This window comes from Notamacropus eugenii, chromosome 1 (assembly GCF_028372415.1).
Source record: "Notamacropus eugenii isolate mMacEug1 chromosome 1, mMacEug1.pri_v2, whole genome shotgun sequence".
Lineage (NCBI taxonomy): Eukaryota > Metazoa > Chordata > Mammalia > Diprotodontia > Macropodidae > Notamacropus > Notamacropus eugenii.
Genome location: NC_092872.1, coordinates 293,415,932 through 293,560,110, shown reverse-complemented (window position 1 = coordinate 293,560,110; position 144,179 = coordinate 293,415,932). Strand labels below are relative to the sequence as shown.

Sequence of the window (144,179 nt, the reverse complement as noted above, 5' to 3'; positions counted from 1 at the left end):
CACTTCACTGCCTTAGTGTGCCTATTTCCATGCAGCTACTCCAGCAGCTATCGTTTTCCTTTTTTGTCCTTTTTGCCAATCTGATGGTGAGAGGTGGCATCTCAGAATTGTTATAATTTACTTTTTTATTAGTGATTTGTACTGTTGTTGTTTGATATTGTGGTTAACATTCTTTGAATTTCTTCCTTTGAGAACTCTCTGTTCATAGAGGATCAGATTTAGCAGTTAAGAGATCATTGGTAACCATGGAGAGAGCAGTTTCCATGAGTAGGATGGGAAACCTGATTGTAAGGAGTTCACAAGTGTGAGTGGGAAGACAGGAGTTGAGTCTGATATAGGAGGAGTGCTAGATTTGGAGTCATAGGACCTGAATTCAAATCCTGGCTCTGCTGCTTGATACCTGTGTGAACTCTGGCAAGTCATTTAACCACTTCAGGTTCAGTTTACTCATCTATAAAATGAAGGATGTGGAATAGATGACTTCTCTATGGGAGGACAGTAAGAGTAGATTGCTTTCTTAGAAGGCTGGCCCATTAGGGGGTGGTTTCAAGGATATTTGAAGAGAGGTGGTTGGTCCAGATGAGGATTGCCTCTCCTCTAGTAACTAGGTTAAATAAAGCAGGAAAGAATAGGTGAAGGTCCTGAGGTTTTGAGGTGTGGCATAGGTATAGAGAAATTGAATGACCTTGGTTTTTTTTAAGGAAAGGAAGAAAAGAAACAAGCAAGCCTTCATGAAGTAACTACCACTACCACTACCACTACCACTACTGCTACTATTATTACTGCTCCGATAAGTATGTGCTAAGCATTTATTATATCTGGGTGTTTTTTAAAAGGAATTATTTTTACCTTTCATTTTTTTCTGAATATACCATCACTATCTTTCCCTTACCCAACAAACCATCCCTTGAAACAGATTTTATAAAAGAGAGGGAAATAAAAGTGGTTTTATAAAAACCAGTTACTGAATAATGGGTACTGAATAGTATATGCAGCATTCCATAGCCCTAATCCCTCACTTTTTTAATAAAGCGAAGGAGGTGCTTTTTAAACTTTTTTCCGGAACCAAGTTTGTTCATTATAATTACAGTTTTCAGCTTTTTTTCTTCTCCCTTTAAATTATTATTTCTTGGTTCCTTTTATTTTAGTTAACGTAAGCCTTCCCCCTCCCTGAAGTTTTCATCTTCATTATTTCTTAGGGTCCAACAATAATTCCATTACATTTCCAGACCAACAGTTTCTAACCCTCTCATTTTAGTTCATAGGATCATAGATAAAGAGTTGAAAGAGACCTCAGAGGCCATCTTTTCCAAACCCCTCATTTTACTTATGAATAAACCAAGGCCCAGGGAGTTTGAATGATGGATTCAAGATGACTTGGGTAGTTAGTGGTAGGGATGGTAGTCAAACCCAAGTCCTATAACTCTTGAGCCTGTTTCCTTTGCAGCATACTGCAAAGTAGTTTTAAAATAGTTGGAAATCGGGATAGAAGATCCAGAGTAAAATGATTGCTGTGTGGCAGTGAGAATCCATTTGAGATAGAAATCATTTGCATTGTTAGCTGAGTATGAGGAGAGAAGGCGAATGATGGGGGAAGCTCAGAAATGAAAATTCACAAGGCATAAAATGGCATCTGAAAGCCTGGAGGAAAAGGGATTCAGGAATGAGAATACCATGATAACGTTGCAGTCATTGTAGATGCTGTCTTCTTGATTCTGCTTATATCATTTTGCATTAGTTCTTGTTCATATTCATTATTTCTTACCATATGGTAATAGTTTATTACATTCTTGTATAATAATTTGCTTAGCCATTCTAAAATTGATGAGATAACAGGATCATGGTAATAGATCTAGATGTGGAAGGGCTCTCAAAGACCTGAATCTAGTCCATTACTTCATTTTACAGATAAGGAAACTGAGACCCAGAGAGGTAAGGTTTACCAAAGGTTATTTAAGTAGTAATCATCAAAGGTGAGATTTGAACCCAGGTTCTCTAAAGCAGAGGTGTCATACTGGGAGCTGGAGTGCAAGCATCTCACAAAATTTCCAAATATGTAGGATCCAGATTAAAATGTTTAAATTTAAATTAAAATGGGAAGTGTTTAACAAAATTTACAAAAATACAGTACAGCCAAGATGATGTCCATTTGTGGTTTTCTAAGTTCTTGTTCTACCCTTCAGGATCCCTTTTTATTTGAATTTGACACAGCAGTCCTCGAGCAGAGAAATCAAACGTTGAAAATGGAAATACCATAAAAAATGAAATCAAGCTTTTTTTTATGGTATTTCCATTTTCATTGTCATAGTAAAAATATATCTATGTCTATATATCTGTCTTGTTTACCTTCCTGCTTACTTCATTAGTTCATCTGGTTCATGTTTCTCTGAATTGCCTGTATTCATAGTTTCTTATGTTGCACTAATATTCCATTACATTCATGTGCCACAGTTTATTCAATTTTTTCATAAATGATGTACATCTACTGTGTCCACTTCTGTGCTGCTTGGGATATATGCCTAGTAGCAGGCTCTCTGAGTTACTCAGCAAACATTTATTAAGCACCTACTATGTGCCAGGCACTGTGCTGATAATGAGCTCAGGTTAGAGGGTTTGGATATTATAGTTAATTTTTTGCGTAATTTCAAATTATTTTACTGAATGGCTGGATCCAGATCACAGCTCCACCAATATTGTATCCATAGCCTTGGCTTCCTGTAATGCCTCCCCCAGTTTGCTTTCTCAGTTTACTTGTATGGCCTGTGAAATACAAGAAATCATCATTCCAATGGACAATGCTTTCCTTTTTTTCAAGGAAGAAAGAGACAGTACAAGGAGCTCTAAATGTTGCCATCTTTAATCTGTTCTTTGTGTAGTTTTTTCTAATATATATACTTCTTTAGATAACTAATTTAAAGCTTTTAACATTACAAAACTGGGCAAGATTTAGTATGTATCGAAACAAAGGTGGTATTAGTTTATTTTTCAGAAAAATTTTACTCTTATCTCCTGAGCAGTTTCTTAGAAGGAAGCTTATTTAAAATCTTCATTATGCTAATATCCTGCTAGGTAAAATGTTTGGGGGAGTATTTAGAAAATCTCTGGTTAAAGATTGTTTTACTGAATGCTGGGTGCTAAATGCTACTTTTTAAGCCTTATCCCAGTTATCATTAGGATGGAATATTATTTTTTGTTTATTTTTCAGCCTGCAGTTTATTTCGTAGATATATTATTAGCACAAGCCTAGGAGAATACTTAAGTAGCTAGGAGGTAACACAGCTAACGGTTCATTTGATTCAAGTAAGGCCAGTGAGGTGGTGCAGTGGGAGTCAGGAAGATCCAAGTTCAAATGCAGTCTCAGACACTTAATAACTGTGTGACTCTGGACAAGTCACTTAATCGCTGTCTGCCGCAGTTTCCTCACCTGTAAAATAGAAGCTGCTTTATGGGTTTTTGTGAGGATCAAATAAGATAAAATGTAAAGTGCTTAGCAAACTTTAGTAAAAGTTTTATGCCAAGTTCTTTTGGGGACAGGAACTTTCCTTATGTTTGCCTACACTCAGTCCAACTCAGCCTTACGTTCGGTAAATGTTTATTTGTTGAGTTGTTGAAGGGACTGACTTGGAATAAATTACCTTTCACTTTGGTGGGTGAAATCCTAAGGCTGAGACTATTATGACATTCTTTTGTGGGAGCTAATTAATACCAAATTTAGTATTAATACTTTACCAAAAAGAAAGTTTAAATTCAGAAATTACTCTCACTATACTAGTAACTTTTTTATTTCAGTTCATGTATATGAATGTGTTTTGTGTGATAATATATTAGTCTTTTTCAGGACTTCAAATTTGCTTTTGTCAGAGCCCAAAGTATAAAATATTGTTGAAATAATTAGGTGATTGACTCCCTAATTTTAAGATGTTGAAATATTTTGAGATTAATGGTTTTCACAAATGTATGACTTCTGGTTCTTGCCTTGAAATAAAAATACATTTTCATAAAAATGCCATATGAACCAAGGTATCCATTTGTTTCATTTTCTTACTCTGTCTTGTAAGGAGAAAGTTCAAACTGGGGGAATCTTCTAGTTCTCTTAGAAGAGGATTTTTGATGGGTGTTATCTTAGAAACTCTGCTTCCTGTGAAGTGAAATATCTCTGAAGTTTCAGATTTGGGTTGGGATACGGGAATAATTTTTTCTGCAGCTCCCAGAATTGTTGTTTTTATGGACCTCCTTTCCAAAAAAAAATGTAGGTTAAAAGCAGAATATTTCATGGGGAAAAAATGAATAAAGGAATGGAGGTATTGGTTTTCAGAAAGAAACTACTTGCTTAAATAAGAATAAGATGTACATATAAAACAATCCTAACCTGAATTATAGTCTAAACACCAAGAAAAAGAAAATCTTATGTTTTAGTGTAATTTGTGTTGAATGTTGACGGAAAAAAATCTCAAGTAATTTATTACTTTTAATTTTTAGAAAGGTCTGATAAATCCTATTCATATATTTCGCACTAAATTAAAAGATGACTAAATTTTTTTCTCCTGAGTAGGAGTTGAGAAAATACTAATAATGCCAGGAGTTGTTTAAATATTGTTAGGAAGAGCAAAATGATTCATTTTATAGCCTTTCCATTTTTAAATATAAGGTACCCACAGCAGGGGTATCCAAGAAGAAATAGTTTAGGTGTGTGCTTTGCCTATAGAGATAGTGCGTCCAGAAGTATACACCAAAATTCAAATGTTAAAAGTAAATTTTTCTGGTGGAATAACTGCAGTTTTCCAAACTTACGAAATAAATTAGAGTAAAAAATATGAATGCGCAGAGTTTGAGGAAAAATGATAGTTGCAAGTGAAAAAGAAATAGTTTTTTTGATTTCTCCTTTTCTTAAATTTTATCACAGCTGCAAATGCCCACATACTTTTGGTGGGAAGATTTTCATAAATACCTATCCCAGGGGTGGGGGAGCCTGCAGTCTTGAGGCCACATGTGGCTTTCTAGGTCCTTGGGTGCAGCCCTTTGACTAGGTCCAAGTTTTAAAGAACAAATCTAATTTATTAAGGGTATTTGTTCTGTGAAGTTTGGATTTAGTCAAAGGACCCTACTTGACGACCTAGAGGGCCACATGTGGCCTTGAGGATGCAGGTTCCCCACCCCTGACTAACCTATGGTCCTCCTGATAGTCAAAAAACTAATTTTAGCGGGAACCATTATGTACTTTTTGCAATCAGTTTCATGTATTAGGCTGCAGAGCCTTCCTCCTGTAACTCCTCAACCTTGTTTTTTAATGCTTTCCCAGTAGTTATGGCTTCTGGGGGTAGAGAGTGAAATAAAAAAATAGGAACTTTTGTCTTTGTACTTTAAAATATACTTTCTGTGCTTATGCTCACTTTATTAAAAGTGCATATGTGCTCTGCTTTTAAGAAAACTGATACATGAAAGCTTAGAGCTGTTGAAATGATTCATAGGATCAGTTTTAGAGCCAGAAGAGATCCTGCAGGGCATTTAGTTCACCACTCTCTTATTATAGCTGAGGAACCTGAAGTCCAGTGAACTTAAGGACCTGTCCAAGGTCACACTGGTAGTAAGTAGCAGACTTATTGATATAATATCTGAAGCAGTGTTAGTGACCTAGACGTACCTAGAATGTTAGAGATACTATCCAATTGAACCCACACCTGAGCAGGAATCCTCCCTTGTTAATTTTAAATAGAGACAGGAATAACTACTTGATAGGTAAAAAATTTTGACCTATAAATTATGAGTAGTACTTATATAGCCCATTAAGGTTTCCACAGTTCTTGACTTGTATTATCTTATTTAATCCTCATAATCTTGTGATAGGTGCTATGATTATCTCTTTTATAGTCAAGGAAACTGAGGCTGAGAGAAGTTATAACTTACATTTTATATAGCACTTACTATGTGTCAGGCGTTGGGCTAAGTTCTTTACAATTATTGTCTCATCTGATCCACACAACAACCTTGGGAGGTGGTAGGTGCTGTTTTTATCACAGTTTTACAGATGAGGAAACTGAGACTGAGCAAAGTTGTATGACTTCTCCAGGGTCACATGGCTAGTAAGTGTCTCAGACTAGGTTCAAACTTAGATCTTCTTGACTCTCAAATCCAGTGCTCTCTTTATCACCCTTGCTTTACACCATTTATAAGGTCTATCAGTGACTGAATGACCAACTGCTTAAAAGCAACTCTGAAGGCCATTATGCTCTTTTGATTTGAATCAGATATAAAGTTTTTTTTTTAAGGTATGTATATTTTTTTATTATTATTTTATTTGTTTTCAGTGTTCTGCAATCACTTCCATATATCTTAGATTTCTTTCTCCTCCCTCCGCCTCCTTCCCGTTACCTCCCCACTCCCTCCCTGAGACGGCATACAATTTTATATAAGTTCTACACACACATTCCTATTAAATACATTTTCACCTTAGTCATGTTGCATAGAAGAAGATATAAAGTTTTTACCTTTTCTCTGGTTTCCCAAATTAGACATAGCTTTTTACTTTAAAAAACATTTTTTCTAAAGGACTTTTCAAAGTAGTTGATCCTAAGCTTAGGCCATACACTAATGTTTTAGAAAAGTATTAAAATTTAAGGATTACTCATTTACAAATGAATAGGCAGAAAACATCATTTGCTGACATATTCAAGGTAAATTTGGAATATGAAATGTTAGCAGATTGTGAGGAAAAATAGTTACAAGTATTCTGAGATTTTTATTTTTATTTTTTTAAAAGATTTCTCCAGTAAGAATGTCTTTCCCTCCTCACTTGAATCGACCTCCTATGGGAATCCCAGCTCTCCCACCAGGTATCCCGCCCCCACAGTTTCCTGGATTTCCTCCACCTGTGCCTCCAGGTAAGCCGGTTTGTTATTGTGGAAGGAATACCTTCGTAGCTGTTAGGAACCAATACTTTCTGGAATGTCGTAAATAAATTTCTGATTTGAATGTGCTGGTTTTGATGGCTTCGTGGTATTTATCTTAATCCAGACTGTTAGAGTTCATCTAAAGATGTCTGTCGATTTTTTAACCTCCTCTAGGACATGACTTTATCATAACATCTGAGAAGATAAGACGCATTGTGTCATGTTTTAGTTAACTACTCCAGACTCTGGTAGTAAGGTGAAAGTAGTTGATAATTAAGACTTTTTTTAAGACAGTAGGGATTTCTCTACTAAATTGCATAAAGTTAATATTTAGGTGTTTATTGGAGAATTCAAAAACAAAAACATGGAACCTAGGTCCACATCATTCTGAAATCTGGAGTTATTCTGATTTCCTTGTAATGACTGTAGTATCTCTACCTTTTAAAGAGGTTTTAAATCATGTCCTAATTTCTTAAGTTGAAATTTTACAGCTTCCACATCAATGTCTCTTTCACTGATGACTCTAACTGTTGTTTAGAAACCGATATTGTAGATTGATGCCTGTATTCACAGAGCAGGTACAACACGATTTGACAGCAGAAGTTCTGGAAATCTCAGATTCAACTGTTATGCATTTCCTCTTAGAAAGCCACACAGGTTAAGCCTGATCTATGAACAGTCCCTGGGGGGCTGAAACAGAAGATATCTTAGTTCCTGTGACCTTAACTGACTATTTGAACTCTGTTGTATCTATGTGGCTACCCTGTGTTAGAATCTGGTTTAGTCTCTTGAAAACCAGACTCTGGAAGGAAGTCAGCTCATTTACATATGTGCAACTGAATAGTGTTGTGACCCTCACACACACACTAATGTGGTCCACTAGATAACCAGTATGCTAAGCTCTAACAACCTTTAGTTCTCCAATCTTCTGAATATAAACTACTCCTGGAAGATAATCTTCTTAGCTTATTATCAGTTCCTTCTAGGCCAATCTTCTTATATATGCTTTCTGTTCCTAGGGAAATAAATGTATTAGTCTAGTAAAATATGGAGGGGATATTCTGTGTCAGAAGTTCACATTAAACATGGAATTAATAGTGTTATATTCAATCACACATATGTATTTAGTTTTAGTTCCTCATTCTTGAGGGCAAAAGTGGGAAATTAAGCAGCAGTTTTCCCAACCTCATATGACTAGAGGAAGCATGTCTTATTTGTTGTCTTTTTTTGTAACCTAAATTTCAGTCAACAGCAACCATTCCACCTCATCAGTAGTTTGGGAATGGAAAATCTCAAGGCTATATGGTAAGGAAGGAGTGTTTGAGCATCTAAAGGGAAAGAGGAAAGTTAGGGTAAGGAGGATTTTTGAGACAGTAAACTGTTCAGTGACCTCCCAATTAGTAATTAAAATTGTTCTCTCTAACCTAACCTTAATGGATGGTTTAATGATAGACCTAATCATAATGTTCTTAAATAAAGCCTTGATGTGCTTGAGGTGTTCTTAATCTTCTGGATCCTTTTGTAAGGATGCGTACATACTGAGAAGTGAGGGCTTTCTAGATTTAATTTCCAGCCTAATTGTTCAGAATCACAGAAAGAAGACCCTTGGGGAGTTAGTATTTAAATATCCCTGGTCTAGGTAAATACTCATTCTATATCTTACAGTGTTTTTGTTAAGACAAATGAGAAATTTTAAATCCCTTTGAGATACTGAGGAGAAATATTAAGTGTAATGTATTTTTCTGATGAACACAATACCAAATTAAAAAGGGAAATAGAAGGTGAGTAGGGCATGTTTCTCTTTCAAGAAAAAAAGTTTAGCTTTGTTTATTTTCTTATACTATGGGTCAGCAGACCCCCAAACCAGATGTCCAATCATCCTCTTCCATTTAGAAAGTGAAGTCATTCTCATTTCAGTTAGGTAGTGGTAATTCTGTTACACGTCCAATTCCAACGTATTTCCTTTGGAAAACAAATTTTGCTTGAGTGGTCTGTATATAGTCATCCTTAACTGCTTGCTATATCTATCGTTAATAGTTTAAAGGGTAGAAAACTAATATACTAAATTAGTGCAACTTAGAACTGTAGTACCTGATTGACATGTACAGTCAGTATGATTACACTGCCAATTATTGTAATAATCTATTATAACAATTATATACAGAAGGTGTAAAATACTTAGTTAAAGTATTGAGACATTTCCTATTTCAAGTGAAACAGGTAGGTAGGTCAGGATGGAGGGGAGATACACACAATATTTTTAGGAGATTATAAAAAAGAGGAAATGAATTTTTCCTTCTGTGTACTGTCATTTTGTATTATTTTATGACTGTTTAAGTATAATGCTTACATGTGAAAGAAAGAATAATGTTTAAGATCTCAGGATATAAAGCAATTCTTTTGCTTTTTGTTTTTTAGTTTCTTTTAAGTTTTTGATTGGGGAATTTAAGATGAAAAATTTAACTTCAGAAGTTGGTCTGTAATTTTGGAGTTTTATTTGGATAAGTTTTTTCATAATCCGTAAAATTTGCATATTTCATAAATTTTTATAGGTCATACTTTTGAAATGCATTGAAAATTTTCATAAAACAGATTAATGGATTAATAAAATTGATTAGTTCTTATAAAATGGATTAAGTGGACATTGCCTCTCTTTTATTTATATCTTAATTTCTAGTTTGCATTTATAGAGATAAATGCAAGAATTTGCACCAGGCTCAGATGGAAGCAAATCCTTAACATAATCCTTAATCTCATAATCCTTAGCATAAATGGTCAGGGTAACTAGAAGTCTTTTTAGATTATTTAAAAATATTTTTTGACTTTCCTAAACTTGAATTTATAGATTTTTTAAAAAGTTTTTTTGTTTTTAAAGTTTTATTGATGTTTCATTTTTTATCCCAAACCATTTTTCAGTATAACCCTTCTCCCCTATAGAGCTTACCTTTTTAACGAAGAAACATAATGAATCCAACCAACCACTTTGTAACTCTGTCAGTGTCAGCAATGTTTAGCATTTTTAGACCCTCACACCTCTCCCCTGGCCTCCCACTCCCTCCCTTTCATATTTATCCTATGAAACCAGTATTGGTCATTGTATTATATTTTGTACATGTTAAAGGTTAGAATATTGTTAACTTGATGGTTCACCAAATGAAAGGTTTTAAAAATTAGCTTTTGTAACAATTTATCATGTTGCTAGACTTAACTAAAGCTTATTTGATTTATCAACAGACCGTAATTAAAGGTAGCAGTTATCACTTAAAAAGTTAGGAACAGAAATGGCAACACAGAATCTGTTAGTTTGTTGATTCTTCATGAAAGTTAATTTGTTAATAGACTTAATCTGTCATTATAACTTTTGTAGGTTTACATGAAGTACCAAATGTCTTCAAAACAGCAGATCTTAGAGCAAAATCTCAAGTTTTCTTCATTAGTGACTTGTAGACTAATCTCAGTCTTTGCATGATTTTTATTTGATGCTGTGAGAATACTATACCCTTTAGTTAGTCCAAATTAATTTCTCAGTGACCACTTTTTTTTTAACTTAAAAAGAAAGTACTAGAATTACTGTTACCACGTAAGTGAATTCACATTTAGGAAGTAGGTTGATTTAACTAAACATTAGTTTTGGGGGAATCTGCTGAACCTGATGAATTGACGATAAAATGCAGAATTTCATTCAGTTCTTACAGAGGAAGTTGTGCATGTTGTAAAAACTCTGCTTGCTTTAAAAATAGCTTTTTGTTGCATGTAATGTCATTTAGACTTGCCTGATATCAACTTGCATTCAAAATGATAGCATTTGTATGAGTGCCACCTTTTCATTAGTTATATTTCAAACAATATATAGAATTTGACTAGTGTGTTAATTTTCTGAGTGATATTTCCATTGCATGTGATAAAGATAGATTTCATTTTCTAAGAATCTTATAGATATAATACTTTTTCCTGTTTTTTTTTTTTAGGGACCCCAATGATTCCTGTACCAATGAGCATTATGACTCCTGCCCCAACTGTAAGTATAATTTAAGGAGGCGTAAGGAGTACTCTTTTTTAAGCCAAAAATGTTATTAAAATAAGTTAATTTTGTTGTGTTTATACACACTTTTAGAATAATAATTAGAAATATTGCATATATTGTCAGGAGATTATATAAATATGATAATAATAAATAATATCAATCAGTCTTGCTAATTTTCTTTCCTATTCCTTTTTTCTTTAAAAAAAATTCTTTGTATGGATGAATATTTACAAAAATATAAATTGCCCAGATTAACAGAAGAGGAAGTAAAATACCTAAATAACCTTATCTCAGAAAAAGAAATTGAACAAGACAACAATGAACTCTCTAGGAAAAAATCTCCTGGGCCTTATGGATTTACAAGAGAATTCTATGAAACATTTAAAAGAATAATTCATTTCAATACCATATAGACTGTTTGGGAAAATTGGTGGAGTCTTAACAAATTCTTTTTATGATGCAAATATGGTACTGATACATAAACCAGGAAGAGCCAAAACAGAGAAAGGAAATTATAGACCAATTTCCCTAATGAATATAGATGCAAAAATTTTAAGTAAAGTATTAGCAAAAAGATCATAGCAGCTTATCATGAGAATAATGCATTTGATCAGGTAGGATTTATACCAGGAATGCAGGGCTGGTTCAATATTAGGAAAACTATCACTGTAATTGATCATATCAACAACAAACCTAACAGAAACCATATGATTATCTCAATAGATGCAGAAAAATCTTTTGACAAAATACAACACCCATTCCTATTAAAAACACTAGAGAGCATAGGAATAAATAGAGCCTTCCTTAAAATGATAAGTAACATCAACCTAAAACCTTCAGCAAGCATTATATATAATGGAGACAAGCTAGATACATTTCCAGTAAGATTGGGGGTGAAACAAGGATGTCCATTTTCACCACTGTTATTCAATATGGTACTAGAAATGTTAGCTTCAGCAATAAGAGAAGAAAAAGAAATTGAAGGAGTTAGAATAGGCAAAGAAGAAATTGTTATCACTCTTTGCAGATGATAATGATGATATACTTAGAGAATCAGGTAAAAAACTACTTGAAATAATAAACAACTTCCGCAAAGTTGCAGGATGTAAAATAAACCCACATAAATCATCTGCATTTCTGTGTATTACTAACAAAGCCCTGTAGCAAGAGATAGAGAAATTCCATTTAAAAAAATTCTTTGTTATGGAACGGGGTGGGGGAGAGCATGGAGGGAAAAGGTTAGAAGGGCAAATTTAGGCAAGGACAAAAACAAAAGAGAACACTTAAAATTTTATTTGAAAAAAGAATAATTAGAATTTTAACCTGAAAGCTCTCATCAATTTGTTTCAAATTATTTGAGTACCCAGCTTAATTTGTGTTAAGTTACATAATAATAGTTCACGTTTATAAAGCACGTTAAGGTCTATAGACTGTTTTTATGTATTCTTTATAATCCTTACAACAACTCTATGAAGTAGTTGCTGTTATTATCCCCATTTTACAGATGTGAAAACTGTGAGAGAAGTTAAGGGACTTGCCTAGGGTCACACAACTAAGTACATTTCTAAGGATTTAAAGTAAGTTCAAGATTTGAACTCAGATCTTTCAGACTTTTAAGTCTAACACTGCAACATCCAGATACCAAGTTGTATATGCTAGTACAAATGCATAGAATGCTCTCCCTGAACACTTTTTGTGTGCTCTGCACAGCGTGTCCTGGGTACATGTCTTGTGACTGTCTCCCAGGCTGTTTTCACTTCACACGTGGTAATGTGGCTATGGATGGGAGAGTCCTACTGCACAAAACTCCAAGAAGGTGAAATGAGAAGGTGAAATTTAATATCTTAAATATCACTCTACATTCTCACACCCACCTTGCCTCTGCTTCCTTCCTTCCCTAGTCTTTCTGTCTCTGTCTCTCCTTATCTCTCTTTGTCTCTCTCCTTCTTTTCTTCTCCTTTCCTTTTCCCTATGAGCCCATTGTATGCATGCAATTCCTTGGTTATCCAAAGTATATTCTCCCACCCCTTCCCCCATGTATTGTCTGACCTCAGGCTTTCTCTTTCCTATTTCATTCCATGTTCCAAAATTGTTCATCTTCAACACTGTTCTCTTGCCCTAAGTAAGTAAACATTTCCTCTTCCCTCAAAGCATCTCAACCATATGAAGATATGAGTAAAAGGCTTAAATGAAAGGATAGTTTTCTTCATTTTCCTGATTGATTAGATCTCAGCCTCCAGAGAGGAAATGGGTAAGGGAAGAAGGCGAGAGTTTGTGTGCCATAGGTGATCTCTTCTGGAAAAATCAGATTCCCTGTGAGTTAGGGATCTAGGATTTCCTTAGAGCAACCTTTTGTTCCATCCACTTCCTCCTCCTTTCCCTAGTTAACCCTAGAAATTCTTGGCTTCATTAGAAAGATTAATACTAATTACGTAGACTATTATTTGTACCTGTTTCTTGTATAGTGAAATAACAATTAGATATATCATTAAATCAGTTAGATTAGCTTGGAACATTTTATTTGATAATTGCTAAATTCTTTTTTTCAAGTTCATTCTCGTAGTTTGTTGCCCATGGAGTATGATTTGTCACTCAAAAATTAAAAAACATGAGAGGGATTCTTGGTAGAAAGACATTTTTACATCTTCCAGATCCAAAGCTTCTGGTCTGCTGAAGCCTATAGGCTGTGCTTTGCACTGCTATATGAGACAATTTGATTTTGAGCCTGTTTTTTTTCCATGCTGAACAAAGAAGAATTCTTTTTCATGCTGAAATAAATGATTGATGTTTATTGAAAGTTGTAATTCATCATAGAAAAGAATCAGAAAAGGAAGAAAATAGCAAAGCGACAGGTAAGACGTATACAATTTTTGAACCCCAGGAAGTAGGATTCTGTTGTATACATACTCGTTACACTAAGTTTACTTAATCATAATTTAATGTACATTGTATCCGTGCAAATTCCTGTAAGTTACAGGTATACTTTTAGAATAATAATAGCTCATATTTTTAGAGTACTTCACAATCTCTAAAGTAGTTTCCATACCATAGTCCTATGAACTCTAGGGTAGTATAATCACTGTTATCCTCATTTCACAGATGAGGAAACTGTAGCAAAGAATGATGAAGTGACTTACATTCATAGGATCATAGATTTAGAGTTAGTTAGAAGTCACCTTATTTAGTCCAGCCTCTCCATTTGCAAATCAGGAAACCAAGGCCCAGAGAGGTTAAGTGACTTGTAAGAATCATACAGCTAAGTATATGGATGAGCTGGGATTCAAGCCTGGATTCTTGTATATCAAATGCAGCGCCTTCCAAGCTTATGTGACAAGTAATTGGCATGGCTGGACTTTTAATCCAGGTCTTCAGATACCAGCATATTTGGTGGCTCTCAATAGAGAATCATCCTTGATAGATGCCTGTTCAGAGGTATTAATAAAACTCAGATAATAAAAAAAATCAGTACTGTAAAATGTATAATGATACCTTCTAAAAATGAAACCCATGTCTGAGTTGTAAAGAATATATAGTAAGGTTATTTCAATCAATAAGAATTTTATGTTTTAGAGGGGAAAAAAGGATTAAATTGAATTTTCCTGATCGAAAAAATAGAATCCTGTTCATTTTGGTACTATCAGTAAAATCTCAACAGTTTTGGTAATAATTTTGTAGTGTCCCTTTTGCTTTTTTTCCATCCCTCACTATCTTTTTTACCTATTTTAGGTTTAAGCATTTCATCAGGTAGATTCAGCAAATACTGATTGAATAGTTTAATTGTTACGCCCACCTTCCCATTTCACTTTAAAATTCTGAGGTGAATCATTGCCAGAATGGATTTTTATTTCGGGTCTTCTCCCCTCAACCATGAATATTGTTTCTACCTGTATTCCTGTAAATTGTGATGTGTAAAGCTATTCTAATTATTGGGCACAGTGTGCTACAGAGTTTTAAACTATTCACTGCTTGGAATAATACCCCAAATCTTCTCATATTAACATGAATAGTTAGAAATCACATGTACCATCAGTCTCTATGACTGAATTATATTCCAAAAGTTAATTTTTAAGCAGCTTGTTTGGAACTTGGGTCACATATTCCTGAAGAAACATTGGAAGTGATGTTTAGGTTCGCAAGCCAGATTGAAAAAATACGGTTTTAATAGCCTATAACATAACTAGACTATTGTACTAAGGGTAATAGCCAGGGTTCTGGGTCCTAGGAGTAGAAGACTTAAGTAAGAGTTTCCTCCATTTATTTTTTTCTAAGCATAGAGCCACTTCTAGGCATTATTTTAGAGTAGGCTAAGATTTTCCTTTTCCCCCCTCCCATTCATCTTAGTACATACCTTTTTCTAGTTCTTCCTAAACTGTGACATCCTATCTAGGCTTCCCCATTCTCTAAAAATATACCTTGTTACAAACTCCAGAATTACCTATCTTTCCTTCTCTCTTTATTGAAGTTTCCATTCTTAGTCCAGCTGTTTTCAGCCAGGTGTTAAGACCTCACACTTACATGGTGTTTTAAGATTTTACAAAGTACTTTCTTCACAGCAACATTATGAAGTGTACAGTGCAAGTATTATTGTTATTTTACTAAAGGAAAATCACTATTAAAAAGGAAAGTAGTCTGAATTAATTCACACTGATCTATAAAGTAGCTGACTATTATATTAATGAATGTCCCTTAACCCTCTTGGATAATTTGTATTTCTATAAAAGATAACTGATTCCTAGCATTTTAGACTATAGGTGGAATTGAGGGGGAACTTGGAGCAGGAGGTTCTGTAGTCCGATCCCTTAATCTGTTTATACATCTTCCTTCTTCCACTTCTAAGTCAGAGATGCTCTAAAATCCCCAAGTGCTTTTTCTTAAGGATTCAAATTGAGGGGATTTGATTTGGAATGCTGTTACAAGGCAGGGGCCTGACTGTGCCTATCCTTTTTGTGAATATGGGCCATTTTAAACTCAGGGATTACTTGTACTGTCCTGATTAAATTGTTGATCTGAAGTTGGTGGGTGAGTTATTGGTTTCTCTTTCTGAACTAATAGGAAATTTCAAAAAACTCTTGTTTCTTTTTTGGGGGAGAGTTAGAATTAAAAGTTAGTAGTATACACAACTTCAGTTGAAAACAACATGCTTGGTTTAATGAAAAGTGCTATAAACATTCCATAGGGGTTTTAGGAAGACATTAACCAGTTATAAAACAGTAATAATATCTATATAAAGTGTATTATATTGTATATTTACTGAATCTTTTGCTTTAGTTCATGTTAAAATTGGTAGACAGTTGCTTGAAAGGGCAAAATTACATTTTGTTATTTCTTTTTCCTCTTTAGGTTTTAGTACCCACTGTGTCCATGGTTGGAAAGCATTTGGGAGCCAGAAAAGATCATCCAGGTCTAAAGAACAAAGAGAATGATGAAAATAGTGGCCCTACAACTACAGTTTTTGTTGGCAACATTTCTGAGAAAGCCTCTGATATGCTTATTAGGCAGCTCCTAGCTGTAAGTTGAAGGATACAGTTGAAGAATAATAGTTATAGCTCATTTATGAACCATTTATATACTCTTCATTTATATCCTCACAACAGCTTTGTGATGTAATTAATGTAATTATAACCATTTTGCAGAGACCAAGGTTTAAAAAGGTTAAGTCATTGACCTATGGTTAACATAGGTTGTATCATAGAGATGGGATTCAAACATACTTTTCTTTTGATTAACTCTTTTTCAGTACCTCACTTTTGAAAATGATAGTAAAAGTTGTTTAACTTTTATGTCACTTGTAAACAGATACTTTAATGATTAAATACCACATTAATTTAGAAAGTTGTAGTTTTTACTTTTCTGTTGGAGATTGCTGACGTATACAAGGGTATGTGTAGTTCCACGAAGATGTGACAAAATTCATTTTTTCTTTCTTGCAAGTGTTATGTTTGTTTTACCTAACAAAGAAGTTTGAATCTCTTAGAATTCTAATAAAACTAACTCCTTGTACATATTTTTCTTCATTTTAGTCTGATTGGAAATGTAACCTTCTTTGCCTTAAAAGTTAGTTGATTTTATAAATAATATTTATTTCTCTCTTTTTTTAAATAAAGAAATGTGGTTTAGTTTTGAGCTGGAAGAGAGTTCAAGGTGCATCTGGAAAACTTCAAGGTAGATGAACTTTTTTTGCCTTTATTGTAAATTAAATGAATAATAATTCTTTTACTCTGCTGCATGGATATAATTCTTTATGGGAGTTGTTCTCTTTGTCTGGATTGTAATTGAGAAAGGAGTAACTAAGAGTTGGAGCTAGATGGCAGGGAAAAGGGAGTCAGTACGTCCAGGTGGAGGCAAAAGAAAAGAACATAATCAGTTTATTGTTTTGGTGTTTTATTTGATATTTTATTTTAGTATTTTACTTCTTGTATTAGAAACCTGTTAGGCAGTGGGTAGGGGGTTTGTGATCAGAATGGAACTATCGAAGAAGATGAGCAGCAGCAGGGTTTCCTGGTGCTCTGAATACACCAGAAGTGAACAAACTGTCACTTTGTACTTTTCTGTGGAAACCCAATGATCTAAGAGCCCTTATGTTTGATATTCAAGGGTATTAGTGTTAGTAAAGTGGATCTATCAATACAGAGAAATGTACATTTAAAAAAAAAAGTCCCTCAAAACTCAAGAAATTGAGGAAATAGCAAACATTCTTTGTTTTTAATAAAAATTTTTCATTTTACCTTTTAAAAAATGAATAGAGAATTTCCCTAACACTCATTGACTATTTTGACAGTTCTTTTATTTCCTTTTTTTCTCAGCTGAAAAATGCTTGTTTTCCTTATGTTTAAATTGCAGTTAGCTCTGTTACTAGTAAACTGTGGGGAACAGGGATAGTATGAATCAAAATCCATAGGTGAGATCAAACCCTCATTTAAATTCAGCCTCCAACTATAATTTTATCAGATTAACCATAGCAAACTGTATGGTTTGAGTTATCTTTTCCCCTCTCCTCCCTTTTGGTGGAGGTGCTAATGAATAGTGGAGTCCATAAGAGGGACCTGTAAAAACCACAAACTGTAAGCATATGCACATAAAGAGTTTGCTTTAATTATGTACAAGCTTTTTTTAAAAACCTGGCATTCATTAATGCATTGATATTTTCACATATTCTTTCATATCCATTGTTAGCCTTTGGGTTCTGTGAATATAAAGAGCCTGAATCTACCCTTCGTGCCCTTCGATTATTGCATGATCTTCAGATCGGTGAGAAGAAGCTCCTCGTTAAAGTTGATGCGAAGACTAAGGCACAGCTAGATGAATGGAAAGCGAAAAGGAAAGCGTCCAATGGGGTATGTGTCTCAGCCAGTCACTCCATGGTCAGCTGTCCTGTTTGGAGTGAAATGTTTACGCAGGGCTTCAATAGATCGTATTGATATATAATTATGACCAAAGAACATACTTTTTAAAAAGTATGCAGGTACTTTAAACATTTTATCCACCCACAGTGGGGGGATGACTTTGGTTTGCTTGTTCCAGGTTGGGATGAAGGTAGGAAGGGGAGGCTGGACAAGGTTAATTTTCCAGAGAAAACATTGGTACAGACTATTCCAAACAGAACTAATTCATTAAGACAGCTTTGTAAGTAAGTACAAATTATAACTAAACCTACACAATTTTAATCCGCTTGTCCTCCCCTTATAGAAGTATATAGTTTCTAAAAATGTGAATTGTTGTAGTTGTTACTGATCATTACTGTTACTGCTACTTATCTGACATAAATCATTAACCTCACCAGGTGAGTAGGTGGATGACTTTATTCAAGGGCATTTTAAGTTACCCTAAGAAGTTGAGTGGAGGATTTTACTTGAAGGTGGAGGAAAAAACTTTTCCACCAATGCAAAACTTGGACAACCTTCTTCCATTCCACTTCTTTTGTGATAGTAGATGGGATTCTATTGTCTGCTCTCCAGTCTTGGCTACAATCTTTTATGCAGCCTTGTAAACATATATGTATTTTTTGGCTCACCAAAATTACCCAGCCTGTAAATAATGCTTTAGCTCACTAATATTTGTGTATTTCCTCCCCGTTAGGAGTGTTGAGCTTCTCCTAACATCTTTCATATGAGTGTTCTGCATGTAGCAAGTGGGCCCAGGGTTTCTCCACAGATTTGTCTGTTTTTCTTGATTTATTACTTACTTTTCTCTCTCAGTCCATAGCATGTGGGAATGAGTTCATTGTATGACTTCACTAATGAAAAATGTTCCTTGTTTATGACAGTGTTTCACTGAGCCTAATTTTTAGATTTTCAAAACATCAGCATATGCTGTATATAAAACCGTGAATCTTAAGGAAATCATTTATTTATGAATTTATTTGAGCATTGATACAGTTCCCTGACTTTGGAGCCGTGTCTGATAGGATATACATAATAACTAATTTCTGTTAAATTATGGAATGAGAAACTGAGAAACAACCCCCTGCTCAAGTTATTAGGAAATCTGTAGTCTGTATCTGTAGCTGTATCTCACAGCACTTTACATACAGTAGGTGCTTAGTTAATACTTATTGAATTAATGATCAACTAGTTACAGCCTTTTGAATGTGGAAGGTAGAACTACATGGTTCCTGCTTTTTTTCTTGTTAAAGTGAACTGCTAAGCTTCTGACTCTTATCAAATTGCATGTGTATATGAGTTGTGGATCATGAGGCAACATAATCAAAGTGTTTATTCAGGAACAGCATCATGGCTTTTGGCTATAACTGTGACAGTTGACCATAAGACAGTGACCCTATCAATACAGGGCAGGTAAATTGATCTGTATTTGATAACTTTTAAGAAAGAATAGTGAAATAGACATTATTTGTTTTATATTTATCCTACTTATCGCTTCTTCCTGACTCTCCAAGTTTTGAGCATTCTATAACACATGGAAAATCAGATACTTGAGAGTATTCTCTCTGAGTTCTTAATTTTTTTGAAATCATAACTAATTGAATAAGCATTAGTTTTTGTACAACACGAACCAGATTATGTCCTTTACTAGTAGGTTTGCAGTTGAAACAAATACAATTCAAGTGCAAAGATTAGGGGAACATTAGAGACAGGTTTTTTTTTTTTTTATTAGAAGGAAGTAGTGTAAAATAGCTAGGCCTATCTGTCTCTAGGAGAGTATTGATTTATATTAGAGAAAGAATAGAATATGTGGATTTAAACATTGATTTTTAAGAAATATGGAGAATTTGGTTAGGTTATAGTTGGGAGGGGGGTCCGTGTTGTAGGAACTTTTTTTTTGTCTTTGTTGCACACAAGTTATGTAGAATGATGATCCTGAAACTTGATTTTTTTTTTTGTGGTGGGATAGGTCCTAGGATTCTTAAATATTAAAAGATGAAAGAAATGAGAGAAAAATGACATGATAAAAAAGTCACAGACATTAAATCAAAGCCTAGTTTTGCTAAGATGATAACAAAAATAGCGCTGCATACAAGGACTCCCAGACAAGTGTTTTGGAGAAAACACTGGGTTTTACCAACTCTTGCTTCAAAATAAATTTCACTTTCTAGGTTGGTGATTTTTCTGAATTTGCCTTGTTTCCCAAGAATGCCAGGCCAGAGACTACAAATGATGACGATGAAGCCTTAGATGAAGAAACAAAAAGAAGAGATCAGATCATTAAAGGGGCCATTGAAGTGTTAATACGGGAATACTCCAGCGAGCTCAATGCCCCCTCCCAGGAATCTGACTCTCACCCCAGGAAGAAGAAAAAGGAAAAGAAGGAGGACGTATGTGTTATTGATTTCGGACAAAACAGATTTATTTCTTCGATTTACTTTTTATGATCTCTGTTATCTTATACAGTTGCTCTAATTTCAAACTTCTGATGGGAAAAGAAACTGATTAGTGTTTATATCAGAATATAGTAAGCTTTTAATTAATTTCTGTCATGCCTTGGGAAGTTTGCTTCCTAATTTTTGTGACCACAAATTTCATATTTTTGTGACAGAAATATACTGGCATGGAGGCTTCTGCCTATGTATGGGGTCACCCTTCTAGTTCTGTTTTTTAAAAAAAAATATTGTGTGATGAAGGGTAAACCAATAACTGATTATGTGCAAAGTAAGTTTTTCCGTTATGGGGGCTGGCCCTAAAGATCTTAGAATGGAGATTATCTCACTTTGCCTTATCCCCTTTTCATGGTTGTTTTTTTCTCTGCTCCAAGCGGGAAACCAGGTCTCATTCACTGAAGATCTTCACTCACCTTTAATTTTCAGCTGCCTTTCCTTTAGAAACCTTGCCTCATACCCCTCCACGGACAATAATGCTGTTGAACATCTATCTAGCTGGAGGAATTTGAAAGAGCAGCGCGAGATGAAACACTTCTCCCCAGGGTCTTGAGTGTCACATCCCTACTTTGTTCTCCACTTCAGTTAGTCTGAGGAATAGGAAATCCAGGTTGAAAAGGAAATATTCAGGTCTTTTCCTACCCTTTTCTTTGGGCATACTGTTGAGAAACGTTGAATGGAAATAATTTTATCTACATTTATGGGAAATACTTTATATGCATGAATAGTATTTTATGCCATTTTAGAAGCATTGTAAAACCTTTATAATGTGATTATTTATCAAGTCACACTTAAGGTTTATGTTATTCTTTGGATTTCAATACCTCACAGATGATCTTGAACAGTTATATGTGTGGCTAAAAGCCTTCATTCTCCTTGGTCAGTTTTTTCTGATCCAACCTTAAACAGGCAGATATAACAGGGAGTCGCTAGCCCTTTGGAGTGCTGACCCTTGGGTTCTCTCAAAGACCCAGTGGAAGTGGGACTGTTGGGTTGACTCCCTCAGCATGCCTTCCCTTAATGGGGAGGGAGGAAAATACTCAGAAGCTTCCATATTTGGCTTGGGTTGGGAGGGAAAGAAGGAGAACCTGCCATACGGAAAGAATTATGGGAGAAGTTTGCTCATGTCAGCGTCCACTGTTTCCTGGAGGGGGATCAGGAGAAAATTTCTGCTTAAATGTTAGTCACTGAGTCCCTCCCTGTTCCATTGAATGAGGGGGGAGGGGTTGTGGGAGGGGGAGGTGTGGAGAGTGAGTGAAGTCTATTTTTTAGTATCAAATAACTTTGACAAAGAAATGATATCACAGCAATACAATATTGCTTACAGTACAAACATACAGAACATTGTTTTTCAGAGTAGTGTGAACTCTATTTTTAAAAAAAAAAATCTTCGTGGATTTTTCCGCAGATTTTCCGCAGATTTCCAGTGGCCCCACTGATCCCTTATCCACTCATCACCAAGGTTCGTTTACATTGTAGGCTTTGACAATGACTATATTTACTGCTAGTTGCCAGATTTGTGACTCTTGTCCATCTGATTTTTCACTCATTAACATCAGATTGTCAGGTTTGATACTGCAGAAGGGCTTTTTTTTTTCTCTTACAAGACTGGTACAAAACCTCTAACCTTCGACTTTTCTCTTGTCTCTTTGTATTGATGTTGATTGACCTTCATTCTTTTTTTTTTCCCTCCTGTCCCCCTTGTCTTTTAGGAAGACATAAACGCTATAGAAATGGAAGAAGACAAAAGAGACCTGATATCACGAGAGATCAGTAAATTCAGAGATACACACAAGGTAGTATTCTTGTTTTTGCATTTGATACCAAAATAGACTTTTTGCAGAATCCAAAAAGAAAAAAAGACCACTTAAAATCAACATTACATTAGAATTCATTAAAATGCTGTTTATCTGTAGGTATAATAGATATATAGATAGAAAACAAGAACCAAAGACCAGTACCACATTAAAGTGGTCCTGTGCATTTTATTTTATGTTTACTTTTTCAGTTATTTAATGATTGCTCTGCAGTCATCTCACTTTAATGTGAATAAAGAGTATTTGTTTTCCATAAATTTCAACCTAAACATCAGGTTCAAGATTTATAACAATTCAAGGGGGCAGCAGGATAACATACATTTTAGTGTATTTCTGTGGGCAATTGTGTAGCTTATTCAGAAGAAAACAGTTTGATTTAGAGCTAAATTTAAGGGTTATTATTTGCATAGATTTAATTTGAGAGGGGGAAAATTTTTGAAGTAGGTCAGTGGTTACCAGACTTACCAAAATTTAGATGCATGGAAGAACTGTAAATTCCCATAAAGCTAATCTATTCATTGACCCCCACCATTATGATAGAGATCATATGGTGACTAATGCAAGATGAAACTCTCAGCTTGGAAAGTAACAAGGAATAGGATGTAAGTATGAGCTTCTGTTTTTTATTATATTTATGGATGCCCCCTCAGAAAAATATGCAAAGGGGTAACTGGCTTGGAAATGAATATTTGTGCAATAGTAAATCCCTCTTATAAGCCTTGCCTACAAAAGCTTCTCAGTGTTAGCGCATCTGTGAATGTTTTCTGGTTTTGAAGGTGATGCTTATGGACCATGAAAAGCAAATTCTGCATGAAATGTATTTTAATGTTTAAGCTGTAAGATGGTACTAGCTCTTCCCCTAGAACTGAGTAGCCAGTAACTCAGCAGTAAAATGTTGATAAGTGTTTTTTCTTTATATAGTCATGTTGTGGGTTTTTTGTTTTTGTTTTTGTTTTTGAAAATTCAGAGTTGGAATATGGTGAAATGGTTTAACCCCACAAATCCAAGTTATCCTTTGTGTCTAGCCCTATCTCACTTTTGTAATGCTTTATTCAGCAGCTGTGAATATGATAAGAAACTTGTTATTTTTCTCCCAAAATTAATTCTGGGAATGAAAAAGTGGGGAAATTAAGAGTCTTTTTTGGCAAAGTTCAGCAATCAAGTTTGGGGGGACCAAGTAAGAGTGAAAATGTTATAGAGGTGTGTGTGTGGTTTCCCCCTCCCCTTTTTTGTCATCGTTGATTTGTTAAATAAACCCTGTCATGTCAATAGTGTATTATGATAAAATCATGTGGTTTAAAAAAATCAAATCTAAAATATATATGCTTCAGAGTTTGAGAAGCTGTCAGGCATATTACTGCCTTAGACATATTTCATTGGGGACTATTTTGGATTTCCAAAATGATTAAAAAATGGTTGTTCCTTTATTTGGGTGGTATGGTTAAAGGGGTCTTTTGGAACATCAGTGACAAAATAATGAGCACAGTGAACCTTTGCATGTTTTGGTATGAGTTTATTAAATAAGCACAGACTGTCAGGGTAATCAGCGTGGCAGGGGGCGTCCATTTACAGCACGGACGAGTCTGAAGAGAACACAAGGTAAGATTGATGATTCTTTTACCTCTCCTTTTCTGTTCCTTTCCTACATCTGTGTTTCTTTTCCTAGCCCCATTTCATTTTTCTCTAGACCTTTTATCTTTATAGAAATCCATTAGATAAATACCTTTTATGAATTAGATTTATCTGTTTTTCATTGGCTTTGCAAGAGGAAAACTTTTGAAATGAGTCCTAAAAAAACTAAACTTAATTTACATAACCCAAAAGATTTACTAAAGAAAGAATTAGTACACTGAATAAAGTGTGCTTTGAGGAGAAAAATCCAGGAATGCTACCAAAGAAATTACTATGGGAACAGCTAAAATAATCTGTAAGTATCCCTCATCTCAGTATTTAAACACATTTCTTTATATAAGTATATGAAATTGAGGTAAGTTTACTTTCAAAGTTTTCATGTAGTCTAGCCCCTTCTCATAAATTAAGACTTGATATTAGGATCTTTTAAAGGATGAAGTTCCTTGCCCCTTTCAATAGGATTTCAGTTTTGTTCGTCTCTGTCAGCTTTCTGCCATTTTTATTCTCTTCCTTTTGTAATCTCAATGTATTCAGTGCTGGGTTTGCCTGTATTTCACATTAAATACAGACTGGCGCAGTAGCTGGATAGATTGATCCCTTGTGAATTAGCTTTATTTCATAATTCTCTGTCAGTTCTCTGATCCATGGACAAGAGGGAAGAGTGTCTAACAGGTAAGATTGCTTTTTAAAGTTGTTTTAAATGCTTTACATGATGAAGAAAAGAAAAATGCACATTTATTGTTGAAGTTTTCATTTCATTGCAGTGGCACTAAACATGGAGCCAAAGGGATAAACGTTTTTTTTTTTTTTTTTCCTGTTTGGGGTTTTTTTCTGCTGAGTATGTGTAAAAACTGTGTGGTGCCCTGGCAAGCTTTCAGGTTGACAAACTTTGTCTTTGTTATTTGGTTTATTTGTGAACCATGTACTTGCTCTTCCTCCCAGAAACATAGCTTATAGGCAAGGTTAATCCAGTGTTGGCGGTCCATGTCCTAGCACAGCATCTGTAAGTTAACACACAACAATTGCTTCCAAGGATGGATTTGTCATTATCTTGATGTATTTTTATTGTTTTATAGGAATTCTGGGCATAGATATGTTGCTTTGCTTTTTATTTTATTAAATGGAAAAATACAGTTTATATACATTTCAATAAAAGTATAGCAAATAACCCTTTTTAGCCTCTGTTTGAAATGAGTGATTTCCAACCTTTTTGATCCTTGGTGGGCTGTCCATCTTGTAATGGTGGGAATAAAGTAGATAATAGTACAGCTCTTGCCTGGATCTAACTAGATAGCTTTCTGGAGGGTGGGAAAACCAGAGGACAGTAAACTATTCTGATTGTTTTGTAGTGGTATTGATGAATTATTCCTATTCCTTTCCCCAGAGCCCCCAAGTTGTAGTTTTTCCTGGGTTGGGAGTTGTTTGGGGTTACAATCCATATTTCCTAGTTTTCAAACTGCTTTTTAGTTACATATTTGCGCAAAATACAGTTGTAGTCAAGTGCTGAGTGATTCATTGTATTTCTGGAGACTTGTGTCTCAGCTTTGAACCACCATGCTTTTTATCTGCAGTGTAGCCATTATGTACTTGTTGAAAGGCCGGCCACACTCATACAATCTCCCAGCATCCAAGGTTGGAGATTGCTGGTCTGTTTAGATTCTATGCTTTTGCACGAATTATAGTCTTGTGATTGCTGCACTTTGATTTATCATTTATGAGATAAAATGTTAACATGTTAAATATCTAATCTTAAAGCACCACTGGTTTTGGTGCATCCATTCCCATTATTGGGCGTTGCGCCGGGAAAAATCTGAATTCCCTCAGCTAAAGAATTAATTCTGAAAGTTCTTTTATTGGTTTTTAGAAACTGGAAGAAGAGAAAGGCAAAAAGGAGAAAGAGAGACAGGAAATTGAGAAAGAACGGAGAGAAAGAGAGAGGGAACGTGAAAGGGAACGAGAAAGGCGAGAACGGGAACGAGAAAGGGAAAGAGAACGTGAACGAGAAAAAGAGAAGGAACGGGAGCGGGAACGAGAGCGGGATAGGGACCGAGACCGGACGAAAGAGAGAGACCGAGACCGGGATAGAGAGAGAGATCGGGACCGGGACCGGGAAAGGAGCTCAGACCGTAATAAAGATCGGAGTCGATCACGGTAAGTCCCTTGAACTTCTCAGCACTGGTGAGAATTTTCCGGATGCTGTGAATGAAAGGCACATTGTGTTCATCTTTTTTGATTTTAATTTTTCTACTGTTTTCTGTTTAGAGCTTGGGTTTGATCTCCTAAGAAGGCTAGTTCATTTTAGAGCAAGATAGATTCTTCTGTAACCACAAACTCATCTTTAGTCTGGTTACAATTTTTTATATATGTATATAATTGGCAATAAAGGAGATTTGACCATGCAGTATCCTTTCCAACCCCCTGTGAATGGCTCAGGGCCGCCCATCACAACTTCTGGATAAACAACTAGTCTTGCCTTACTGATAAAGTGCCCCTATGTTATGTATGTGTGCATATCTATGTACTATATGCACCACTTGATGGAGTTTCTGCGTTACTTTTTTTTTCCTACGTATTCCCAGTGCTTTGAAACTCGGAAACTAGAGAATAAGCTTTCATCCTTAAGTGCTACATTTTAACAGACCTTTTTTCTCCAGAGGGGATCAGAACATGCAGTGTCTTTTCATTGATTTGCTTATTTTGGGAGGACTTAAGAGTTTTAGAGACTTATCCATTGAACTAATGGTATTATTTTTAATGTGAAGAACAAATGACTAGTTACCATATCCTGCTAGTAAAGAAGAGTTATGTTTGACAAAATTGTTTATCTTTTTAGAGTTGGAAAAAATATATTAGAAATCATTCTCTCATTTTCCTTATTAGAAAATTGAGTTCAAGCAGAACTATCTTATTCCATAGGCAGGTAGCTTGTTACTGGTTTAGCTGGCTCTAGAATAAAACAAAAATAGATAGGTAGGAATGCCTTCTGAGGTTTTGAGTTTATTCTCTTAGAATCATATAATTAGAATTTTTCATTTGACGTGTCAGGAAGCTGAGAAATTGAACATTCTAGGGTCACATACCTCATTAGTGAAAGAATCAAGACATATTCATATTTCTTGATTTTCACTTCACTTTCACTTCTGTGCCCTCTTCATTATGATCTCTCAGATTCTAAAAGCTTATTAAAATAATTGCTTTGTCAGCCTAATTTCAGAAATTGTATAAACAATTAACCCTAAGGAAATATCTTTTTTTGGTCCACTATCCATGATAGAAAGTTAATTCTTTTGACAAAAGAACTGAAGAACATGTTGCTTAAGTTAATTCAATTCAACAGGCAGTTAAATATCTACCTTGTATAAGGAAGGCAATGCGGATGTATTATAGACAGGAAAAGAGAGGTTAGTTACAGCTGAACTCCCTGTGCTGCTTTGCCCTACTATCAATAGCAGTTACCTTTCTACTGATTTACAACTCAGCAGTTCAGCTAGTCTAACTTTGCAATAAATAAAAAGTTAAATGATACAAATAAAATCTTTCTAAGTGTATAAACCAACCCCATAATCACCATAGCATATGCAGAATACCTAGGATCTTGAAATAAGAATGGGGTGAAAGTGATTTCTGTGTGATACATCCCTACCATGTTCACACATCCTTATATGTTGTAAAGAGGTCATCCATTAGCTCTTTTTCATGTATCTATATGAGAAGATAGAGTTTAAGTGTCTTTAGATATATCAGTGTGGTATTTCTGCAGGCAAATTGCCTGAGGCTCAAGGAGATAACCATGGCCACTCAGAGGTGGGAATTGAACCCCAGGTCTTCCTGACATCAAGGCATTTACTTTCTCCATTCATGATGCCTCTTTTTATCATACCCAGCTTCAAGAGAATAAGAAGGGATTTCTAACAAGGTACTTATTTTTAACCAACTTTCATTATGGCAAAACAGTTTGGTTGTAATTTAAAATTTGTGGTGAATTTTACCTTGTAACGTAAGCCAGAAGTATTTACTTTCTACCACTTTATTAGATTAAGTTACAGCTTAATTTTTGTGATTGTCATTTTGTGGCTTTAAGCTATTAAGTAGTATTTATAGTTACTGATAACTTTTAAAATACTATTTTTAGTTTCTTCAACAAGCTAGGATTTAAGGAGACACACAGAGCCTCATAGCTGCATTATCTGTTTTGAGGCGTAAGTAGTTTATTTAGATAGGAAAGTTGTGATGTCTTTCTAGATTTTCATAGTAAAAAAACTTAATGAAGATATTTGCATATTTATATATTTTGACTAATTGACTTTTATCAATTTAGGATTAAGCAGAATTTCCCTCCCACCTTCACTCAAACCATAATTGAGGAAGTTCTTTTACATTAAACTTACCTGTTTTGTTATACTGAGTTTATCTACTTTTGATAAATTGAGGAATCTGCAGTCTTTTGAGGCCACATGTGGTCATCTAGATTCTTAAGTGTGGCTTTTTGACTGAATCCAAATTTTAAGGCCACACTCAAGACAACAGGTTCCTCACCCCTGATTCAGTGCCTCATTTGATAGTCAGAATAATTATTAAGGCTATCCTATTGCTGTAAATGAAGTTTAAAAAATCAGACATAATCTGAAAGTTTTTTTGGTTTTATTAAATTTCAGGGAGGGGATGGGGAATGTGTTTGTTTTTATTGTTTTTCCTTTTGTCTTCTAAAATAGGAGTGCACTGAAATTTTTTCACTTTTGTAGTCTGTCTTATTTACTGTTTAAGTTGCTGACTTCCTCTCTTTTACTCTATGATTTATACATAAAATGTCATTAAACTAATCTTACTGTCATCCAAATAAAGAGATATAATCAGTATTCATAAGAGAATCAATAGTAAAAAGAGGGCTGGATTTAGGCTCCATCTCTGTTCTTTATCAACTTGGTAACCTTTCAGGCAGGTTATTTCTACTTTTTAGGCCTCAGCTTTATTTGTAAAATGATAGAAATGGAATAGAGCAGTTGTATCAAACTCAAATAGAAAATCTCAGATTAACATTATCTTTGTATATTATATTCCTAATTATTTTGTAAATATAAAATTAGTTATATTTCCCAATTACATTTTATTCGGGTTCAGGCCACACACTGAGAAGGCTGGGAATTTGATGCCTCTGGACCAGATGATCTCTAATGCCCCTTGTAGCTTTGAATTATATAATCTTAGAGTTAAAATACTATGCTATCCTACTGATTGGGTTCTTCCATGTATAGTTTTAGTGAGTAAGTGTTTTATTCCTTTATACTCTGAATTTCTTTTGATAATATGAAATTATAATGCATATATGTGGTGGTATGGTAGATATTACCTCAGAATCAGGAAGACTTGTTTCTAAGACCCACCCCTGGCACAGACTTTCTGAGTTACTTTTGACAGATCATTTAACCTCTCAGTGCCCAGGTGACTTGGTAATAAAACTATAAATTGCAGAACTGTTGCAGATTTGCATTGTTAGAAGCTTTTTTCTCAAAGGAATTCCCTTTGCCCTGAAAGAATCAAAGGTCCATACCAAAAATATCAACTTAAGTTCTTGGAATATGAAGAAGAATGCTAATAGAATACTCATATTGATTAGAATATGATTCAGGAATATATCTCTTCATCAGCGTTCCTGATGAAATCAAGTAGTAAAAATATATTTCATTTGAAATTAAGCACCAACTGTTTTTCATAATGTAAACTATTCCACCTTTGGGCTATTTTTTAAAGAAATGAGAATGATATTTATACTATGTTTTACATAGAGAAAAGAGCAGAGACCGTGAACGAGAACGGGAGAGGGAAAGAGAGAGAGAACGGGAGCGTGAGCGGGAAAGAGAACGGGAACGGGAACGAGAGAGAGAAAGAGAAAGAGAGAGAGAAAAAGACAAGAAAAGAGATCGAGAAGAGGATGAAGAAGATGCTTATGAGCGGCGAAAGCTAGAGAGGAAATTACGGGAGAAGGAAGCTGCTTATCAAGAGGTAACAGGAGCCATGGTTCCTTTTTCTTAACTGCTGCTGAGGGGCTCACTCTGTCACGCTCAAGGACAAGATTGTTCTTGGAGTGTTACTATTTTTAATACTTCTGACATTTTCCTTTAGCGACTTAAGAATTGGGAGATCAGAGAACGGAAGAAAACTAGAGAATATGAGAAAGAGGCTGAAAGAGAAGAAGAGAGACGACGAGAAATGGTAAGCATCTGTGCCCAAAGACATTGAATAGGGGCTTTTGTATAGTAAAGGTTGATGTGCCCATTTGGCACTGTTTATTCATTGTCAGGTTTGAGAAAAAATTCAGGTACAACCAAAGAGTTTGTGTGGTATCTTAGAATTCCATAACTGCAGATGATGCAGTATCCTTTTCTGGCTTTGGAGTTGTTCATATCTTCTATCTACTCTTTTTATATTATGTAAGACAATTATAAAAATAGACACTGTCCTGGATTTAAACTCATTTGATAATTGTAATGTCAAAGGGTTAGTCATGCATGGAACTTTTATAAAAGTAAAATATTTGAATTTTTAAAAAAAGTTTTAGTTTGTGTTCCATGCATTCTTTCTTTGCTGAAATTCTATTACTTTTTTTATTCTCCTCTTTGGAGAGTATTCTTATAATAACTGCACCTTGTGCTTCTGTCTGTTATAGCAGGTATTCCAAAAGTCTTAGTGTTTAATGTTTTTTTAATAGCTTAAAACTGCACTAACACTTTTGAGAAAACCTGTACCTTAAATTTTAGAGGTAAGAATAAGAAATCAAAATATAAATCAAAGTATGAACTCTGCTTTTTTGATAAAATTTAGTGGGCATTATTTTCAAATGTACTCCTTACAAATGACTTTGCCCACTTCTGTATTTAGCTAAGCTCCCTATAGCTTCAACAGTTTCCCTCATAATAAAATTATTAGAGGGTGTATTTAGAGATTTTGGGGTGATATGCATGATTCTCATTTCACTGGTTGTTACCTAGCATATTCTGATCTGCCTCAGAATTTAAAAAAATAAATGTAATTTAATTTAGCGTAATCAACACTAGATTTAATTTAGATCCTTTAGGTCTTATGGTAATTAAAAAGGTTTTATTGTGTGTGTGTCTGTGTCTGTGTTGTGTGTGTGTGTGTCTGTGTGTGTGTGTGTGTTTTATTTTGAAGGCAAAAGAAGCCAAACGACTAAAAGAATTTTTGGAAGATTATGATGATGACAGAGATGATCCTAAATATTACAGGTAAGTAAACCTTGAAAATAAGCATTATGCTTTCAGTTACTTAAAAATTAATTTAAAAATGAACTTTGTTTTCCCAGGGAAACCTAGGGATTTATACAAACCTCTGACACTAAGGTTTTGAAAAATTTGAACAGAGGAACCATGCAGAAAACTGTTGCCTGGCTGTGGAGCCTGAAGCAGGATCTCACCCCTGCCCATAAAATGTTAGGGAACTTCCTTCTGTAGTATTGACCTATAATTCAGAGTATTTGACAGATTTCTTGACATGTTTTATTGTTGCCTTTTGGTTTTTACATTATTTGCTGACATCTCAACCAAGAGCATCTCTGACATCATAAGCAACATTATGCACCCACGGTCTCCCTCCTCTCATGAAAGGAGGAAGGTGGCAGACTTTTTGACACTTTTAATCTGATTGCTGTTCATTGTTAGCAAATGGAACAGTATAGATTGTAATACAGAATGGTATGGTATGATACATTTGAGTTTGATGTTTGTTATGTTACCAGTGCAGGTAATGTTGTCAGTTACAGTAGAACCGAAGCACAGGCAGCAGCGGTATTACAAGACATGGGTAACTGTTCTATTATCTACTGTTTCCATTTTCTGTCCTGCATAGCCAGTTCCTTCTGGGAGTATTCCCAAGAACAAAAGCTTCATCATTCAAGTAAAGTTGTGGGGACTATTAATAACAAGAACGCAGTAAGTTTAAGGTTATACTCTAAGGTTGATTATTTTCATAGGATTGATGTTCTGCCTTAGAGTCAAAGGAAAGTGGAATCATATTTTGTATTCCTAGTCAGATAGACAAGAAATGACCCCTCTTTCACTGATGACTGAAAACCATACTAGTTGTTGCTTTCTAAAAATTTAGATTGGCTTACCTTTTCTACTATAGCTTAGAAGAAATCATTTTTGATAGTGCTTGTCAATGAATAAGTATTACTGTGTGTTGAGACTCATCTAGATGTTTTACAAAATATCTGAGAACTTCTAAGCTGTGGCCCTTGTTCTCATGAATATAGCTTTTATTTTTATTTTGAAAATAGGGTTATTTGGAAACATTCTTTCTATTTGTTTATTAACTTTGGAAGAAAAACACCTGATGCATCGAGAGTCTTCTCTTTTATAGGGGTAGTGCACTTCAGAAAAGATTGCGTGACAGGGAGAAAGAAATGGAAGCAGATGAACGAGATAGGAAGAGAGAAAAGGAGGAATTAGAAGAAATAAGACAGCGTCTTCTGGCAGAGGGACATCCAGACCCAGATGCAGAGCTTCAAAGAGTAAGAAATAAACTGGAACATTTGAGAAAAGAAAATGTGAAAATTTTAAGTTCTCCCTCACTAAGTGAAATCAACTAAGGTAGAATTCAGTTTCTGGTTAACAGCAGTGTCTGAGGTTGTATTCTTTGCAGTAATCATGAGAACTTGTGTTATGTGGCACTTTAAGACTTAAAAAATACTTTCCTCTGAGGAAAACTGTTACATAGTTCATCTTGCAGAGGAAGAAATTTAGGTTAATGTGTCTGTCTTTCACGTCAAAGTGTTTATTTCTAAAAATTAAGTTAAAAGAAGTTTCCATTTGCAAAAATTGGCTTTAAAAAATTCACAACGTGATCCACAAAAATCTTACCTTTTAGATGATTTTGCAGAGAAATTTTGAAATGATTCTGCTATTCTTGGGATGTATCTATTTGTTAAACCTTTAGGTTTTCTCATAAATCATTCATATCAAGTTTTATATGATATGATTTATTTTTATCTAACAGAGTCATCCAGCATATCTGGTTGTATTCATTATATATAGTTACTCTGGTAACTCTAAATCACTGGTAAGCAAGAACTGATCATGGATTGCTCAGTTGAAATGTCCTGTTGTAATGTATGAATCACTGAATTAATCATTTTGGTCATTTTCTCCATTAATTTTCTCAATGAAAGTTTGAAAACTTAATTGCTTTGTCTTCCTTTCAAAGTCACCATACTAAGAGGTAGTTTATACTTTATAACATTTTGTGTAGTGCTTAGCATAGCTTCTTGTGCAGAGTGAGTATTCTCAGATTATCTAATGAAAGTGATTGCTTTTTAAAAATTCTTACCTCAAATGTTCCATTGTTTGGGGAAGAAGAGAATTTGAATTCCATATAGTTGTGGTTCGTTCATATTAATCTAGTTTTTACTTGGTTATAGATGGAACAAGAAGCTGAGAGGCGCAGGCAACCACAAATAAAGCAGGAGCCAGAGTCTGAGGAAGAAGAAGAAGAAAAGCAAGAGAAAGAAGAAAAACGAGAAGAGCCCATGGAAGAAGAGGAGGAGCCAGAGCAAAAACCTTGTCTTAAACCAACCTTGCGGCCCATCAGCTCAGCCCCATCAGTTTCATCTGCTAGTGGCAATGCAACTCCCAATACTCCTGGGGATGAGTCTCCCTGTGGTATTATCATCCCCCATGAAAACTCACCTGATCAACAGCAACCTGAGGAACACAGGCCAAAAATAGGTTTAAGTCTTAAGCTGGGTATGTTGGTTTTCTTTTTGATCTCTTAAGATCAAAGAAGTTAAAGAGTATCAGTGCCACCTCTGAATTTTACCCTAGGCTAAAGAATTAATTGAAAGTGGTTAAATCATTTTTTAAGTACATTGGCAAAATGTTTTCTATTTCACTATTTTCTTATTTTTTTATTTGGGCATCTATATCAAACTCTGAGAAATGGAAAATTATAATTACTAGGATTTGTGAGTACTAAGTTTTCTCCCAAGAATAGGACTTCTTAATCTGGGGTCTCTGAATTTGTGTTTTAAATACTTTGATATAATTGGTTTCCTTTGTAATCTTATGTATTTTTTCTATTTGAAAACTATCTGAGAAGGGTTGCATGGATTTTACCTGATGGCTAGAGGAGTCCCTGTCACAGCCCTGCTATATTTGTTCTATCTGTGAGAATTGTGACAGGCTGTGATAATGTGTTACTGTTCAGGGACAGCGGGGTATAAATAAGATAATAACTGATAATGTTTTTCCTGGAGGATTACTAAATCATCCTTTTACTCTAGGTGCTTCTAATAGTCCTGGCCAACCTAATGCTGTAAAAAGAAAGAAGCTCCCTGTGGATAGTGTCTTCAATAAATTTGAGGATGAAGACAGTGATGATGTGCCCCGGAAAAGGAAACTGGTTCCTTTAGATTATGGTGAAGATGATAAAAGTTCCACCAAAGGCACTGTTAACACAGAAGAAAAGCGCAAACATATCAAAAGTCTCATTGAGAAAATCCCGACGGCGAAACCTGAGCTCTTTGCATATCCCCTTGATTGGTCTATTGTAGATTCTGTGAGTTGTAACTTTAAAATTTTATTATGCTTATGTCTGGCTTTGATCAGTCAAGTTCTTTTGGTTTTGATTAGTAGTTTTTGTAGAGAAGATCACATAGTTCATATATGTTATGCTAAATATATTGTTGTGAGGATGGTGGTCAGATAAAAAATTCTCAGGTAGTTCTATTAGCTTCTCATGAGTCTTTCTACAACTTGTGAAGCAGAAGTATATATGCACATTCATGTTTGTTCTCACTGGGGAAGAAAATTAGATGAAAGGGTCAAGGATGGAATGGAATGAAAAAATATATATTAAGTGCTATATTCTATGCGAACAACTGGGGATACAAATGGAAAAGTGAGGGCAATCCTTTTTCTCAAAGAGTTCATAGTTCTGATTAGTGGAGGAAGTATTATTAAGGAGGCTTCAGCTTCATGGCAGATAGAAAGGCCAAGGAAAGGAGCAATGCCTGTGTATTAGTTCACAACCAGTCACTGTTGGGATCATAGTGTGCACAAGGTGAACAGTGCGCAGAGGCTCCGGGGCACCTCCAGTGACGGTGCAGAAGGGGCAGAAAAAAGCATCCAGCTGAGAATAGGTGTGGGGGTTGGAGACAGGGGAAGAATTTTGGTCAGTGAAGGTTAGGGCAGGAGAATGGAATAATTTTCCAGGGCGTATTTTTGCTTCTAATGGGCAGTCATTGATAGTCTGGAGCAAGCTCCTTGATAAGTAATATTTGACTTTCACAATATCATTGAGGAAAATGATGTATTGCTAGTTTTGTATGATGATTAATTTTCTTCCCTTTTCCCCTGCATTCTTATTAGAAGCTAGGCTTGTAGGACATAATTAGCCATAAAAGCAAGTTATTTGCAATTTTAGCGTTTTATTATATGATTTTTACGTCATTGAATGCAAATTATATATTTTAGCCTGAGACTCATTGAGGTACTATTTTTCTTGTAGTTGATTCATCTACTAACATTTAATCTGTAGTAAATAGCATATTGAAGATAAAAATGTTGAAGCAATTCAAATAAACATTTATCTTTTTTCTAATGCAGACATTAATGGAACGTCGAATTAGACCGTGGATTAATAAGAAAATCATAGAATATATAGGTGAAGAAGAAGCCACGTTAGTTGATTTTGTTTGTTCTAAGGTTAGTGCTTTACTCTTTCTCATATTCAAGATTTTAAGGAGCTAAGGTGAACCATCTTGGATTTTGTAGATGGTCTTTAAGAATTGCTCTAGCTGAAAAATTGGTCAGCTTGCAGCTAACCTGGTGATGAGTTTCTCTGAGCTTAATGAGGCTGCATTTTCAAGTTCATTTGGACCTGCCCAAGCTTGTGCTCTGCTTTGGAGATCTTGGGGTCATCACTATGCCGGAACAAGCCAATACCAATATGCCATGCAAGCCTTCTTTAGCCTTATTCTGGCCACTAACCTCTACCAGCTTACTCAAAGAAATGCACATGCAACCAAGGGTTAAAGAAAGCAGGATGGTTGGAATCTGCCCTGTCCTGCTCCTTTCTGTATGGTAGTGAGATCTACCTGTTCAGATAATGAGGTCAGCAAGCCTGGACTTTTATTTTCACCTCTTGGTACTGTGCCATAAAAAAGATCAATAAAATGAAATTTATTTTTATGATGGGTATTAAAATATACCTGCGATAACCATTTGAATTGATATGAGGCTTTATAGTTACATAGTATTTGACATATATTGTCTTACTTGGTTCTCCCAACTACTCAGTGATATGAGGATGTTGACCTTCAGAGGTTAAAAAATTTGTCACAGTTCTTATATCTCTGTGACAGTAGAGCTAAGACTGAAACCCAGATCTTTAGATTCCAATTCCAGTGCCTATCTTGAAAAAAGTAAAATTAGTGGAGTATTTGAACTTGATTCAGAGAAAATCTCTCAGTAATGTGAGATCTGCTCAGCTATGAGATAGTAGAAATGTCAGTCTTAGGATCCAAAGTCTAGACCCATCCTCTTTCTACTGTACTATGTTGCCTGTTATTGGTTTTTTGTTTTGATTAAAGTAGATACCTCTTAACTTGTTTTTAAAAAAAATTACCACCTGTTAATTACTTAAGTACCATATCCCCACTTGGGGATTTCCCAGAACTGGGACTTAATGGCTTGAACATTTTTCTTTTCCTCTAGTTTGTTCAGGTGGAGGTTTTAAGAACTTGACTTTCTTACGAATAATGTATTTCATTTGTTTTAAATATTTACAAAAAAAAATATTTAAACTTAAGTTCTTAAAAGTGTTAATTCTAAGTGGCATTTCAAGGAGTGCTAAGTGTTCATAAGTCATTTCTTCATTTCTAAAGACTTCTTTATGTGAAGTGCATTCATGGTGAATGCTTTCCTGCATGAATGTTGATTGTGTTCAGCTCTGGCCAAGAATCAGATGAGGAGGTGTGATGTTCTGGGGTATGAACTCAAATACTACGAAGTTTCCTTAAATTCAGTTGAAAACCATTTAAATTATTTTAGAGGTTTTCTTAAAATCACTAACATTATTATTATCTTTTTCGTCTCAAAATTTTCAGACTAAAGGTTTTTTGTTTCTTTCAGGTTATGGCTCATAGTTCACCACAAAGTATATTAGACGATGTTGCCATGGTAAGTTGAATTTCCTTATCTATAAATGTCCTATTTTCCCCATTTCATTGGTATTACAAAATTTCAACCTTTAAATATCATGTACATAATTTATTTTACTGATTGTTGACATATGTTGCATCACAGAAGTTTTCTTTTTAAGATGTGTACAGATTTGCCTCAAGCATTATTGCACAATGCTCCAGTCAGAAATTTCTTTTTTATTAGTGTTGGTCATCTGTTTTATACAAAGCGATGCCCCTCAGTTCATAAAATTTTTGAGCAGTGTCATAATGGTTTGCAAAAATAGTTTTAGTCTGATGTAGTTCAGTCAGTTCTCATTTATTAGTGACCTCATTTTTTCTGTGTTATTCATGTTATTTCTTCAGCTTGCCTTTGATTATCTTATTGCTAAGTATTACTTCTGGTAGAGGGTAAAATGAAGGAAAAAGTACTGAGTTCTGTCACGTTTGTCTAGCATCTCTAGCAAAAGTTGTTTTGAAGGGGAAAGATGTTGAACTATAAACAAAAAAAGGGTTTGAGGTCTTAATTTACTGTATTATCTCCATTTCTGGTTTGTATTAATAAAATGACCTTAGGCTATATTATCTGCTTATATAAACTTGGCATTTTCTGAAGTATGCATTTTATTCTCAGTTTAAATAGTAAAAGTTAGCAGATTGGCAGCATAATTTTTTTTGGAAAAAAAAAATCTTTTGACGAGCAGATAGGAAAAGACACTGTTACCTTAAGTTATCAACTGTTCTGTTTCTGCTGAATGGAAAATAACACTTATTTATATTTTGTGGATGCTGTGGGAGCAAATGAGAAAATATAGATGAAGTATCTTGAACAAAGGCATCCTAAAGTCAGTTTGGCAGTAGTTACGACTCTTCCTCTGTGGATGTTTTATAAGCCTCTCTTTGTAACAGATACATAATTTTTTTCTATATATAAATTACTTAAAGCAAGGGTTTTATATAGCCATAGCCCTTCTTGACTCTTTACTAAGTTGTAGACAGTTACAATCTGTCAGTGCAAGGAAGACCCATAGTGCCACAATTCTTAAGTAATGTATCTTGTTCAAAGTTGTCATTTTTTTTTTAGTAGTTTATTACTTGTGTGTAGACCCTATGACATGATGAAGTTCTGAAAGACTGCCCAGGTTCTGGCAGATCCTACTGATTTGAAAAGAGTATGTCCCTTACCTGAACTTAGCAGAGTTCAGAGAAAAGAGGCTCCTTATTAGATTGGCCACAGGATGATGAATTTTGGGATCACAACCACTACTATCAAAGACCACTTATTAAGTTATAGATGAGTTGCAGTTTGTGTCTGTGGAAGGAGTACCCTGAGATTATAGATAAAAGTAGTGAAATATTAAAGTACCATCTGTGGAGAGATCCTGCCTCACATTTATTCTAGTATTAATTTCCCCTTAGGCAGTTTTCCCTCTTTCAGTTATAGCTGGAAATAAAGCATTTCAGTGCATACTCCTTCAAATTTGGCCATTAAAATTACTATTGAAAATGGTTGTGATTATTTGTTTTAATCAAAAATTGTTTTTCTTTCCCTTGTAGGTACTAGATGAAGAAGCAGAAGTTTTTATAGTCAAAATGTGGAGATTATTGATATATGAAACAGAAGCCAAGAAAATTGGTCTTGTGAAGTAAAACTGTTTTTACATTTAGGTTCCATTTCAAATTTTTTCCCCTTTTCCGCCATTCAAAGGACTTTGAATTTTATCTGTCCTCAAAGACACTTGTGAGATCTGTAATTTTTTTTAATGTAGAAAATGTGAAAAAATTTTTGGTCCTCTGTTCTGTTAAGAACCCTCTGTTCTCCCTCGGTTATAGAGTTATCTGAATCCTACATTGGTTCTCTTTATAACTCACCAGGTACAATTACTGGTATGTTTTATAAGCTGCAGCTACTGTACAACGCCTCTCTGATAATCTTGTTCTGCTAATTTGTTCCTTGTAAATATTAAAATGACTCCCTAGTTCTTTTGCAAAATTGCACTTAATGTTGAATTGTACCAGTTAGAAAACCAAGATAATCATTTTTTTATTGCAAGAGTATCAGCCATCTTTTATTACCCCCCTCCCCTGTGCCTTTTTTAATTTAAAAACTGATCAGAAATGGCAAGTCCTGTTTAAAGTATAGAATTTAAATTAGAATGTAAGAATGTGTCAAGTGGGCAACTCACTCTTCTTTAAACTGTGTATGTGTGTGTCTGCGCATGTGTGTGTGCGCGCATGTGTTTGCATGTGTGTGTGCGCGTGTGTGCGTGAATGTAAGAACGTCTTTTTTTTCCCCCCTCATTTGTCTTAGGGGCAGCTGCCTTAAGCATTTCATGATTCAGGATCCTAAAGGGAAAGTAGTGATATTGTGCCAACCTAAATGTCTTGGACAATTGAATTGTCAGTGTCCCAGTGCATGGGATTTTATTATGGTGCAGCATTCTGTTGAACAGGATGGGGTTCCCCTGTTTAGCTGGCTCCTTCAGCTTTTCTCTTAAGGGAGAATGAGTCATGCAGAACTTTTTACGTTTCTGTAGGCTGATCATTAATTTCTAGAGCACACTATTTTTTACATTCATTGGCTTTAACTATTATAGCTCCATTTAGTATCTCCTTATAATGTTACCTCTCATCTTAAAAAAAATTTTTTTTTAGAGAAAAAAATTCTAAGAAATGTTTTTCTTTAAAAAAAAAATAGAGAAGCCAATTTCAACATTGGGAGAAGTAGGAGAAAACAGTAATAGATTTGGACATAACAGGTTAGAAAACAGGTTGACATACATTTAGGCATTTTTTGACTACTCTCGATTTTCCTTTTCCTTTCTTTTCCACTTAAATTGTAAGGAGACTGTATGGTTTACTTTTTTTTTTTTTTTAATATATATACATAAATGGAGACTTTGTTTTACCTCTACATATCCAGGTTAAAAATCTGATGATGTGCATAAAGACATACCATTGGCTGTCTCTACTGTAGGACAGAACTTTACCAGGGAGCAAAACAGGTTGACCTGTTTAGAAAAGTTTAACTGTGACCCTGTGTTACTAGATTTCTTTCATCTTGAGGGGACATTTGAAAACACTGTTCTTAACAAATGGAAACGTGAAAAGGTTCCACCTTGTAAATATTTCGAATATTAAAAAATGTATATATTTGATCTGAGGACTCAGATTCTTTCAGAGTCTTGTTAAATAAAGGGCATCATGTTATAATTGTGTGGTGCAAACTAGAAAACTTTAATTTGAAAATATGGGTTGAGTTTTTGTGGGATTTTCATGAACATTTTATGGGTATTTAGTAAAGTTAGAAGCATTACCTTGTTTTGGATAGACCTCCTTTACATATCCTTTACTGTCATAATGTTTTCAATTCTGATTTCTTAAGGTGGAAACTTAAGGAAGAAATCCAGTATCATTTGTTAATTACAAAATAAGATTTCTAGAAGGGGCTTTTTTCCTGTTTGTTCTTTCTTCAGCCTTTATTCCATTTCAGTGGTCGAAGCTGCTTGGGTAATAGGTATATCCATGCTCCCTTAACACTTCTTTAGATGTCATATTAGGGAAGTGTTTCTAGTTCATTGGTCCAATGTTGTCAGTTTCAAATTTTATTCTAGTGTATTTAAGAGATCTTGTTGTGTTTTACCTATTTAAATTTGATTTTCATCTGTATCATTCTATTCAAAGTATATTTATCTTTCCCTTTCACACTTACTGTATAAACACTTTTAGAAACTTTGGCTTCATATACTATGGCAAATTGGAGGTTGGAAGAAAAAATACATATATGAAAAACATGAAGGATCTAGGATTTTAAAAACTGACAGTACATACCTCTGAAAAAATTTTAGATAAAAACTTAATAAGAAAAATCTTTCTAAAAATGTCAGCACTAAGAGAAGCATATTTAGAGGTTGATTTTTAAATATTGTTTTACATGCTTTTATGACTAGTACTGTATATTATTTTATTCGACACAGCTTCCAAGGAAACATGCATACAGTTTCCTGTGAATGGATTGGATTTCCTGGGTTGTCTTCCTAATTAGACCATGCATTCATCACTTCTATTACTTTTATCATAGTTGTGTAATTCCACATGAAGATGCTGTGAAAGTTGCATTGCTTTTAGTTAAGGAACTGCTCTAGGAAAAATAGTATATATTCTGTGTAGTGGGTTTTGTCACCAATACCCTTTATCCTCTCCCTGATTTGGCATCTAAAAAAAATCATTTTTGAGAAATGTGCAATTTCTCAAGAAGCATATTTAAAAAAAAATTAATGGATGCTCTTTCAACACAGCCTCACAATTCCTCTATCTCAGGTATACCCAGTTGAATTCTCTGTGATACAACCCCTCCAAACATTTAAAAATAACAATATTGAAGTGATTGTTACTGATAATGATCCAAACTTTACCCTGTAATAGCCTCATGTTTCTGAAGAATGTAGACTGTACAACAGCACCAAGTTTGCCCATCGTTTTTGATCTTGATTTGGTGCCATTTAAAGTCTTTATTAATATCTAGCTACTAGTAATGATTGCATATGATCACAGGATTGTAGATCTAAATCTGGAAGATACGTTAGACATCTTCTAGTCTAGCCTCCTCTTCATTTTACAGATGTAGAAAGCTTGAGGTCCAGGGAGATTGTGGCTTGCTTGAATTCATACAGGTTGTAAATGTCAGAAGTGAGATTAAAACCCAAGTCCTCTGACCTCCAAGCCCATGGGCTTTCCACTATGCCATGCTACTAGCTGTAGTCTTTTATCTCAATTCAATTCCACAAATGGTTTATTTAGTGCCTTGTTTGGTAGCCAATGCTAGGATCTGAGGATACAAAGGTAAAAGCAAAACAAGTCCTTGTTCTCAAGGGGCTTACGTTGGAGTGACCATGTGGTTTTCAGTCTGTACACAAGCAAATACAATCTGCTTTCAGAAAGGAGGGAGCAAAACAGGTGAGATCACAAACTGGTGGGAAAGGATTTGGTTAGGGGGTGTAGCACTTGAGTTTAAGCCTTAAAGGAAACTAGAGATTTGGAGAGAAGGAAATCAATAGAGTGCTTGTCAGAGAGGCAACCTGTGCCAAATGAGGAGATAGAATGTAGAAGTTGAGAAATAGTTAGCAGGCTAGTATGGCTGCAGCCTTTTTTCTGCTTTATCTACTCTGCATTACTTCATACAAGTCTTCCCATGTCTCTGAGTTCTTTATATTTGCCATTCCATGTGGCACAATAATATTATTTTACATGTATACCACAGTTTATTCAGCTGCTCCCCAGTTGTGCATGTAAGAATTTCCCATGTTGGCTGTTAGTAATAATACTGCTATAAATATTTTCATGTAAATAGTTCTTTTTTTTCTTAAAGAAAAACATAAACTGCACTGTTGTTTTTTATTTAAACTACTGATACTTTAGTTCAGTTAGTTAGGTTGGGTGGTAGCTTTATAATTTTCAGCAGTCACTCAAATATAAATTTTTAAGCAGAATATTTTTGCCGAACAAGGACATTATAATCCTTGTATCCTTAGCATTTGGCACTGTGCTTGTATATAATAGATTTTGAACATTTTTTGAATCAAATTTATTGACCCTGGACACTTAACCTCTGTCTGCCTCAATATCCTCAACCATAAAGTGAGGATAATAATAGCACCTACCTCACAGGATTGTTAAGATCAAATAAGAAAATATTTGTAAAGTACTTAGCTGGGCACATGGTAGACAATAAATGCTTGTTCTGTCCCTCCCTACCCCAAATTGTTAGCCTACAGCTTTCATTGAGAAATGATAGATGCTAGAAGCTAATCAGCTTCGGTGGCGAATGACTGCTACCAATTCCTGTGGAACATACCACCAGAAGATAGGGTCAAGGTTAAGTGCTGCTCTCAAATAAAAACCAGTATGTGGCAACATTTGTGAATATTTTTCCAGAAAGTAATTCATCCTAAGAGGGAAATTGTGAATGTGTTGCGGTTTTGCTGTTGTTTAGAGATCCTACTATCTTTTAAAAGTTCCATCATGTAATTTAAAATGTAACTGAAGGAAGATTAAATTTTAATCTAATTTTAGATTTTTAATCTAATTTTATATAAACCATGATAATTTTTTTTTCCTCAGCAAGCTAACTTTCTCCACTGCCTGGGGATCCAAAGATGTATCCCTGCCCTCAGAGCTTAGAGTTCATCTGTGTCTTGTAGCTAATGTATAAGTATCAAGAATTAGCTGTATGACCTTTCGAAAGTCACTTTATTTCTCCTAGCTGACAAGCTTTTGGTATCTTAATAGAAAGTGTTTTGGAAAAATAAGAATTTTTTTGGTTTTGTTAATTCCCAGGGTTTTTTTGGGGGTGGGGGGAGACTTAGCAAATATGTGTAATCAAAACAAATATTGCTGTTTCTTTGTATTGTCCAGTGAAGGGAGTGTTTAGGTTTTGCATTGTACAATTAGACCAAAGTATCTTTAGAATGAAGAAATAAAATTTATAAATAACATGGTTTAGGAGGAATACCTCTTAATACATTTAACTCCCCTTGATCTGATTTAATTGCTTCCTAAGTACCTTTCTGAATGACATGACAGAAGATAGGAAAGAACTTTGGACTGAGAGTCTTAAGTTTATTTCTCAGCTCTGCCACTCATAAAACTATCTGTAAAATGAGATAGTTGGATTAGATTTCTCCAGGCCTTTGCACAGTTAATATTCCATAATGAATTTCTCAGCTATCATGTCAAATACATATGCCATTGAAAGCTGGCATTCTGGTTTAAGAATTTAGCATGGGTCAGTCAATTCTTCAGAACCTGACCTGTGTGCAGACTGTCAAATTGAGTTCCTAGAACTGCAAAATGAAGGATCAAAACCCAATCCCATAAAATCACCTCTAGGGACTGTACCCCTGGGCGCCATGAATCACTGAGGGCTCTGCTTGAAAGGGCTTGCCAGTCTAGTCTCGAACCATTTTAAGGACAACATTGCTGGCCAAGATTCTGATTATCGTAGTAAATGGGGCAATTAATCTTTCTGTGACTAGATACAGTAATGGAGGGTGAAGACAACCTCATTGACAAGGTTTCTTCCAGTCAGCAAAGAGCCTGATACAGTGTCACAGTGACTCTTGATGAATCGTTTGTAATACTCAGAAGAAAGTCTCATATGCTCATAATTCACATAGTACTGTAATCTTCAAATAGATTGTCATTTGGTCCTTAATGAGAATGTGCAAAAGATAATTGTGGGTCTTTTTAACTAAAGATATTAAGTTATAATAATAGTTATAATAATCAACAGGTAGTTACCAGAAAACTCTAGATTAGCAATGAAGAATTAGAATATTCATCCTGTACTGTCACTACTATGTAGTGATTTGCAGTGGTTTAGGTAACTTTTATGAGGATAGCAATGCTTATTGTCTACCACAAAAATGTACATGCTTAGTCAAGAGAAATAGAAATTTATTATTATAAATTTTTACTTTAAAATAAATTTAGCATTTTTTCCTGAATCTAGGATTGTCTTGGGAAAGACTAATATGAACTTGACAAATACATTAATCATGGCAAATAGTAAAAAGACTAATGGAATGAGTAGCATTTCTTTTTATTCCTGCATCTTTTTACATCTCAAACTCCATGAGGTCAGGACTTGTCACTAGGAACGTTTTTTAAAGATGTGTGATTTTATTGGTGTATGAAATTACCTGTGAGCAAACCCCCTTTACAAATGCAGATGGTACCAATTCTGCATTTAGAAACTCTTGAAGTGTTTCCTGGGTCACAGAGAAGTTAAGTAAATTGCCCAAGATTATAAACAAATAATCTGTAAAAGTATTCAAGCCAAAATCTCCCAAATTTAAGGCCTGTGTTGTCTCATATAGCACCCTTAAATAAAGTTGGTGATATTACTGGATTTTTGTTTCAAAAGTACTTATCATTCTACATATCATTAGTATTTAGTTGTTATCATCCTATGGTTCTATAGCTATTATTCTAGGTATCATTAATATTTAGTTATTATTGGTAACAAATATCTTAGAAACCTAAATACCTAATTCAGAAATATCATGCACAAAGATTATTCATTTTCTCTGCTAGAGAACCTTGAGTACTTAATTACTGTCTCTGAATGAGATACAAATTGTTTTCCTTGGTATTTAAAGCTGTCCAATGTGGTTCCAACCTTTCCAGGTTTCTTAAAATCTCGCTTAATGCACTCTCTCTCTTCCAGGTGAACTGTCCTACTTGCCAGGTTTTTAAAAAGTTTTCTTATTATGAATTTAATAAAAAAAACAAGTTGGACATTTTGATATGTAAATAACAAGGGATTTATTATGAAACCGAACCACTATGTACTTTTTCTACTATGTATAGCTTTTAAAAACATAATTCAAATTTAATAGTTTTAGTTCTGCTTGCTGGTCTGTGCCCTCTTTGGAGCTCTTTAGTTATTTCTGATTGGTTCATTGATGCTCTTTTTTATATTTTTTGTGTGTCAGTACCTCTTCCCTCTCCCCCAAATAGTAGTTTCTCCCTCCTGTCCCACCACAATAACTCTTCCTTATAAGTTAGTCAAGCAAAATATATCCACCTGTTGGCTGTGTCTAAAAATATCTCATCTGCAATTCTAGTTACCTTTCAGCCGAGAAGTTGGAAGCTTGGTTTATCATCTCTTTTGGGTCATTGCTTTGGTCCTAATTCTTCGAGGTCTTTCAGAATTGTTTTCTGTTACAGTGTTGTAGTGATTGTGCAAATTGTCATCCTGGTCCTCACCTCCCAGATTTCTCTGAATCTATCCCTTTTGCTGTTTTTTAAGACCCAGTAAAAATTAATAAAACCCACAGTTTCAATTACCAATAAATGCCCAAATCTTAGACAACAAATGAGGAACTAGTGATTCTAACACAGAGGTAAATTTGACCTGATAGGTATCATTGAGAATTTAGAGTGAAATCCATGAATTTATGGGTCTGGGTGGGATTACTTTATTCAGAAGACACAGAATAAGTAAAAGGGAGGGGTATAGCATCGTGTTATTTTTAAAATTGTATTTTTTTTAGCAAAAATTTGCCTGCTTACCCTCACATCCCAAACCCAGCCCCCACCAACCCCCAACTTGAGAACAAAAGAAAAAGTCAATGAAAACATATTTTTACATTGACCATGTCCAAAAAAAAAACTGCCTCATTTTACATTCTTAAGCCCTTCACTTCTCTATCAGATGATGGGAACTATATTTCATGATTAATCCTCTGGGATTGTGGTTGGTCAGTACATTGACAAAAGTTCCAAATTCTTTTAGAGTTGTTTGCCTTTACTATATTCCTATTACTGTATGATTGGTTCTCCTGGTTCTGTTTACTTCACTGTGCAATATTTCTTACAAGTCTTCGCAATTCGGTGTGTTTGTGTGTTGTGTTTTTTCCTTTAACCATTTCACATGAGTGAAATTGAAGCCATCAGCCACTTCCACTCCCTCCTCGTTGTTTGTATAGATGTCTGTATTATAAATTAAGCTCACTTAATTAGGTGAGATCACTTGTCTTATCTTTACTTTTCCTTCCTCTTCATTGTCTTACTCCTCTGCTCTCCATTTTTCTCTTACTAATTAGCATGTTTCATCATTAGTCCTCTGGAATCCTCCATGGTCATACTGATAAGACTCAACACAATACTGTTCCATCACATTTCTATTCCATAACTTGTTCATTCCTCAATTTATGGGCACTCCCTCAGATTCCCATTCTTTGCTACCTCAAAAAGAGCAATAACTGTTTTGTACATCTCTAGAATTTGTTTTGCTTAGGACTAATCACTTCCTTAATCTACCTTCCTAATTCTCCCTCTTTTTTCCCTCATTGTGTGTATTCTTCCTTCTTTTGGCCAGTGCAGATGAGGGATTCAGGTGTCATTTGTTCCCCTCCCACCACCTCTTCTCTTCTTGTATAGATATCTACTTGTATATCCTGATTATGTAATTATCCCTATCCTTCCTTTCCCTCCTTCCTACCTCCTCTCTAGTTTAGGGGCAGCTAGGTGGTGCAGTGGATAGAGCACCAGTGCAGGAGTCAGGAGGACCTGAGTTCAAATCTCACCTCAGACACTTGACACTCACTAGCTGTGTGACCTTAACCCCAACTGCCTCATCCTGGGTCATCTGCAGTCATCCTAATGAATATCTGGTCACTGCATTCAGATGGCTCTGGAGGAGAAGTGAGGCTGGTGACCTGCACAGCCCTCCCTCACTCAAAAAACAAAGTCAAGTGCAGGTCATGTCGTTATTTCTCTGATGGCATGGTCTTCTTTGGCAACGAAGGATGAACATACACTTACCTCTCCAGTTTGTTGCTCTTCCCCTCTCCATTCTTAAGATCATCAAGACATAACAGAACCACTCCTAGGTCTTTACTAATTAGACACCCCCTAATACCCCTGATGATAGGATTCAGAGAAGCTATAAGACACCTCATCTCCCCATATTTGAATATAAATGGTTTATCCTTTAGTTCCTAAAGACTATTTATTCCTATTTGCCTTTTTATGTTTTTCTTAGCTCTTACGTTTGAATTTCAAGGTTTCTATTCAGCTCTGGCCTTTTTAGCAGGTATGGTTGGAAATCTTGTGTTTCATTAAAATTTCATTTTCCTCCTGTTGAGTTTTGCTTGGTTAATTATTCTTGACTGTAACTTTATATAACTTTTGCCTTTTGGAATTTCATATTCCAGGTATTCTGTTCCCTTATAGTGGTGGCTACTTAAACCATTTATGATCCTGACTGTGGCTGTTTGAATAGTGATAGTGCTATTTGAATTCTGCCTTTTTGGCTGTTTATAGTATTTTGTCTATGACATAGAAGCTCTGTTTTAGTTCTGATATTCATAGTAGTTTTCATTTCATAAAATGCCATTAGACTCAGTTCCTATCACCTAGTCAAGAAGTTCTGCTGGTTTAGAACAGAACTGCAGGTTCTGGTTATATCTTTGCAGGCTAGGTTAGATACTGGAACTGAGATTTCACTATGCTCCTGTGATCTGAGCCAAAGTACTGCTGCTGCTTCTGAACTTTCTCCTTTTTTCATACACTACCCAGGGCCATCCTGTTCAGGAATGACATCTTGTACAGGCCGTTCTCAGTCTGCCTGGCACTGAGAATTGGGTAGTGGGTGACAAAAGTTGCAAGTTGGTACCTGCCCTGTTTCAGTGCCCCAGTATGGGCCTGCAGGTGCCCCATGTAGATATGGGACTTAATCTTGTCCTGGTGCACAACCTCTCCATGGGCATCAGACTGCTCCATGTGCTTAATGTGTTCCTGCCCCAACCCAGTCTCCAGTGTCAGTCAATCTGTCTCCCTATGCTGACCGGGGCTGAGTGAAGAAATCACTGTGACATTTTCTGGATTTCCCTATCAGAATTCAGTGCATTTTTTAGGTTTAGTTGGAGTTTTTTGGATAGGTGCTTGACTATGTTGTATGCTACTCCACCATCTTAAACAGCATTTTAGGATGGTGTATTCATTTGAAGAAATTCAGGAATCAGAGGGGGAAAACAAGATGGAGTATTTGAGTGAAGATTAAAGAAAACGGAGAACTTATTTTTCACTGGAGTATGTTAGAACATCTAGACAGAAAGGACGTAGATGAGTTTTGGGGCTATCCCAAACCTAGCATAGAGATATGCTCTAGTAGTAATGAGGGACTTCAATTATTCAGACGTCTGCTGAAGCTTTCAAAAAATAGCTAATAACTTTTTGATTTGCCCTTGAGATAATTTCATCCCTAAAATGCAGTGGAACCAATAAGGGGAACTGATTCTGGATTTGATTCTCTCTAAAAAGGAGGAGCTGGTTGCTGGGACAGGCAGATTTGAAGCTTGGAAAGATGTGACCACTCCATGATTTTGTGACAGGAGAGGAAATCTGGGCACAGTCTGGCCCAAATTTTAGGAAAGCAGATTTTAAAATATACAGAATAGCGATTGGTAGGATCCCATGGATAAAAATATTTCAGCCCTTGGAAGAAGAGATGTTTAAGAATGAAATTCTAAAGACCCAAAGAGAAACAGTTCCAATAAAAAATGGGATTTGTCTGAAGAAATCAATGTGGATGCACAAGGAGTTCCCACCAACCAACTTGGATTCACTCATTTAGACATCCAGAAGCTGGAAAGCCATGTAACATAAATAAGATGAATATGAGAGCATGACATAAAGAATGTGAAAGTGCAGAAAAGGTGAAATTGTCAAGGTGAATTAAGGACACCAAGAAAATCTTCAGCTACGTTATAACGAGGATCAAGAAGGATAAGACCTTGACTTGGGACAAGTGAGTTCACTACTGAGAAAGAGCAGAGCTGCTCAATTCTTTTGTTGCTCAACTGAGAAGGATCTTGATAAGGCAATAGACAGAAAAAGAGAAATGAACAACAGGGAGTTGAGGCCCTTCACATAAAGAGTTGCTAAGGGGCCACCTAGTTGTCCTAGAATGAATTCAAGCACTGGCCCAACTACAGCTTGCCTGTAAAGAACTGGCAGATATGATCACTGAGCCATCAGCATCAGCCATTATTTGAAAGACCATGGGTGAGGCACCTCATCACTGAAGAAACATAGCTGTTGTCTCTGATTTCAAATAGAAATCAGGGAACACACCAAAATAGGTTATTTAGAGATAGTTGGTGAACATATCCAGAAAGGAAAGGAGTGGTTACAAAGATCTGTCATGGCTTCATCAGATCATCCCAAACAATCTTATTTCCCTTTTTTTTTTTTTGGATAGCAGTACTAAATATATGAGAATGCTTTGGAAATAGTTTACCTAAATTTTAGCAGAATTTAAAAGTGTCATACTATTCTTACTATTCATACTATTCTTGTGGAGATGGAGAGCTGTGGATTGGGAAATGATATAATTGGGTCACTTCAGAACTGGTTGGATTACTGATCAGAGTAGCGAACGGTCCATTGGCAAAATGACAGGTCTTCAGCGTCCTACTCCAGGGATCTGAGCTTGACCCAATTATGTTTGACATTTTAACAGTGACTTAGATATGCTTATCAACTTTGCATATTATACAAAACTGGAAGGGATACAGGATCCAAAAGAATTTTGACAAGCTAGATTTAGAAGTTCTTCACCTTTTGTGTCACAGACCTCTTTTGTAGTCTGGTGAAACTTACGGTCACTTCAGTAATTGTTGCCTATATTTATATTGAAGGAAATGCTAAATTTCAGGTAAAGGTTAATGAAAACAAAAATGTTTCTTTTTCCCTTTGAAGTTCACAAATCCCCGGAAATCTGCAGACCCCAGCTTAAGAATGGCTGGGCTGAAGTACTTGCCTGTTATTTATCTGATAAAAAACTATTCAACAGAGATGTAAGGGCTTGCACTTGGGTACAAAAAATTCAACTTTACAAGTGTAATATGCAGTCATGGCTAGATAGCAGTTGTTATTAAGATTTGGAGGTTTTAGTGGAATGCCATGCTGCAACCAAAAAAAATCTAATGCAGTCTTAGGCTGCATTAGAATTCTGGTCAGAACAGCATTCTGATCAAACCTAATGTGGAGTACTGTGTTCAGATCTTGGTACCATAGTTTAAGGGTACTGTAAAGGGAGACAGGAAGGCTGTATTTGATTATTTGAAGGGTTTTCACGTGGAAGACAAATTAGACTTCTGGTTGGCTTCAGAGGGCAGAATCATTAGCAGTGGATGGGTGTTGCAAAAAAGCAAATTTAGTTGATGTTAGGAAATACTTCCTTACAATAATAGCTATCCAAATGCAAAATGGGCTTCTTTGAGGTAGTGGGTAGCCCTTCAATAGAAATCTTTAAGCAAAACTTGTTATATAGTAGAAGGATTCTTGTTCAAGTATGAGTTGCACCATATGGCCTCTTGAGTATCTTTTCAGCAAATTCTGTGTGGCAGTAATTAAAACAACCTACCTTTAGAAGTATTGGTGCCTTTGAAATTTTCAAGCCGAGCCTGCTTGTTGGGTACGTTATAATGGAGATAACCTTTTGTTTAGGTTGGACCAGATGGCCACTGAGCTTAGTTGGTAAATCTGTAAACATTTACTGAACACATACTATGTGCCAGGCAGTGTGCAAAGCACTGGGAATACAAAGAAAGGTAAAAGACAGTTTCTGTTTCAAGAAGCTGACAGTCTAATGGGGAAGACAACATGTAAACAGCTAAGTCAGACAAGTTGCACAGGATAATAATCAGCAGAAGAAAGGCATTAGAATAAGGAGGAACAGAAAAGGCCTTCAGTAGAAGGTGGGATTTTAGCTGGACCTGTAAGAGAGTTAGGGAAGCCAGGAGGCAGAGATAAAAGGGGAGAACAACTAAGGCACACAGACAGCCAGTGAAAATGCTTTGAACTAACAGATCGTGTCTTGTGTCAGAAGTAGCCAGGAGGCCATTGTCACTGGATTATAGAGTTCAAGGGGGTGGGTGGAAGGGCCCAAGGTGTTAGAAGACTGAAAAGGTGAACTGGCAAGTAAGAAAGAGTTTGAACACCAAACGGAATTTTATAATTGATCCTGGGGATGGAAGGGAGCCCCTGAAGTTTACTGAGTTAAGGGAGTGACACGGTCATACCTATGCTTCAGAAAAATCATTGTGGGCAGCTGGGCAGATGGACTGGAGTAGGGAGATTTGTGACAGGTACCTGTTTCAGTAGTCCAGGTGTGAGGTGATGAGGACCTGCATTAAGGTGGTAGAAATATCAGAGTATTCAAGAGATAATATAAAAGAAAAATTGATAAGCCTTAGCAAGAGATTGGATATGAGGAGAGAGGATAAGGAGTTGAGGATTGCACCTAGATTGGAAGCCTAGGTGACTGAGAAGATGGTGGTACTCTTGATAGTAAAGGAAAATGTGGAAGTTGGGGGGAGGGGGTTGGGGAAAAATATAACGAATTTAGTTACAGACACAGTGAGTTTGATGTCTGTGGAATATACAATTTGAGGTGCCCACTAGGCAGTTGGGAGATGAGACTCTAGAGGTTAGCAGAGAGGTTGTCTGGATAAGATTTGAGTATCACCAGCCGAGGTGGAAACTGAACCCATGGGTGCTGATGAAATCATGAAGTGAAACAGGATAGAAGAGAAAATGGAACAGGACAGAGAGCTGTTGTACTCTGAGGACATGACCTAGAAGAAGATCCAGCAAAGGAGATGGAGGGATGGTAGGAAGAGAACCAGGAGGACAGTTCCAATTTTGTGTTTCTAACAATATTCCATTATATTAATATCATAATTTGTCCAGCCCTTCCCTATTCCCTTTTTGATCATGTCAGAACATGAAAGCAGTGGTAACATCACTGGGTGAAAAGGTATGCACAGTTATATGCTTGGTCTGCTTCACAGCTCCAGTCTGTGTATTTGTGTGTCTGTATGTTTGTGTTTTCCTCCTTTTCTTGAAGCCCCTGAAACAAGTGGCATTTTTTTGTCATCTACCAATCTTGGAACTTTAAAAGTTGTTTTCATTTCCACTTCATGTTGTGACATTCTCTCTGCTGCTTCTTTCCATTCCACCTGTGCTTCTTATAGGGTCTTAGTTTCATTCAGGTGTCATCTAGTGGAAGCCTTTTTCAATTCCCTGTCCTAGTGCCAGTCCTGTCTCTAATTGTACAGTTATAAATTTACACATTGTATCCCAGTCGGGGCAGTAACTTAATAAATACTTGCTGGATTGGACTGGATGAAAAAAATGGGTGGGGAGGTGTGACTTAAAAGAGGTTCAGTGACTTGCTTGTATTTACAGATAAGTCTCCTGATTAACAAGTCTAGGGTTCTTTCCATTGCTGCAAGGAAAAAAATAGGACCTATAAGGTTGGAGAAAATGCATTAATTTAATTCAACAAACTTTTACTACTTACAAGGTACCCTAGCTCTTTGAGTTTCTGGACTATTTCCACTTTTAACTTTGTATCCCTATCACTTAGTACAGGCCCATACAGTTAAATTTGTTCAACTAAACTACTGTCATGATTCAGGAGTATTTCAGCATCATGTTAGGCCTATTTTCTATTGTTTAGTATAAGGCTATTTTAAACATTCAAGCAGTTTTTGCCCTATACTTTGCTTTGGAGAAATCTGGGCTGATGAAAAAATACTTGTCATTCAGTCCCGTCCAACTCTTCAGGACCCCATTTGGGTTTTTTTGGCATGTACTGAAGTGATTTGCCATTTCCTCCTCCAGCTCATTTTACAGATGAGGAAACTGAGGCAAACAGGGTTAAGTGACTTCCTTACCGTCACCCAGACGGTGTCTGAGGCCAGATTTGAACAAGTCTTCCTGACTCTAGGCCTGGCACCCCTTGTGCCACCTAGCTGCTTATAGAAAAATGCTTAGTGTTAGTGACTGGGGTGGCGGAAAGAGATGGACAGAAAGGGGCTGCCCTGTTCTTAAGGAGTGCATTCAGTCCAACCAGAAATTATGAAACCCCCATCACCGGTGTGGCCCTTTGCTTGGCCCCGGGTGGGGGAAAGAAACGAAAAAGGGGAACGTGTCTTAACGGCCGGTACAGCTTTAAGCCAATCATTCCCTCGACAGAAGCATCCATGTCAGAGCTGGAAGCCGCCTTGGAGGTTACCTAGCACCAGCCTCTTATAAGACAGTGACACCGGGAGAAGCTCAAGGACTTGCCCAAGGTCACACAAGCAGCACACGACAAGGCTGGAATTCGAACCGGGGCCCACTGATTCTTTCCCAGCGCCCCAGAACTGGGGCTCCCGTGTCCCGGGTTCCGCACTGCACGTCCAAGTCTAACACGCCAAAAGGAACAGGTCGGGCCCGCTACGCGACCCCGAGTACCCGCACCCTTTGATGTGCAAACCCCGAAAGACGGGGCCAGCCGCCTTCACTGTTTTTTAAACCCAGGTGAGCAGGGGCGGGTCGACCCAAGGTGGGAGGGGGGTGGGGGCCTCCCCTTTGGCCCTGCTCAGGTGCTGCTCTTGAAGGAAGAGCCTGGAAAGGCGGCTTAGGGGAATTACCGCCGTCTGCTTCCAGGGAGGCACGAGGGGACGTTGGGCCGAGAACGGCACCGAGGCAACCCCTAACAGAACGGCCACCCACCGCGGACGCACCGGAAGTGACGACAGACGAAGAGCCCCGGAGGTGCCTGGGAGCCGGAAGCTACGGCGGCTGAGAGATTCCTTTGGAAACAAAACAAGCGACTTCTGTAGGGCGAGACTCGGAAACTGATTTAGCCGGGCGGTCCGCGGAAGGAAGAGTAGGTAGGAGGACTAGGGAGCGGGGCTGGGAGTCTGAGGGGAATGCCCGGAGGGGCGAGGGCAGCCCGCGTCGTCGCGGCGCGGACCCGGGAAGGCGGTCGTGGCCCCGGCCGTCTCCCCGCTGCCTCCTCGGAAGCGGTGCCGGGTCTCTGGGGTTGGCTGGGCGGAGAGGTCGGAGTCTGGTTCCTGGGCTGGGCTGGGGGCAGGTGCCAGCGGCTGGGCCATGGGCCACGGGCCGCGGCGATGCTGGAGTTCCGAGGGACGCGAGGGGCCCCCCGTGGGTGCGACGGAGCCGTAGGCGGTGTGTGCAGGACACGCCAAGCTCGGCAGCGTCTCAGCCTGGGGTGAGCCGCCGACCATCCCGGGATGGGTCACGGCGCACTTGGCCCGGCCCTCGGGCCGAGGGAGCCGAACCTGGGCGCTCGGGCTCGGGTCCAGCAGCTCGTGCGGGCTGGCCCCCCGGGGTCGCCCCTGGCGCCCGCCCTGCCCCTCGCGGGTTGTCCCGCCGCCCAAGCAGGAAGTCCAGCTTCCCTGCTAGTGGGCTGACTGAGTCACCGGAGCGTGCGGGCATTCCAGCTTCCCTGGCGGGGCACTCCGCCCGGACTCTGCACTCCAAGTCCTCGGGCTTCTTGGAAGACGAGCGTTGGTGGTGTCCGTGTTAGGGAAGAACGTCGAACGTCTCTGCCAGCCGGGCATTTAGACAGCGCTTCCGTGGGGGCCCTTGTAGTGTCACTTTAATGGACATTTTCGGAAGCATGAAGCTTTCTTTGGAGAGGAGTGCCTTTGTTTCCTATGAACTTAAAGAAGCCATAAACAAAACATGTATGTGTTTTTCCTGCCAGAAAATTATTGGTGGTGAATAGTAATAGCTAGTATTTACATAAGTTGGAAAAGGTTACAAATCTGACCTCATTTTATCCTCACAACCACCCTGGGAGGCGGGTGAGACTGAGGCGCGTAAAGTTAAGTGACTTGCTCAGGGTCACACAACCAGTAAGTGTCCGAGGTCAGGTTTGAGCTGGGATGTTCAGGACTTCAGACACTTCACTACCTAGTTGCCTCCTGGTTATTCTTAGATTGTAACTTGAATGGCAGGGATTATTTTTTACATATCTTTGTATCCCTTATTACAACTGTTAACACGGTGCTTTAGGTAGATGCTTAATAAATTGGAGAAAAAGAGTTTTTGTAGGCATCAGCCCTTTTCTGTGGCAGCTCATATCGACATTCAGTTTTGTCTCACTCTTTGTAACCCCATTGGTAGAGATACTGGAGTGGTCTGCCATTTCCTTCTCCAGCTCATTTTACTAATAAGGAAACTGAGGTAAACAGGGTTAAATGAATTTCCCAAGGTCACAAAGCTGGTAAAAGTCTGAGACCAGACTTGAACTCTGGAAGAGAGTCTTCCTGAGTTCAGACGCTGCACACCATCTGCCTATATTACAGATATATTTAGTTCTTTAGGAAAGTGGAATGAGACTATTTAAAAGTATACCAGGAAATATACAGTGGAGAAAAAATAGTCAAGTTCTTACTTACTTGATTTTTGGCTACTAGTGGTTAACCAAAAGGCAATTTAAATTCAAAATAAGACTGGGAAAATAGGGCAGTTTAAAAAAAAAAAAAAAGGAAACTTGGTGACTTCAATACTAGCTTTATAGATGCAGCAAAGTTAGCAAATCTTTCCCCAGTTTCTCAGAAGGGGAAACAAATTAGACTTGCTTAATATCATAGAAAATCAGAAGTGACATTAGAATCCAGAATGTGTTGTTTTATACATTTCTTTACTAAATTATGCCATCTCTGACTTTTCTATTCCATGAACTTTATTCCAGGCAAGTAATTGATTAGGGTTTGTGAAATCTTTTGGATTTTAGATTTTTGTTTTTTTCTTAAGCTTACAAGCAAAATGTTTATAAGACATATCTATTAAAGACACCATTGTGTATTACCCAAGTCAGTTATATAATTTATTTTAAATGCTGATCTAACTCATTGTTAGTAAAGCCTGATTAGAGGCAGTCAGATGTAGTGCATAGAGGACTGACTTTGTCATCAGAAAAATTGGAGTTCTTCAGTACACATTGGGTTTAAAAAAAAAGAAAAAAAAGCAACTTCACAAATATGAGAGAGGCAGTGCTGGATAAGAGTTCACATGAAAAGGATGGTGGTATATGTGTATTTCATGGGCAGTGTATCTCAGCAGTAGGCCATGGTGACTGAGAGACAGTTAATGCTATTTTAGATCGCATTAAATAGAAACATAGGTCCAGAACAGGAGAAATGGGTTGGATTTTCTTTGTAAAACTGAACAGGTCTTTAAATGATTCCAGACTTGTGCTTGGAAACAGAGACCTTTTTGACACCAGTTTTTTTCTAATGATGTTGTTTGGATGCAAGTCATGGAATATTATATAATCTCTGGAGATCGAACGTTGAGAATAACCCAAAGGACATGAAAAGGTTTCAATACACTTGAAATAAGGAATTTATACAGGAAAAGCTATGTATAGGATGCTGTTAGAGAAGTATATGACTAGAAGGGTTGGTCGTATAGTGGGCTTCGTTGGTATCCAAGAAATGTAAAGATAACTTAAATAAGGTCTGTAGTGCATTAAGTAGATATTGCGTGGCAGATTTGTACTTTCAATAAAAGTTGCACCGACTGAGCAGACACGAATAAAGGCAGTTAGTTGCTTCAGTGGATAGAATGCGGAGCTTGTACTCAGGAAGACCTGAGTTTATATCTAGCCTCAAACACTTAAAATGTATAACAGTGGGCAAGTCACTTAACCTCTTGTTGCCACAATTTCCTCTCTGTAAATTGGGGATATTAACAGCACCTACCTCCCAGGCCTGCTGTAGAAGATAAACTGGCACATAAGATATTATATAAATGTTATTTATTGTTATTATTATTAGTTGAAATATGCTGTTTTGAAGAATACCTTCATCATCATCAAGATCATAAACCCAGTAGAGTAAGTATAATACCTAGAACAAAGAAGGTAGTCTTTCAGTATTCTGCTCTGGTCAGACCATTTCTGAGATATGTTCAGATTTAGATTCCACATTTTAGGAAAGACATTGACAAACTGGTGAGGCAACCAGAAACTATGCCATGCAAGGATCATTTGTAACTTGGCATTATTTAGCTTGGAGAAGAGAATACTTGTCAGTGTGGGAAAAGAATGTGAGATAGCCGATTTCAAATATTTGTAGGGTGGTCTATTAAAAGAGGTACTAGATTTGTTTGACTTGGCCCCAGAGGGTAGAACTAGAAGTGGACCTGGAAGCTATAAGGGCAGGTTTCAGCTTAATATAAGGAAAAGCATTCTAACAGTTAAGAGTTGACCAGAAATGTAAGGTAATGAATTCCTTATCACTAGAGGTATTTCAAGTGGAGACTTCATGATTGCTTGTGGAGGATGTCACAGAGATGATTCCTGTTCTGGTTGAATGGAGTGAATGAGACTACCTCTGAGATCTGTTCTAAGTGTAAGATTTTTTTGGTTGAGGCAGCTAGGTGATTCAGTAGAGTGTTGGTCTTGAAGTGGAGAACGCCAGAGGTCAAATTGTGTGTCAGACACTCACGCTTACTTAATTTTACTCAGTCTCAATTTCCTCATCTGTAAAATGGGGATAAAAATAGCACCTATCTCATAGGATTGTTGTGAGGCTCAAATAAAATAATATTTATATAATCCCTCACCTTGTTCAAGCGATCCTATTCTCTCCTATCTCCTTAAACAGAGTGCCTCCTCTGTCATCTCCTCTCACTTATTTTTTATTTCTCCCTGTCTACTAGCTCATTTCCTACTGCCTACGCATATCCCTATATCTCCTCTATCCTGAAAAAATCCCCATTTGATATTTCCATCCCCACCATCATCTCATATCTCTTCTTCCCTTTGTAGATAAACTTCTGGAAAAGATCATCTACATTAGGTGATTTCACACTTTCTTTCCTCTTCCTGTCTCTCATTTTTCATGTCATTTTCACCTCTGTCACATTTCTTGAATATGCCCCTTTCTCTCGTAGACCCACATCACCTCATGCCTAGATTTTTGCAGTAGCCTGCTGGTGAGTCTGCCCACCTCAAGTCTCTTCCCATTTCAGTTCATCCTCCATTCAAGCACAAAAGTTATTTTCTTAAAGCAAAAGTTCAATCATGTAAGCCCTCCTCTTTACTCAACAAACTCCCATATCTTCTTATTGCCTCCTGGAGCAAATATAAAATGTTCTCGAGTTCAAAGCCTTTCATAATCTAGCCCCCTCCTACCTTTCCAGTCTTCTTACACCTTATGTCTCAATACATACTCATCAATCTAGTGACACTGGCCTCCTGTCTGTTCCACCAAGACACTTCTTCTCTGACTTCCATGCATTTTCTCTTACTGTCTCCTACACCATGAACATTCTCCCTCCTCTTGCTCTTGACTGTTGATCTCTCTGGTTTCTTTAAAGTCCGAGTAAAATCTCACCACCTACAAGAAGCCTTCCCCAACCCCTCAATTTCATTGTTTTCCCTCTAATAATTACTTCCTATTTATTCTGTATATAGCTTGCTTTGTGTGTATTTGTTTGCATGTTGTCTCTCTTATTAAATAGTAAGTTCCTTGAAAGTAGGGACTGGTTTTTGCTTTTTTTATCCCCAGCACTTAGCACAGAATCTGCCACATAATAGGTACCTAATAAATGTTTGTTGATCAGTTTATTGAAGCACCTTTAAAACTTTAAAATGCTATATAAATAATTGTTGCTATTTTTAGAAAAAAGATATTCAAGTATTCAAGTACACGATAAATTAATTTTCTGAATAAAAGAACAATGGGTCACTTTATTCAAGCTCATTGTTTAGTCATGCGACAAGTCTTTTGTGCTCAAAGACCGAGATCAATTCCTAGATTTTGTCTCTTTTAGAAATGATACCCTTTTCCCATTTATCTCTGTTGATGAATAGGAAAAAAAGTCCCAGTAACCGAGAGAAGTACAGAATAAACTCTTTGAAGTCAGGGTCTATTTTCCATCTTGTCTTTGAATCTCTAGAATGGAGGCCAGTTTTATTCTGAATCTATGATTTCGTCGGAAAAGAAAAATTGATGGGAAACTTACTTTGTGGAAATTTCACCCTCTGATGCAGATCAGCAACTTTTTAGTAACCTGTAGTCTTAGAGAATTACCTGGTATTTTTGTTTATTGTAATTCATCCTTTGTTTTGTTGGAAGTGAGCGCATTTAGGGTTAGGGTCACAACCCTTACCACCTAGGAATGTGGAAGACAGAACTTTCTTGCTTCCCACAGTTTTCCAAAAGGACCAGTAACATCACAGGGTGAGGTCTTGACTTGCTATGAAGAGGCTAGCTATGACACCATCATCTAGTATGTATTGGAAAATGTACATTAACCCAGGCCATCCTTATTCCAGCGTGAGACCTCTATCCTCTAAGTTATGCTGCTTTTAGTAAGCCTTGAGATACTTGTTGGATTGAGATGAGTAATAATGCTAAATGTGAAATTTGGGCTTGGGAAATAGTGAGAGGTTAAAGTATTCTCTCTGGGTATCAGGCTTTCTTGGTGCAATTAAAAAAAAATTACTTTTATTTTTTCCCACCAGTCCACCCTCACTCCACACCCATCCCTTATCAGTACCTTTTGATGATTTAGTTCAGTAGAGAGAACTAATTTTCTTTTTAAGACATCATGATCTCCTAAATCTCTTTTGAGATTTTAGTCTTTGTATAGATAAAATGTATAGATAAAAAATAGTAATTAATGATTTAGTTGACAATGTACCTGAGGAAAAAGAAATGAATGAAAATGAATTGAAGTGTTTGTTGTACTGAGTCTCAGGGAGCCTCTGGCAGAAGTGTTGGTGGCTCACATAGTGAGCCGTAATGGACCGTAATTAAAAGCTCCACTTTCAAGTAAAGCTTTTTCCTGTTTCTCATTATAACATAGTGAATGTTATAAATGTCACCAGTGCTAATGCCATGTCTGCTCAAGCAGTAGGATAATTGAACTTCCCAGCTATGTTATCTGGATATCCACTGTCTCTTACTAGACCATGGCTAGTTTGGGTTTGCCTGCCCTTTTTTTCCTTTTCCTCCCTCCACCCCAAGTTTTTGATTGGTTTGGCTAAGGAAGTAATATTAACAAACACTGCTTTCCATATAAAGAGGACTTCTATATGGAATCCTTGAGGTGATTGTGTTCTTGCCAAAAGGCTTGTTCTTAGAATCCCAGCATGGTCTCTGTTATATCATTAATTCAATTACAAGCATTTAATTAAGCACTTCCCATGTGCTAAGCACTAGGAATGCATATATAAAAATGAGACAGTCCCTGCCCCCAAGGACCTTACTTTTTTAAAGAGGATATAATATATTCACAGATAACTCAATACAGGATTTTTGCAAATGCATAGTCATTTTGGTGAGGTCACTGGCACCTGAAGGAATGAAGAAAATACCACTTGAGCCAAGCCTTGAAGGGTCCTAGGGTTTCTAAGGTCTGGAGGTGAATGAGGAAATTATTCTAGCCCTGGGAAACTGCCCATGACATGAAAGCAGGAAGAGCATGTTGCTTTTTGGGAATAACATATGAAGCCAGTTCAGATCATGTTATATTGTTTTGGTGACACCATTTCCCATAGATTCATTGATCATTTTTATGCTGATTATTCTCAGATCTGCTTACACAGTCCTAACTTCTTCTGATCTCTCATTAACATTTCCAGCTGCTTATTGGACATCTTGACCTAGATGTCTCACAAACCTCTTAAACTCAACATGTCCAAAGCTGAACTCATTATCTTTCCTCCCAAATACACTTCTCCCCCTTCCAGACTTCTCTGTTACTCTCCACCCAGGCTCAAAAGTTAGGTGTCATTCTCGACTCTTCACTCTCTCTTGCCCCTCCATCATTCAGACTGTTGCCAAGACCTGTTGATTTTTATAACAGCTCTCAGATATGCTCCCTTCTTTCCTCTGATTGCTGCCAGTCTGGTGTAAACCGTCATCACTTCACATCTTTTTTGCAGTAATTTGCTGTTTGATCTTTCTGCCCTAAGTCTCTTCACTCCAGTCCATCCTCCACTCAACTGTCAAAATGACATTCCTAAATTGAAACTGTGACGTCACCCCTATACTCATAAAATCCTCTGTTTGGTGTTAAGAGCCCATTGTCATCTCCATCTCTTTCCCTTTCTTTCCACTCCCAATCTTTCCACTCAGTACTTCAGTGACGCTGGCCCACTTGATGATACCCTTTCTTCCAAATCTGGGCATTTTCGGTGGCTGTCCTTGCTTCCTGGAATGCTCTCTCTCCTTATCTCTTTCTCTTGCCTTCCTTCAGTTCTTGGCTGATATCTTACCTTCCTTCCAGAAGAAGTCTTTCCTGTTACCTTTGTTCTAGTGCCGTCTGAATGTTGATTATTTCCAATTTATTCCTGGTTGTAGCACATTTGTATACATTTGTTTGCATGGAAGCTCTTTGAAAGCAGAAACTATCTTTCACCTTTCTTTGTATCCTCAGCTCTTTCCCTTTCTATTGGACTTACGCTTCCAGGAACTGTTATTACTGACCCAAGTATCTTACAGTAACAGCTGCGCAGGAAAAATTCTGCCTGCTTATCAGGCCCCTCTGGAAAGGTGGGTCTTAGTTTTGGAGTAGTGTGACCTGTGAATAAGAGGCCCCTCTGGAAAGGTGGGCTCTTAGTTTTGGAGTAGTGACCTGTGAATAAAAGCACCACCTCTTTTCATTTTAAGTGGTATTGTGAATTGTACTAGGTGGGCCTATGTGCACGAGTTAACATCTGTAGCACAGATTTCATTACATGATCTTTTCCCTAAAACCTACCTGTCTTCTACCCTGCCTTTGCTGCTTCTGCTTTACCCTTCAAACTGCACTGAGATCATGCCTGAGAGGAACTAAGTCACTCTGCTTTGGGACTCCCTGGGGCTAGTGCAGCTTTGGCTTCACCTTGACCATTTTTGGCCCTGTAGCCTTGCTGCGAAGTCGCTTTCCCCCTCACTCCCTTTTCACCTCTACGTCTGAGACCTATATAATCTAATAAATTCTACCATTGTCTCTGGAAAAAGACATGTCAGATATCTGCCCTATTCCATTATGACTGCCCTGTTCCACTTACCATCTTTGTGATTTTCCTAGATCATAATGCCTTTCCCTGACCACCAGCAAAACAGACAAATTACCCCAATTGTGTAGTCTTCTCCCATTATAATGTAAACTTCTTGAGGGCAGAGACTGTCACTTTTGTATGTGTCTGCCCTGTGCTTGGTACATAGTAAGCTCTTAAAAAAAATGCCTTCTTTCCTTTTATTCCTCAGTTTCTTTTCTTGCTTCCTTTTTTCTTTCTCCTTCCTTTCTTTCATCTGTCTTTTCTTCCTTCCTCCTTTCCTTCCTTCTTTCTCTCCCTCCCTCTCATTCGTTCATTTACTCATCATATCCCTTAGGACATGCACAGGGATTTTTCTTTTTTTTTGAAAATAATATATTCAATCCCAATGCTTTTACCAAAAATGTTATTATTATTATTAATGTTTTAAGAAGAACTAAAAAAAAGATTTTTATGCCACTAATGAAGTTATATTTTTAAAAAATTGTTTCATTTTTATATCATTAAAAATTTTATTTGTGTGCATATTTTAATCACATATTTGTATAATATTACATCTATGATTTATAAACAGATACACATATATTGAAGGTACATGTTCAAAAATATTTACTGATGGAATGAGCTAACAAAAAGTTAGATATAACAAGCAGTAGCTGGTCCTCAAATAATTCATTTTTTATTTACAGATTATTGTATTACTTTAGAAGATAGCACCTGTGATTTCATGAGGAAACTCTCTCTACCAATGCATATTGTCACCTTCTCAGCAAATTACCATCTTAGAGAGTTGCCTGGAGCACTGAGTGGTTAAGTGACTTTCCTAGAGTCAAATGGTCATTATAGTTCAGAAGTAAGACTTGAATTCAGATCTTCCTGATTCTGAGGTCAGCTTTCTATCCACTACCCCATGCTGCCCATCTTGTATTATTTTAATAATTATGATAGCATTTTTTTTTTTGTAGTCTGTTACTTAGTTATGTCCTGGTAGTTAATACTTAAGTAAACCTGTGATCTCATCAGTATGGGTATATACTGCCTTCATGGGTACAGAATGTAGCCTTTTTAACTGGTATGATTCTAGCTCATGTATTTCTGTATATCCACCCAACATACTGGAGTTCTTCTTCTGACTTGTTTAATATCTTAAGGTGTACCATTGTAGCATTCAGGTTTATTTAATATTAAGATTTGTTGAGTTTATTAAAATTATTAAGATTATTATTGGACCACACATTGCTGGTACTCATGAGAAGGTAACTTCTACTATTGGAGACCGATACCCACTCTGACCTATTTTTATAAGGTAGCCTGGGTATTGAGAGAGGTCTTGTGACTTGCCCAGGGTCTCTCAGCTAGAATGTGTGAGGGGGTCAGGTTTTTACTCAGCTGCTGGACATCAGTGCAGACTCTCTATACACTATATAACACTGCTTTCTATAAAATTATTCCTGGTTTAAAATAAACACAGGCGATATTAACAATTATAGCTGATTGTCGGGACAGGTGTTACAGAAATATATTTTCATTTGGCAGGAAAGCCAGTCTAGGACAAAAACACTGTCCTGAATAATCTATATTCTAATAATTAAGAGCTAACTGTAGTTCTGTGTCTTTGCCAAATGGAAAAGAACAGCTGTGGTTTAGGTGAAAGAAGAAAAAATTGTACTGATTCTTTATGGTAAGAGAATCCTGAAATGAGGGAAAATTCAACATTACATTGAGTGAAATAGTTCTCATGTGTATTATAGTTCAGTGGTCAGAGTTGTTTTTGGAGTCTGGAAACAGCTTGACCTTGCTAGGTTTCCATAAATTCTCCATGACAGATGTTTTCCTTGTTTATAAGTATTCTCTCTACTGATGCAGCTCACTAGGCTTCCACAACTCAGTAGTAGGTAATTAAGGTTTGCTGATCACCCTGCAACCAACTTGGTATTTAGTCCCTCTGAATTTAGTGTGGTCCTTGGCCAGCAACCATACAGCCTGTTACGAGCAGCATGGTAAGTACCTGCTTGAGCTTGTGCTCTGCTGGCCTGGCCTTTGGGAATCAGGATTCTTCTTCATATGGATTCCTCCATTCTTCAATAAAGTATCAGAGTAGGACTTTAGTGGAAGATTAAAATCTTAAAAAGGATAAATCCTGTGCAAGTAGAATTTCATGAGACTGAATGTCTGGGTGACAATGTAGACATTAGTCTTCTCAGGACCATCAGGGATTTGGAGGCCCCAAAGGGGAATTAGATAAAAAGTCTCTGATTGGAATTGTTAGAGATGCACTTGACACACAAAAAGGTATCAAGGAAAATTTATTAAAATGGAGTTTAGAGGAGGGAAGCCCTTATATGTTCATACCATTGAGGGTATGGGTAGTCTCCAGCATGCATGACTACCAGAAGACCACAACATATACAGAATAATGGAAGCTTCTTATAGTATTCCGAACTTTGGATCTCCTGGGCCACCATCCCCTGGCTATGTGACTTTACGTTCTCCTATCTGATAGGCTTTCCCTCAAACAGCTCATCGAGCCTGCACACTAGTTTCTGACCTTTTCCTGACCATCCTAGGTCACAACCCTGATTACCCAAAACTGTGGAAATAGACCTTTCTTGTTTCCCATAGATTGGTAAGATCAGCCAGAGGGAAATTTGAAAAACATTGCAGATGAGCACAGGTTTTGCATTTTGTTGTAGAAGTACAGTTATCTCTTCCATGTTGCTGGGGTTAGGGACATGGTGCCCCCTTGATCTGGAAAATCTGTGTAAAAATTTTTGGCCCTTCCTTCATACCAGAGAAGTCTGAATTTTTTCTTTCTATTTTATGGGGTGTTTACAGTACTTTATTGTAAAATTTGGATTAAGTATTTGGTCATAGGCTCAGTGTCATCTGTGACTTCTGCAAAACTCCCTCCAAATTCCCATTTAATTTCTCATGCCTACCCTCTCACATATGGAAACCTCAATAGGAAAAGTCTCATTGTAGAAGGGATAACTGTGTTCCTTTAAATGAGAAGATAGTGTGGCACAGAGGAAAGCATCTGGGGCAAGAGGAGAAGACTTACTTGTCCCTTTTCCTTGCTAACAGCATGAGGTTATATAAATTTCTGCATTTCTTTTTCCTCACCTGTCACATGGGAATAAGAATATCTGCCTTTAGCTTATTGTTGTTGTGAATATCAGATGAAATAATAAATGTAAATGAACTTTGAAGAATTTAAAAATAATTTTAAAAAGGAAGACCTAGCATGGTAAGAGTAAGAGTACCATAGAGCAAGAATTTACAGCATTGACTCAAGAGGAGAAGATACTTTGATTCTATATTACTGTTTCTGGTTCTTTAAATAGATAATAGATTAATGGGCAGCTAGGTGGTACAGTGGATAGAGCACCAGTGCAGGAGTCAGGAGGACCTGAGTTCAGACACTTGACACTCACCAGCTGTGTGACCTTGGGCAAGTCACTTAACCCTAATTGCATCATCCTGGGTCTTCTCCAGTCATCCTGATGAATATCTGGCACTGGATTCAGATGACTCTGGAGGAGAAGTAAGGCTGGTGACCTGCACAGCCCTCCCTCACTCAAAACAAAGTCAAGTGCAAGTCATGTCATTATTTCTCTGATGGCATGGTCTTCTTTGGCAATGAAGGACGAACACACACAGTTGGATTAATATAGATAATGGGGATGGGTCATTAATTAGTCTACTGTAGCCTAAAGAACATTTCTCTAAATATTATTCAACTTCCTTTACTCTAATTCTTTGTTTATTAGACTTCTCATCTTATAAGTTGTTTCCTAAATTGACTCACTCATCAGAGAGAGGGAATTTCCTACTCAAAGTATATTATATTTTATATATTATAATTATTTTATATTAATAGAATAACTTTGTGGCTTATTGCCTAATCTTATGAGTATCTGATTAGCAATGGGGTTTGATTACCAAGATGAATTGTTCAACCCTGATTGAACTGACGGAATCCAGCTTGAGAACTAGAGATCCTGATGTAATCCAGAGGTAATAATGTTGAGGTTTGGGAGTCCTGGGATCCCAAAATAGTGACATATGGGTCTTGCCTGAAAGAATTTACCCAAACCTTCTTTCAGCCGAAGAAAAGCAAAGTTTATTAAAAATCCTCCATATTGGCCAGGAATCTGAGCATTTGTAATACTAATGTAAGCAAGTCAGATTGAATCTAAGCCCTTTAATGGAGACAGAGATGGATCTTATATACAGAAAGACTGGGAGGGGACTAGGATTGGTCAAATAATATGGGGTCATTGGAGGAGAGTCTGGGGAGGATCTTGATGAGAATGGCTAATATGCTGGGGTGACTGCTAGTTAACAGAGAAGGGCTAGGAATGCCAGGGACCTGGACCACATGGCCAAGGGAGAATAAAGTTTTGGTAGGATCAAGGGTGAGAAACAGACAAAGAAGGCCTGGGCCAAGTTCAGGGTAACAGAATTGGGCATAGCCGTAATGAAAGGCCAGTTGAGGGGATTATAGCTTCAGGTGAATGCCACATCAAATGGGAAGATTCAGGGAGAGTTCAAGGGGGTTTTCAGAGCCTGTACTCCATCAATAGTAAATGTTTCAGATCAACTAAATAGCTTGGTTATATTGGAGAGTATATTAAAAATAAAAATTTAAAAAAGGATTACTTTTGTAATATGTACCTTATACAATTTTTTTATGAAGACAAATATAACCTTAACATGTAAATATGTTCTCTTTTTTCCCTTTTTCAGCCTTGCAGAGGTTTTGTGTTTTTGTGCAAAGGCGGTGTATCCATAAGGCTGCTCCAATGACGGAGCTATCTGCGCCCTTACCCTACTTCCAGAATGCACAGATGACAGAAGACAGCCATATGAGCAATACAGTACGTAGCCAGGTATGGTGAAAATTTTACCTTTAATTCTTTCAGCTGTTTTTCATCAGTCTGTAGATTCACCTCTCATGTAGGTTTTCACATGACCTGGGGGAGCTAAGTGGAGCAGGGGATAGAGGAAGCCAACTGCCTGTTACCATCTTTTCTTACAACTCATGATACTTCAGCAGCACAAAATCATAGCCAGCCTTAAGCAAATGGAATTACTTTCAGAGGCCTGCAGATGTAATCATTGTGTCCCATTTTTGTGGTTTCCTGCTTTTGGTTATGTGTTCTCTAACCCAGGAAATTTCAGAATTGAGATTCCAGCCATAGGGAATGCATGGATTGTATGACTTTTGCTGATTGTGTGACCTCTGTTCTCCCTATAAAGGTGATTTCAGTCTTAAGATTTCCTCATTTGTAAAACACTGTCTCTCTTTACTTAAATGACATGACAGAACAGTCCCTATGATCAGAGTAAGTGTTTCTGCAGTTTTGAGAATGTTTTTTACCTTTCTACATGATGGCTTGCATCACTGCCAGTGACTTTTAGGAAGATGGCCTTAGGAGCTGGTTGGAGGTGAAGGATGAATAAATGAGTGAAAAAAGCATTTATTAAGCCCTCATGTGCCACATGATTCGCTAAGTACTGGCAGTACAAAAGTAAAAAGTGAAACTGTCCGTACTCCATACTGTCAAGTAGCTTACATAGTAATAGGAAGAGACAACACCTTTTGGGGGAGTGTTGACCCAGGGAAAGGAGTTTTGATTAGGAAAATCACAGGAGTAATGAGATGATCCATAGGGCCTTTACCAAGAACAACAGTACTATTGCAAAGTAATTTTCCTTATATACAGAATAGACTGTGACTTCCCTACTCAATAAACTCTAGTAGCTCCCTTATTGCCTCTAGAACAGGGGTAGGGAATCTGTGACCTTGAGGCCACTTGTGGCCCTTCTAGGTCCTCAAGTGGGACCCTTTGACTAAATCCAAACTTCACAGAACAAATCCCCTTAATAAAAGGATTTGTTCTGTAAAACTTCCACTCAGTCAAAAAGCTGCACCTGAGGCCCTAGAGGGCCATGTGCAACCTTGAGGCTGCAGGCACCCTATTTCTACTCTAAGATAAAATATAAACTTTTAAAATCCTCTGTGACCTGGTGCTAGCTTTCGAGAGTCATTTGACATTACTTCCACTTCCACACTTTGTGATCCAGCCAAATTTACCTACTCTCCATTCCTCAGATATGACGTTCCATTTTCCTTCCCTCTGCCTTTGTTCTGGCTGTCCCCTCTGTCTGGTGTGCACCCCTCTTTCTTTAGGATGCAGCTCAGCATCCTCTTGTACATTCAGCCTTTCCTGCCTTCCCCCCTCAGCTCCTAACCTGCTACGACCCTCTTCCAGCCTCCTTGTACATGTTTGTATTTACTTACTTTATATTTGTGTATTCACAGTCCCCATTCAGAATATAAGTTACTTTTCAGTAGGGACTGATCCATTCTTTGAATTTTTATACCCAGTGCCTGACATATAATAGGCACTTAATAAATATTTCTTGATTGATTGATTTATATTGATTTAATTACTTCAGCCGGGAACAAAAGGTGGGCAGGGAGTGGGCAAAGGGGGAAGGAAGAGCAGATGATGAGATGACCCGGATGGACAGCTGGATGGGATAGGAAGACAAAACATGGGCTGGTGTCTGTGGCCACTCAATGTAATGCATTGGATAAGTTTTGAGTTCTTTCATACCCTAATCAAGATGGCTGAGCCAAGGATGGGCAGGGAGGGAAGAAATATTAAATGTCAGTGCTTTACAAATGTGATCTCCTTCAGTCCTCACAGTAAACCTGGGAGGTAGGGGCTATTATTATGTCTTGTCTCTCCAACTAACCTTGTAAACTTGTGGAGGGCAGGTACTATATTTTATGCTTCTTTGTATCTCCCACAGCATGTAGCCCAGTGCTTCTTAGGCAAACATTTCTTGATGTGACTGATACTATAGGAATTAAAATCTCCAATAAAATAATAAATCTATGAAGACCAGATCCAGAACAAACTGGGGAGCCATCTAGTTTCTTTATTCTATCTCGTTCTCATGTGACACTGGAAATGGAAGGCATCATCTTTTAAAGCACTAGCCTAAGTTTCCTTCCCTTCTCTCTAAACTTGCCATTTGTATCCTTTCAGTTCAGCAAAAATTTATTAGATACTTGTTATGTGCAAGGGACCAGGCTAGGTACTGAATATACAAAGATGAAATTGGAAACAGTTTATTTTGTGGGGATAGATACAACATGAACACAATGTAAAATGAGACGAGGACTAGCAGCTGGAATGACTGCAGACTGTAAAGCAGGAAGTAGTGTTTGAACTGAGCCATGAATGAAGATTCTGGGAAGGGATCTAGTCCCAAACTTGGGCAATACGCTTCCTAAAGACGGAACCAGCTGTTGTCAGTGCTCAGTTTAGGGAAGAGCGAGCAGATATCTAGTGGACCCTGTACTTAGAGGTAGGAGAGGTATGTAAATGTTTTGGTGTTAAAGGCTTTGGCTGGGAGTTGTTCTGAATGTTAGGAACAAGCATTGACTCATTTCCTGGGTGCTTTAGGAAGAAAGTAAAAGTAAACAAGGGCCTTGATAATGTCACTCAAGTTAAGAACAACTAATTCTCTTATGTCTTAACTCTAGTATCCACTAGAAGATGATAAAGGTGTACTGAATTCCTTATATAATTTTATAAGAGTAAGAACATATAAGAAGGCACGATGGTATAGTGAAAAGGAGTCTGACCTTGAAATCAGTAAGAACAAAGTTCAAGTATTACCTTGCGCATATATCTACTTTATGACTATGGGCAAATCACTTAACTTCCTAGTGTCCCTGATAGCTCTTTACGGTTATCAGTTAACAGTTATGTTGCTGATCTGCATCGAAACAGTCCCCAAATGCTGGGACGTTTCTTGCATTGATGCAGTCACATGGCTGTACTATCCAATGAACACACTCTAAACCCTATACCAGTCATACCTGTTTACAGCTGTGCCACTGAAGTCCTGTTGTTCTGTGAAGGTGACCCTGAGTTCCAAATGCTTTGCCAAGGGAGTGTGTGCTTGTAACATGTTGGAAATATTTTGAACATGGACTCGGCAATATGTCTTTCATCAAAGGACAGGTTTGGGGAGGCTTGTTCTTAGAGGACTGGCCATCAGGTGATTTGTTTTCTCTATATTGGAAGGAGAAATGTCCATGCCAATTTTTGAAATTGAAGCACGTACACATGTGCTCCTTAAGTGACACTGAGTATGTTCCACTTCCGACTTGAGAGTTTATTGGTTGCCATGTGTCCTTAGTTTAATACCAACCCTGATGTTCCAGAGGTAATGTAAATCAAACTGGGCAATGTGTATAAAACCAAAGAAGTTTGTGCCTTTCATATCTGTTGGCAAGGAAATTTTTAAAATTGTCATTAGAAATAAAAAACTTGAGTGGATTGTATTGTTTTCCAGCCTTAACTCTCTTTAGGGTACTGTCCTCAATTGACTATTAACTATAATATGTACTCCCTTTGATAATGGACATAAGTGCTGTTGTTACCATAATAAATGCTGCAGGTGAATTATTCACCCTAGAGACTATAGTTTCTAACACCTGTCTCTGCTGGTGTAAAACTGTTGGCTACTCTTTTCATTTATGTGTAGACCTACCAGTGTGACATGACCAGAGAGCAAAGTGGAGAATCTGTTTGGTTGCTTTTGACTCCCAGAATCTCTGACCATCCTTCTTTTGAACAGTACACAGGAAAGATTGTGATGTTATGGTTTGCCCTCTACCTCACATAAGGCAGTATTATGTGTGTGCAGCTGGTAAACAGTTGTTAAGTCTATGTGGAAGGACTGGAGACTAGTAGGTAGAAAGGTTAATGATTTGATTGTCAAAGAGCAAAGTTTTTTAGGCACTTATGGGTTGTGAAATAACTGTAGATTTTTTTCTGTTTCCTGAACGTTCTGTTTCCTGAACAAGTACATAAAGTATATACTTGGTTTAAAATCCTCTTATGTACCAGATATTAAAATAGCTTTGAGAGTAAGGGCCTGAGGTTTTTCCTCTTTGTTGAGTTTACTCCCTGTCCATTCAGTCAGTTAGCCCAGTCCATCCAAATTTATTAAGTACTTACTATATTCTGGGCACTGTGCTAAACACTGGGATGTAATTATAACCACAAGAAAAAAGATATCCTCTTCCCTCAAGGAGCTTAATTCTAATGGAGAAAATACAGCACTTAAAAGGAAGCTAAAAAGTGGAAAGAGGTGTTGCATGGGAATGAAATAATGGTAGAGTCTGAATTGTAACCTGGTAAGACTTGGAAAGGCCTGGGCACTCTCCTTAAATAGAGCTTCTTAGAAGAGCTGTCCAGATCTAATCAGAGAAAGGGGCACGGGGCAGAGGGTATTTCCGTGGTCTGATTTCCAAGGCTAAAGTGTCTTTTGCAGATATGTAACATTTTTTTCCTGTAATCTAATGTATACATTTATGATGAACTTTCTATCATTATCTTTTAATATTATTTATTATTATTACTATTTAATACTTATATTTTCTTTTCATGGTGCTTGTTTGCTAGATTGAAGTTTGTTTCTTAAACTGCACAAATTATTGACAGTGATCAGCTATGTTACGTTAGAACTGGCCTTATTAAAGAAATATGCACAAACTAAAAACCAAATCCCAGACAATTCAGTTGTACCCTAAACTTCTAAAATAAGGGATAGCTGAAACCATAGACTTTGGAAAAAAATGATAAGAATTGGTACAGCCTAGTATCCTTATGTATGCTATCCTCAAGTATTTTAGTTTTAGATGGGTACAGTAGCCAGGAACAGCTAGATGGTGCAGTGCATAGAGCACTGGGCCTGGAGTCAGGAAGACCTAAGTTAAAATCCAGACACATACTATCTCTGTGGCCCTGGGAAGTCATTTAACTGTTGACCTCAGTTTCCTCATCTGTAAAATGAACTCGGAAAGGAAATGGCAAACTGCTCTAGTATGTTTGCCAAGAAAACCCCCAAAAAGAGTTACAAAGAGTTGGACACAACTAAAACAATTAAACAGTAAAATGAGGATAATGATAGATAGTACTTAGCTCCCAGCGTTGTTGTAAGAATCAAATGAGATTATTTTTTGGCAGCTTAGGTGAATAGAGCACTGGAATTGAAGACTCAACTTCATGAGTGTAAATTTGGCCTCAGATACTTATTAACTGTGTGACACTGGGCAAGTCACTTAACCTTATTTGCCTCAGTTCCTTATGTATAAAATGAGCTAGAGAAGGAAATGGCAAACTACTCCAGTATCTTTGTCCAGAAAACCCCAAATTGTATCATGAAGAGTTGGGCACAATTGAACAATAGCTGTAGTCAGTTTTCCAAAGTGAGTCTGAAATCAGGTATATTTGTTTTTGTTTTCTTTCATGTTTTATGATTAATCCTCATTGACTATATATCAAAGTGAGATAATAGAGGGAAAGTGGCATTACAAAAGATACTACATTTAAAAATTGAACCCTTGTTATTGTTATTAATTTTCAGTTTATTTTACTTAAATTTTTCAAGTCCTTTTAGGAATAAATTTTAGTTAGCATGATTTATTATAGATGACAGTCATTTTATCAAAATGGGAAAAAAAATTCTTTCCTGGCATATTCCTGCTTGGGAAACAGATGTTTTTTAGTATTTGTCTTTTAAGTCAGTTTACGAAAGAGTGTGTATGCTAGCACATGTTCAGCTGTTAAAATTGTTTTACACTAAAATATGTTTGCTTCTTTGTAAATAAAATCCATCTGTTGTATTTTTTTTAATATGAAACAGTAAATTCATTAGATAGTTTGTCAGCAAATGGGTAAGGTAGCTTTTTTCCCTAAATAAAAAATGTATTGATGTCTTTAGTTTTTGCTTCTCTTTAAGGAATTTTCTTTCTTTTTTAAAATTAAATTTATTTATTTATTTTTAGTTTACAACATTCAGTTCCACAAACTTTTGGGTTCCAAATTTTCTCCGCCGCTCTCCCCTCCCTCCATCCACACCAAGATGGCATGCAGTCTGATATAGGTTCTACATATACATTCACATTAAACATGATTTCAGATTAGTCATGTTCAAAGACTTATAACCAGTGGAATGAACCACAAGAAAGAAGAAACAAAACAAAAAAAAGAGAGAGCTTCGTCCTGCATTTCAGACTCCGTAATTCTTTCTGTCAGTGTGGATGTAGCAGTTTCCATCATGAGACTTTTGGAATTGCCTTAGAACCTGCTTAAGACGTTTTCAAAGAATAAGAATGAAATTAAAAACAGAGACAGTTTAACAAAACTAATCTACCGATCATCTGAGTCTAACCATATATCCAGTGTCATGTACCCGCAGTCCCCTGCCTCTTCCAAAAAAAAAACGGGGTCAGTTTTCTTCTCCCTTTTTCAAACCTGTCCTACCTCATTATCATAATCATATAGCATATTTGGTTTCATTTTGTTGTAATTATTCTTCATATTGCCTTAGTCAGGGAGTAAAGAGAGAAGAAATCATGAGAAATCTTATAAAGCTAAAAGAAATAGCTAACCTGTAAGTGCAAGTGTCTTATTTGTAGGATCATAACTTTGGAGAGAGAAAATAATGAAGGCATGGTTCTAAATTGATTGAATTGTATCCAAAGCTCCAACTAGTAACTGAAGGTGATTTTAAAAATTATTATTATTTTTTTTTGCTACAACTATAAATGACTATCTTCGTAATGTCAAAGACAAGGAAAAACTGAAAAGCCAAGTTTTGGGTAACCTTCTGAGGTACAAGTAACAAATCACAAATGTTGGATTGGTAGAGATCTTGATAATTTTATAGAAGATCAAAAACTCAAGCCTAACACACTCTTTAACAATTTGTAAATATTTAATAATATTTTAACTAGTTACTTCAACAGCTTACACATTTTGTCCTTTCCTAAAATTATAGAAATAGAACACTACAGGAAAGTCTCTGATGTCCACTGGAATTCTCTGTTGTAGAAACAGGTTGCTTTTAATCAGTAAAGTTTTTCATTTGATATGCCAGATTTTTATTTATGATTCTACTCTAGAATAAAGGCTTAGAATCCTCATCTTTCAACTCTAAGCGTTGATCAAACTGTATCCTGTACAGAGAATCCATAAATTCAACAAGTATTTATTAAATGTCTTCTATGTAATAGATACGATGTGGATACAAAGGCAAAAATGAAACAGTCCCTCCTCTCAAGGAGGCAAAGCAACATGTGCACAAATGAGTAAATACAAAATACTTACAAGGTAGTTGCATGGTGTTTTTTGAGGGAGCAAGGAAAGCAGTAACAACTGGAGAAATAAGGAAGGAATGAGCAATTAGGAGCAGTATGGTGTAGTGGAAAGGGCAGTGACTTCCTAGTCAGAGTACTTAAGTTCAAATCCTGCCTCTGCTACTCTTGCCTCACAACTTGCTTCACTGCTGTGGGTCTCACTTTCCTCATCTGCAAAATGAGGAAGTTAGACTAGATGACTTCTGAGGTCACTTCCAGTTCTGAGTCTATGAACCTGTAAAAGGACTTTCACAGGAAGTGGCACTTCAGCTGAATCTTTAAGGGAACTAAGAATTTTAGAAAGTGGCCATAAGAAGGGAGAACATTCTGGTCATGGTGTATAGGCCTGTTCAAAGTCATGGAGATGGCAAATGGAATGTTGTGATCAGGGAGTAGCAAATAAAACTTTGAAGCTGGAGGGTAGAGTATGTGAAGGAGGAGGGATGTAAAATCAATTTGGAAGATAGGATCATGGACCTAGAACTGCAAGACTCTTCAGAGGTCACATAAACTAACTCTGTCCCTTTACAGTTGAAGAAACTGTAAGGCCCTGGGAGGTGAGTGATTCCTCCAAGCTTGAGAAATGGAGTTTAAAATCAGGTCCTCTGACTCCAGAACCAGTACTTTTTTTGCTGTACCATAGGTTGGAGCCAGATTTTGAAGGCCTTTAAATGCCAAACCAAGGAGTTTGTATTTTATGTTGGAGGCTATAGGAAAGCACTGAAACTTCTTGGATACGGTAGCGACAGCGTCTGGCCTGTATTTTAGGATTATCAGTTTGTAAACGATATAGAGAATAGTTTAGAAAGAGGAGACTTCAGGAAGGGAGACAGCTTAGGGGGATATTAGTTTTGTTTTTTTGTTTTGCTTTGCCCAAGGGAGAAATGTTAAGGGCCTGAACCAAGCCAAGCGGTAAAGAGGGATGTATGCTGGAGATGTGTTGGAGATACAGTTGACAAAAATTTGCTACTGATTGGATATGTGGCATGAAGAAGGTTAAGGAGTCAAGGTTGACTCCACTGTTGAGAACCTAGGTGACTTATTGGAAGCATGGTGGTGCTATTATCAGAAATAAAAGATTTGGAAAGGTGGGAAATACAGGAAAAGATATTGAGTTGTTTTGGATGTCTTAAGTTTGAGGTGTCTAATGGGTATCTGGGTGAAGGCGTGCAACCATAATTAGTGATGTGAGTCTAGTGCTCAAAAGAAATGAGGGAGGGATATGCAAATATGGGGTTCTTTTCCCATTTTTATGATCTCTTTGGGATACAGTCCTAGAAGCGATATTGCTGGGTCAAAGGGTACACATTTTTGTAGACCTTTGGACATAGTTCCAAATTGCCCTCCAGAATGGTTGGATCAGTTCACAGCTCCACCAACAATGAATCAGTGTTCCAACTCTCCCACATCTTCTCCAACATTTATCATCTTCCTATTTTGTCATGTTAGCCAATCTGATAGGTGTGATGTGGTACCTCAGAGTTTAGATTTACATCAGTAGTGTTTTAGAACATTTTTTCATATGACTATAGATAACTTTAATTTCTTCCTCTGAAAACTGCCTGTTCATATCCTTTAATCATTTATCAATTGGGGGATGACTTTTATTCTTGTAAATTTGACTCGGTTTTCTATATATTTTAGAAATGAAGGAATTATCCTCTTTCAAAAGGGAACTCACTAAAACCTTGGGAATCCTGGCATAATCATAAACATACTTGCCAAAAGGCCTTAATCATTCCTCACATGTCCCCTCCCTATTTGAAATGATGTCATTAACATAAGTCATTCCTTCTAATCCCTGAAGTCTCTAGAAATTAGTCATTATTTATCTCTAACTTCTATTTTCAATTTTTGCCTCTCAAACAGTCAATCCAGCAATACAGTAATCATTGGTACTTTTAATTCTCAATTATTTTCATCCCATAAGTGTCATATAGCAACACTGACATCTTACTATGCCATAGTTTGCAACTCTCCCACAGGTAACTGCAACCTTCCCTTGCCCCCAATCATTTACTTCAGAACTTATGTACTTTTGTTAAGAATAGAAAAGTAGTATTTCTTTTATTTGACTAACTTCAGAAATGATCAGATTTGTGACAGGTTCATACTAAAAACTTAATATTGAGACTCTGAGAAGGAGGAAAATGTCATGAAAGGAAGTAGCTTGTCTGGTAGATAGGGTAATCAGGAGCAGTGTCCTGTATGTAGTAAAGATTTCTTTGATAAGACATTGGTAAGGAAAAGGAGGACAAATGGGGGTGCTGGAGCCAGCTCATACCATGAGCTCATTATTAAATTTTCAAGGTAAGCATTTACACCTCAGAAATTAACAAACACTGCACATAAGGGCTGCATAGTTGTTTTGTTGATTGACTAGACTTCATTAAGTAATGGAGAAAATGTTAATAAAGCCATTTAAACTTAAAAGTGTATCATGAGTACATTTTTGTCCCTCTTGGAAATCCAGTTTTTGAATATCTCCATATACTCCTAAGGACAAGATAAATGAGATAAGAATAATAAATAATAAACAAGATCAAAAAGAAGATAAATATTCTTGACTTTGTAGGGCTCACTCAAACAACACTCGAGGTGAGGCGAGAGGGAGAAATGCTGGCTTTTCTTTGGGTGGGGGATATTGGTCTGTTTTGTGACTGCTCAGGGAGAGTTACCCGAGAATGCCATCCTGTTGCTTTGGCAGGTTCCCTTCCTTTCCAACCATAGTCACTCTGCAGAGGCAGTCAGGTGGTAAACATCAATTTCCCAGGATGAGAAAAGGTTTAGAAAAGTGGCCAAAAGGAAATCTGGGAGTCAAATAGTAGGGGAATGTAATACTGAATCGGAGGAAAAGCTAAAAAGAAAAGTAAGCTCAAAAAGTCTTTCCCCATCCCAGATTACTGAAGTAGTTTTCAGCGAAGAGGGTTGTGCTAAAAGATCGATAGGAGGGATGTTTAGGATTTGGAAAACTCTTTCTCTTTGCCTTTTTCTTTAAGTCCCCTGCTTTGTTCATCATGCCACCTAGCTGCCTTAATAATCTGCCATGTGTAGTCCCTCAGTAATCATGGAAGAGCAACCTAAATTAGTATTTCTAATGGGAAATTAGAAGAATAGCTGAGTGTATTAACAAGGAGTTAGCAAGCATGACTCAGTTCAAGATAATTCCTCCCCTGTTTGTTTCTCAAACCATAGCTGGAAAGAACAGTGTTTGAAGTGTGGGAAAAGAGGAACAGGACTAGTTACTCAAACTCTCAAGTCAGGAAGCTATGAATTCAAATCGTTCCTTAGAGACCTTTACCAGCTCTGTGACTTCGGTCAAGTCACTTATTCTCTCTTTGTCTCAACTTCCTCATCTATAAAATGAGGAAAATAGTGGTACTTTTCTTACAGGTTATTGTGAGGTTCAAATGAGATAATGTAGATAAGGGATTTTTATTAAGGAACTATGACATGTTAACTATTATTATGGGTATTATCTCGTATTCTCCAAAAGCAAAACTATTAAACCATTATCCATTATACAGCCCTCTTCTGTTTGATTGCATCCAAAACATTAACCTACAACAGTTTTCAGAAATATTTGTCCTTAATACTATAGCATTAAAGATCTGCACCAGGTCCTTATTATATTGTAGGTAATCCTGTGACAAGCAAGTACTAGCAGAGAATAAACTGGATCTAGGTGGCACAGTGGATAGAGTACTGGGTAACATGAGAAAGACCTCAATTCGTATCCAGCCTCTGACCCTAGCTTTGTGATCTTGGACAAGTCAGCCTCTGACCTGTTTGCCTCAGTTTCCTCATGTATAAAATGGAGTTCATAGTACCTACTTTCCAGGGTTGTTGTGAAGATCAAAAGAGGTGTGTGTGTGTGTGTGTGTGTGTGTGTGTGTGTGTGTGTGTGTGTGTGTGTGTGTGTGTGTGTGTGTGTGTGTGTGTGTGTGTGTGTGAAGATCAAAAGAGGGTGTGTGTGTGTGTGTGTGTGTGTGTGTGTGTGTGTGTGTGTGTATTTAAAGCACTTTGTAAACCTTGAAGTGCTATTGTTGTTTGTGGTTGTTCACATTGTTGTTTTGGTCATGCCAAATCCTTCATGACCCTATTTGGGGTTTTCTTGGCAAAGATCCTGGAGTGGTTTTCCATTTCCTTCTCCAGCTTATTTTACAGATGAGGAAACTGAAGCAAACAGGGCTAAGTGAATTGCCCAGGGTTACACAGCTGGTAAGTGTTTGAGACCAGATTTGAAGTCAAGTAGATGAGTCTTTCTGTTTCCAAACCCAGTGTTCTATTCACTGATCTACCTAGCTGCCTCTATTAAGTGTTAGCTATTATTTATTAATATTATTGCTAAATCTTCTTAAATTTTGCAGTAATGAATTCTGTTAAAATCTGTCTGTAATTTAGAAAGTAATACAAATTTTCAGTATTTACAATAGCAACCAAATATTACCCAAATTAGAAATTAATTATATTAAGGGAGAAAGGAGCACAGGTGATGTTTAAAAGCCTTCTGGTCTAATATAGTGCTGACTGATTTTCACTATAGGCCAAAATGCCTGATTAATATTCCTGAATATGCTATGAATTATATATATTATATATTCCTGAATATGTCATTCATCCATATGGCAGACATTTGAGTACTTGCAATGGACAGGGCACCTTTAAAGCTGCGTTATACTACAATACAACTAAATTTTGTATTGTGCTATAAAATACCCATCTTGAGAGTAATATAAGCAAAATGCTATGGAAGTTCTAGGCAAAATGATAAAGGAAGAGAAGGTATGCGGACAGAGTTCAGTAGGATGAGGATTTCAGTAGGCAGGAATCGGAAGGGAAGCATATTTGGCTGGAAGAATAGCCCAAGGAGAAACGTGGAGAAGAAAGACCACGTATTTGAAGAAGAGTTAATAATCTAGTTTGGCAGGACTTTTTAAACTCCAGACTGCCTCTTAGTTAGGCATTTCTCACCATTGATGTTTGTTACAATCATTTTGTTAGCACCAGTTCTTCTAGCTTTGTGGCCTAACTGTACTAAAAAATGTGTTTTACTGAAAAAGAATTGTTTATGCTTTTCAGAATGATGGCAGAGAAAGACAGCGCCATGAACATAGCGAAAGGCGGCGTCATGGTAACCCTGAGTCAGAGACCAATGGACAACCCCAGGGTGGTACAAGGCAGGTGGTGGAACACGATGATGAAGAAGATGAAGAGTTGACTTTAAAATATGGTGCCAAACATGTGATTATGCTGTTTGTACCAGTTACACTCTGCATGGTTGTGGTTGTGGCTACCATCAAATCTGTCAGCTTTTATACCCGGAAGGATGGACAGTTGTATGTATGATATATTTATTTATTTTTCTCTAAAATAGGCTTTTAAAAGATTCAATTATCACTTTTAGAGGCTTCTTGTAATAAAGGTGCCTTAAGTGTAGTCTTCTTCTGATGCTCAAAAGCAGATTGTTTTTTGATAAGGGGAAGGAGGATTTTGAATCCCCATTGAAGTGTTTTGAGTAGGATAGAGAGGCCTTGGAAATCTTGATAATATTTTTGCTGACATTAGACACTACAAGATCAACCTTTGTCTTTGTTTTCTTGTGGGAGGTCTTGTAGGAGGAAAGATTTGGAGGAGGTGACTTGAAAGGAGAATTCTTTGAAGATAATAAGTAATCAAGGAATAAAACTTGAGAATCTCTGCTGTAGATAATTCTTTGCCACGTAAAGAGAATCTCTTGATACCATGTGATATTATCTTAGTACTCAATTTGATTTTTGGTCTTTATGAAATCAAGTCCTTTATTTAGAGCTAAAAGTCAAGAATTATAAACCACTTCATCATCCTTAGCTTCTTCATAGTGCTTTGTCTTGTTTATCAGCAAATAGTAAATGAAGATCATTTGACTTAGCTTCCTGTACAGTATCCACTAGATGGAGCCAGCACCTCGCTTGAAATTATAGCAAAGGAATATACCTTTGCTCAGTAAATAATGTGCTTTTAAAAAAAATTGCCAGAATAAATAACTTGGAAAAAAGTTAATTTTTAAAATTAATTGAGAATATACTCTCTTTTTGTGGTGTTGGGGGAGGAAGATGCAGAATTATGGTTTGGGATATACTCTGACATAGCAATGGACTTTTGTTGTATTTTGTTTTCTTTTAGAATTTATACTCCGTTCACCGAAGACACAGAAACCGTAGGGCAGAGAGCATTGCACTCCATTCTGAATGCTGCCATCATGATCAGTGTTATTGTGGTTATGACTATCCTATTGGTGGTACTTTATAAATACAGGTGCTATAAGGTGAGATGAAAAGCGTAAGAACCTGATTTATTGTTTTGACTATTTTTTTAATGACCATTTCCTTCCAGTCTTGTCAGTCTTATGTTTACCTTTACTTTAGACCAGGAAAAGTCAAGTCATAAGTATTACAAAAAAATTAATTTAAATTTTTCATTGATAGCTTATGTTTTTATATCACCTTCATTTTTGAATATATTCTTCCCTCCTTGACAACCCAGCAAACTATCCCTTTTAATAAAGAATTTAAAAAGGCGGGGTTCTGGGGGTTGGAACATTTAGCAAAACTTGACCAACATATAATCTCAATCTGACAGTATATCCAACATCTAATGCCCACATTTTCTTACTCTCCAAATAAGGGATGCAAGTGCATTTTCTCATCTCTTCTTTGGGGCCAATTTTGTGTGTATTATTTTCCTGGTTCGTTTGACTTTATTCTTCATTAGTTCATGTAATGAATTTGCCATGTTTCTCCAGTGAAGTACAATACCTTGATCATTTCTTATAACACAATAGCATCCTGTTATGTTGATGTACCACAATTTGTTTGGCCATTCCATGATTAATAGGCATCTACTTTGTCCAGTTCAATGAGTGTGAACATTATAGTCACCTTTGCATAATTCCCAATTGCTAACCAAACTGTTGGGTTTAGTTCATAGCTTACCAATAGTGTATTAGTATGCTTGATTTCCAGAAGTCTCTATAACTGTGATTATTTCAATTTTTTTTCTTTCCCAATTTTCTGGATGTGAGGTGAAATCTAAAAGTTCTTTTAATTAGTATTTTTCTTTTGTTATTATTGATCTGGAGCAATATTTCATGTGGCTCATAGTTTGCAATTCTTTTTAGAACTGTTTATTCTTAAGTTGACCCCTTCTGCATTGGGAAATGTAGAGTGTAATCTCTTAATACTTTTTATTGGCCTTCTGATTAACTAGAGGAGAAAACTTCACTGAATGACTATACTCTTCCTTCATTTGGCATATGAAGATGTAAGAGAGTTGGGGCTTGGTTGATGACAGAGAAAAAACTATAAAAATCCTTGATTCTGATTATTTATAATCTCTCTTTTAGTTGAATTACTTTTTTTAAAAAAAATTATTTATTTATTTTTAGTTTAGTTTTATTTCCACAAGATTTTGAATTCCAAATTTTCTCCACATCTCTCCCCAACCCCCACCCCAAGACACTGTGCATTTTGATTACCCCTTCTCCCTCCGTTCTGTCACAACCCTCCCTTCCCTTATCCCCATCTCCTCTATTTTCTTGTGGGGCAAGATAGATTTCTATACCCCAGTACCTGTATTTCTTATTTCCTAGTTGCATATAAAAATAATTTTTAACATTCATTTTGAAAACTTTGAGTTCCAACTTCTCTCCCTTCCTCCCTCTCCACCGAGAAGGCAAGCAATTCAATATAGGTTATACATGTGTAGCTATGCAAAAGACTTCCATAAAAGTCGTGTTGTGAAAGACTAATTCTGTTTCCCTCAATCCTATCCTGCCTCCCATTTATTCTGTTCTCTCTTTTGACCTTGTCCTTCCCCAAAAGTGTTTACTTCTAATTGCTCCCTCCTCCCATTTGCCCTCCCTTCTATCATCCCCCCATACCCCACTTATTGCCTTCTCCCCTACTTTCCTGTAGTGTGAGATAGATTTTCATACCAAATTGAGTGTGAATGTTACTCCCTCCTTAAGCCAATGTGATGAGACTAAGCTTCACTTTTTCCTTCTCACCTCCCCCCTTTTCATTGAAAAAACTTTTTCTTGCCTCTTTTATGAGAGAGAATTTGCCCCATTCCATTTCTCCCCCCAATATATTCCTCTCTCACCCCTTAATTTTACTTTTTTAGATATCATCCCTTCCTATTCAACTCACCCTGTGCCCTCTGTCTATATGTATATAATCCCACCAACTCCCCAAATCCTGAGAAAAGTCTGAAGAGTTACAAATGTGATCTTTCCATGTAGGAATGTGAACAGTTCAGCTTTAGTAAGTCCCTTATGATTTCTTTTTCCTCTTTACCTTTTTATGCTTCTCTTCATTCTAGTGTTTGAAAGTCAGATTTTCTATTCAGCTCTGGTCTTTTCATCAAGAATGCTTGAAAGTCTTCTATTTAATTAAATGACCATTTTTTCCCCTGAAGTATTATACTCAGTTTTGCTGGGTAGGTGATTCTTGGTTTTAATCTTAGTCCCTTTGACTTCTGGAATGTCATATTCCAAGCCCTTCAGTCCCTTAATGTAGAAGCTGCTAAATCCTGTGTTATCCTGATTTTATTTCCACAATACTTGAATTGTTTCTTTCTGGGTGCTTGCAATATTTTCTCCTTGACCTGGGAGCTCTAGAATTTGGGCACAATGTTCCTAGGAGTTTTCCTTTTTGTATCTCTTTCAGGAGGTGATTGGTGGATTCTTTCAATATTTATTTTGCCCTCTGGTTCTAGAATATCAGGGCAGTTTATCTTGATAATTTCATGAAAGATGATGTCTAGGCTCTTTTTTTTGATCATGACTTTCAGTTAGTCCCGTAATTTTTAAATTGTCTCTCCTGGATCAGTTTTCCAGGTCATTTGTTTTTCCAGTGAGATATTTCACATTGTCTGCTATTTTTTCATTCCTTTGGTTTTGTTCTTGATTTTTCATAAAGTCATTAGCTTCCATCTGCTCCATTCTAATCTTTAAGGAATTACTTTCTTCAGTGAGCTTTTGAATCTCCTTTTCCATCTGGCCAATTCTGCTTTTTAGGGCATTGTCCTCATTGACTTTTTGGATCTCTTTTACCATTTGGGTTAGTCTATTTTTTAGTGTTATTTTCTTCAGAATTTTTTTGGGTCTCCTTTAGCAAGCAGTTAACTCATTTTTCATGATTTTCTTGTGTCACCCTCATTTGTCTTCCCAATTTTTGCTCTACTCCTCTTATTTGATTTTCGGAATCCTTTTTTGAGCTCTTCCATGACCTGAGACCAATTCATATTTTTCTTATAGGCTTTGGATGGAGGAGCTTTGACTTTGTTTTCTTCTGTTTGCATGCTTTGGTCTTCCTTGTCACCAAAGTAAGATTCTATAGTCTAATTCTTTTTCCGGTTTTTGCTCATTTCCACAGCCATTTACTTGACTTTTGAGCTCTTTGTCAAGGTAGTTCTCTTCTTCCAGTGGGGATGGGGGGGGTGTACTGTCAGCTGCTCTATCCCCCCTAAATCTGTGGGCTTAGAGCTCCAGAAACACTGGCTGTAGCTGCCCCAACTATGGCTGTAGTTGCCGTGCGTTCCTCTACCTCCTCCCCCCTCTTCTGCCCTGGGACTGGAGCTGGTCCCCTCCACTCTCCTGCACTGGTCTCACAGGCTTTTCTCCCTGACCCCCCAGTTTATCCTCAGCATTTTGGAGTCATGAAGTCTGGAAACCACCCCAGGTGTGAGAGATTCAGTCTCCCCAAGGCCTGCTCAGGTCCCCTCTGTGCACTCGCAGTGGAATGCGCTCTGCTCCAAGCATGGCATGATAGACACTTCCCAGTGACCTTTCAGGCTGTCTTGGGCTGGAGATTTTGCTTCACTCTGTCATTCTGTGGGTTCTGCAGCTCCAGAATTTGTTTAGAGCCATTTTTTACAGGTATTTTGGCTGGATTTGGGGGCAGCCCTCTAGAAAGTACGTGCTGTTACTCCACCATTTTCTGAGTTACTCTTTATCTGTATTTCTCACCTCTTTTTGTGACACTATATGTGAATTATATCCTGCCTTTTCTGGCCTTTGTTTATTTCATACCTTGATCATTCTTGGTTATTAAGGCAGCTAGATGGTGCAGTAGATTGAGTGCTAGGCCTGTAGTTAGGAAGACATGAGTTCAAATGTGGCTTCAGAGACTAGTTGTATGACCCTGGGCAAGTCACTTATTCTCTGCCTGCCTTAGTTTCCCCAACTATAAAATAGCTACTAAAATGAGCTACTTCCCAAGGTTCTAGTGAAGATTAAATGAGATATTTGTAAACTACTTAGCACAGTGCTTTAAGCATTATGTAAATGCTAGCTGTTGTTAATTATTAATTTTAGAATAAAGTTGTCTCTTTTACCTTTCTATGTATTCTGTGATGTGATATTCATTACCTTCTGCTCTAAACACATATGAGTCTTCCTAATCTTTTTTAGATGGACTTCCTCCATTTCATCATTATTTATATCTTAGAATCCTGATTTCCTCTCTTATTTCTCCATAGAAGTAGTTCCTGCTGAGGTATCGAGTTTATTCTCTTTATAAAATTCCCTTTGTGTCTTCTCACCTCTCTAGGTTTTCTGTCTTGGACATTCCACTATCTTCCTTAACAGTCAAGAGAGGCTTCTTGACAGGTCACATTACTTTTTTTGCCCTTTTATTCAGCACCCTCAGTTTTTCTTCCTCTCCTGCCTATCTGGGAAAGTCCCCCAAGGCTATTCTTTGGGGTCTTTTATGCCCCTCTTACTACTTCTTCAAATATCCCATACTTTCTTATAGTTTAAATTACTGACTGGTCCTAAACCATCATCTCTAGCCTGGTCTCAGCATGTTCTCATTCACATACTCCATATTCTCTGCAGGTTATCTCTACTTGGATAGCTGCTGGTATCTAAAGCTTAGTCTGAGATTGACCTCACTGTCTTTTCTTTCCTCTACTCTTAACCACTTTTCATTTTCTCAGTTATTATTAGCTGTCTTTGTTAGCCATTTTCAGTTTCTCCATGTTATTTGCCATTCATATCACCAGAGCCTACCAGTTTGCTTCCTCTTTTCTCTCTGTTCTTATAGTCCCTCATCAGACTTCAATTTTTTCATGTTTGAACTTATGCATTATCTTATTAACTAACTTTCTTGAAAGCCTGAAGATACTCTTTTGAATTTACCCCTTTAAGAACAAAAATAATTACCCAAAAGTAAAATTTTGTTCCTGTCACCTTTCTCAAAAATTTGCAATCGTTTCCAGTTCTCTTTTCAGTCAAAATCTAAAAATGATGGTCTTAAGGGTTCTTTTCATTTTGCTCTCATATCATATTTAACTACTGTCATCATGAATCATTTGAGCCTCACAAACTAGAAATTGAAAAATTTAAGAGGCCAGTATAGGATTATGGGAATAGGGAAGAAGAACGGGCCCAAGAATTGCAGCAGAGCATGAATTGGCTGGCTTTGGTGATTAATTGGCTATGGATTGTGAGGACAATAAAGTTTAAATACAGCTTTATCTCTCTGTATTTAGCTGGCTCCTGCTCCTACCACTGATCAGGTATTTAGAGTGATGTAGCTCTAATCCCTATATCACCCTTCTATGCTGTGATTCTTAGAATGCAGAATTTAGCCTATCCCTATCTCATCTTATTTTCATTGCATGAGACAATACATGTGAAAGTGCTTTATGAACTTTACAAATGTAAGGATTTGTTTATTAATAATGAGACCATTGGAGTTCACAGTAAATGTTAGACTAGCCTAATATATTTATAGTCAGCTTCTCTGGGTGCCATTCAGTATTCATAGTTTGTATTAGCATATAATCATTCCTGATTTTAACCAAGTAATAGAGGTTTTGACCATCTAATGCACCATAATCTATATACTGCTGCATACATAGGTACCTATGGTTTACGGCCCTATCTTTATTAAGATACATTGTTCAGATTAAAATGAAATCCTAATCCTTGCCAAGTATTCAAGTGAAAATGACCCTCTTGTTGGAAAAATAAAGTTATATTATATTGTATTATTAATATCATTAGAGAAATGTATGACTGGAAAAGATTGTGTAGTCACATAGCAGAAGTTAGTTAGATTGTAAGCTCTTTGAGGGCATGGCCTGTCTTTGGCCTTTTTCTCTATCTCCAGTGCTTAGCACAGTGCCTGACATAGTGGGTGCTTAACAAATGTTTGTTGATTGATTTTGAAGGATGACTGATAACCCATGTGCTTCTTGATGTCTGTGCATTTTCAGGAGAGTTGGAGGAGGGTCCATGTAATATGTTGCATGTCAAATTTACAAGAGAACATGAACAGGAAGGATACAGAATGATCAGACATGGTTGTATTACCATTTAGATCATTAGAATATGTCCTCACCATTAAGACCACAGGTCCATTGGAGTATTGGACGAGTGAGAATTCCTTACCATCAAAACAGCATCACCAGCTTTACGGCCTGGGCTGTGGGAGATAGATGTTTGAAATCTTCTCAGAATCTAAAAGTTCTTTTCTGCTAATCATTTCAACCCTTGCTGCTGCTGTCATTGTTTTTAATTTTTAAAAATTGGCATTTTTTTGTTTTTACATCACCTTCGTTTCCAAAAACAATCCTTCTTCCCTTCTGTAGCCTGGTACCAAAGAATAAAAAAGAAGGGGGGAGGGAGAAGTTGACCAAATTAAACAAAACATCAAAGAAGTCTAACAGTATATGCAGTGTTCCACTTGCGTAGGGCCCCTGCCTCTACAAATAAGAAAGGGATTTTCATCTCCTCATCTCTTTTCTAGGCCAAGTTTATATCCTACCTTTTAAAAAAAAATATTTTTACAAGTTTCTATCTCTCCTTCCTTCTAACCCCTCTCCCCAGTTACACAACAAAGAAAAAAAGAAAATCCTTATAATAAATATGCATAGCCCAGCAAAACATATTCCACATTGACTGTATCCAAAAATGTTTATCTTGTTCTGCATTTTGTTTCTGTCACCTCTCTGGCAGGATGTGACTAACACTGTCATACTTTTTTTTTTTTTTAAATCAGTGAAGAGTTGCCCAGTTAAAATTTGAAAGGACAGCGATCCTAAGATCAGATTATAGGATTTATAGCTGGGTGGGAACTTAGAAATCATTTTGTCTAACCTCATTTTGTAGACGAGGAAACTGAAGCTTGGGAAGGTGATTTTACTTGCCTAAAGATACATGGCTACTGTGTGCCACATCTGGAATTTCAATCCAAGTCTCCTGTCTCCCAGTCTAGTATTTTTTCCTTTAACACTAATTAGTTAGTTAAATTTCATTTCTCTGTGGCTTCAGAGGCAGTATAAATGAAAAGGAAAATGGCCAAAGCAGACTGGAGAAGCAACTGGACACTCAATCTCTAAACTGCATTATTAGCCCTTGAACTAACTGTTTATTTTTAAAAAATTTTTAAATTTTATTTTATTTAATAGTGATTTTACTACTAAGTATATCATGATTTTTCTGTTTTTTGTAGTTTTGCTCTTTTAGCTCACACATTTTCAGACTGCTTACAGAAAATTTGTATACAGCCAGAAATTCACAGTCATTTTTTTTTTCATGTTGGCATCTAATTTTGTTCAGGTTTCATTAACTAAAATTGACTTTGGAGAAACAAAACACTATGGGTAGGATTGTAAAATGCAGTATAATCATTTGAATCTCTGAAGTTTAGAAACTTGCCATAACCTGTTCTGAAAACCACCAAATAAATGCTTGACAATTTGAAAAGGTTGTGTAATGTCCTTGTGAAAGATACAGAACTGTAAAAAAAATTAAAACAAGTAGAGTATGAAAAAAACTGATAATATATCCCATGCAGTTTTTTACAATTCGGTTGAAAAAGTACGTTTTACAAGTGAAGTTGCAAAAGTTTATTAATGTAACAGTGTTTCAGGGAATGCTATTGAAGGAGTGTTAGAATGAATTATTTCTTTGCGTTGAAGTAATGGTTCCTTTCTGTGAAACCGGCTACAGTGATTATGCACCTATTATATGGGAAAGCTGAGGGGACTTCACAGAGTTAGGAGACTCATGTTTTCCTTGTCTGTGATCCCAAGAGAGTGCTATTAAGTCATGGACATAAATTGAATTTGCACGTACTGTCTTTTATTCCCTGTTAAGCTATTATTCATGTTTTTTATTATTATAGTCATTATTTATCTGTTATTATTCCCATTATTTAAACTTCACTAGGTCATTTTAAGTACTATTGTTTCTCTTTATTAGAAACACAGTTGGGGGGTGAAAGTAGTTTTGTAGATTTTCTGTCGTAATTACACATTTTAATTAATTTGGGAAGTAGTTTTTCTTTCAGATAGTAATTTATGAATCTGTTACTATATAAATACAAGTCAGCAAAAAGCTGTCAGTAATGAAATTCTTAGGTAAAGTAAACAAGAGGGAATCATGAAACAGCTGAAAATTATTAAGACTAGAACTTTGTGAAACCCATATTAAAATAGCTGAAGAGAATTGAGTTTCAGTATTTCATAGCAAACATGACTGCTTGACTTGCAATAAAAATGTCTTCTCCCTTTTCATTACATCTCATGGTAATGAAACAACTTGAGAGAGGTGGATTTATCAGCATAAATTATTTAACACTCTGCATGATTATTAATGTGAATGGTGTTAGGATGCATAAAATAAGTGTTTATCATCAAGAATATGAATGGAACTTAACTTTTGGTCAGTGTTTCTGATAATTGATGCATTGTGACTTGGATTGTATCCGAAAGTGAACATAGGTGAAAATATTGCCTAAGGAGCCCAAGAAAGATTGCTTTCTCATAAGATTATAAATTTAGAACTGGAAGCACCTCAGAGGCCATTTATACTTCCCTTTAGAGATGAAGAAACTGAGGCCTGAAAGTCGCTTGGCAAATGGTAAATTCTTTTAGAGATGATTATTTGTACCTTAAAAAAAAACAGAAGGGTTCTTTGAAAATTTTGGGTAGTAACCAATTATTATTGTTGTTATTGATAATAATTATTATACTAATCACAGTAAAGGTAATGAAACAGTATGGAGTACTGGATCAGGGGTGGGCCTTGGAATCAGAAGGTCCTAGGTGTAGTGTCTGCCTTTCATAGTATTAGCTCTATGAGTTTAGGCAAATCCTTTAATTTTTCAGTGCCCCAGGCAACTGTCTGAGTATTTCTATGCTATAGATGAGGTAATTGAAGTTCAGAAGTGGTTCTTCACACATCTTTTGCTTTCTGGAGATGAATGACATTTTAATGCTCTAGTTAAGAGCTAGGCTAATTTGGAAATTAAAAGTGATCACTGGATACAGTAGGACAGAATTCTCTAGCCAAGCCCTAGGCAGAGAACTACAGTCTAAAAAATGACTGCTCACAGTAACCACCATTCTACTTTAGGTCTTACTTTGGAAATTATTTCATAGTTCTTGTGTCTCTCTTTTTCTTGATTTCTTCACATTTGAGAAACCCTGAATTCTATGTTAACTAGGCCTGTTCATTTGTGTTATGCAAATATTATCAGCTTATGTTTCTTTTGAAAAAAGTTTTTTCATCTTCCATATAATAAAAAATCAATTTCTCCCCATGAATTTAAGAAGGAGTGCATGGATAGTAGTAATTTGTAAAGTACTTTGTAGGGTACTACAGAAATTTTGTACAATGATAGTAAACTAGTAGACATGTTTTGTGGAACTCCCTAACATGACTACTTTTTATTGAACTATATGATAAGAGTTTATGTATTGAAAGTCTTAATGAGATTTCAGCCTCTAAACTTTCTTTTGTCAATTTGATAGCTGACTTTCCATGCCCTGTTAATGTGTAGTGCCCAGAAGTCCATTTATTGAATGTTCCTTTGACTTAGATTTTCAGTGATGCCTTGGACTCATTTCAGAAATAAAACAAAACTCCTGCATTTAAAACATTACCACCTTGGGTTTTAATGACGTGCATATCTTCTGCTAATGATTTGCTGTGTTAGAGCCAATTCTTTTCTAAAACTGTACTATTTATGAAGGAAAAAATATAACTCCAGGGCATGAGCCAGGGAGAGTCTCCCATTGTCCCATTGAGTGTCCCATTGAGTTTCCTATTAATATTAATATTTAACCAACTTACTGTTCAGTGCTAAATGTCAAGCACCAAAAACTACATGCAGATATACACTATTCTAGTATTTGTAAATTCTGCCATCTCCCAGGTATAGTTTACAGGCTTCATAGAGAATTTTATGCTTGGAATTTGTCTTTGATTAAGGTTTTTTTTTTTGAAGCAAGAATGAATATGAGTTTTTATGGACATTTCTGGTCTGTTCCTGATAAAACTGAACCCCTTTCTCTTTCAGGTGATCCATGCCTGGCTTATCATTTCTTCTCTCTTATTGCTGTTCTTTTTCTCATTCATTTATTTGGGGTAAGTACCTAGAAGCCTAAATACTCTTCAGAAATTTCCTGTCTGCCTTTGTAGACTTCACTTAGTCTCACCTACATTGTTTTTCTGTTATGTGTATGTTATATTCATATCCAAATCAGTGGAGTCCTTATAAGGTCTAACAAACAAGTTCAAAATATTGGTAGAGTTGTTTATAGCTGCATTCCTAATGACAGTCCTTTTCTTCCTGACTGTTTTCTGCATCTTATTTCAGCAGACACACTGATGCAGTCTTAGGTTCTGCTAGCTTGATTGCATTATTTTAAAATGTTTATCAAACTATTAGCTTAATTTGACTATTCTGTAATGGACTACCATTTCTTTTCCAAATTTGGTTTGCCTTTCAACTTCATTCAAAAATTGGAAGACTGGATGTTTTTTACTATTGTAACAAGCTACCTGGGCAGCCTTAACAATAGTTTGCATGTGTCATAGAAAGTAGATTAAAGATAGTTTAGGTTATAGATCCCAAGATATGATTAGCCTCAAACTACCTAGGAAAGTTTTAGAAAGAAGGGTTGAAAATTTGAGTTCTTAGCAGTCTCCCATTTATTTCTTTATGTTTGTAGGTGCTGTAATAGGTACTTTAAGAGATAAAATGGCTAGACTTGGCAGGGCATATCTGTAATCCCGGTTACCAAAGAGGTACCAAAGAGACTAAAGCTGACAGTTCTTTTGGGTTCAAGCTACAGTGGGCTGAGCTGATTAGGTATCCACACTAAGTTCAGCATTAATGTGGTGAGCCTCTGGGAGCAGGAGGAGCCACAGCACAGCAGCCCAGAGGAGGTCACAGCTCCAACAGTGTTTGGAGTGGGACCAGCCTACGAGTTGCCCCTATATTTCCAGCCTAGATAAGATAAGGAGATTCAGTTTTTTAAAACTAAATAAACAAAAAACTCCCAAATGGTGCTTTGCCTCAAGGAACCAGACTCTTAGGTAGAGTTTTTCCTTTCTTTCCCTTTTGGGAGCTAATGTAATGCTTCAGTAGAACTCAAGAATGCTGTTACATTTAGTCACCCTTGTCTTGGTAGGACTGACATTATGATTGCTGATCTTTCTACTGATGCCTCAGGTAACTGAAAGGGCAAGAAGCAAAGCTCTTGGAAAATAGGTTTTCACATGATTTCTAGCATGCAGCTCAAACACATTATATTAATATTTAGTGCTTATTGCTGGTTGCTGGGTATAAACCTACCAAGCAAATGAATCTTCAGAGTAGCAGATGGAGGTTTGTCTCTCATTCCTTGCCCTTTTTATCGTTCCATCACAGATTTGACAAAAGGTAAGCTAAACCTAGATTGCAGGCTGCTTTCAGTGAACTCTGATGTAGCTTGGAGGAATTTTCTGGTACAGAGTTGTTACTCTAGTGAAATCCGGAGGCAGTGTGGTAGAATAATAAGAGTACAGGCTTGGGAGTTAGTAAGTCTTGGGATCAGCTCCTGCCTTGACACAGATTCCTTTTGTGTCAAATTTATGTAGATAAATCACTTAACTTTTCAATACTCTAGGCAACTAAGAGTATAATTGCATATGTGTTGCCAACCTGTATGATGGAGGCAATTTTTGCATTGAGATGATCCAACACTGATGAAGTCACAGGTCTGGATTTTAAAAAATAGTAAAGCTATAAATAGTCTCATAGATCTCATAATATGTTATGGTTTGCCTCTAGGAAGTGGTTTTGTTTTGTTTTCAATTATTCAATACATCTTTGTTCTAGCCCCTTTGTTTTTAACTCTGCTTTTCAGCGAAGTATTTAAAACCTACAATGTTGCCATGGACTATATCACTCTGGCACTCGTGATCTGGAATTTTGGCGTGGTAGGAATGATTTGCATCCACTGGAAAGGCCCCCTTCGGCTCCAACAAGCTTATCTCATTATGATCAGTGCCCTCATGGCTCTGGTATTCATAAAGTACCTTCCTGAATGGACTGCATGGCTCATCTTGGCTGTGATTTCAATATATGGTAAAGTTTTACAAAAACATACTGCTCCTTTAATTATGATGGTTCTGCTTTGTTTTTTTCTATCCTCCTGTTTTATAATTTTGACAAAAATGATACAGCTTGACCACGGGCCAGTCACTTAACTTCTCTGAGCCTCAGGTATCTCTCTAAGATTTATCCACTAAATTATCATCAGATTTCAGCCTGCTTCAGTGGAGGAAATTCCCACAATCATAATTTCTTGCCCTATTAACTTTATGCTATGATTGTTCAGTAAATATTAATTTTTCTTTAATATTATTGGTGGTGATAACTCAGTTCACATGCTAGATGTAAAAACTAGAGACTGAGAGAGTGCAAATTGTTGTGCCATATCTAGACCATAATTTTGCCAACCCTGAAAGTGAGAGCTTTTATAGTTTGTAAAAGATTTTTAAATTTTTACAAGAAAGGTTCTGTAGAAATACCATTTTATCACTTTGGCAAATTTAACCCAAATGGTATTTAATACAATATGCTGTTCTGATAATAGTCTACTACCAACTTTTTATAAAGTAGCTCATGTAGCGTTGTTTCTTTTTTTTAAAGATGACCTCATTTAGGCAAGAAAGATGCCTACTTCAACAAGGCTACTTTTTCTAACCTCATGAATATGGCATATATTTTAGAATAATGCAGCGCCTTTCCCATTTACTGTTCTAATGCTCATAACTTATGTTCCACTCGTATGTACCATCCCCATTTTATTATGACAGAATTTGGGTATTCCAGGCTACATTCTTCTTGTACTTAGACACAAGTTAGACCTGCAGAAATGGAATTAAACCTGAAAGTAAGATCTGTCATTTTCATCCTCAGATTTAAGACATCTTTGGTATAGTTGGGAAGTCTTACATCTCCTTTGCCTTCCTACTTCACTGTGGCAGTATTATTCTTTGCAATTTATCTTCCTCGTTGATGTACGGGGGAAACTGATACACATCTGTGAAGTGCTTTGAGCTTCTGAAAAGAAAGGATACTTATGGGTTAGAGCAGGGTTTCTCATCCCTGCTTTTGAGTTTTTAAACTGTTGAATCAGCACAAAAAATGTCAAGAAATTCTTATTCTTAAGCTAATGCTAATTTTAATATAGTTTGATTTAAATAATAAATGCCATCAGTCACCTGGTAGTACATCTCCACAGAAAGCTAGAAGGAGCTGCTTTTTGGAGTGTGACAAATCTCTTTTTCTTTATCGTGTAATAAATTGTGCTGAAAATTGCAAAGTATAAGAATTTTTTGCCCCGCCTAAGGAGTTAGCTGATCTCCAAAGCACAAGATCTCTTAACATATTTTCCATCTTTTCTCTCAATATTTTGAACTTTATTTAAAAAAAATTGTTAGTGTAAATTTTCATGCTCTGAATTTTGAATTACATTGAGGAAGTGTAGAGAATGGCATAATGGTTTGGAATGAGTTGTGAAGAAATCGCTCCTAGCTCTGTTGCTACTTAATAGTTGGATGACTTTGCATAAAAAACTTATTGTTACTTGATACTTATTGGTTTTACATACTTTTTAGGAGAACCTAATTCTGTAGAGGGCCTGTCAGTTAACTACCCTATTGTCCTACGTGACATCTTCACCTCCCAGACCATAATTTCCTTCCTCAGCCACAACCTCCATCTCTGTGTTTGTCTCCCCCATCAGAATGTACACTTTCTTGAGCTCACTGTCTCTCTTTTGTATTTGTATCCCCAGCACTTAACACAGTGCTTGAGACACAGAGTAAGTGCTTAATCAGTGCTTTAATTCATTCATTAAAATCGTTTATGTACTGTTGATCAGCTAGCTGTAGAAATAATAAAGCTTCATTATGTGCTATTTCTTTTGTTTTTTCTAAATGCACTACTGTCTGATTTCAAGATCCTTAAGTTCCCACATACTTAGAAAAAAAGGAATAAGGATAAATCTGTTTTATTCTGTTCTTCACAATCTTGAAATGCTCAATCAAAACCCTTCTCATTCGACTTTTTAAAGGATATTAATCTCATATTTAGCTTATATGTTTGATTTTTTTATGAGAAACAACTTAGTGGCCTGTTTCTATTTATAGCACATTGACAGTTTTTGGAGAATGGATTCATCTTGTTATCACCACTGTCTTTTTCTTACAAAATGGGAAGGTTTATTCATAGAACCCAGCTGATTCTATATACTATAGAGTAAGCATAGAGAGGTCAGCTCCCAAATATCATTTATAGATATTCTATTATTGTTTATTTGAGGGTCATTTTCACTTCTGACCTTCACATCCTATTAAGAGACAATAAGGTCTCTTACCTATCTTTTCCTTCTCCCCTCTCCCCACAACCTGCCCCAAATTGTACCCAGTATGGTTCATAGTATTTTTTGTTTTTTCTTCTTCTTTTTTCTAGATTTGGTAGCAGTTTTGTGTCCAAAAGGTCCACTACGTATGCTTGTTGAAACGGCTCAGGAAAGAAATGAAACTCTTTTCCCAGCTCTTATTTATTCCTGTAAGTATTTTGCAAAGACTTTGAGTTAGAAATCACCTATTTAACCATTGAGAGGCCAAAGAAATCCAGTTATGATGATCATCACAATGATCTCTTCAACTTTAACTTATAATTTTGTCTGCTGCAGAGTTTTTGTTTCCTGCAGAGTTAGGTCCTTGGCCTAATGGTGATTTGTTTAGGAGATGGCGTGGAAAGAGCACTGGATTTGTGGGCACAAGTGAGAGCTTTATTACTTACTATCTGTGTGTGATGGTGGGTGAGTCATATTACTGGTCTATCATTCAGTTTCCTCATTTGTAAAATTGGAAATTGGATTAGATGATCTAATAGCCAGTCTTAAGATTGTACACTTGAATCTGGGAGGGAGTGTAGTCAGTTGAATTTAGGCTTTATATTGTAGTCACTGATTTTTTTTTTAAAGCATGAGAATAAATCTGGTCAGAGAGATATCCTCTAAAAGGATTACCCTGGCAGAACGTATAAGACTAGGTTGGAGTCCAGAAGTAGTACAGTGCAACCAGGGCTATTGTTATTCATACTTCATTCATCCGTGCCATCAGGAAGGTGATATCATGACTTGCGAGTAAATTGGATTTATGTGAGGCAGGACTGTGCAAAGTCTCCAACCTCACTCTTTCCTCCAAAGCCATTTGGGTCCAGTGGCAAGATCTAGATTAGGATGACTGGAGATGGCCCTGGAAGCAGTGGGAGACCTTGGCCTTTTTAAGTTAAAGTCTTTCCAGGTCTCAGTTTCTCTGAGGCAACACCCATTCAGTGATTTAAAGCTAAGTAAGAAATGAGACAAAAGATGGTCTAATTTATGACAGTATTCTGGGTGAGAGGTAATGAAAGACTGGCAATGTGAATGGAAGGGAAGAGAAATGATGGAAGTTCTGGAGACAGAAAAAGATTTTGCAACCAGGACTATAACCCTCATGCCACAGCTCCCTAATCAGAGGCTATACTTCCCACCCCTCTTTTGGTGGTGCCAGCTTGATCCTTTGCCAACTCTTCCTCTTATGCTGTGGTTTCTCCTTACCTGCTGCCCCAGCATCCTATGGCCATCATCCTTGTCTCTTGGGGTGTATTTCTACTGGGATGGAGAAGATTCCTTCTCCTCCCTCCATCCCATGAGCCACTCTTCCTTTATACCCAGTCATTCAGTCAGCAAACATTTATTTAGTATTTACAATATATCATACACTGTGCTAAGAACTCAGGATACAAAGAAAGGCAGAAATATGGCCTGTTCCCTCAAGGTGTTCCCATTGTAATGAGGGAGATAATATGCAAACAACTACGTACAGATAAAATGCTGGTAATCTTGAAGAGAAAGCACAAACAATGGAGAAAGGAGAGTGGGAAGGACCTCCTGTAGAGGGTGGGATTTGTACTATCTTTTTTTTTTTTTTTTGCAAGACAGTTGGGGTTAGGTGATTTGCCCAGGGTCACACAGCTAGTGTCTTATGTCTGAGGTCAGATTTGAACACTCAGGTCTTCCTGACTCCAGGGCTGGTGTTCTGTCCACTGTGCCACCTAGCTGCGCCTCTCTCTAAACCCACCTCCCCCTCCCCAGTCTTGAAGGGCGTCTGCTCCATGACAGACAGTGCAGAATCCTTGACAAAGGAAAGTTACCACTTGCCCAGTGACGTGGCCTTACCTCAGGCCACTAGCCTTCTCAGTCCCCTCTTCTGTGCCACCAAGTACCTTCTGTTGTGATCCAATGAGTAGATCACTGGATTTAGAGTCAGAAGATCTGAATTTGAACTCTGACTCTGCTACTTTACTAGTTGTGTGACCTGAAGGTAACATATATTAAATTTTTCCTCACTGGGCTTCACTTTCTGCATATAAAAAATGACTGAATTGGACCAGATGGCCTCCCAGGTCCCTGATTCTGGATTTGTCATTTCATTTCGTCCTTTGTTGAAGCGGGCACCTTTGTTGCCTAAATGAGGTCTTCTTTAACAAAGAAACAATACTACATAAGCTACTTTATAAGAAGTTGGTAGTAGAGTAATATCATATGAATATATATATGCTTTTCTGATATTACTCTACTACCAACATCATGCCCCCTAATACTGGGGATCAAGAAAGGGAATTGTCATACTCCTTGGTTACCATTCTTATAGCCACCAAAACTTAGCATCAACTTCTCTTTATAAAGACATTCCATCTTGTAACTGTCATCTGTCTACCTCTGTGTCATGCTTTCTTTTCCCGGTAAGATCAGTCCTTGATTTAGAGTCTTCTTTTACTTAGCCTACTTCAAATTCTGCACAGGAGTAATCATAGATTAGGTCTTTCCTCAGACCCTGCCTCTCCTCACTCCAGTTTACTCCAAATGCCCCAATTCCTAGATATAGCAACAGTTGGAGTTAAAGAGACTGGAGACATTTGAAACTGTTGCAATAATCCCCATCAGAGGTTATAAGGACCTAACCAAATTCAGCAGCAGTGAGAAAGGGAAGAAGCAGGTGAATGCCAGTTATGGTGGACATTGAATCAACAAGGTTTAACAGTTGATCAAGTATAGGGATTTGAGAATTCGGAGGAGTCAAAGAAACCATTGGTGGTCTGAGCCTCAGTAGTCAGGAGAATTGTAGTGCCATTAACAGAAATAGGGAGAGGAACTGGTTCAGGAGAAGTAGCTTATAAATTCAGTACTAGAAATCATGGGTTTTCAGGGGCCAGGAAAATGTCTGGCAGGCATTTGAAAATTCAAGACTGAAAGTTTTCAATGGGTCAGACCTGGAGATACAAGTTTAGAAATCATTTTTATAAAGGTTATAACTGAAGTTATGGGAGTTAATGAGGTCACCACAGAGAAGAGGACTGAGGACAAAATCTTGGACAACTCTTGCATTGAAGGAGGGGGGATATGGAAGAAAAGTCATCAAAGGAGACAGAATTATCCAGTGGTAGGAGGATGATTGAGATGATAATGAACATCATAGAAACCCAGTGAGGGAGAGTGTTTGGGGAAAGAAGAGAAGGAAGAACTCAGTAAGATGTTACAGAAAAGTCAAGAAGAATTAAGGTCTAACGAGACCATTGAATTTGGTATTTAGGAAGCTCATATTACAAGAGGTTAAGCAGTCAGTGGATGGAAGTCAAAGAACAGGTATTGATTTTGTCTTTCAAGAAATTTGTCAGTGAAGGGAGGCAGCGAGCTTGAAAGGAAGGTTCGTGTTTAGTATGGGTGAGACTTATTATGTAAAATTTGTAGACAGAAGGAAAGGATCCATTAGAGAGAAAATCATTGAAATGCTAGAGAAAGTGGGGATAATTTAATGGATCAAGGCCCTAGAAGAGGCAAGTGGGGAGCAAATCTGTGGCCCATCAGGTAAAGAAGTCAGTCCTGAGAAGGAGGAAGGTTACTTCTTCCTCAAAAGGAGAGAAAGAAAGATAGGTAAGGTAGAAATCATTTTTGAAGTGTGACAGGTGGGACACTGAGGGAATTTACATTCCATTGGCATGAATTAGACGGGAATTGAGGTCATCATTTGAAAACAAATGGAGTTGCATTAGGGGCTTGAGAGTGGCAAAGATTTAGGACCACTATTATTTAGGACCACCATTAAGTGAAATGCAAAAATTTGTCTTTTGCTTTTGAATCATATACTTCCTATAAAGTATATATGCTTATTTTCATTTTAACAGGAAAGGGCAGGTTCTGGGGGTTAATGATTATATTTCTGCTAGGATATGAACCTCACTTAGGATATTTTTAGGTATTGAAATAAATCATGCACAAACATATTTTTAGCTTGTTTCAGATCTGTGAAAAGATATCAAGAGAATACTGACATGTTGGAACAATCTCTGCTTCTTTGAAAAAAATTTGAACAGAAAATGTCACTTTGTTTGTCAGGCATGTTTGAACATGATTTTAAAAGGCCCCAAATGTGTATCACAGCAGTTTTATAAACTACTGAGGGGTCAAGCTTTTTTCTGACAAAATAGGAGAAGACAACATTATAAACATTCATCTGAAAGGGTTTTGAGCAGTTTCATTATTTGTTAGCTGCTTTTAAAAATGCCCACTTGCCTTTTTAGGGGTCACTGAAGTAGTAAATGACAAAGTCAGGCGTTAAACTTGGGTCTTTCGACAACAAAGACGTGACATTTTCTCATCCTGCCTGGTGGTATTCCTGTGCTGCACTGTTACTTGATTTGACTCATGGAGATTGCCATCCCTTTCCTTTCATGAATAAACAGCTTTTAAAACTCCAGAACAAAATCCACTTTGATGAGCTTTTAGTTAGTTTGTTTCATAGAAACCAGCCCTATTTTGTCAATGAACAGGCTTTTTAAAAAGTACCTTCTCTGTGCCAGGCACTGTGTATGATGGTGGTGATCAAAGACACAAAGAAAACAGTTTCAACCCTCACAGGGTTTATATTCCACAGGAGAGAAGCAGCATTTACATGTGCATAAACCACAAAGTATACAAAATTAGTAATACGTAATTAGGGTGAAAGAGGAGGCGCTAGCGTATGGGGAGATTAGGAAAGGGCCCATAAAGCAGTTTGAGCTGAGTTTTTGAAGGAAACTAGGGATTAGAAGAGTTGGGTGTGAGGAAAAAGTGCATTCCAGGCATGAAGGAAAGCTTGTGCAAAGGCACAGTGATGTGAGATGGAGTGTTGTTGGCAGAGCAGCCAAAAGGGAAAGGGAGAAGAAGGGAACAAGCATCTGTTAAATGCTTACTGTGTGCCAGGCACTGTACTGAGTAAGCACTTGGTAAGTTTCTCATTTGATCCTTAAAACCATCCTGGGGGGGAAGAGGGGGGAAGGCGCTATTATTATCCCCATTTTATGGTTGAGGAAACTGAGACAGAATTGTGACTTAGACGTTGTTCCACATTTAGTAAGTGCCTGAGTTTGGATTTGAACTCAAGTCTTCCTGAATTCAGGCCCAGTGCAGTATCTGCTGTACCACCTGGCTGCCTCAGCCGGTCAGTCTGGCTGATCTATGGAGAAATAATGTGTAATGGGACTGTAAAGGTCAGCTGGAACCAGATTGTAAAAGGCATTTAAGTGCCAAAAGAGTTTGTATCTTTTCCTAGAAGTAATAGCCAATGGAGTGTGAGTAGGAGGAGTATCATACTAGAAAAATAATTGACTCTAAAAGGGTGTGTTCTCAGATATTGATAATAGAAGTATATTCCCCCCCATAATACACATGAAAAGACTGGATGACTAGCCAAAGATATCAACTTATTATCTTTTCATAATAGAAAGTCTTACAAATCTCACATGCGTTTATCAGATCTAGAGTAATTTATACTCTTCTGAGCATAGTAATTTTTGTTCTCCCTTCCATTCTCCCTCTTTTGAGCCAGTTCCTGTCTGCCTTATTGTTACTCTTTTTTATTATCTTGTTATTTTGTCCTTTGGTCAGTCACTTTCTGAGTTATTTTATGATGCCACCATGGTGTTTAGCTGACTCATATTCATCTGTTAAACACCCACTGTAACTGCCTACACTGTACAGAGAGCTGCGCTAGTTGTTGGGGTAGAGAGTTAAGGCATGATACCTACTCTTAATAAAAGTTTATAGTCTAGTGGGGAATAGAGTATGGCATACTAAGTAACTATAATGCTATATAACTTGTTAGAATATTAATTTAATAAGGGGTAGGAATATCAGAGAACAATAAGCAAAGTACAGTCTTCAATTGTGAGCTTTCTTTGATAACTTTTTTTCCAAGAAACTTTTTGTAATTGATTATTACAAATAGTGTAGAGAGGTCATTTTGCATAGTAGATAAGAAAGCTGGCTTTAGAGTCAGGAAGACCCAGGTTCCCATCCCACCTCTGACACTGACTGTGGGAGCTGAAGTGAATGACTTCACTTCTCTGTGCTCTAAGAGCATTGTGAAACAGTCACTAGAGAACAGGGATCTCTCTGCACTGCTGGAGGAGTCTCTTCACTAACCTGCACTGGTGGAATCCAGAGTCTCATCCCTCAAAAAGTACATGTACAATCTGAATCATAAACCTTCCTTCCATCTCAGGTACCAGACGCAGGTCTTGGGTAGCTTTGTTTAAATCCCCTGACTGTGTGAAGAACAGATTACTGCTGGTGCTCGCTTTCTAGCTGTAATGGTACATGCCATGGGGGGAGGGGGAAGGAATTCATTATATTTATGATCATTGTACCTACAGCAAATTATTTTTCTAATTTCTTTTTTCATATGTGTTTATGTTATATGTAATAATGGTAGCTGTTTTTTTTAATACTTTATGGTAGATGTTTTTCTTATGCAAGATATGGAAGATATGCTTTCAGATTTTTTCCTTTAATAGTAATGACTTTGCACTGATCCGTATAAGGTGAAATGACCTTGGTCATATCTTTTTACTTTTTGGTCTCCAAATAGGAATAAATTAGGTTCCTTCTAGCTCTAATATTTTATTTCCTTGTCTGATTTCCTTGTTACCAGCAGCACACATTTGTGAGTTAACTTGTTGGGTGTGGTTAAAGACACAATTTGGAATAGCCATGGAACAGATTAAAGCCAACTAAGAGGAATCAGACCCATGATCTTATGTTTTTTCACTCTTCCATTTAGCAGTAGATACAACAGCCACTGACCTTTATGTAGCTATAAAGTTATGTACAAAAAATAGAAAAGGACCAAAATTAGAAGACAATTACATTCCAGTAGCTGAAGGTTTGAGATTTTCAGAAATATCAAACTGAGAAGTTCAGTTATGACTCAGTGGTACCGGCTGTAAAAACCTGGAACCGTTCTAAAATCTGAAGATTTTAGAGTTGAAGGGGACTTTGGAATTTGTTGTTAACACCTTCATTTTATAGATAATGAAACCCAAACCCTTGGAGATAAAGTGATTAACTGAAAGTTGTACATGATTTCCATGAACAAAAACCTGGGGGTTTTATGTTAAAATTTGATTTGGGACCCATTTTAACTGTTTTAGCCTGATATTTTCATTTGCGTACACTGCTTTTAACCTCCTCCCCCTTTTTTTTTAGCTTTTTCTACAACACAGTTTGGCATTATTGAAGAAGCTTGGCATTACATGGAATATGAAGGAAACTTACAGTGTAAATTTCTTCTGTAATGCTTTTTATCAGCTTAGGTTTTTGTGAAACTAGTTTCCCCTTGAGGTATAATTCCTGAGAATCAACTTGCTAGTGAGTTCAAACTCTGTTAGGGTCAGTCAACAAGTCCAACTAGTTGCAATTCTATAGGTTTCCTGGTAATTTTCAGGGAATGCATATCATGATAAACTATATTTTTAAATGCCATTTAAATGTCATAACAAAATGTTCAATGTCGGAGGCTTATTTCTGTATCTAACTGAAGAGAACCCTTTTCTGCTTTTTTAAGAAGTCTTCACTTGTATTTTTTTTAATATTTCCTACAGAGATTTTGAAGGTGATTTGATAAAAGGAAGTTGGTGATTTCAGTAGCACAATGGTACCTTAATGTCTCCTCATGTCTCATTTGTTTGAAATGCTTACCTAGATTTTCATCTTTTTTCCAACAGCAACAATGGTGTGGTTGGTGAACATGGCAGAAGGAGACCCCGAAGCCCAGAGGAGAGTTTCCAAAAATTCTAACTACAATGCGCAAAGTAGGAGAGACTTTTGTTTGTTTACATATTCATTTTTTCTAGCTTTTCTAGTTTTCTACTTACAATGTCATCTTATGACAGAACAGTATGCCAAGGTTGGGAAAAATTGAAGTGAAATGTTTGTGGCCACAAAGGTTTCCCTGGACCTTTGTAAAGTATCAAAAAAGAAGAGACATATACCAGGAAAGAGAGATACTGGCTCAGGGAAATTCTTTGGGGCTAACTTTAGGAAATTCTAAGTCATGGTTCAAGTGACTGGAGAGAGCATTTTTGATCTATTCGAGTCTTAAGTCAAGATCGCTAAAGGAGAGAGTACTGACATTGAACTAAAGTTGGAAGGGTGGAGGTGATGCTTAGAGTAATTTTCCTGTATATGCCCTGAGATCTCTTCATCAGTCTTTTTTTGCAGTTGTGTCCAACTCTTCATGACCCCCTTTGGGGTCTTCTTGACAAAGATACTGGAAGAGTTTGCTATTTCCTTCTCTAGTTCATTTTATAGATGAAGAAAATGAAGCGAATAGGTTTAAATGACTTGACCAGGGTCACACAGCTAGATTGAATATCTGTGGCAAAAATAATTGGGGAACCAAATTTTTGGAGGAATCTTGGATTCTGTCTTATTGTAAAATTGATAGTTATTTTTAAAAATTTTTACTTGTATTTCTACCCTCAGGGAAGGAAGTACACCTTATTTACATTGAATATTAAATAATGCATATTGGTGATTTGCCTGGTTATGTTTTTTCCCAGTATAGACATTTTCTGGATTACACACACACACACACACACACACACACACACACATTTACACATTTTTGTGATAGATATATTTCGGAAATAATGTTATTAAATGTATTTACCACTAAACTAGCTTTGACCATAAATAGATTTACTTAATCTCTAAGTCAGTTCCAATCAGGTCAGCTTCATTTGTATAGAAAGAAACTTGAACCAGAAGTGTGTTGATAATTGTTAATAGGGAAACATTTGTATTTATTTACAAGTTGTGTTTTAAAAGTAATAAGTAGTCTTCTCATACTGTAGCCTAAGCTTAGGTGCCAGTTTAGAATAAAAGTGGCTAACTCTCACCAGGTAGTTGCCTTCACCAACCACGACATATCATAAGCACCAGAACTATAATTCTGTGTTTCTGTTTTTCCCAAAGCCCCAGTAAACCAGAACTCCAGTAATGTTACTGACAGTGATGATGGTGGTTTCAGTGAGGAGTGGGAAGCTCAAAGGGATCGTAATCTGGGGCAGCACCATTCCACACCGGCATCCAGAGCTGCTGTGCAGGAGCTTCCTGCAGGAGCGTCTCATATGCATGAGGATCCTGAGGAAAGTATGTACCTGCTCCCTTCATTAGAGAATCTATAAGTCTCAAACCCGACACTTGGCAGTAGCACCAAAGGAATAATTGAAATAGAAATAATAAAGTAGCTGCCTAGATATTGGACATATTTTTCAGAAAGTAAATGTTAAGAGACCTGGCCAGTGAAACAGGCTGTTTCTAAATAATGATGTTTATTGTTAAGTGACTATAATAATAATAATAGTTACTGTTATTAGCCTATAGTAATTGCTTGGTGCTTTTCACATTGCTGTTTTGATAAATTAGCCAAACTGCCCTGCATTCTCAGATGCATGTTAAATTAGTTTTTACAATCTGGTGTTACTTAGCATTTTTTTTAGAAGAGAGGAGGAGAAGTTTGACTCTTCATCTTTTTTGTTGGTTTTTGTAGTTGAAATTTGTTCATTGATATATTTCTTTCCTGTCATTGAAGGCTTGCTATGTTTCAGAAGTCTTTGGATTTGTATCAGTGTTTAGTATTTTTATGTCCTAAAATTTAGAGGTTATTCCACTGCTTTTTAAGGAAAATAAAAGGATGTCAGAAATGCAAATAACCATGTGTAACATTGTCATCACTTTGTAAGTTTAATTTTCAAGCTCCAGTATTCAAGACACTTGATCTCCTCTTTGATATTTTACTGGTATTTAAGTCTAGCAGTCACCAGTCAGTTCAGTAGTTATTTATTAAGTGCTTGCTATGTGCAACTAGGCACTCATGCTACAAAAAGGAGGGAGAAACATGGACATAGATGAGTCACTATAAAATATAGACAAGGCATTTAAGATGTAAATGTAAAGTATAAAAATAATAAAATGAAGCATATAGAAAGTGCCCTTGCTGGAGTGAGGTGGCAAGTGTGACATGCTGTGTCCATTCCTTTAGCCATTTCAGATTCCTTCTTAAAAAAAAATCCATTTTGTTACTGCGTTTTGTCTTTACGTTGCAATCTTGCAGTCTTTTCTGGAGAAAAAAAGAACCCTCCCAACCTGTCAGACTGAACCCTTCCATGTAATAAAGGAAAAAAATTAAGCAAAAACATCTAGTACCAGAATGACCAGAAGAAATACATATGTAGTGTTCTACCCTAGTAGACTGTCTCTCTGCTGTGAACAGAGAGGTGTATTTCATTTTTGGTTCCCCAGGACCTCGTTAGTTTTTCAGTTACCCAGAGTTCATCTTTTAGGGATATTTTCATCAACTTTGTTGTCGTCATTCAGTTCATATAAATCTTCTCTAAATGCCTTGTTGTCTTCATTTTTTATGGCATAGTAACACTATTACATTAATATATGATAGTTCTTTCAACCATTCTCCACTCTGTGGGCACCTACATTGCTTTCAGTTCTTTGCTACCACAAAGAATGCTAAGAATATTTTGGTTTATAATGGACCTTCATTTTATTTCTGTAGTTTTCTTGGGGCATACGTTCCTTAGTAAGATTTCTAGGTCAAAGGGATCGTCAACAGTCAGTTTTCTCACTTAATTTTATATTGCCATACAGAACATTTGAACCACTTCACAGCTCCACCAACAGTCTTGTGTTCCTATAAGCTAGTCTAACATTGACTGTTTCCATCTCTGCCAGTTTGCAAGGGGAACCTCAGAATTGTTTCAATTTGCATTTCTGATGATTTAGAGCATAACTACAAATTATCTTTTTATAGTTTGTAACAGTTTCAGAAAATTTTTGGATATTTTGACACATCTGTTGGGCCAGTGATTTTTGATAACAGTATTTATATCATTGTATCTCTTAGAAATCAAACTTTTATTGATAATATTGATGCAGATATTTTTTCTGCTCCGTAATTTGTCTTATTTTATCTTCATTGATTTTCTGTTTTTGTCCAAAAGCTTTTTGTTTTTACAAAATCAAAATTGTCTCTTTAAACTTTCTTATCTTCTTTGTCCCTTGTTTGGTTAAGAGTTCTTCCTGTAGTCTAATTTTTTATGATTTTATATATGCAACTTATATAGCCATTTTGAATTTATTGCAACGTATGGTAGAAGATGTTGAACTGAACTTAATTTCTGTTCATTGTTTTCCAGTTTTCCCTGAAGTTCTTTTGAAAAGGAACTCCTTCTGTCAGTAATTTATATTCTTGAGTTTATTAAACACTGGGGTACATTTTTTTGATTGCATCTGATTCTTGCTTACCTACTTTGTTCCACTGATTTACCTTTTTGCTTTTTAACTAGTGTCCAATCGATTTGTTGACTCCTTCCTTGTAATACAGCTTGAGGTCTGAAAACACTATGCTCCTTTCATTCTTCCCCACACTCCTCTCCTTTCATTTTATGCCTTGAGATTTCAAACCTTTTATCTTTCCAAAGGAATTTTGTCAGTGCATTGTCTAAGTTCAGTAATGTGCCCCCTAGGCAATTTGTTATCATAGCAATAAATTTGCAAAGTTTTATCACTTTCATGTTATATTATCATGACCCAGTAATGAGAAGTGATTATGCCTCCAGCTATCTAAGTCTGTCTGTATTTCTGTATAGAGCATTTTGTAGCTGTATTTATATAAATTTTGTATTTGTCTTGGTAGGTTAATTCCCATATATTTTATATTTTTTATAGCTGTTTGAATGAAATTTCTTGAATTGTTTTTTCTAGGATTTTGTTAGTACCATATAGGGATGTTGATGATTTTTGAATTATTTTGTATACTGCTCCATTACTTTAATGAAGCTATTAGTTTTCCCATTTAATTTATTCATTGTTTTTTCTGGAGCTTTCTAAATATAGTATCATATCATCTACAAATGAGATAATTTTTCTCCTCCATGCCAATGCTTTTGCCATTAATTTTTTTTCTCTTATTGCTATGGTTAGCATTTTAAAAACTGTCAAAAAATAGTAAAGAGGAAGAATTGTCCTTGCTTTTACCCATCTTTGTACTTAGAAAGGTTCCAGTGTTTCTCCATTGTAAACAGTGCTTTTGATGATATTAAGGAAAGGCTGTTCCCTGCTTATGCTTTTAAAGTGGTTAACTATAAATAACTAGCATTTTGTCAAAGACATTTTCTGTATCTATTGAAATAATCATTTTTGTTTGTTTTTTCTTGTTTATGTAATTATTAATTATGCTAATTATTTTTCTAATATTGAACTATCTTTACATGCATGGTATAAATCCTGTTTGTTCATAGTAGGTTACTTTCCAGATCTGCTTCAGTCTTCTTGTAAAGATTTTATTTTAAATATTTACATCAGTATTCACTACTGAGTTATTGTACTCTTCTATACCTTTGATTCTTTCCAATTTTGTTATTGAAATAACATTTATTTTAGAAAAGGAATTTGGTAGAGTGCTTTCTATCTCAGTGTTAAAGAAAAAATGTTTTGTAGAATAGAATATATTAATGGCCTTGTCATTGTTTGATAGAATTTGTAAATCTGTCAGCTCCAGAGCTTTTTTTTTTCATTCCTTACTTGTTTATTCATGACTTATTTGATTGCTCTTTGGATTGATTATGATCTCTATTTTCTGTTTTGTTAGTTTGGATATTTAGTGTCTTAGTAACTCTTCAGATTTCTTTGATTCCCAATTTTGCTGTCATATAGTTATTTATAGTAGTTTCTGATAACTTTATTTCTTCTGTAAATTGATTTTCATTTTTAATTTTGATAATATGATTTTCTCTCTGTTAACCAATGGTTTTTTATATTACTAATCTCTTAAAATAACTCATTTATTAGTTCTGTAATCTCTTCAAGTTTCTTATTTCTCTAATTTTCAGAATTCTTTCATTATATTCATTTTAAGATTTCTGATTTATTTTCTAATCTTTTTAATTGAATGCTGAGTTTTTTTCATCCTTTCTTTTTTCCATTTTATTAATATAAAGTTTCAGAGAAGTGAATTTACTTTGAGGATTGCTTTAACTGTGTCCCATAAACTTTGATATATTGCATCATCATTATCTTTAGCAGCAATGTTTATTATTCCTATTATTTATTCTTTTATAATATCATTACTTGGTCTCCATTTAGGTCTGTGTATTTTGTTCATGTTTTCTTTATTCCTTATTATTTTATTTTATTATTTTCTACAGAGGATATGTTTCTGCCCTTTTTATATATGCTTATGCTTGTATATGATCGGTTCTTTTAAAGGCTCAAGAAGATATTGAGAAACATATCTTCTTTAATATTCTTATTTGTCAGTCACCAGAGGTCAATCAAATCTACTTTTTTCTAACTATTCAGTTCTGTATTTTCTTTTTTGTCTTTTTTTGTTGGATTTATCCATATCTTAAGGGAGAAATATTAAACCCTTCTTGTTATTGTGTTACTACTAGTGTATTTTTCTGGTTCACCTAGACTTTGTTTTAAGAACATAGTTATTGTGCCGTTTGGCACAGATATATTTTATGTCTTTGTTATTTTTTGTGTGTGGTGTTTTTTAAAAAATGTAGTTTCCCTACTGTCTATATTGATATTACCACTTTTTATTGCTACCTTATATGAAATTATAGGATTTTAGACTTACAAGTAGAGGGGACCTTAGAGATTTTATAGATGAGGAAACTGAGACCCAGAGAGGCTAGTCACGTGGGTTGTACATAAAGGGTAGAATCTGAACCCAAAACCTTTGGTTTCAAATCCAGTGCTCATTCAACCATATCACATTTTAGTTTTGGACACCACATTTTAGGAAAGACAGGTTGGAGCATGTCTGGAAGAATGACCAAGATGATAAAAGTACTGGAGAACAGAAGGGTCATTTGAAGTAACTAGGCACTTTTAGCCTGGGGTGGGAGAGATGCATGATTAATTATGGTCAACTATTTGGAGGCTTTTATATAGAAGAGGGATTAGATTGAACTCATGGGAGTTACAGATTTTTGCTCAACATCAAGGAAAAACTTCCTGGCAGAGCTACTCAGAGGTAGAATGGGCTGCCATGAGATGTAAGGATTTCCCTCTAATTGGAAAGCTTCAAGCAGGGATTTGGTGACTACTTTGGGATGTTCTAGAAGGAATTCTTGGTCAAAGAGTGATATTAAATGGCTTCTGAGGTTCCTTCTGGGTCTTAGATTCTATAATTTTGCGAAGTGAGATGCACCTCATGTGATTAGCTTTACAGCTGGAAAACCTGCAAGGGTTAAATTCATCAGTATACTTTCCTTTCTGAATTGTAGTAACCACTTAAATTTTGCATATTTGCTTTGTTTCTTTTCTGTTTTGAATGTTTTCTCAGTGGTTTCATGGTTGCAACTCCTGTTTTTCTAATCACCTGAAACGTAGTAGCTTTTGTTCCATCCCTTCATTTTCACTGTGTTTTAAATCTGTTTCTTATGTACAGCAGATTGTTTGGGGGAGAGGTTTAATCCATCTTTCCATTCTATTTTTATTAGGGAATTTCATCTACTATTTAGATTTACAGTTGTCAAGTGTTGTTTTCTTCTGTTAAATATATAATACTTTTTGAATGTTCCTCATCCATTTCTGCATACTTAAAATGGTTCTGTTTTATTTTTATCTGGTCCTGGGATTTCACTGGTGTAGGGAACTTCCAGTGAGGAAACTCCCTCTCCCAATTCAGATTGGCCGTGATTATGCACTTCTGCTTTTAGAGAGTTGCCTGGGACGTAGAAGTTAGGGGCATTGTCTCCAGTTCACAGTTAGTGTGGTTAGAGATGAGACTGGAATTCAGCTTTTCTATAACCCCACTTAGTCCCAAATGGTATGAGTTTATGTTCATTATATCCTCTCTTTCACCCCCTCTGATGTTATCCTTTCCCAACTCACATCAGAACATGGTATCTAATCTTTGATCCAGCCTCCTGTTTTACTGACATTAATACGTAATGTCCCCTTTTAGGAAGTGTTGTTTTCATTCCTCTCCCTTTCTTATTCCTTTCCCTTCTATGATACTCCTAAAATTTATTCACAGAAATGTTACTTCTTGATGAAGACATTGGGATACTGTAAGGAATATTCTGTAACCCTAATCCAGGGGTCCCAGTCCTATTCTTAGCCTTTTCCCTCATTGCTTATCCCTTTTGATAATATGCTATCCTCCCTTTGAATCTGACTATCCTGTATTCTAACCCACTGAATCCTCAGCACACCCCTGTCCCAGCTATTTCTTTACCCATGATGTAAGTTAGTACCAGTATGCATAGCCTCATCTTTTGGAAGCTGATCTCTAAATACCCAAATCCCATCAACACAGTCCATTGCAAGACCCTTGTCTTATCCCATTGCCTGCTTCTGTAGGTCATTTCACAGTGCTGTTGGATCATTCGTTTCCTGCCAACAATATCCAGCTCCCATCCTTCCTCTGTGATTCCTCCTTTTGCCCATCCCACTGTGTTCTGTTCTTACTCTCCTGCAACTTCAGAAAGGAAGAGGCAGCATGTATACTTCCTGGGTTCCCTGCCCCATCTTTCCCTCTATTCAGGAGGAATTCCTCTGTATTATTCTACTACCTATATTATTGATTCACTTAAGGAAATAAGATTTTTCGGGAGGAGCCAAGATGGCGGAGTAGAAAGATACACATGCTAGCTCCAAACCCACAGCCCATAAAATACCTGTAAAGAAGAACTCCCAACAAATTGTGGAGCAGCAGAAGCCACAGAACAATGGAGCAGAGGAGATTTCTGTTCCAGAGAGACCTGAAAAACCAATGCGAAAGGTCCGTGGCGCACCAGACCCGGAGCAGAGCCCATCCCTGCCTTGGCCCGCTGGCATGGGGAGGAGCAGATCCCAGCAGGCTTCAGGGACAGAATTTCCAGCGGGCAGCTCAGGTCCCTCCACCCACAGGAGCCAAAGGTCAGCGAAAGAGTCTTTTTGGCTGTCCGAGAGGGGAGCGGGTGTCCCCATAACTCAGGCCCCCTCGGGAGGCAGCAGCAGAGGCAGCAGTGGACAAGGGCTCCCAAAGCAGGCAGGAGCTCAGATCCATTGTTGAAGGTCTCCACATAAACCTCCTGAGGGAACTGAGCCTGGTGCAGTGGCCCTGCCCCCATCCAAGCAGCTGAACTTAATCTCACACTGAATAGCAGCCCCACCCACCAAAGCCCTGAGGCTGGGGAGCAGCATTTGAATCTCAGCCCCTAAATGCTGGCTGGGCGAGGTGTGTGTGGAAAGGAAACTCAGAAGTCAAGTAACTGGCTGGGAAAATGCCCAGAAAAGGGAAAAAAAATAAAACCATAGAAGGTTACTCTCTTGGTGAACAGATATCTTCTCCCATCCCTTTTGATGAGGAAGAACAATGCTTACCATCAGGGAAAGACATGAACGTCAAGGCTTCAATATCCCAAACATTCATAATTAATATTCAATGGGCTCAGACCATGGAAGAGCTCAAAAATTTGAAAATCAGGTTAGAGAGGTGGAAGAAAAACTGGGAGGAGAAATGAGAGAGATGCAAGAAAAGCATGAAAAGCAGGTCAACACCTTGCTAAAGGAGACCCAAAAAAATGCTGAAGAAAATAACACCTTGAAAAATGGGCTAACTCAACTGGCAAAAGAGGTTCAAAAAGCCAATGAGGAGAAGAATGCTTTCAAAAGCAGAGTTTGCCAAATGGAAAAGGAGGTTCAAAAGCTCACTGAAGAAAATAGTTCTTTCAAAATTAGAATGGAACAGATGGAGGCTAATGACTTTATGAGAAACCAAGAAATCACAAAACAAAACCAAAAGAATGAAAAAATGGAAGATAATGTGAAATATCTCATTGGAAAAACAACTCACCTGGAAAATAGATCCAGGAGAGACAATTTAAAAATGATGAGACTACCTGAAAGCCGTGATCAAAAAAAGAGCCTAGACATCATCTTCCATGAAATTATCAAGGAAAACTGCCCTGATATTCTAGAACCAGAGGGCAAAATAATTATTCAAGGTATCCACCGATCACCCCCTGAAAGAGATCCAAAAAGAGAAACTCCTAGGAACATTGTGGCCAAATTCCAAAGTTCCCTGGTCAAGGAGAAAATATTGCAAGCAACTAGAAAGAAACAATTCAAGTATTGTGGAAATACAATCAGGATAACACAAGATCTAGCAGCTTCTACATCAAGGGATCAAAGGGCATGGAATATGATATTCCAGAAGTCAAAGGAACTAGGACTAAAACCAAGAATCACCTACCCAGCAAAACTGAGTATAATACTTCAGGGGAAAAAATGGTCTTTCAATGAAATTGGGGACTTTCAAGCATTCTTGATGAAAAGACTAGAGCTGAAAAGAAAATTTGACTTTCAAATGCAAGAATGAAGAGAAGCATGAAACGGTGAACAGTAAAGAGAAGTCATGAGGGACTTTACTGAAGGTGAACTGTTTACATTCCTACATGGAAAGACAATATTTGTAACTCTTGAAACTTTTCAGTATCTGGGTAGTTGGTGGGATTACATACATACACACACACACACACACACACACACACACACACAGAGTGAATGGAATAGGATGGGATCATATCTTAAAAAAATGAAATTAAAGGGTGAGAGAAATATATTGGGAGGAGAAAGGGAGAAATGTAATGAGGCAGATTATCTCATAAAAGAGGCAGGCAAAAGACTTTTTAGTGGAGAGAAAAACATGAAGTTTACTCTCATCACATTCCACTAAAGGAAGGAATAAAATGCACTCATTTTGATATGAAAACCTGTCTTACAATACAGGAAAGTGGGGGATAAGGGGATAAGCAGGGTGGGGGGGATGATGGAAGGGAGGGCAATGGGAGGAGGGAGCAATTTGAAGTCAACACTCTTGGGGAGGGACAGGACAGGATCAAAAGAGAGAATAGAAGAAATGGGGGGCAGGATAGGATGGAGGGAAATATAGTTAGTCTTACACAACATGACTATCATGGAAGTCATCTACAAAATTACACAGATATGGCCTATATTGAATTGCTTGCCTTCCCAAAGGGAATGGGTGGGGAGGGAGGGATGAAGAGATTTGATCTCAAAGTTTTAGGAACAACTGTCGAGTACTGTTCTTGCTACTAGGAAATAAGAAATACAGGTAATGGAGTATAGAAAGTTATCTGGCCCTACAGGACAAAAGAGAAGATGGGGATAAGGGAAGGGAGGGATGATAGAAGAGAGGGCAGATTGGTGATAGGGACAATTAGAATGCTCGATGTTTTGGGGTGGGGGGGAGGGGAGAAATGAGGAGAAAATTTGGAACCCAAAATTTTGTGAAAATGAATGTTAAAAGTAAAATAAATTTTAAAAAAAAGAATCTTAAAAAAAAAATAAGATTTTTCCCCCTTGATAGGTTTAGGCACTTCTTACACCTACTTTCTTCCTGTTTTTTGCTGTTACATATCTGGTTTCTTTAGCCATGTGTTTTCCCTTTTTGAGTTCCTAGTGCATCATATATTAGTGTACAGGTTTGTTTTATTTTATTTTTTAAAATGTATTTAACTTTTTTTATATTTGATCAGTTTTCATGTTGTTACCTGACCTACTTCTAATATTTTTCTGAGTAATGATTCTAATTCTTCCCTTTAGTTCAACATCTAGTTATTTTCTTTGATGCCTAGCCTCAGCTTGGCAAAGCATATTACCTTTGATTGGCAGCTGATCTTTATTTTTTAGGGATGCTGTATTTCAATTTTTTCCTTTGATTGCTTTTAAATACATAATAATCTTGCACTATTTTGATTAATTCTCTTAGGAATCTGAAAGATTTTTTTCCCTTAGAGCCTGTTGTAAAGTTTGTTATTTGATATAGCAATGAATTTTGATCACCAATTTCTTTGGTGAATTAAAATAAAAATAGAACTTAGCAGTTCTATGGATTCTTTCAGTTTGAACTTTGATATTGACATCCAGTGTTTTGGTTAGTTTTTTTTTCTGTATAGTTTCTTAAAATTTGACTTTAGGTTTTCTTTTAACTATTTTCTGGAAACTATCATTCTTAAGCTGTTTGCATCCTATCCTCACTTTTGATATTCTTGTTGTGAAGACTGTTCATCTGTTCTTCTAATCATGTTTTTTGTTATTGTTGAAAATTTTTTTGTTCTCTAAATTACAGTGCTGCCTTGATAAGTTTAAGTTCCAGTGCTATCATTTTCTTTTTCAGACTGTCTGAAAACTTTTTTTTTTCAATTTTGTAGTCTGTTGGAACTGCTGGTTCCTTCTTTAAAAAACTCTTAACTATGTTATGAAGTAGGTGCCCAGGTAGAGGGAATTTTTTTTTTAAGAGGGAATTTTCTTGCTGGGAATTCCTTATGCTGTAACACTGAAATCACTGCTTATTTATATTCCAAACTCTGCTAAATTTGATGAGGCCTAAAGTCAAGAAAAGTATCCAATTGTCATAAGAAAAATCTTGTTTTGTGTTGATAAAACTACTTAAAAATATTCAGTGTAGAAAGCTAATATTCTGAAATGATTATTCTCTGAAGATAACAATAATAATACCTGACATTTATATAGAATTTTAAGATTCCTAAAGCATTTTACATATATTATTTTATCCTTGCAACTTTCTTGTGAGGCCAGTACTCTAGATATTATCCCATTTTATAAAAGATGAAATTGGTTCAGAGAAGTTACAGAACTAATAAGTGTTGAAGACAAAAATATAATTAGGCAAAAGTAGTTTTGATGATTTAGTTTATAGTTGTAATGTTATAGAAATACTTCGTGATGTTTCGTGAATCAGAGCTTGTCCCATGAAGGTTTTTTTTTTAGTTTGACTTTTGGTGTTATATGTACATATTGATCATTTAAAGTGAGTTGTGTTGTTATATTTTTTTGGACAAGAACTGTGATTTTTTCCATCAGTATTGGAAACTCACAGTGGGGAAACATCCTCTACCAGATCAGCTCCTCCTCTTAAACTTAGCATCTTAGAGAATGACCTAATGCACCAAGAGGTTACGTGAGTCAGAGGCCTCACAGCCATTATTTATGCAGAGGTGGAAAATTGAGAGGAAAAACATGCTCAGCCCAAGGTTTAGATCAGCACCAAACATACAGGGCCTCTAGAATCCATGCTCCCATTCCCTTGGGAACATAAGCTACTCTGCTTCTCTGAACTTCTGCCCTGATCTGAGTTCAGATTTATCTAGATAGCTCCAGACAAGACTGTGCTTCATAACTCATCTAGCTGAGGGGTCATTTGCCCTTCCTGTGTGTGCATTCTGAACTTCTTGTTCTGAGCACAGTAATCAAATAAATGATGCCGTTGCTTTCTTTCAGAAAGACTGTTTCAGGGGACTGCCCCATCGATCAGCTCTCCCTCCCAGTGGTACCCTTGATCCACCCTCCCTTCTCTGACCACCACTCCTCTAAATGTGGTGTCTCCCCTTATGATAATGTTGACTTCCTGAGGGCAAGAACTGTCACATTTTTTTTGTGTTTGTATCCCCATTTCAGAGCATCTGTAAAATGAAAGAAATTAGATTAAATGACTTCTAAGGACCCCTTGGATCTTTGATCTTGATGCCCATAACTTACCATAGATACATTGTAAGCTCTAAGTGTTTTTTCATTTGTTCATGGAGGTTGAGGGGGAAAACCACTATTGATTCTAGCGCTTTTATTCATTAGTAACTTGTGAGATAGTAGTTTCATAAAATGGTAAAGTCAAATGTCAGATACCAAATGTGAAGGAATGGGTAGTAAGGAAACAGATTATAAGTGTTGGTTGTTCATTGTAGGAATTTAATCGTGTAGTGAAGAGGGGATGGAAATAATTGCATTTCAGAATTGACAAAGTTATTAGCATAAAGTTCTAGTTGTACATCTGGGAGTCAAGGAGGAGGGTTGCAGTGAAAAACTATTAGGCACACTTAAAGCACATTATCTTCTGATTTCTTCAGTATTTCAGATTTAGTGCACATCTTAATACATACTTTCTTCATTGATGCAAAGACCACCATGTCTTAGTAGATGGTCTTTATGAGTTATTTTGACCAAAAAATTAAGCACAGAGTGACCAGCCTTCTAGAAATGAATTTCTCCAAATTTAGCAAGACTGGTCCACTGAGCCCCTGTTTGAAGCCTTTCCACTTTGTTTAGAATTTCCCAGAGGTCATCCACAGCTGACATAGGCTTTAAGAACCTGAGTCACCTCTGCACCATAAACGTGCATTGAAGTAAGATTTTAGTAGAGGGTTCTCCCCACACTTGAAAATAGAAAAAATTAATTCACTGTGTCACAGGTCTTGTTGGTGAGATTCAGGTTGCTTTGCTGTGTCATCAGTTGGTTATCTTTTTCAAATATAAACATCAGTTAAGAGGAAACTAAGTCCCTTAGCATTTTCCCTTAGAAATAACTTGTCCCTTGGATTGTTTGACTAAGGAAAGAGACTTGATGAATTGCCACATTTTTTGTTATTTGTTTTTCATCTTCATTCCTAAATCATTAATAAAACATGTCTCAGTATCACTCGCTGAAAAGCCTGGTTGCCCAGCTTTTTCCTAAGGAATCAAACATACAGAAAGGGCTTACTTAACAGTTCATTGATATATAGGATGGGAATTGTATGACTGTCAAGATAATTTATCACCCTATCTTGAACTTAGAAGGACATTTTCAATAGTTGAACCCCTTGGTTTAAGTTGTAAGCACACACACAAATTTCGGATTTTCAGCATGTTAGTATCTGCAATTTTCAGGAAAAGTTATATTTTTATCTTCTAAGCATTGATGTTTATTTTATTGTGGTGTTGGTCATAGGTCTCTATCTTGATTAAGATAAATGGAATGGAAGTAAAATTTGGAAGTCAATTCCTTTAATAAAATTAGGAATGAAGTAGACCAGTGGTATCAAACTTATGCCCTGCAAGATCACTGAACCAGAATAAAATGTAATTGGGAAATGTGAATGACATTAATTTGTGATTTTCTAAGTCAATATGTAGTCTGCAGGGATCTGTTTCTGTTTGAGTTTGACACCACTGATGTGGACTACAACGTTAGCATTTTCCTTGGGATAATTGATATTCATATAGCCATATCTTAGCACAAATTTTGGCCAAAAATTTCTGTGATCATAATTTATAAGCTTAATTCATTGTTTTACTGCATTAAATGTTCACCAAGCATTTAGTTTGATGAGCTAATTACACACACGCACGCACGCGCGCACATATACATGTCCTATGCTGTGGTCAGATCTCAAAAGTTTTTAATGTATGTGTGTGTATGAAATTATGCTATTCTGCTTGCTATCTGCATATATAGGTATGTATATGGAATCCTGCTCGCCCTACATTTGTTACAGTTTGTTTTGTTCTTTTTTTCTTAGTTGGGGTTGTGGGTAGATGGGGCAAGGTGGTGGTGAGGGGGGGATAGCAATAGTGATGGGGAAAAAAGAGAGTTCTTGAAACATTTTTTTTTAAATACACTGAAGAGGAGATGGAAGTTCAGAAGGAAACACAGGGAAGCAAGATGGTTTTGAAAGTAATATGTAGAATTTATTGTATACTTTTTTGAAAGCAAGAAATATAAAATGAAAAATCACAGTTTCATATGGAATCTTTTTTGTGTTCTGATGTAAATTCTGGATATTTCTGTTCAAAATTTTTGAAAAGAGGGAAGAAAAACGTCAAAGTCTCAGACTTCTCAGTAAATTTCTCTGAATTACCTGACGTTTCTTTCCCCATTCTTCCTAGGTAATACGTGATCTTCTGGTTTTACAATTTATTTGGGTATATTTTTCTTCTATTATTAGAAGTTTTCTTGGTCAAAATATCAAGTTTCTGAATTGACATGGTATTCCTGATTCTTTTGAGATGCATTCTCTTTTAAGCCAACCTCCTAGAGGTACAATGGAAAAGCAGTTTGGAGCCAGATAACCCGGGTTCAAATACCAGTTCTTCTTTCTGCTACCTGGGTGATGTTAACCTCACTGGGCTTCATTTAGCACATCTGAAAAATTAAGAGTTTAAGCTAAACAGTCTCTTAAATCCCTTACAGCTTTAGTTCTATGCTCCTGCCTTACATTATGATCCAGAAGTCTTCAGCACCATCTGTGTAGCCAGTTTTTCCATTCCCTATTTTCTCCTTTCTCTTTGAGAGTCCAGATTTTCAACTGGTAGCCCAGACATGTCCTCAGCATCTATTCTGGATCTTTTTTTCTACTTTCAGTAACCTCCTCAACTCCCATGGGTTCAGTAATCCTCTCTGTGCAGATGTCTCCCAAACATATATGTCTGCATCTCACTCCATTTGAATGTCCCATAGGCATCTCATACTCAACATATAACTGCCGCTCTACCTAACTTGTTTTTGTGGAGAGTATTGCCAATCTTCCAGTTACCCAGGTTCTTAAGGCTGGCAGCTGTCATATTTAACTCTTCATTTTATCTCCCTTTTGTCCCCACCCCAAATGAATCAGTTGCCAATTCTCATCAACTCTAGGTCCACAACATCTGTCATATCTCTTGTCTTCTCCTTACTCACATAGCCACTACCCTCATTAAAGTCCTCATTACCGGAATGTTGTGTTTGCTTCCTAATTAGTCTCCAGTCCACCTTGTTTCCAGTCCACCCTCTCCAATTCAGCTGCCAAATTTATATTCCTACTGTACATATCTGACTATATCACTCCCTTGTTTAAGATGTTTCATTGGTTCCATTTTGCCTTCAAGGATGATATACAAATGCCCTTACAGTCTGCTTCCAACCTACATAAATAGGAATATGCTGTGTTATAAGATGGCAACCTGATTTCACATTTTTCTTCCAATCTGTGTTCCAACCAAATAGTTTTGCTTTTCATGCATGACATTACATCTTTTACCTTCATGCCTTTCTACTGATTATAACACATACCTGTAATATTTCCCTCCTTACCTCTATTTCTTGAAGCCCTTATGTTCTTTCAAGGCTCACTTAAGTGCCATTCTCTAAGAAGCTCTTCCTGGTCCTCCAGGGCTTAGTGATTTCTCTTCTCCCTCCCCACAAAGAATTACTTGTGTATATTTGGTATTGATCTATGTATGTGTTGTTTCCCTCCAATTAAAAAATAAACTCCCTGAAGGCAGGAGTCATTTTGTTTTGTTTTTGTATACCAGCACTGTCATGTCTTGCAACTCATAGACACTTAATAAATGCTTCTTGAGCTGGACTAGTCCAAGCCCTTTAGTTTCCTTTTCAAAACAGAACAATCCAAATACATTATAGGTTTCTTCTGGCAGTGTCATTAAGTCATATTACAGGTCAAGTCATGTCTCCTGAATCTAAAATTAATTATACATGTGTATTTTCTGTAGCATTTCACCCACACCTCAAAATAATAGCATTCTTTTTTGCCTTGTAGTACCATCATTTTAAGAGGATTCACTTTTACTTATATCATACACCCGTAACATCATTTTAAGAGTTTTCAGTTTTATTTGTGTTATATACGTCCTAAATCTTTTTCAGCTTAGTAAACTTGGCGCATTGTTGATTTGATTAGGTGGCAACAGAGCATGATTATATAACTAAATACAGCTTCTAAAGTTTAACATGTTCAAATTTTTAAAAGCTTATATGGTTTTTGTATTTTGAATAACTGGGACTTTTGAGCAGATATGTTTCTTCATGTTCCTAATGTTTTCTTTTCAGGGGGAGTAAAGCTTGGACTAGGGGATTTCATTTTCTACAGTGTTCTGGTTGGCAAAGCCTCAGCAACAGCTAGTGGAGACTGGAACACAACAATAGCCTGCTTTGTAGCCATATTAATTGTAAGTATAACCTCATAAATGATTAAATACCCCTAAGGCTGTAGCTGTGATTATCCTATCCCATTAAAGCAAGCATATGGGGAAGTAGCCATGCCAGAGAGCAACCTTAACAGGGATAATCAGAAGTCCTTTATGTTCTCAGTAGCCTCTCACAAGGTGATTGATATGTTATAAGATGGCAAAGCCTTTTATTGCCCTTTTTACATGGTGTCATTTTAACAGCTTTGTGCCTCAAGATTTTGACCAGCTCTTAGAACATAATGGTTACAGACCAACATGACTCTCACTTTGATAGTGAAGAAAAGATGAGCACTAAATTTTCCATGTGTGTGCTTTAAGCAAATCTAATTTCATATGATATTTTTGTTTGCTATTCTTTCTGTAAAATATACCATCTTTGTGGTGCTGTATGCAAGTGAAGTGTAGATGTGTTAGTATGATGAGAACCTTAATTTATATTGTTAAATTTTTGTTATTCAGTCATTTCATTCATGTCTGAGTCTTTATGACTCATTTTGAGTTTTCTTGGCGAAGGTACTGGAATGATTTGCCATTTCCTTCTCCAGCTCATTTTACAGATAAGGAAATGGAGGCAAGCTGGCTTAAAAGTCACTTTCCTGTGATCACGTAGCTAGTAAAATCTGAGGTTGGATTTGAATTCAGATCCTCCTGAAACTTCAGCACTCTATCCACTGTGCCACCTAGTTGCCCCCACTATTAAATATACTATAAAATACTTACTGTAATCACTGGGAATTTGTTTTTGTTTTTTTCTTAGAGAAAATTGCATGCTTCATCCTCTCCAAATGATGTAATTTCAAATAGCTAAGGAAGAGAATGAAATGTACCACAATTACTTTGAGTTTCAAAGAAAGCTAGACATTTCCTGTAAACATAACCCTGGTTTCTAGTTTATCCCATTAACATCACTTTTCCTTGCAACAGAAAGCATAAAGAATAGTTTCTATGTTGATGGGTTGTCCAAGGCAGTTTTCATCAGCTCAACTAAGATTCCAGGGACTGAAGTCTTTTCAGAAAGGAAGATGCCATCTCTTTCTGTTAGAAATTGTAGAATTTAGTGGTTTGCGTCTCAAGCACTGAAATTTTATCACTTTTCACTTCTGCCATTTCTTTTCAAGGCCATTCTGAAAATTGTAAAATTTTCAACTATTTTATATTTAGCAATGAAACTTTTTTTCCTTTTGAAAAATTTGTGTCAGTTTTATTTCTTGGTTAAAATTGTGTGTGTGTATGAAATATACTGAATCACTGCAACTGGATTGCTATAAACCAGTGAGATGAGTTTTGCTTTAATTTCATACTACCTCAAAAAGTTTTTTAATGACCTTTTGCAGTATTAAAAATACTAGGATTTCTAAAATTTAACCTAAAAGAAGAATATGCAATTGGTTGATGATTCCATGAAGCAAAAAGTCCTGAGTTTAATAGCCACATTGTCTCATAAAGTAGTTGTATAAAAGAGCATTTCAGTTTATGGCTTCTTTCTACCTTCTCTGCAGGGTTTGTGCCTTACCTTATTGCTTCTCGCCATCTTCAAGAAAGCATTACCAGCTCTTCCAATATCCATCACCTTTGGGCTTGTTTTCTATTTTGCCACAGATTACCTTGTGCAGCCTTTTATGGACCAGCTAGCGTTCCATCAATTTTATATCTAGCACATTGAAAATTGGAATCCCATGGATTTTTCTCCTTTGACTGTATGTAATAAAATCTGGAGAGGACAAAAAAAGTTTTCCTCTTCCTCATGGAACAGTTTCAAGATTCCCAGCTGGACTCATCGCAACTTTCTCCTAGTTTTTGGGAGAATTTGCCTCCCTGAACACTGAAAGGCAGTAAATGGTTTTAAATATGTTGATTTTTTTGCTACAAGAAGCCACCTGGATTTGTGGAATAGGAATAGAAAGAGAACAGTAAGCCAAAAAGTTGCTAATGCTTCCACCAGCAGTTTATCCCTTGGTCACAGGTAGATATTACCAACACTACAGACTCTCAGGACTACTATTGCCAAGAGGTTAAATGAGGGAAGCTGTTAAACCAAACAATAATCTTTATCTAAACCCACATGTTGAAAAAAATCAACCCAGTAAATCTGTATTAGTTAAATGTTGAACCATTTGGGGTTATCACCAAGTGGACAGACATCTGCAGCCCATTGGAATGGAGAAAAGGGAGGCAGGCAGCTGCCACTTCCAGACTTCTTTGCTAGAAGTTCAAGCCATTTTCAAGTAAGAGAATCTCTTCCACCTTGGATCAAGCCAGGTGCTTAGGCAGATTTTAATGGTGTATGTTCTCCAGCACTGAAGTTTTATCACTTTTCACTTTTGCCATTTATCCTCAACCTCAAGCTGAAGTAATTTGGGCTAGTCCATGGTAAAGGTCTTTGGTTCAAGATTCAGTAGATATTGGTGGTAAGGGGACTGTTGTTCAAAACGTGTTCCTCACCAGTATTCTAAGAATGTTTCTGGATATCCAGCTAAATTTCTGTCCTTTCTTGCTATGAGAGTAACATGCGAATAATCTTTTATTTTCAAAAGGTACAGCATTCCAAGTTCAATTTTCCCCACATATCTTCCGTATTTTCCCCACATATCTTCCATATTTTCCCCCTTCGCCCCAAACTGCATGTAATTCTCCTACCAAAGTAAGACAGACAAGTCTGTCATGCAGTGGATGGATGACCCAGTTATTTTAGGATTTTATCTCAAGCATGCTTGTATGCTTGTAAATTGCTGCCGTTAGCCTTTTTGTTGTAATTTCTTCACTAATACACAGATTCATCGAAAGTTTCTGGGCAAAAGCCAGGGAATTAAAACAAAATATAATACTTTGTGATATTCTTCCTTTTCCTGGTTTCTTTCTCTTAGTCTAACTCAGTGTTTCTGGCAGCTGTTGAGAATTAGAATGAAATGCTGAAGGCAAATTATTTTTTAGGTAGTTTATGAATCGATTTTGTTTAACAAAGTTAGAAACTAGTATGTAGAAAGAGATAGTATTTTCATTCTACGAAGTTGGCCTAGGGAGGAGCATGGGGTTAGGAGGAGAAGTCACTGGTGAGGGAAAAAGAGGCCTCAGACAGTTAATAGGGCAAAACAAACCAAATGCTAAAGAGCAGATACCAAATCATTTATCAAAAACCTTACAGTTGTTTTTTGTGGTTACACCTCTCCTATTTCAGGTGGTTTCAAAGTATCTTTGTTTGAATTGGGGACAGTGAAGACACTAGTTTAAGCAGCAGTGAAATTCAGGTTCTGTACAAGTATGCCTAACCAAAAAAAAAAATCTGATGACCTACCCTTTGTAGAGGTAATATCTCTAAATAAAGTCTATGTGTGTAGACAGAGCACAAGCTCTATTGGCCCTCTTTACCTCAAAGAACCCTCAGATTTAGTGATCAGACAATGTGATCAAGAAGGAGACAGTGCGGTGGCTCAGGAAAGGCCAGTATCATCTCTACTGCCTAACATATCTCTAACTGTAATATATTTTCTAGATTGGGGCGATTCCCTTTGGGGCCTGGAATATGTGGATTCTGCCATTGGGATGGCTTCTCTGGTTTATTATGGTAATAAGTAAAATATGTGTATTTACCTGGATTGGGATTTTATGTTCAGATAATGCCTTTGTATCTAAATACTTGCTCGGATTGTTTTGGGAACTTAAGTGGAAATGAAGGATGAAAAAAGAACAGATGAGTTTAAGAATGTTTGATTGTTTTGCTTTTTTAAAATCTTAATATTGTCTTCACTTAATACTTTTCTCCCAGGCTTCTCTCCATTCTTCTCTCCCACTTAAATACTTAACAGCAGAAATATTATCTCCTGGAGTTTTATGTGAGTCAGAAGCCACTGAGATATATAATCTGTTCATGATCTCAAGCATTACTTAAGTGAAGCATAAAGCGGGTTCCTTTAAGCAAGGCTTTCAGATACTTTGTGTGTTATAGATTTTTACTTCAAACCAGGATTCACTTAAGAGAAATTTGCTTGTGCCTGTGTTGGCCATCAATCCTGGGCTTTATCTTTCCCCCTTAAAAGAATTGTGATGCTACTTGCAAATCTGAGCCACGTCTGAACCAACCTGCAGAACAACAAACAGATCATTATGTTCCATTAAGTACAACCAAGGATGTTAACGGCATGAATTTCTCCCCAGACACTCTTTAAGGACAGGCTTGAAGACTGCAGAATATCAATTATGAATCTTCCATAATGAAAAACGAAATTTGGTCACAGTATAGAATAGAGGAAATTCCAGGTACACACCTGCAAATCATTCAGGGATGGGAAGCCACAGTCTTCATGTGGGTCTAGCTAGCAGTGGGGCTCTTCCACACTGGGAACAGCACCACCCATTGAACTAGCCAACAGATGCAACAAATTCAGAAGTTAGATGAGTTTCAAGTTTATCTTTAAATTAAAATTTCCTTTAAAAGAAAGGAGTTAAGGCAATAAGTGAGAAAATGGTAGGTTTGTACCTAGTTTTGACACATAACATATTAACAAAAGAGTACATTTATATAGAAAATAGTTCACAGGGTGTATTTGGAAGATTGACATTTGATGCCCTGGACTAGAAGTCACAGTTTTTTGGGTTTTTTTCTGGCCTAGTACATTCTATTTCAAGGCTGTTTTTCTTTTCTTTTTTTATTTATACATTTAATTTTTATGATAACCTTTTTTTTTTAAATAAGCCTCCCCATCCTATAGTACCTTCCTGCTAAAAGTTAAGTAAAATCATGTATCAGAACAAATTTCAGGTACCACAGCTTCTTATTGATGGCATTTTACATTTAGAAAAGTGGAAATTATGACCTTTGCAGAGCTTGGAAGAAAAGTATGAACAAAGTCAGAAATTTATTATTAATTATCCCCGCATAAAAGCAACAACTGAATATTCTGTTTAAGTTCTGAATGTAGAATCTCCTGTCTCCTTAGGAGTCACCAGGACTGCAAACAATATTGTATTATTCTTTGCTCTTACCTGATGCTGCTGCCCTGTGGATCTCAAAGCACTTTTCACACTGATCTGTACCCCATTTGCAAAAGGGGAAATACAAAAAGTTAAGCAATTAAGAGGGGTCAGGTGATGTCAGAAGCAGAACTCAAGCTGCATTCTGTGATTCCTGGCTACAAGTTCCTTGTTTTTATTCATCCGACTATGCTTGATCAGCAATCTTTTTTTTTTCCTGGAAGGGGGAAGCTACATTACCTTGAGGTTTTCTAAATTTTTCAAGAGATTCACTTGAACTGTGTTGTTAATTTCCTGTTTTCTTACATGTAGATAACTTTAAACTCTTTAAAACTTTGGAAACTTTAGGCATAATGACTGTATACTGTAATCTCTAACCACTTTTTCATGGTTGTCTTTAAGGGCTCTTGCCACACAAACACAATTGACACTGAAAATTGCAATAATGCTGTCAGAGCCTTATGTAGCATATGCTGTCACAGCTTCTCTACCTGGACCATCTCTGCATGAGAAGCAGGCTCATGAACTGAGTGGTTGTGCTCATTTCAGGAATGAGTCTTCTAAGTGAACTAAGGCTGCTTTCCGTCTCTTCCTCTGAATTTGCCCTTATCATAGTGTATGTGATGGACAGCACCCGACTCTCCCAACTTCCCTCTTCCCCTACAGATATCCTAAACACTGTGTTGGAGAGGGCCTTTCAGAACTGGACAGATGATCTCACTGGTCTTTTTCTCTTTTCCTCTGGATCTCATGGCAGAGACTTTTATATCTTCAGTTTGAGCAGAGAGCATAACTTCATAACATCTTTAAAATCCCAGAATAGAGGACTTTGAAAAACACTTGCCAACTTTCAACCCTTCACAGCCCTGTCATAAAAGAATGGTTCCTGAGCAACTGATCTGGATACCATTATCTGGTGGTCCTACCTGATTAGAGGAAGCACTTGCCTAAGAGAGGATGCAGGTTAGGCATTATCTTGACCACCAGTATAGTCCTGATCAGAAACCTACCACTTTTAACCTGCTGTACTTGAAGGCCGCCTCCTGCTGAAATGACTCAATGTCTGTCTACAAAGTAGTTTCAGAATATCTCAGAAAGAGGTACCACTTCCTGGATGCTTGCTCTGTCATTTAATATGAGGAGATGGTTGAATCCCTCCTCGAATGTGCCTGACTAGAACTTCAGGTTGGACTATGCAGTGGGAAAACTTTCCTTCTTAGGACTTTTTCCTTTTTAAAAGAACAAATATTTATTGGAACCATTGTCAGCAGCTTCAAAGCTTTGAATCATGCAGTGGTTACCTACGGGGTTGTCCACACTGTAGTGACTTGGTTTACAATGCAGTTGGACATGCTGGAATATGGACTTCATTGGGATTCCTTTACTCTCAAGTGTTTGCTGTTTTGTTTTTGTTTCTACAGACACTGATTTGTACATAATCCAGAAAGAATGTGAAAACATCTTTTTGTAACACCTTTTGAATTCTTCATAAGATAAAATTTTGATAGATTGCAAAATTTTCCTGTATTTGTCAGATTAATAAACTAAAGATCGCATGAATCCTAACTGCTAGTCTTTTTGCCTCAAGTATCATAGTATAAAAATCCTGGTACAATACAGAAATGAATGTGAAACAGTTTAGAAGCCCATTTTCCTACTATGCTTTTATTAAGATGGTATAGGTTACATAGTAAGCTATGTTTCCAAATGGTACAGTTTTATAGGTGTTTATTAAAAGCTTCATTTCCTTAAAGAGATTCTTCCTTCAAACTTGTTTTCTGGGGAAAATTTTTTTTTTACAAAACAATTTTTTTTACAATAATTTAAAGAAATCATCAAAACTAATTATTATTGTATGAAGGTTTATTGCAACAGATTTTTCTTATGCTCGAGGAATATTTTAGGTGGGAGCTGTTTTGTAGGACATACTAACAATCGCATTCAATACAGATTGTATGGATCTGACAATACACAGAATTTCCTCTTCTTCCCCATCCCTTCTTCCAAACACTCTGCTGCCGTAATAGTGAATGACATCCACTTTGAGTCACCTTTTGCCAGAAAGAAAACAAAAAAGAAATTAACAATCTTAAGAAGATAGAAGCCAGAAAGTAGGCAAACACTAGGCTTCTTTTTGCCAAGAGTATTTTGAAGACTAAGAAGGACGATTATTCCTCCCATTGGCAGATGACACAATTCATTAAAGTGTTATGAAAGTAGTCTTGCTGATAGTCTTTCAAGTTAATTCAAACTCTTTTCAAGCACCTACAATATGCTAAGCACTGGGAATAGAGACATAAAAGGTAAAGTCTTTGTTTTCAAGAAGTTCACCTTTTATTGAGAAAACCCATTAAAATTTGAAGAATAGGGGTCTGGGTGGTGGGAGTGGTGGACAGAGACCAAGGAAGATGTAACCAAAGTTGTCTATGTGCTGAGCCTTAAAAGAAGAGGTTTTCCAAGAAATGAGGAAAAAGTACATTCCAGGCATGGGAGATGGCTTGTGTAAATATCCTGCAATAAGAAGTGGAAAATGAAGTTTAGGAGGGAATCTAGTTACTCAGTCTGGCTAGAATATTTTGTTGTTCAGTTGTTTTCCGTCTTGTATGACTGTGACCCCATATGGGGTTTTCTTTGCAAAGATAATGGAATGGTTTGGATTTTTTGCTGATAAGTACACTGAGACAAACAGGGTTAAGTGACTTGCCCAGGGTCACACAGCTACTAAGTGTATGAGGCCAGATCCGGACTCACAAAGTTGTGTCTTCCTGACTTCAGTCCTGGTACACTATCCACTGCACTACCTAGCTGCCCATGTGGCTGGAATGTAGATGGGATGAAATGACTAAATTGGAAAGGTAGGTTTGTAACCAAATTATGGAAAGTCTTAAATGTCTTTTGGAAGAGGTTTTGTTTTATTGTAGAGGCAAGAAGGACCTCCTGGAGGCTTTTCAGTAGTGTAGTAACAATCAAATCTGTTCCTTAAGAAAATTATTTTGTCAGCTTTGTAAATGGATGGTGTGGGGTGGATTGCCAAAGGGAAGAGGGAAATTGGGAGTTGATCAAAATAGTAAAAATGAAAGGTGATAAGACCTGGAATTAGGATGGTGTCCATGTGACTGAAGAAAAGTGAATGAGAGATGTGGAGGTAAAATTGACAAGAATTGGCAACTGAATAGATGGAGGGTGGGGGAAGAAGGATAGGCTGGGGAAGACGAGGGAAGAGTCAAGGACGACCTGAAGTTATGAACTTGGGTTACTGAGAAGAGTTTTCTTTTTGCCAGGAGCCCAGACAGTGATATATCTTAGTGTTCTAATAATATCCCTAGATAGAAATGCTCGGTAAGAAATATATGACACAGGGTAAAGTCAAGAATGGAACAGATTAAAATGGATTTCCAAAATTGATTCAAGCCTGGTTTTGTTTTGTTTGCAGCTATTCTATCAGATATTTCTATCTTATCTGTGTATGTATATATGATACACACACACATATGCACACACAGGTATGTATAGTCAGGACCCATGATTTCTTCTATTAAGAAGGTCCTATTGTGATTTCCTCCACCAGTGTGGATTAGCAGCTCCTCTGTAACTTAAGATCTTAGGACCTAATGCACTGAGGGCAATCAGTAAACATTTAAGTAGTTTACCGTATCCTGGATACTATTCTAAACCCTGGAAATACAAAGAAAGTAGAAACTTCCTGTCTTCAGGGACTTTACATTTGAATGTGGAAGACAACATGTTTGGTCATTCATTATCCCATTCTTGGTCACAGAACCAGGGAGACCTGAGGAGGGGAACTGTGTCTAGGGGTGACATTCCAGAATGAAGAATGGTGATGGATCCTAGGCTATATACTGAGCAAGGAGGAAGTTCAGAAGCAAGCAGCTATGTTGCTCTGACCCCAGGAATAGAGCAGTCTCATTTCTATTCCCCAGCCCAGTCTGAAACTCACAGCAGAATAATCAGGGCAGGGAGCCACAGACCAAAAGGGAGCCTACAGTTCTGTACTCACCTTCCAGCTAGTAAACTGCTTGAACTCCAAGCATGGCAAGCTGACAATGACTGACTGAGAAAAAGGGACTTGGACATCATATTTCAAGAAATCACAAAAGAAAACTGCCCAGATCTTCCTGAAAGAGAAGATGAAGTGGAAATAGAATGAACCCACTGGTTACTTCCTGAAAGAAATTCCAAAATAAATACTCCCAGGAGCATTATAGCCAAAATCTGTAACTTCTAGATCAAATGAAAAAACATTGCAAGCAGCTAGAAAGAAAATATGCAAGTACCAAGTAGTCACAGTCAGGATTACACATGATTTAGCAAGGAATATATACTATAAAGGAATGAAGAACTTGGAATATGACATTCCAGAAGGCAAAGGATATAAGCTTACTAGCAAGAGTAGCTTACCCCAAAATCCATAATTCTGCAGAGAGGAAAATGGATCTTCAATAAAATTCAGTACTTCCAAGAATTTCTAATGAAAAGATCAAAATAAAAAGTGCACATGAGTGCGCAATTATAAGGGACTTAAGGGTAAACTTTACATCCTAATGTGGGGAAATATGTTGCCATATATCAAAGGTCATAAAGATAGTCTAATAAGACAAGGCCTAGGAGTGGTCTTCTGATGTTTTGATTATTATGAAAGAAGAAAGGGAAGGGGAAAGAATAGAATGAAGTGGGGGAAGGGAAAAGACATTTGAGGGAAATTATTTTATAATTGACGTGTGCCATTAGAAGGATATGCAAACAACAAAGAGGTAAGTTGAGAGGGATAGGTGTTACTTGAACCTCAGTCATCTTAACTGATTAAAAGATGGAAAAATGCGCACACAGACACAAAGAATACATTTCACGCAGTAGGGAAACATTAAGATTAAGGGTTAGGAACAAGGAAAGATTTAAGGGAGGAATTAGTCCTAAGTGAAACAAATTCTGTGGAGGTTGAATCAGGAAGAGGGGTTTAAAACAAAGGAAAAGAACTGGTTCTGAGTGAGGAAAAAAAGAGTTGAGTACAGTAATCCCAGAGTACTGGTCCTGAGCATACATCTAGCTTAGGCAACTGGGTGGCACAGCGGATAGAGCACTGGTCTTGGAATCAGGAAGACCCAGTTCAAGTCCAACTTTGGACACATTGCTGTGGGACCCTGGGCAAGTCACTTAACCTCTCTGCCTCAGTTTCCTCAACTATAAAATTGAAACAATAATAGCACCCTGGTCTATTGTGAGGATCAGATGAAATAATGTGGACCACACGGTGCCTGGTACATAGTAGTAGTTCAGAAACAAGCTGCAGAACTTTGGCTCAGACTTAGGAGCAAAGTGGGATCTCAATTGCAGTAACTCAACCAGCCTGCAAAGAAATAATCAGAGTAGAAATCCCAGATCAAATGGAAGCCTGCAGTTCGAAACCAGCAGAACTTCCTGGCTGACTGATAGGACCTGTCTAATAACACTGTATGAAATGAAAATTCCCAGGAACACCATGGCCAAAATCCATAGTTTCCAGATCAGAGAAAACCCTACAAGCTTCCAGAAAGGCAGAATTCATGTACCAAGGAACCAGTCAGGAACACAAATAATTTCCCACCCGCTCTAAAGGAACAGAGAATTTTGAATGTGTTACAGTCAAAAATAACTTACCCAGGTACAGGGGGGAAATGAACCTTTAATGAAATAGGGGACTTCCAAACATTCCTAATGCAAAGATCAGAGCTGTGGAGAAACTTTGAAATGTAAACACAGGAATGATGAGTAACCTAAGAAGGTAAATGTTAATGAATAATGGTAAAAGACTAAACAAGAATTGTTTGGTTGTTTCAGTCTTGTCTGACTCTGTAACACTTTTGGGGGAGTTTTCTTGGCAAAAATACTGGAGTGGTTTGCCATTCTTTCTCCGGCTCATTTTACATATGAGGAAACTGAGGCAAATAGGATTAAGTGACTTGCCCAGGGTCACAGAGCTAATAAATGTCTGAGGCCAGATTGGAACTCAAGTCTTCCTGACTCCATGCCTGGTACTCTATCCACTGTGTCACCAGCTGCTCCCAAATAAGAATAAACTGCTTAATTTTAAAAACGGGGAGATGATGCTGTCCCTTCTGAACCCTGTCATCATGAGGATTCATAGAGGAAGTCTAATTAGGGAAGACCTGAGAGTGTTTATGTCTTGATCTTAAGAAATGATTGGAAAAGGAGTGGAAGAAGAATACACCAATGGGGAGAGAGGGGGAAAGGAAATAAAGGAAAATTATCTCACATAATAAGAATACACAAATAGACATCCATACAAAGAGGAAGAGGTGCTTATGGAGTTGCTAAGGTTTGAACTTCACTCTCATCTGAACTGGTGAGAAGAAGGAAGGATACACAGAGAGAGAGTTAGATACAGAAATAACATTTCACTCAGTGAAACAGGGAAAGGGGAGAAGGGTATAGTGGGAATTAGAGGGAGGGTGGAGCAATTAGTCCAAAACAAATTCTAAGGATGTATTAAAATATTTCTCTTTTTTGTGGTGGCAAAGAATGGGAATCTCAGGAGTTGCCCATAACTTGGGGAATAAACAAACAGGTCATGGAATAGAGATGTGATGAAATACTGTCACATTGAACTCTTATCAGCAGAATGACTGACCAGGATTCCAGAGGACTCATGATGAAATATATTACCCATCTCCTGAGAAAGAGGTGAAGGACTCAGAATACAGAATGAGGCAAGTATTTTTTAGGATGTAGCCAATGTGGACATTTGTTTTGATTGATTATATAAATTATATATGAATATATGTGTAAAATGTGAAAACTTGAGAACTCTGATGAACAAAATGACCAACCGTGATTCCTGAGGACTTTTGATAAAACATGTTGCCCACCTCCTGACGGAGAGGTAACAGATGCAGACAGACAGATTTTTTTTTTAAACATGGCCAATGAGAAATTTTGTTTTGCTTGACTATACATGTGTGCAAAAGGTTTTTCGTTTTTCTTACTTTCTTAAGGTAGGGGAGGAAGAAAGTAGGAGGGAGAGATGGCTGTTTAAAAGTAAAATTTTATTTTAAAAAATGATAGGTCAAAGAACAAATCATAGAAATAATCAGTAATTTCATTAAAGATGGTGACAACAAAAGTGGTATAACATCCAGATTCTTAGAGGAGAAGTTAAGGGAGTTGCAAGAAGAAATATATAACAAAACTATACTCGTGGGGGAATCTCAACTTCCCCCTCTCAGAACTAGATAAATCTAACTGCAAAATAAGAGAGAAATTAAGGAGATGTATAGGATTTTAGAAAAGTTAGATATGGTTGCCCTCTGGAGAAAAGTGAATAAGAATAAAAAGGAATATACATTTTTCTCAATGATACATGACACCTACACAAAAATTGACCATGTATTAGGGTATAAAAACCTCACAATCCAATGCAGAAAGGCAGAAATATTAAATACATCCTTTTTCAGATCATGATGCAATAAAAAATACATTTAGGAAAGGGCCATGGAAAGATAGACTAAAAATTAATTGGAAACTAAATAATCCTAAAGAATGAGTGAGTCAAACAACAAATCATGGAAACAATAACTTCATCCAAGAAAATGACAATAATGAGAGAAAATACCAAAACTTATGGAATACAGCAAAAACAGTTCTTAGGGGAAGTTTTATATCTCTAAATGCTTACATGAATAAATTGAGAAGAGATAATGGGCATGCAACTAGAAAAGCTAGAAAAAGAACAAATTAAAATTCCCCAATGAAATACAAAATTAGAAATTCTGAAAACTAAAGGAGAGATTAATAAAACTGAAATTAAGGAAACTATTGAGCTAATAAAACTAAGAGCTGGTTTTATGAAAAAACCAATAAAATAGGTAAACCTTTGGCTAATTTGATTTAGAAAAATAAAGTAGAAAACCAAATTACCAGCAGTGAAAATAAAAAGGGTGAATTTATCTTCAATGAAGGGGAAATCAAAACAATAATTAGGATCTCTTTTGTCCAACTGTATGCCAACGGATTTGACAATCTTAGTGAAATGCATGAACATTTACTAAAATATAAGTTGCCCAGATTAATGGAAGAGGAAATAAATAATCCTATTTCAGAAAAATAAATTGAACAAGCCATCAATGAACTTCCTAAGAAAAAAATCTCCAGGGCCAGATGGATTTACAAGTGAATTTTATCAAACATTTAAAGAACACGGTGAAGAAGGAGTCCTACCAAATTCATTTTATGATACAAATATGCTGCTGATACCTAAACCTGGGAAGAACCAAAACAGAGAAAGCAAATTATAGACCAACTTCCTTAATGAATATACATGGAAAAATTTTAAATAAAACATTAGCAAGGAGATTACAGCAAATTTTCTCAAGGAGAATAACACTATGACCAGGTGGGATTTATACCAGGAATGCAGGGCTTGTTCAATATTAGGAAAACTTATTAGTATAATTGACCATACCAACAAAAAACTAACAAGTCATATGATTATCTCAATAGATACAAAAAAAAGCATTTGACAAAATACAACACCCATTCCTATTAAAAACATTAGAGAGCATAGGAATAAATGGATTCTTCCTTAAAGTGATAGGTAGCATGTATCTAAAACCATCAAGTATTATATGTAATGGGGATAAGCTAGAAGAATTTCCATTAAAATCGGGGGTGAAACAAGGATGTCCATTATCACCACTGTTATTCCATATTGTACCAGAATATAAAAGGAAGAGATGTAAAAAAAATTTTTCATTATAGAGTGAGAGTTCCAGACATCATAGTGGAAGGATCAGGCAGGTAAGGAAATATTCAGGGGAATGGGGATGAGAGAGCCATGGTAGGAACTGGAGAAGGGAGGTTTCTGCTGTTTGGTAGTCTGGGATTCAGTATCACAAAAATGGGGAGGATAAGAAGGGAGAGATCAAATCTGGTCTCAGACATTTATTAGCTCTGTATCCCTGGGCAAGTCACTTATTCCTGTTTGCCTCAGTTCTTTCATCTGTAAAATGAACCAGAGAAGCAAATATACCACTCTGGTATATTTGCCAAGAATACTCCAAATGGATTGCTCCTGGTGGAGCCAAGATGGTGGAGTGAGAGCACATACTCACCTAAGCTCTAAGACAAACTCCTTCAGATACCTCTAAAAAGAGAATCTGAACAAATTTTAGAGTGGCAGAATCTGCTAGGAGACAGAGTGTGGCAAATTTCCAGCCCAGGACAGCCTGGAAGGTCAATGGGAAGGATCTGTTTCATGGGACTGGAGTAGTGCAGAGTGCACAGGCTGTACTAGCACAGACCCCGCCATTGCAAAGCTGAGCAGGAACCATGGGTGGTCTGAAGCAGAGGCAGCAGTGCAAATTCTCAAACATATGAACCCAGGATATGGGTCCAGTGGAATTGAGTGAGAGAGAAGCACAGAACCCCAGATAACAGCAGCAGCTGCTTCTGAGACTATCAGCCCACAGATTAAATGTCTGTAAGTCACCTACTTGAACTTCTGGGAGCCAAGATGGCGGAGTGATCTGTAAATGCTCTCCCCCTCTCCTTGTTGACCTTGAAAAACCCAGAGAGTATTTCCCCAGGAAAAGTCCTGGAATAGTGGGATCAACCAAAGGGGTAAATAGTCTCTTAGCCCAAGAGGTTAGGAAAATCACAAAGAGGATCACTCTTGCTATGGCTGAAGGGGACCAGTGCAGGACTGGAGCTGTCACAGACAGCCACACCTCAATGAACCATGAGAAGATTCTGAGCCCCAGTGGTGTGGAGCCCATAAGGCCAGTACCAGGACCCCAGGCATGCCTTAGCACAGCCAGGGAAATTGGGCAGACACCAGCACAGACGGGTTCATCAGTCACTGAACCTGCCTGTGCTCTAGCTCAGGAGAGACCTCCTGCAGCCAGACCACTCCTCTTTCACACTTCATGCAGCAAGCTCCAGGGTAACTCTAGGAAACTCAGAAAGACTTCACTTGGCCTCTGCTTTGGCACACCAACCAGCTCAGCACCAGGTAAGCTGCAGCATTCTAGCTTCTAGCTGAAAGACTCAGAGACCACAATATACAACACCTCAAGTTCTAAGCACAAGAACTGTGGGAGAGAGCCCCTTGTGCCCCAGAAGCAGAGATCCACTCTAAAAACCAGGAAGAAGGCAATCATCATGAGCAGGAAACAAACTAGAAAAGAAAAGACAATAGAATCTTACTATCGGGACAGGAACCAAAACACAAATACTGAAGAGATCAGCTTTGAGACTGTACTCCCATCTGAAATCTGGTCTCAAGCCCAAAGAGTATTCTTGGAAGAGCTCAAGAAGGATTTTAAAAGCCATATTAGAGATGTAGAAGAAAAATTGGCCAGTGATTTAAAAAATATGACAAAATAATTCATGGAAGAATTTAAAAAGGAAATTGGACAAATGGATAAAGAGATACAAAACCTAACTGGAACAACTGGACAAATGGAAAAGGAGATGCAAAAATTAACTGAAGAAAACAATCATATTAAAAATTAAAATTGGGCAAGTAGAAACTAATGACTATGAGATATCAAGAATCAGTCAAACAGAATATAAAGAGTGAAAAAATGGAAGAAAATGTAAAACATCTCATTGGAAAAACAACTAACCTGGAAAATAGATCCAGGATAGAAAAATCTAAGAATTATTGGTCTACCAGAAAGCCATGATGAAAAAAAGGGGACAATATCTTCCAAGAAATCATCAAAGAAAACTGCCCTGAGGTCCTAGATTCAGAGGACAAAATAGTCATTGAAAGAATCCACCAACTGATCACCTCCTGAAAGACATCCCAAACTGAAAACACCAAGGAATGTTGTTGCCAAATTCCAAAATATGAAGTTAAGGAGAAAATACTGCAGGCAGCCAGAAAGAAACAATTCAAATATTGAGGAACTACAGTCAGGATTACACAAGACTTTGCAGCTTCTACATTAAAAGATCAGAGGGACTGGAATATGATATTCCATATAGCAAAGGAGCTTGGACTACAACCAAGCATCAATTACCCAACAAAACTGAGCATAGTATTTCAGGCAAGAAGATGGACATTCAGTGAAATAAGGGATTTCCAGACCTTCCTGATGAAAAGGCAAGAGCTCAATAGAAAATTTGATCTTCAAATACAAATCTCAAGAAAGGCATAAAAAGGTAAACGAGGAAAAAAACTTGTTATTCAATATGGGTTGACTGTTTACATTCCTATGAGGGAAGATGATACTTGTTAATATTGAGAGCTGTATATTTATTATCATATTTAAAAGGGATAGATAGATAGATAGATAGATAGATAGATAGATAGATAGATAGATAGATAGAGGGAATGGGTATAAATAAAATGATGTGCTGATAAAAAATGTGATTTATGGGTGTGAAGGGATTGTAATGGGAGATGTGAAAAGGAGGAGGCAGAAAAAGGTAAATTACATCATAGGAAGAGGCACAAAAACATATTACAGTAGAGGGAAAGAGAGGAGGGAGATGACCACTGTTTGAGATTTACTCTCATCTAATTTGGTTCTAGGAGGGAACAACAAACTTAGTTAAGTATAGAAATATAACTAGCGCTATAGGCAGTAGGAGGGGAAAGGGGAAAGAAAAAGAAGGGGAGGCTAAAAGGGAGGGAAGAAGTAGTAAGGGAAAAGGGGAAATAAAGGGCGGGGGGATGACAGAAGGGAGGTAAGACTGAGGGGGATGGTGGTCAAAAATTAAAATTCTTGTGGAGGGGAAGGGATAAGGGAGAACTAAAAGCATAAATGAGGAGAAAGAGAGTGGAGGAGAAAACACAGATAGTACTCATAACTGTGAATGTGAATGGGATGAACTCTCCCATAAAATGGAGACAGATAGCAGAATGGATTAAAAGCCATAATCCAATAATATGTTGTTTACAAGAAACACATTTGAAATGGGGATACACACAGGGTAATGGTAAAAGGTTGGAGCAAAATATATTATGCTTAAGATGATGTAAGAAAAAAACAGGGGTAGCAATCCTACTCTCAGACAAAGGAAAAGCAGAAATAGATCTAATCAAAAGAGATAAGGAAGGAAACTATATCTTGATAAAAGGCACCATAGACAATGAAGCAATATCATTGCTAAACATATATGCTCCAAGTGATTTAGCATCCAAATTCTTAGAGGAGAAGTTAAGGGAGTTACAGGAAGAAGTAGACAGCAAAACTATATTAGTGGGGGATCTCAACCTCCCCCTCTCTGAACTTGATAAAACTAACCTCAAAATAAACAAAAAAGAAGTGAAGGAGGTGAATAGAACATTGGATAAGGTAGACAATAGATCTCTGGAGAAAACTGAATGGGGATAGAAAGGAATATATCTTTTTCTCAGTAGTACAGAAAAATGAATGCAGATAGAAAGGAATATACCTTTTCTCTCAGCAGTACAAAAATTGACCATGTACTAGGATGTAGAAACCTCACAATCTAGTGCAGAAAGACAGAGACAGTCAACAACACATCCGTCTTAGATCATAATGCAATAAAAATTATTTGTAATAGAAAGCCACGGAAAGATAGACCAAAAATTAATTGGAAACTAAATAATCTAATCCTAAAGAATGAAGGGGTTGAATACCAAATCATAGAAACAATCATCAGCTTTATTCAAGAGAATGACAATAATGAGACAACCTACCAAAACTTATGGGATGCTGCAAAAGCAATTCTTAGGAGAAATTTTATGCGAATAAAATGGACAAAGAGGAGATTGATGAATTGGGCATACAGCTGAAAAAGCTAAAAAAAAGAACAAACTGAAATCCTCAAGTAGACAATAAATTAGAAATACTGAAAAGCAAAGGTGAGATTAATAAAATTGAAATTAAGAAAACTGTTGAACTAATAAATAAAACTAAAAGTTGGTTTTGTGAAAAAACAATAAAATTGATAAACCTTTGGTCAACTTGATTTAAAAAAAAGAAGAAAACCAAATTACTAATATCAAAAATGAAAAGGGTGAACTCACCTCCAACAAAGAAGAAATTAAAACAATTATTAGAAATTACTTTGCCCAACTGTATGCCCATAAATTTGACAATCTAATCTAATTTGACATTTAAAAAAACATGAATTGCCCAGATTAACAGAAGAAGAAGTTAAATACTTAACCCCATCTCAGAAAAAGAAATTGAACAAGCCATCAATGAACTACCTAGGAAAAAATCTTCAGGGCCAGATGAATTTACAAGTCAATTCTATCAAACATTTAAAGAACAGTTCATTCCAATACTATATAGGCAATTTGGGAAAATTGCCAAAGGACTCCTACCAAATTCTTTTTATGATGCGAATATGGTTCTGATATCTAAACCAGGAAGAGCCAAAACAGAGAAAGAAAATTATAGAATAGTTTCTCTAATGAATATAGATGCAAAAATTTTAAATAAGATATTAGTAAAAAGAAATACAGCAACTTATCATAAGAACAATACATTATTATTAGTTAGGATTTATACCAGGAATGCAGGGCTGGTTTAATATTAGGAAAAATATCAGCATCATTGATCATATCAATATGTGATATATGATATATCAATATCAAAACTAACAGAAACCATATGACTATCTCAATAGATGCAGAAAAGCTTTCGACAAAATACAACACCAATTCCTATTAAAAACACTGGAGAGCATAGGAATAGATGGAGCTTTCCATAAAATAACAGTATCTCCCTAAAACCATCACCAAGCATTATATGCACTGGAGATAAGCTAGATGCATTTCCAATAAGATCAGGGGTGAAACAAGGATGTCCACTATCACCACTGTTGTTCAATATGGTACTAGAAATGCTAGCTTTAGCAATAAGAGAAGAAAAAGAAATTGAAGGAATTAGAATAGGCAAAGAAGAAACTAAGTTATCACTCTTTGCAGATGATATGATGATATCCTTAGAGAATCCTAGAAAATCAAATAAAAAACTACTTGAAATAATAAACAATTTTGACAAACTTGCAGGTTACAAAATAAACCCAGATAAATCACCTGCATTTCTTTATATTACAAACAAAGCCCAACAGCAGGAGATAGAAAAAGAAATCCTCATTTAAAGGTACAGTAGACACTACCTGCCAAAATAAATCCAGGGACTATATGAACACAATTACAAAACACTTTTTTCACAAATAAGTCAGATCTAAGTAATTGGAAAAACATCAGTTGCTCGTAGGTAGGCTGAGCTAATATAATAAAAATGACAATTCTACCAAAGTTAATTTACTTACAGTGTCATACCAATCAAATTACCAGAAAAATATTTTTCTAGATTTTTCTAGAAATCTTTTAGAAAAGATTTTTCTAGAAAATATTTTTCTAGAGCTAGAAAAAATATCAAAATTCATCTGGAATAACGAAAGGTCCAGAATATCAAGGGAATTAATGAAAAGAAATGCTAGGGAAGGTGGTCTAGCTCTACCAGATCTCAAATTGTATTATAAAGCAGCAATCATCAAAACCACTTGGTGCAGGCTAAGAAATAGAGGGGTAGATCAGTGGAATAGGTTAGGTACTCAAAACACAATAGTCAACGAATATAGCAATCTACTGTTTGATAAACCCAAGGACTCCAGCTTCTGGGATAAGAACTTACTGTTTGACAAAAATTGCTGAGAAAACTGGGTAACAGCATGGTGAAAACTGGGCATAGACAAATGCCTGACACCATACACAAGAATAAAGTCCAAATGGATACATGATCTAGGTATAAAGATTGATGTTATAAACAAATTAAGGGAGCAAGGAATAGTGCATTTGTCAAATTTATGGAGAATGGAGAAATTTTTGACCAAACAAGAGGTAGAGAACATTATGAAATGCAAAATGGATAATTTTGATTACATCAAATTGAAAAGTTTTTGCACAAACAAACCCAATGCAACCAAGATTAGGAGGGAAACACAAAACTGGGAAAGAATTTTTGCAAGTAGTGTCTGTGATAAAGGCCCCATTTCTAAAATAAATAGGGAACTGTGTCAAATGTACAAGAATACAAGTCATTCCCCAACTGATAGATGGTCAAAGAATATGAACAGGCAGTTTTCAGAGGAAGAAGTTAATGCTATCTATAGTCATATGAAAAAATGCACTAAATCACTATTGATTAGAGAGACACAAATCAAAACAACTCTGAGGTACCACATCCCACTTATCTGATTGGTTAACATGACAAAACAGGAAGATGATAAATGTTGGAGAAGATGTGGGAGAGTTGGAACACCAATTCATTGTTGGTAGAGCTGTGAGCTGATCCAACCATTCTAGAGAGCGATTTGGAACTATGTCCAAAGGGCTACAAAAATGTGCATACCCTTTGACGCAGCAATATCACTTCTAGGACTGTATCTCAAAGAGATCATAAAAATGGGAAAGGTCCCACATGTACAAAAATATTTGTAGTAGTTTTCTTTGTGGTGGCCAAAAACTGGAAATCAAGGGAATGTCCATTCATTGGGGAATGGCTGAATAAGGTTTGATATATGAATGAAATGGAATACTATTGTGCTATAAGAAATGAAGAATGGTTGGACTTCAGAGAGGCCTGGAAGGACTTTTATGAACTGATGCTGAGTGAAAGGAGCAGAACCAGGAGATCATGTGTGAGGAATTTCTCTGGTTGACTTAGCCCTTCCCAGCAATGCAAGGACCTAAAACATTCCCAAAGGACTCTTGAGGCAAAATGTCATCCACATCCAGAGAAAGAACTATAGAATTGGATGGTAGAACGAAGCAGAACATTTTCTCTTGGGCTATGTTTTGCTTTGTTTGGGTTTTTTTCATGGTTTCTCCCACTCATTTTAATTCTTCTATGCAATATGACTAATGTGAAAATGTGTTTAATAAGAATGTATGTGTAGAACCCATATAAAATTGCATGCTATCTTGGGGAGGAAGGTGGAGAAAATCTAACATTTATGGAAGTGGTTGTAGAAAACTGAAAACAAATAAATTCATAAAAAAGGGGGGAAGAAATACTCCAAATGGGGTCATGAAGAGTTGAACGCAACTAAATAACAATTTATTAAAGCCTTTTTAAAAATCATTTGAGAAATGAGGCCCACAAGAGTATCCACAGAAGGGAGGAGTTCTATAGATGAAGGCAGGGAAATCTCTGTACTCTTACTGGTAGGGCTTGCAGGCTAGCTCCTGTAGTCTCATCTGCATGTCACAGGTCCCATAACAGAAGTGTGCTCCCTTTCCATCAGGAGCAATAGCATTCTTCAGATCCCAATGGGCTGGTAACATAGGCCCCTGGGAGAAGAATGTTTATCTTGGAAATCAGGTTAAGCTCAGGGCCACACAATTAATATGTGTCATAGACATGTATGTCTATGTATGTGACATAGACAAGATTCATTTGAATCCAGGTGGTCCTGATTTCAGAGGCCAGCTCTCTCTCTTCTATGTTGCTTTTATTCTCATTATAAAAATATAAACAGACCATCTGGCCTGTACTCTGTAGACATTTGTTGATGTTTTTTTGTAAATACAAAGTGAAGTTGTTGTTGTTCAGTCATTTTTCCAGTTGTGTTTGACTCTCTGTGACCATATTTGGCGTGTTCTTGGCAAAGACACTACAGTGTCTTTTCTTTCTCCAGAAAGTGTCCATTTCTTTCTCCAGCTCATTTTATAGATAAGGAAACTGAGGCAAACAGGAATAAGTGATTTGCCCAGGGTCACACAGCTAGTAAGTGTCTGAGGCTAGATTTGAACTCAGGAAGATGAATCTTCCCAACTCCACTCTGGGCCCATAAAATGAAGTAGGGTAATAAAATAGAAAGATAAAATGCATTCTCTGACCTCAAAGAATTTATAGCTTACTTGGGGAAATGCAATATGCCCACATAGATCAACTTAATGTTCACAAAGTAGCATAAAATTGGATCTCATTGTTTTGGGTACACCTTCTTCTGGTGCACATCTCAACCCTTACACACTTTCTCAGTTTGTTTGATTCTCATGTATATTTTTCATTAATTGCTCCATAGATGACCTGCTCAATAGACTGAAGCCCTTCCTGTGCTCCTGTTGGGTACCCTTTCCTCTGGTATTAATGTAAATGAAGAAATGAGGTTGATTAATTGGTTTTCCCCTATTAAATAAATTATAGAATTTTCCTGGAGATTATTTCAGTAGAGTCCTACAAAGAACTTGATCCTTCACCATTACCACTGCCCTCTGCTACTGTAATGTCAATTCATATCCTTTTCCAGCTAAAAATTAGCTTTCTTTAGAAAGTCTTGCTTGGTTGATCCATAAGTACTCTCTAATCACTCCTTTATTTTGCATCCCTAATCTACTCTGTTTGCATTATATTATTTATATATGCTATATTGGCCTGAAGACACATACAAGAAGCCGCATAAAAGGCACCACTAGTGACACACGTCCCCAGAGAAGGGAATAGGCTAGTCCTGTGGCAAGAGGTGGAGAATGAAAGAAGGAAGGAAGGAAGGAAGGAGAGAGAGATGGGGAAGAAAAAGAGGGAGGCTAGAAAGAATGGATGAAGGAAGGAAGGGAAAGAGGAAGGAAAGGAGAGAAGAAGGGAGGAATGAAGGAAAGAGGGGAGGGAGATAGGAAGGAAGGAAGGAAGAGGAGATGGGGAAGAAAGAGAGGGAGAGAAGAAAGAAGGAAGGAAGGAATGAGCCATTCTCCCATCCTGACTTCTGGAAGTATATTCTCCCCTAAACTATCTTGGTCTCTGGGCTGGGCACAAAAAAACTACAAAAAATTCACCCTACTAAATTCACTTTCTGGATGAGTCATTCTCTATAAGCCACAGAGCTGAACTAGAAACCTCACTCAGCTCAGCTGGTCATAGCAAACTCTGACATAGAATCTTGTCATTGGACCTCTGCTCCTCTGATCTTTCAGAACTCAAAAGGTCTCAGCCATCAGCATCATCAATACCTAACAAGAAAGACCATGCACAAAGCGGCAAAGAGCAGAGAATCTATGTTCTCATGGGCCGTCTTCTGGTCTGGGTTGACTGAGGGGAGGGAATAAGGAAGGAGGGCCTCTCTTCCTACTGAGATACAGTATTGGCCCAAAATTGCAGCCATGCCTTTAGAAACTCAAAAGGCACCTTCTCCCAGGGAGATTCTTGAATGATCAGTCCTGGTTCAGCTTCAATCAAAAAGCCCTTTTTTTCACTACGCAGTAAGTGGAGAAAATGGTCATTGAAATACCTCCTCATTATCCAAAGTCCTCATGGAGGATTGCATCAGGCTGAGCATCTATGCATGCTCATAAGGAATAACATTTATTGACTAGTTGGTCCCCCTTAACTCAAGTGTGTATATGACGTGTACATATATGTTTCATTCTACTTCCTCCCTTTAGAACAGTTTTTTTTAACCTCTTATGACCAAGACTTTCCTCTTTTTCAGAACATTCCCTAGCCTGCTGTTGACTAGGACATGGTCTACATACATGGATGAGTAGTACAGTGAGTTAGCTGTATATTTGGGTTGCTAGTGGTGGTGAATATGTCCAATGTATTGGAAACAATTTAGCTCAATTATATGCCAACACAACTGATCATTTAAATGAAATAAATACTTGCAAAAAAATTGCTCAGATTAAGTAGAGAATTTAAATAACTCAATCTTTTTTTATATTTATTTTT

General features: G+C 36.9%; 2 protein-coding genes across 11 annotated transcripts in view; both read left to right on the top strand.

The window, feature by feature from the left end:
- RBM25 (RNA binding motif protein 25) overlaps positions 1-40,594 on the top strand; it is a 45,097-nt gene extending 4,503 nt beyond the window's left edge. For 2 of the 8 annotated variants that reach the window (XM_072629197.1, XM_072629198.1), the window contains 18 exons: positions 6,758-6,878; positions 10,856-10,905; positions 16,252-16,419; positions 17,016-17,073; positions 18,085-18,245; positions 20,498-20,680; positions 22,149-22,202; positions 22,453-22,536; positions 26,054-26,340; positions 29,973-30,189; positions 30,310-30,399; positions 31,357-31,430; positions 32,563-32,713; positions 33,620-33,944; positions 34,481-34,755; positions 35,805-35,903; positions 37,332-37,379; positions 38,939-40,594. In XM_072629197.1, coding sequence (XP_072485298.1) covers positions 6,773-6,878; positions 10,856-10,905; positions 16,252-16,419; positions 17,016-17,073; positions 18,085-18,245; positions 20,498-20,680; positions 22,149-22,202; positions 22,453-22,536; positions 26,054-26,340; positions 29,973-30,189; positions 30,310-30,399; positions 31,357-31,430; positions 32,563-32,713; positions 33,620-33,944; positions 34,481-34,755; positions 35,805-35,903; positions 37,332-37,379; positions 38,939-39,031 — 2,523 coding nt within the window. In that variant the 5' untranslated portion in view covers positions 6,758-6,772 and the 3' untranslated portion in view covers positions 39,032-40,594. Of the gene's footprint in view, positions 1-6,757; positions 6,879-10,855; positions 10,906-16,251; positions 16,420-17,015; positions 17,074-18,084; positions 18,246-20,461; positions 20,681-22,148; positions 22,203-22,452; positions 22,537-26,053; positions 26,341-29,972; positions 30,190-30,309; positions 30,400-31,356; positions 31,431-32,562; positions 32,714-33,619; positions 33,945-34,480; positions 34,756-35,804; positions 35,904-37,331; positions 37,380-38,938 lie in introns of all 8 variants that reach the window. The other 6 variants (XM_072629196.1, XM_072629195.1, XM_072629202.1 and 3 more) reach the window with 3 other exon arrangements.
- Positions 40,595-54,478: 13,884 nt separating this feature from the next.
- Positions 54,479-124,127, top strand: PSEN1 (presenilin 1). Of its 3 annotated transcripts, none has more exons than XM_072629204.1 (11): positions 54,479-54,618; positions 67,506-67,648; positions 80,074-80,330; positions 81,157-81,298; positions 91,347-91,414; positions 93,181-93,401; positions 95,796-95,894; positions 103,419-103,505; positions 104,671-104,847; positions 120,395-120,513; positions 122,034-124,127. In XM_072629204.1, exons 2-11 carry the CDS (start codon positions 67,562-67,564, stop codon positions 122,187-122,189), a joined length of 1,413 nt encoding a protein of 470 aa, XP_072485305.1. In that variant the 5' UTR covers positions 54,479-54,618; positions 67,506-67,561; the 3' UTR covers positions 122,190-124,127. The 3 variants fall into 3 exon arrangements, with proteins under 3 accessions (XP_072485305.1, XP_072485306.1, XP_072485304.1); XM_072629205.1 differs by having other exon boundaries at positions 54,513-54,614; XM_072629203.1 differs by lacking the exon at positions 54,479-54,618 and adding an exon at positions 55,192-55,437.
- The last annotated feature ends 20,052 nt before the right edge of the window (positions 124,128-144,179 follow it).

Coding starts and splice junctions, on each gene's coding strand:
- PSEN1 (XM_072629203.1), top strand. CDS start 55,353: ATGGACATTTTCGGAAGCATGAAGCTTTCTTTGGAGAGGAGTGCCTTT. Junction 91,415..93,180: donor TTCTCATTCATTTATTTGGG/GTAAGTACCTAG, acceptor TCTGCTTTTCAG/CGAAGTATTTAAAACCTACA. Junction 95,895..103,418: donor CCCAGCTCTTATTTATTCCT/GTAAGTATTTTG, acceptor TTTTTCCAACAG/CAACAATGGTGTGGTTGGTG.